The 127,672-nt window shown below is 44.4% G+C and overlaps 1 protein-coding gene across 1 annotated transcript; it reads left to right on the top strand.

Annotated features, from left to right (window-relative positions):
- The first annotated feature begins 6,479 nt into the window (after nt 1-6,479).
- Nucleotides 6,480-94,622, top strand: LOC122929742. The gene is made up of 13 exons (XM_044283415.1): nt 6,480-6,581; nt 10,311-10,406; nt 23,318-23,428; nt 23,524-23,643; nt 26,249-26,329; nt 40,729-40,932; nt 65,824-65,917; nt 65,999-66,162; nt 83,060-83,174; nt 84,557-84,705; nt 86,524-86,598; nt 88,844-88,957; nt 93,249-94,622. Exons 1-13 carry the CDS (start codon nt 6,495-6,497, stop codon nt 94,488-94,490), a joined length of 2,652 nt encoding a protein of 883 aa, XP_044139350.1. The 5' UTR covers nt 6,480-6,494; the 3' UTR covers nt 94,491-94,622.
- Nucleotides 94,623-127,672: the final 33,050 nt, after the last annotated feature.

Genomic DNA, 127,672 nt, shown 5'->3' with positions numbered 1-127,672 from the left:
AGACCCTCTCAAGTAATTTATGTGTTTGCAGGTCTAAAGTGATATACAATACTTGGGACTTGGAGAAATTCACTTTAAAGTTCGAGAGTACACCAAAATGTTCAAGCATTGCATGTATTTCTGGGAAAGCTTCTATAGGGTTAGTGATAATCAAAAGTAAATCGTCTGCGAAGGCTGTCTGGGTATGGACTTGTTTTTAAACCGTTATCCCCTGTACCTTCGGATTGAGCCTAAAAGCTTGTAGGAGCGGTTCCATGGAGAGGATAAATAATAGTGGCGAGAGTGGGCACCCCTGCCTAGTCCCGTTGCTAATTGAAAAGGAAGGTGATAAAGTATTGTTCACTAGGATACGGGCACTAGGATCTCTATACATTGCCATCACCACTTCAATAAATCCTTCGGGAATCTGAAAACACTTATAGCTCCCGTCAGATAAGTCCAGTCTACTCTGTCAAATGCCTTCTTGGCATCTGTGCCGAGAAGGACTAGAGGTGTGAAAGTTTTATGCGCATACTGGATGATGTTAACGACTCGGCTAGTATTCATTCTCCGTTCCCGCCCTTTCACAAAGCCTACCTGTTCCATGTGTATAAGTTGTGGGAGTAGAGGTTGTAGTCTAAGTGCTAACACTTTAGCTATCAGTTTTAGGTCATTGTTCAGCAATGAAATTGGCCGATAGCTGGAGCAAGATGAGGGGTCTATTCCTTCCTTCGGAATGACAGTGATCTGTGCTGCCAGCATATGTGGGTGGAGAGGTTTTCCCTCTCAAAGAGAATTACACACCAAGAGCAGTTTAGGTAACAATATTTCCTTGAAAGTGCTATAATATATCATAGATGGGCCATCTGGACCTGGGCTCTTGTGGAGTGGTGAAGATTGTAGCGCTTTTTGTATCTCAACTAATGTGAAAGGTTTAGAACAGCGGTTCTCAACCTAGGGGTCGCGACCCCTTTGGGGGTCGATCGGCCCTTTCCGGGGGGTCGCCCGAGGCTTCCTATTAGGGCTGCATGATTGTAGCGTTACATTACCCTACTTCGTGAGATTTCCCTACCTCCTGACTTCCCATCGCACTGCTAATGACGTGAGGAGGCGTTCCTGAGTTTTGACGATCTGCGCATGCGCAAACCGACAGTTTATGGAAAATCTCAGCGGAGTTCAGCTTCACACTGGGACACTGCACATGCGCCGGCCGGAGTTAGCCGCGATTGCGCACTGGGCCGTAATATTTCCCTACTAAGGCTCTCCTGCGCATGCGCAGTGTCCCGGTGTAAAGCTGAACTCTGCTGAGATTTTCCATAAACTGTCGGTTTGTGCATGCGCAGATCGTCAAAACTCAGGAACGCCTCCTCACGTCATTAGCAGTGCGACAGGAAGTCAGGAGGTAGGGAAATCTCACGAGGTAGGGTAGTATAACGCTACAAATAGGAGAGAGATTGTTTCACACAGGAGTAACATACTTTACACGCAAAGACAGTTATGTGCGCAGTTTAGGACACATGAGGGGACACATAGGGCCATGAGGGGGACCAGCATAAGATGCTATATGTCTTATGCTGGCCGCCCTCATGGCCCTATAACACACATAGCACACATCCCCTATAACAGCGTACTCCACAGATCCACCCCATAACAGTGCCATCCACAGGTCCCCCATAAGTGTCCTCCACAGATCCCCCATAACACTGTCCTCCACAGATCCCCCATAACAGCGTCCTCCACAGATCCCCCATAACAGCGTCCTCCACAGATCCCCCATAACAGCGTCCTCCACAGATCCCCCATAACAGCGCCCTCCACAGATCCCCCATAACAGCGTCCTCCACAGATCCCCCATAACAGCGTCCTCCACAGATCCCCCATAACACAGCGTCCTCCACAGATCCCCCACAACATAGCGCCATCCACAGATCCCCCACAACACAGCGCCAATTAGAGAACTACCTAACACCTTGTAATAGACTGGCATACATCCTGCATATCAGATATTTACATTACAATTCATAACAGTAGCAAAATTAGTTATGACGTAGCAAGGAAAAATTTTTAATGGTTGGGGGTCACCACAACATGAGGAACTGTATTAAGGGGTCATGGCTTTAGAAAGGTTGAGAACCACTGGTTTAGATAATGTCTGTAAATATTATATGTTTAATGTGGGCAAATTTAGAGAGTGAAGCCAATTATCCATAGTTCTAATCCTTTTTTCTTCCTCTTGTGCTATGGGATCTTTCCTGATGTTATAGAGTTAGGTATAGTATTCAGGGAATCGTTTGGCTATCTGGTCAGTACGGAAGAGCAGCTGAGCTGAGGAAGATTGGATGTTATGTATATAAGAGTTACCTTTCCTCTTTTTTAACTGGGATAACATACATTTTGTAGCCTTGTCTCCATGCGCATAGTATGTAAATTTGGCTGAAAGGTATATCTTAGCTGTTCTCTCGTTTAGTACGTTTTTCAGCTGTGAACGCAGAATGTCTGGAGTAAGGTGTCTTTTATGTAGTGATTCTAGATCCCGTATTCATGTTTGTAGTTGTAGAACTTCAGTTTCTTTTTTTTCTTTATATGTGTGCCAAGTGATATAAAGTGACCCCTCATCACTGCTTTATGCGCTTCCCATATTACACTTGGTGACATATTCACTGAGTCATAAGTGTAAAGTACTCCTTTATCTTTTTTTTTCTATTCGGTGTACATTATCAGGATTGTGCAAGAGAGTTTTATTAAGTCTCCGTATTATCTCCCTTCTGGGAGTGTTTTTCAAGAAAAATTGTAAAAATATAGGAGCATGGTCTGATAAGGTCAATGACCCAATGGATGTACCCCTGCAATATGGCAATAATGAGGCGGATACAAAAATGTAATCTAGTCTTTGGTATGAGGTATGAGCCGGTGAATAATATGTGAAATCTTTCTCTTTAGGGTGCATTGCTCTCCAGCCATCCACCAGACCCACCTTAGCAATTTTATTACGTATATGTCAAAGAGCTGTTTGTGATAAGGATGATGTACCCACAGACGTGTCAACCTCTGGAAACATTGCTACATTTAGGTCACCTCCTAAAATGGTTATACCTTCGGCAAATTTTTGGAACTCAATTAACGCTGCTCTTATCCAGGGTGCTTGTGATGTGTTTGGCGCATACATATTACCAAAAGGTAATCTGTGAGCCTATTACCCCTTTAATAAATATGTATCTACCTTCATTATCTGTATGGGTCGAACGCCCCTCCAGAGGGAGCTTTTTATGCAGTGCTATGCTTACACCTTTGGAGGCAGAATCTGGGGCTGTACTATGGAACCACTGATTATATACCAAGTGTCCCAAGCATGGGATATGTCCCTTCTGGAAATTGGTCTCTTGCAAGAGCAAGACCTCTGCTTTTTGTTTTTTAAGCATATGACATATTTGGCTCCTTTTAGTAGGTGCGTTCATACCCCGTACATTAAAAGAGAACACATTAATCGCAGCCATCCCTATATAAGAACAGGTTAGCATAAAGTATATATGGATTTGGACTCAGGGTGGCATATGGTCCACCCAACCTCCTGCGCCTATTACTTATCTTCTTCTTGAAGTTCTCACTTTTCTCAACTCTCTCACCATTAACTAGGAAACTTAATGTTGTGTAAAAACGAACATTATCCTTGTCACCCATTTTCCTTATATGGATGTTAATGTTCCTTGGCGGAAGACAGACATGATAATAAAAACACTTACTATAATGAAAAAGAACAAAACATTGAACTAAACATAGCTCCTGTGGGGAATTGAAGTGTAACCCCAAGCATATGTGTGTTTGTGGTAGGCGTAGGCTGCCACCTAGAGGACTTTGTGGGGAATGCAGGCATTTTACAGAACATGGGCAATTAAATCTTGGGTGAGAAAAAAGCTAATACGTAGATACTGAACATAGCCTATCAAAGGCACACAGTGAAGGAGGTATAAGAGGAGATATTAGAGAAAATATTAGGTGAACACAACAAATCTATCACATCTCACCCCCCGTGCGGACTTCTCGCGAATATGATACCACCAAAGACCTATGAAAGTCTCTCATTATATCTCTGGAGATGTCCTTCGCGGCGTAGAGGAGTTTTCGCTCTCTCAGAACATCTAGTAACGGTTTTAGTGTCATTGGGGAGAGGTCTTGATATATAGAGATGGTAGCCGCTGTGTATTTTATTGGTGCCGAGGTTCTGGCAGCTTTCAATATTTTTTCCTTTGTTTGGAAATTTGTCAGCTTAGGCTACTTTCACACTGGTGTTTCTGGGTCCTCTTGTGAGATCCGTTTCAGGGCTCTCACAAGCGGCCCAAAATGGATAAGCTCAACCCCAATGCATTCTGAATGGATAAGGATCCGTTCAGAATGCATCAATTTGGCTGCGTTGCAGCTTGCAGCGTTTTGGTATCCGCCTGACGATGCGGAGCCAAACGGATCTGTCCTGACTTACAATGTAAGTCAATGGGGACGGATCCGTTTTTCACTGACACAATATGGTTCAATTGAAAACAGATCCGTCCCCCATTGACTTTCAATGTAAGTCAATACGGATCCGTTTTGAATTAGACTTTTTTGTAATGAATAATGCAAACGGATCCGTTATGAATGGATACAAGCGTTTGCATTATAGGTGCGGATCCGTCTGCGCAGATACAAGACGGATCCGCACTGAACGCAAGTGTGAAAGTAGCCTTACAGATTATGTCCCTAGGTTGTTCTGTGGGGCTTGGTGGGGGTCTCAGTGCTCGGTGTGCTCTTTACATTGCTACTTCAGAAGCCGATTCTGCATCTAGGAGGTCAGTGAAAAAGTCTACCAGCATAGGCATTATGGCGTCTGCCTGTACACTTTCAGGGAAGCCTTTTAGCCATAAATGATTTCGCCTTTTACGATTATCTTGATCCTCTAGCTGGTTATAGAGGTAATTCAGGTGTGCTTGGGCATGATCCAGATTATGTCTGACCGCCGACTCGAACTCAATCATGGCGGAATGTGAGGTCTCAACCGCTTCTACTCTCTCTCCTAGTTGATTTAAGTCGTGCTTAAAATGCTTAAGCTCCTGGATTAGTAGATCCAGGGCATCCGCTAACAGTTGGCGCATGAAAGATCTGGAGACCTTGAGGTGCTCTTCTGAGGTAGGAGCTGCCGCTTTGCTACCTTCAACTTCTTCTGAGTCTGTAGCTTCTTGTTGTTGCGCAGAATTTGGAGTCGGCACCATCTTGTCTAGTCTTCTCTGAGGTAGCGCACCCGATTTCCTCACAAAGCGATCCAGATCTCCTTGACCCATTGCCGTTTTAACAGATCCAGGGGTATCCCTGGGTTTTTCTTTTGTGATTTTGTCCATGTTTGCTGATATTATAAGGCTGATTTTGCCTGCTCCCTGCTAATCCTCAGCAGATCTCACTCGGCTGCGTGCATGCTGCTCTGCTTCCAGGCTGCTCCCGCCGTCTAGTATGCTCCATATTTGTCAGTTTTTCCTGAGCTTAGCTTTTCGGGGTGGAGTAGCCGTTATGCCTTCTCCTATACATACCACTTATGTAGTACAGCATCACAGTGTTGCTGAGAATCCAGCACTGGGGTGAGAGAGACCACTTACTATAGGCCTCAGCAGTGTCACTCTGTGTCTGCCTTTTTTTGGAGCTTCTTTCGCTTTCTCTCTCCATAGATTTCTATTAGTAGCATATAACCTGATCCCTCAGTCAGCTGAAAATGTGTCTGATTTCTCAAGACTTTTTGTGAATTGAGACTGAATGATCAGTTCTGTGGGCAGTGAGAGAAGTGTCTCATAAATGGAGAAAGAGGCATTTCTCTAAGAAGATGTTATACAAAAGTTTCTTACATTGGCTTGTCCAATTTCTGCACAGTTTTGTTGAAATGACAGTACCCATTTAAAATAAGTGGATCTAAATCCTCTTTAGCAATAAGGGCAGAATTTGCAACAAATACAAAATCTCAGCACTACTTATTTTTATTAGTTGACACCTAGTTTATGATTGTATGTACCACATACCACATGAATTCCAGTAAAAATAGAACTGAAACAAGTTAAAGCGTTTTGTTTGGCCTAGGATCCAACAATCCCAATGGTTGGAACCCAAGCCCAGTTAAAAAAAAAATCCTCTCAGCTGTCTGCTTTCCCTCACTCCTTCCCCATTCCTGACCCCTTCTACTCCCCAGAAGTGGCTTGGTCTTGTTCCTGTTGCGGTCAATCACTGACCTCAGCAGTGCTGTTCTCACACACATGACCACTTAGGTTAGTGATTGGCTATAGCTAAAAGTGTCCGGGAATGGGTATTGCGGAAATGGTGGGGGTTGTGGACAGGTGAGAGGTTATTTTCTCTTAAACTAGGAACTGGTTCTAACCATTAGGGTTCTTGGCTCCTAGGCCTGACAACCCCTTTAAATCTATAGCAAAGAACATAACAATATGCTATGGAATGGGATTTACTTGTATTTGTCTTGTTCCATACAGAGTGGTCTTACTCCTCTGCACATGGCAGCTTTTGGTGGAAATGTGCAAGTAGTAGAAATGCTTCTGCGTTCACACTCAATCGGCACCATCAATTTAAGAAGCATTAAGGTATGATTTATAATGGTATTTTTTAAATATTTTGCTCTACTTGTTGAACTGGTATTCAATATAATATTATTGAAGGCTAAATATGATGAATTTTGTTCACCGGCTCTACTGGTTTGTATCTTTGTAATTTATGAGGATCCCATTGTGCATAGGTTGCACAAACATTATCTATTGCGGGTACTGTAACAGGAATAAATAATGTTAGAATTCCAGGAACAGCATTAGGGTCATTATCTGGGGCACCTAGCTGGATTTAGGGAATATCAGAAATTTTATGATAAAAATTTTATTTAACTAAATGTAAAAATACTTGTATATCTAATTACATAGCCTTCTTTTAAAGGGTCACTAACTTTTCCCAAAACTTTTCATATGTCATAGAGACACATCAAAAGTTTAGATCGTTGGGAGTATGAGCACCGAGACATCCACCAATCTCTAAAATGAGGGGACAGTAGTGCACACATATTGCCCTCTCTTTGCTGTACTGCTCCTCTGCAGCAAGGAGAAAGAGAGCAATATGTGCACTTTTGTTCTAGAGATTGTGGGGTCTCAACACTCAGACCCCCCAAAGATCTCCATGACATATAAAAAGTTTTTTTTAAGATTTAGTGACCCTTTAAAGGGGGTTATCCCTTAAATAATGTAAAAAATGAAAATCAGACATCATATACAGTTGCAGGAAAAAGTATGTGAACCCTTTGGAATGATATGGATTTCTGCACAAATTGGTCATAAAAAGTGATCTGATCTTCATCTAAGTCACAACAATAGACAATCACAGTCTGCTTAAACTAATAACACACAAATAATTAAATGTTACCATGTTTTTATTGAACACACCATGTAAATATTCACAGTGCAGGTGGAAAAAGTATGTGAACGCTTGGATTTAATAACTGGTTGAACCTCCTTTGGCAGCAATAACTTCAACTAAACGTTTCCTGTAGTTGCAGATCAGACGTGCACAACGGTCAGAAGTAATTCTTGACCATTCCTCTTTACAGAACTGTTTCCGTTCAGCAATATTCTTGGGATGTCTTGTGTGAATCGCTTTTTTGAGGTCATGCTACAGCATCTTAATCAGGTTGAGGTCAGGACTCTGACTGGGCCACTCCAGAAGGCGTATTTTCTTCTGTTTAAGCCATTCTGTTGTTGATTTACTTCTATGCTTTGGGTCGTTGTCCTGTTGCAACACCCATCTTCAACAGCAACAGCAAAGCAGCCCCAAACCATGATGTCATCCGGAAAAACGGATCTGATATTTTCAAAGGTCTGAGCATGCGCAGAACGGGAAACCGGATCCGATTTTCCGGAACAATTGGTATCAGATCCGACATTAATACATTTCAATGGAAATGAATGCCGGATCCGGCATTCCGGCAAGTGTTCCGGAATTTGGAGTAAGGGCTTGTTCACACGCAAATTGCAGATCCGCAAAACACGGATGCCGCCCGTGTGTCTTCCGCAATTTGCGGAACGGAACAGAAGGCTCATTATAGAGATCTCTATTCTTGTCCGCAAAACGGACAAGAATAGGACATCTCATAATTTTTGTTGGGTCATGGGACGGAGCAATGGATGCCGACAGCACATGGAGTGCTGTCTGCATCTTTTGCGGACTCGTTGAAATGAATGGTTCCGTATATGTACCGTATACGGAATGTAAAAATGGCCCGTATACAGAACGCAAAAAACGTTAGTGTGAACGAGCCCTAAGAGTGACTGAACTGAAGACATCCTGATGCATACTGAACTGAATGCTTTCCATTCAGAATGCATTAGGATAAAACTGAAACGGTTTTAACTTTATCGCAAGTGTGAAAGTGCCCTAAGGCCCCTTTCACACAGACGAGTATTCCGCACGGATGCAATGCGTGAGTTGAACGCATTGCACCCGCACTGAATCCTGACTGTGCACACGAATGGTGATTTTCACGCATCACTTGTGTGTTGCGTGAAAATCGCAGCATGCTCTATATTATGCGTTTATCACGCAACACAGGCCTCATAGAAATGAATGAGGTTGCGTGAAAATCGCAAGCATCCGCAAGCAAGTGCGGATGCAATGCGATTTTCATGCACGGTTGATAGGAGACGATCGGGATGGAGACCCGATCATTATTATTTTCCCTTATAACATGGTTATAAGGGAAAATAATAGCATTCTGAATACAGAATGCATAGTACAATAGCGCTGGAGGGGTTAAACAAAAATATAATAATTAAACTCACCTTAATCCACTTGCTCGCGCAGCCGGCTTCTCTTCTGTCTTCTTTTTTGCTGTGTGCAGGAAAAGGACCTGTGGTGACGTCACTCCGGTCATCACATGGTCCATTACATGATCTTTTACCATGGTGATGGATCATGTGATGACCGGAGTGACGTCACCACAGGTCCTTTTCCTGCACACAGCAAAAAAGAAGACAGAAGAGATGCCGGCTGCGCGAGCAAGTGGATTAAGGTGAGTTTAATTTTTTTAAATTTTTTTAACCCCTCCAGCGCTATTGTACTATGCTATCTATATTCAGAATGCTATTATTTTCCCTTATAACCATGTTATAAGGGAAAATAATACAATCTACAGAACACCGATCCCAAGCCCGAACTTGTGTGAAGAAGTTCGGGTTTGGGTACCAAACATGCCGATTTTTCTCACGCGAGTGCAAAACGCATTACAATGTTTTGCACTCGCGCTGAAAAATCGTGCATGTTCCCACAACGCACCCGCACCTTTTCCCGCAACGCCCGTGTAAAAGAGGCCTAAGACAGCATGCCTGCTGACTGTTTTAGTATAGTTCTGGACTACAATATGGCTATACCTCCAAATCAATTAAAGATAAGTAATGCAATTTAAGTTATTATTTAAAGGGAACCTGTCAATAAAAAAACGGATACTAAGCTGTTAATAGTACCTTATAGTGCAGCAGAGTAGTTTCCTAATGCACTTTTTGATCGTTTAGCCGCCTCTAGCCTCCTGGAGAAATCAATGTTTTATTCAGCCGCTGCCCCCTGCTTCAAGTCAGGTTTGAAGTCAAGGGGGCAGCGACCTAGGCGTCTCGAATGCTGCTCTCCCCGCCTCCCGCCGCCTTTATTGACACGCCGGATCTCAGTGCCGGGACCGCGCTCCCAGCCCACATGCGCAGTAAAGGGCTGCTGTAGCACGATCCCGGCTCCGGCTTGTACACTCGGCCGGCTTCAGTTTTTCATTTCAAATGCGCATGCGCCCGCCAGCCTTACATACTAGCGCAGTTACAGAAGATGCCGGGCGCATGCGCATTTGTGAAACTGAAGCCGGCTGAGTGTATGAGCCGGAGCCGGGATCGCGCTACAGCAGCCCTTTACTGCGCATGCGGGCTGGGAGCACGGTCCCGGCACTGAGATCCGGCGTGTCAATAAAAGCGGCGGGAGGCGGGGAGAGCAGATTTCTCCAGGAGGTTAGATGCGGCTAAACGATCAAAAAGTGCATTAGGAAACTACTCTCCAGCACTATAAGGTACTATTAACAGTTTAGTATCCATTTTTTTGGTGACAGGTTTCCTTTAACATTTTATCTACATTAACTGTATTTGTAAACATCATGCCCAGTTTAACTATTAATATGCAAGTATAATGTGGCTAATAGTTTGTGTTTCATTAAAACAATCATGGTAAGTAGTTGCCAGACATATATATATATATATATATATATATATATATATTATATACACAGATATTTTTAATTATAGGACTTTACTCCCCTTCATGAAGCTGTTCGTGGTAGAAGTATTGAAACTGTTAAGCTTCTGATAGAAAAGGGAGCTGACACAAACCTGCAAGACCAGGTATGTGAGTTTTGAATAATTAAATATTTGATCAAAAAGGCTCTCAGTAATTATAAGTTGCTGTTCACACATCACTGTTATTGCTGATCATCTCTCTGCAGCAGCAGCTGTATATTGTATTAAACAGGATTTTTTTACAAAATCTATCAGGCACACCAGACAGGTCCGACACCCAGGACCCCTGCTGATAAGCTGTGCTTGGTATCTCAGCTCAGCCCCATTCACTTCACTGCAATTTGACCAATGAACATGATGATGTGCAAGACATTTTGTACCTGAAGAAGGGGTTAAACCCCGAAACGCGTTGTACCATTTTACCTGATTAAACAAGCATCGATATTACTCCAACTTTTGGGTGATTTTGCGCCGTGGGATTCTTTTATCTCTTTTATTTGAACCACTGGTCTTCTGCGGGATCCCAGGCATCCCTGAACAGGAGCATCCATCCCGGGCTGCACATCATCCGTTACAAGGAGTCTATGGGAAATCGTTCTATGTCCTCATTAGAGTTGTGCCTAAATTAGCACAACTCTATCAGGTGAGCCTCCCCAGTGGAGATACCTATTTTATACATTTCCTAACTTTATTACCCTATGGTGCGCCATTCTCTTTTTGTTCTCTAGTGGAACGACGCCTGTTTCCTGATATCAAATGGCGTAGAGCCGGGATAGCCAACCTGCGGCTCTCCAGCTGTTGTAAAACTACAATTCCCACAATGCCCTGCTGTAGGCTGATAGCTGTAGGCAGTCTTTGCATGCTGGGAGTTGTAGTTTTGCAACAGTTGGAGAGCCACAGGTTGGCCATCCCTGGCATAGAGCAAGGTGCGATAAGGCCGCAGCACTACTGCGAGCACTGGTGCCTTCTCAAAAACATAATCAGGGGGGTCCCGGGTATTGGACCCCCACTGATCAGATACAGATGACCTATCCAGAGAAAACCCCTTATATTCCAGTATAGCATCCCTTAGAAAACCTTCAAACAGTTTACCCACGATAGATGTTAGGATACTTTCACACTAGTATTTTTACTGGATCCATCATGGATCAGCAAACATGCTTCCGTCATGATAATACAACCGCCTGCATTCCTTATGAACAGATACGGTTGTATTATCTTTAACATAACCAGGATCCGTCATAAACACCACTAAAAGTCAATGGGGGACAGATCCGTTTTCTATTGTGTCATGCTCCACACCACACCGCGGACAGAAAAATGCTGCTTGCATCATTATTCTGTTTGTGATGGGGGATGCAACCAAACAGAATGGAATGCATTTTGTTGCACGCCGTTTCGTTCAGTTTTGTCCCCATTGACAATGAATGGGGACAAAACGGAAGCGTTTTTCCCTATGACGGATCTCAGCAGCGGAAAGGGAAAAGACAGATGTGAAAGTAGCCTTAGACTTACCGGCCAATCCTTTCCTGGCTCTGTTTTTAACCCCTTTTTGAATACTGGCACCACATTGGCTAAGCGCCAATCCTGTGGAAAAGACCCTGTCATTATACATTTCTTAAATATCAGAAAAAAGGTTCTGTCTATTACATTACTTAATTCTTTTAGGATACATGGATGTATGCCATCTGGACCTGGTGATTTGTCTATTTTTATTTTTTTAAGATGCTGCCGCACTTCTCCCTGTTTACTTTTACATTGTGCATTGTTCATTTGACATTTTATTTTCCTCAGTGAATACAGTGGATAAAAAAATATTTAATTTTCTTTCTACTCATCGCTCTCTGCAACTCCTCCCTCATCACTTTTTAATGGAACACTTTCATGTTTAAACTTTTTACCATTTATATATATCAAGAACATTCTGGGGTTACAGTAGTTGTGCCCTCTTTGACAATGAGCTTCTCTATCTCCAGCTTGGCTGTCTTTATCTGTTGTGACCCAGTGAGAGGTTTGCTCTGGGAAAACAGGTATTTTCCTCCCAGCATGTGCTGCTGGACAGATTTACAGCCAGGTGAGGTCAAATACCAGACCAGATTTTAAATGCCGTTCTATATTCGGCGCAGGTGCAGTGAGGAAGCTGGCAGGCGGCGAACGCTCTTCACTCACTGCGCCGTATACTGAACGGGACTGCGCAGGCGCGAGACTTACACTGCAGACAGGCCGGAGGTAAGAGACCAACGCTGCCTGGCCCTGTCAATCTAGTGTAGCAGGGCGTGGACAGAGGTGGGAGAACGGAGCCTCTAGGAGCAGGGGCAACGCCCCCCCTTTCTTCAAGAGGCTAATTAGCATATTATAAATGTTTGTTTTTCTCAGTAACGGTGGCAGGCAGTGAGATGGTACTAATATAGTTATGTTCAGCTGACATTAGCACATCGCTAATGTCAGCCAGCTTAATGCTCATTTTTCAGGTGACAGAAACCCTTTAAGTTTCCCAGTCTATATCTGGGTAGTTAAAGTCCCCCATAATAACGACCTCATTATGATTTTCCGCCTCATCTCTTTCCTTTAGTAGTAGATTTTCTGTGGTCTCTGTAATATTAAACCTCTAAGTGATTTATTATTGGTTTTCCCACCATGTATTTCTACCCACAGTGACTCCACATGTTCATTACCCCCACTTATACCTTCCCAGAGTGTGAGCTTTCAACAGGACTTCACATAAAGGAAAACTCTTCCCCCTCTCCCGTTTTCACAATCTTTTCACAATCTTTTCTAAACAGACTGTCACCCAGTCTATTAACCGCCCATTCATAGCTCTCATCCAGCCAGTTATTTCAACTGTGTCATAGTGTTCCTCAGACATTACATATTCCAGTTCACCAATTTTATTGGGCAGGCTTCTAGTATTAGTATACATACAATTATGAGGTTTATGGATATTTTTTACCCTACACTTTTCCTTATGAACTGTTTAATCCCTCCCTGCATTCCACCCTAGTTCTATTACTTAGCTGTAGGTCTTTATCTGCCTTCCCCTCCTATAATACAGTCCTGATCAAAAGTTTAAGACCACTTGAAAAATGGCAAAAAATCTTATTTTACACTGTTGGATCTTAACACGGTTCTAAGTAGAGCTTCAACATGCAACTAGAAGAAATGGGAGTGACACATTTTTTGAGCATTCATTTATTGAAAATAACGATTAAACTGAAACAGGCTGTTTTTCAGCTGATCCAAATTTTAGGACCACATTCCTTTAAAAGGCCAAATCTGTGCGAAGATGTGGATTCATTGTCATTTTCTGTCAGGTAGTCACACGTGATTGCAAAGGCAAAAAAACTCTCCCTTTTTGAACGTGGTTGGGTTGTTGAACTGCATAAGCAGGGTCTCTCACAGCGCGCCATCGCTGATGAGGTGGGACGCAGTAAGACAGTCATTTGGAATTTCTTAAATGATCCTGAGGGTTATGGAACAGAAAATTCAAGTGGAAGACCCAAAAACATTTCATCAGCACTGAGCCGGAGGATCCAATTGGCTGTCCGTCAAGACACTGGACGATCCTCGACCCAAATTAAGGCCCTTACTGGTGCTGACTGCAGCCCCATAACCATCAGATGGCATCTGAGACTCAAGGGCTTTAAAAACAAATGCCACAGAACTGCTCACTTGGACTTTGCAAGAGAGCACCAAACATGGGACATTCAAAGGTGGAAGAAAGTTTTATTCTTTGATGAGAAAAAATTTAACCTTGATGGTCGTGATGGTTTCCAACGTTACTGGCATGACAAGCAAATCCCACCTGAGATGTTTTCTATGTGCCACAGTGGAGGGGGCGCCATAATGGTCTGGGGTGCTTTTTCCTTCAGTGGAACAATGGAGCTTCAGGAAGTGCAGGGGCGTCAAACGGCTGCTGGCTATGTCCAGATGTTGCAGAGAGCATTCCTCATGACTGAGGGCTCTAGTCTGTGTGGTAACGACTGGGTTTTTCAACAGGACAACGCTACAGTACACAATGCCCGCAGGTCAAGGGACTTCTTCCAGCAGAATAACACCACTCTTTTGGCCCGTCCTGCGTGTTCCCCTGATCTAAATCCAATTGAGAACCTTTGGGGATGGATGGCAAGGGAAGTTTACAAAAATGGACAACAGTTCCAGACAGTAGATGGCCTTCGTGCAGCCGTATTCACCACTTGGAGAAATGTTCCCACTCACCTCATGGAAACGCTTGCATCAAGCATGCCGAAACAAATTTTGGAAGTGATAAACAATAACGGCGGAGCTACTCATTACTGAGTTCATGTTTTGAAATTTGGATTTTTGTTTTGAGGGGGTTTATTTTTTTTTGGGAGGTGTGGTCCTAAACTTTTGATCAGCTGAAAAAAAGCCTGTTTCAGTTTATTTGTTGTTTTCATTAAATTGAATGCTCAAAAAATGTTTTGTCTCACTCCCATTTCTTCTTGTTGCATGTTGAAGCTCTACTTTGAGCCTTGTTAAGATCCAGCCATGCTAAATATGATTTTTCAGCCATTTTTCAAGTGGTCTTAAACTTTTGATCAGGACTGTATAATTACCCTCCCACCCAGTCCTTAGTACTCCAACCTTATAACCATCTTTTCCCCTGAAACAGCTGCCCCTTCCCCATTGAGGTGCAGCCCATCCCTACGATAGAGCCTGTAGCCGATAGAGAAGTTGGCCCAGTTCTCCGGGAATCCAAACCCCTCCTTCCTACACCAGTTCTTGAGCCACTTATTAAACTCCCTCTGCCTTTCTGGTGTGGCTCTTGGTACTGGTCATATTTCAGAACATACTACCTTTTAAAGTCTTTGCCCTGAGCTTGCGACCTAAGTCCCTGAAATAATTTTTAAGGTCCCTCTACCTACCTCTCACTTTGTCATTGGTTCCAATGTGAACCATGACCGCTGGGTCTTCACCAGCCCCTCCCAGTAATCTTATCAACCCGATCCGTGATGTCCAACTCAAGAGCGAGGAAGACAACACACCGTTTAACGATCCAGGTCTTTGTGACAGATCGCCCTATCTGCACCCCTAATGATTGAATCTCCCACTACCAGCAACTGTCTGGCCTGCCCTGTTCTCCTTGTCCCCTGCTTACTGGAGATGACATTCTCCAGACTGGCAGATGAAGTGTCCGGCTGCAGCAGTGCTCTCCCTGAACTGACATCCCTGTCATCTGTCAACATTGCAAACTTTTTAGGGTGTGTCAGATCAGAGCTAGCCTCCCTGGCACTCTTCCTTCTACTCCACCTTCTGTTAGCTAGCTACCTCACTTTCCTGCCCCTCCATACTACCACCCTCTACTTCATCTATCACATTAAGTGTCTGCGCAGTAAGCAAGTGTCTGCACAGTGAGCACACAAGATCTTCTGCATTCCTTAAAAATAGCACACATTTCTTGGGTGCTTTATTAATAACTATGTGAATCCACTATGTGAAAACTTTTATCCAACTTTCTAGTATACTTTGTTCTGATGTTTTTTCATTTTGGATATATAAATTTGCTGTCAGTGCATGCGAACACACTTGTTTACATTTAGACTGCAAACGTATACATAGCTAGGCCTTCTCTTTCCTGAGAAGTACCGTAGTTAAAATATTAATCTACTGGCATTTTACAATTCAGTACTCAGTAGGTGCATTTACAAACAAAATCAGATGTTACAGAGAAGCAAAACTAATCAACGATTTAAACAATAAGGCTACTTTCACACTAGCGTTGTTTGAATCCGGCATTCAATTCAGTTGTTTGCCCGCCAGATCCAGAAAAACGTGTGAAAACTGATTACATTTGAATCCTGATCAGGATTTTGATCACAATGAAAAAATGCATTGGAAAAAACGGATCCGCCATTTATGAACTTTTTTTTTCACATTTTTCGGGTTTAACATGCAAAAGCCGGATCCGGTTTGACGGAACACACGGCACCGGATCGGGCGTTAATGCAAGTCAATGGGAAATAGGCCGGATCCGCCTGATCAGTCAGAAAGACTGAACTGAAGACATCCTGATGCATCCTGAACGGATTACTCTCCATTTAGAATGCATGGGGATAAAACTGATCAGTTCTTTTCCGGATTTGAGCCCCTAGGACGGAACTCAGCGCCGGAAAAGAAGAGTGAGCTCCCTGGTCTCAGGGGCTTATATTCTATGAAGATATAGGGATGACACAGAAGGTAAAATTGCCTGTTGTGTACAATGATCCAGCAAAGTAAATTTTATTATTGGAGGCTTTATTGCTTTATGACCTCTGTGCCAGTCCCCCTTTTTACCAAGTGACCCACATGCATAAATCAGCAATATCAAAATTAAAGGGGTCTCTGGTTTTAGAAAGAAACTAGACAACCCCATCTAAAATAAATGTCACGTACCGGCAGGACAGGTAGTGGATCCTCTGGACCAGAGAGGCGATGGCGCAGGTTGTACTAGAGGACCGGTTCTAAGCAGTTACTGGTCTTCACCAGAGCCCGCCACAAGGCGGGATGGATTTGCTGCGGCGGTAACTACCAGGTCGTGTCCCCTAGTAACAACTCGACCTCTCTGGCAGCTGATAAGGCGTGGTACACAGGGAGAAGGCAAGAGCGTAGTCGGACGTAGCAGAGGTCAGGGCAGGCGGCAAAGGTTCAAAGGCGAGTAGACGGTAGCAACGGGTTCGGCAACAGGCAAGGCAAACAAACACAGTGGAACGCTTTCTCTGAGGCACAAGGCACAAAGATCCGGCAGGAAGCTGTGGGAGGAGAAGGTATAAATGGGCAGTGCACAGGTGCAGCCTAATTAAGTCAGCACTGCCTCTCACAAACCTTAACCCTTAATATCCCTTTTGGACCAGGCACCAATCACTGGTGCACTGGCCCTTTGAATCTAAGAGTCCCGGCGCACGCGCGCCCTAGAGAGTGAGGACGCACACGCCGAGACACTGGAGTGCTGCCTGGGGGCATACGCTGTGAGCGCTCCGCGGCCAGCAGGGGACCCGGAGCGCTCAGCGTAACAGTACCCCCCCCTTTGGTCTCCCTCTCTTTTTGGTACCGAAGAACTTGCGGATGAGACTGCGGTCCAGGATGTTCTCCTCCGGCTCCCATGACCTCTCCTCAGGACCGCAGCCCTCCCAGTCGACCAAAAAAAATCTTTTTCCCCGGGAGATCTTGACAGAGAATATATCGGAGGTACCGGCGACAGGGGTGGGAGAAACAAGCTTGGGAGAAAAACGGTTAAAGACAGCAGGTTTAAGAAGGGAGACATGGAAGGAGTTATGGATTCGGAGGGAGGGAGGAAGATGGAGCTGATAAGAAACTTGATTGATACGACTCTTGATTTTATAGGGTCCCAAGAAACGAGGGCCCAACTTGTAACTTGGGACCCTAAATCGGATGTACCTAGAGGAGAGCCACACCTTGTCACCCGGGCGAAATTCCGGAGGAGATCTGCGTCTCTTGTCAGCTTGAACCTTCATACGGGCGGAAGCCTTGAGGAGAGCAGCGTGGGTTTCTCGCCAGATGGAGGAAAAATCCTGTACAAGACTGTCCACGGCAGGTACAGAAGAAGGAGTGGGAGACTGCGGCAGAGGTGGAAGAGGATGACGGCCAAAAACTACAAAGAAAGGAGACTTGTTAGAGGCAGAGGATTGTTTGTAGTTGTAGGAGAACTCCGCCCAGGGAAGTAGATCAGCCCAGTCGTCATGGCGTGAGGATACAAAGTGACGCAGATAGTCACCCAAAATTTGGTTCACCCGTTCTACTTGGCCGTTAGACTGAGGATGGTACGAAGAAGAAAAGTCCAATTTGATCCCGAGCTGAGCACATAGAGCCCTCCAGAATTTGGAGACGAATTGTACCCCACGATCCGAGACAATATGTTTGGGAAGGCCATGGAGACGGAAGATGTGTTGGAAAAATTGTTTGGCCAACATGGGTGCAGAGGGTAGACCGGGCAGGGGTACAAAGTGAGCCATCTTGGAAAAGCGATCCACCACGACCCAAATAACGGACTTGCCATGGGAGGAGGGAAGATCTGTAATAAAGTCCATGGCGATGTGAGACCAGGGAACTTCAGGAACGGGTGGAGGCAAGAGGAGGCCCGCTGGTTTCTGGCGAGGCGATTTATCCCGGGCACAAATCATACAGGCCTGGACGAAGTCCGAGACATCTTTCTCTAGAGAAGACCACCAGTACCTTTGGGAGATTAGTTGGAGAGACTTTTGCACCCCTGGATGACCGGCAAAAGGGGAGGCGTGGCCCCACTTAAGAATTCGCAGCCGCTGACGTGGAGGTACGTAGGATTTGCCAGGAGGAAGAAGGCGCAGGTCCACGGGAGCGACTGTTATAAGGCGTTCTGGAGGGATAATATATCGAGGAGTTAACTCGTCGCCCACCACATCAGAGGAGCGAGACAGAGCATCTGCCCTAATGTTCTTACAAGCCGGACGGAAATGGATCTCAAAATTAAAGCGGGCGAAGAACAGAGACCAACGAGCCTGACGGGGATTTAATCTCTGAGCAGACTGGAGATAAGCCAGGTTCTTGTGGTCCGTGAAGATGTACACAGGATGTGTGGCGCCCTCGAGTAAATGTCTCCATTCCTCCAGTGCCAATTTAATAGCCAGCAGTTCCCTGTCCCCAATGGAGTAATTTCTCTCTGCGGAAGAGAATGTTTTGGAAAAGAAGCCACAAGTAGAAATCTTGCCCCGGGAAGACTTCTGGGTGAGGACAGCTCCGGCTCCCACCGAGGAGGCATCCACTTCAAGAGAGAAAGGCTTGGTGGAATCTGGTCTAGAGAGAACGGGTGCAGAGGCAAAGGCGCATTTCAGGGACTGGAAGGCTTCCTCGGCTTGGGAAGGCCAGGATTTGGGGTTAGCTCCTTTTCTTGTGAGAGCCACGATAGGAGCTACCAGAGTGGAATAGTAAGGGATGAATTGCCTGTAGTAATTCGCAAAGCCCAAAAATCTTTGTATGGCTCGGAGACCAGAGGGGCGTGGCCAATCCAGAACCGCCGAGAGCTTGGCTGGGTCCATTTGAAGTCCTTGGGCAGAGATAATGTATCCCAGGAAAGGCAGGGAGGTCCGTTCAAAAAGACATTTTTCAAGTTTAGCGTACAGGCGATTTCTCCTAAGACGAGTAAGAACTTGTTGCACATGGACCCTGTGTTGATCCAAATTGGAGGAAAAGATCAGGATATCATCCAGGTATACGACCACGCAGGTGTAAAGTAAGTCCCTGAAAATATCATTAACGAATTCCTGAAAGACAGCAGGTGCGTTGCAGAGGCCGAAGGGCATCACCAAATACTCAAAATGGCCGTCCCTTGTGTTAAAGGCGGTCTTCCATTCGTCTCCCTCGCGGATACAGATTAGATTATAGGCCCCTCGAAGGTCCAATTTAGTGAAGATCTTAGCCCCTCGGAGACGATCAAATAGCTCAGAGATTAGAGGCAGAGGGTAACGGTTCTTGATGGTAATTTTATTAAGACCTCTGTAGTCAATGCAGGGGCGGAGGGAGCCGTCTTTTTTTGTCACGAAGAAAAAACCGGCCCCAGCAGGAGAAGAAGATTTTCTTATGAATCCTCTCTGTAGGTTCTCACCTATATAGTCGGACATGACAAGAGTCTCAGGAGGTGAGAGAGGATAAATTCTGCCCCGAGGTGGAGTAGAACCGGGTATCAGGTCGATCGGGCAATCATAGGATCGATGAGGAGGAAGGACCTCAGCTTGTTTCTTGCAGAAGACATCCACGAAGGAATGGTATGGCTTGGGCAGCCCAGAAGGCGGACAAACTTGCGGGTTCTGTTTGACCAGAGCAGGCTTGAGACAGCGGTCCGAACAGGAGGAACCCAAACGCAGGATCTCACCGGTGGACCAATTCAGGATAGGACTATGACGTTGAAGCCACGGCAGACCCAGGAGGAGTTCGGAGGAACAGAAGGGAAGGACAAAGAACTCTATAGTCTCGGTATGAAATATTCCGATGTCCATCTGCAGAGGCTGGGTACGGAACTACACGGTGGCAGAGAGTCTCTCACCGTTAACAGTAGAGATGAAAAACGGCTTGGGTAGACGGATTACTGGAATACGGTACTTGTCAACCAAGGAGGCGTGAATGAAGTTGCCAGCTGAACCGGAATCCAAGAAGGCGGCTGCGGAGAAAGAGGACTTGGAAGAGATGATCAACTGCACGGGTATGATGAGACGTGGAGAGGAAGAATCCACACCTAGCAACGCCTCTCCCACGTTTACTAGGTGCGAGCGTTTCCCGAACGCGGTGGACGGAGAGGACAATCTCTAAGGAAGTGCTCGGTACTGGCACAGTACAGACACAGGTTCTCGTTTCTGCGGCGGCTTCGTTCTTGCGGAGTCAGGCGTGACCGATCCACCTGCATGGCTTCCACGGCGGAAAGCCCAGTAGCGGGTTGAGGTGGACGCAGAAAAACGGGAGCCAGACGAGGAAAGCGTCTAGGACGAGCTTTTTCCTTTTCAAGGAGGAGTTCCTCTTGTCTTTCGGCGAAACGTTTGTCTATCCTAGTGGCCAGCAAGATGAGGTCACTAAGAGTGGAAGGAAGCTCACGTGCAGCCAGAACGTCCTTTACTTCACTATTAAGTCCCTTCTTGAAGGTGGCGCAAAGGGCTTCATTGTTCCAGTTCAGCTCAGAGGCCAGGGTGCGGAACTGAATGGCATAGTCACCCACGGAAGAACCTCCTTGGGTCAAATTTAGTAAGGCAGTCTCTGCGGAGGTAACCCGGGCAGGCTCCTCAAAAACATTCCGGAACTCTAGGCAGAAGCTCTGGACGGAAGCGGTGGCAGGATCTGCGCGGTCCCATAGTGGTGTAGCCCAGGCCAGGGCCTTCCCGGACAGCAAACTGAGAATAAAGGCTACCTTGGCTCGCTCAGAAGGAAACTGGTCGGACAGAAGCTCGAGGTGGAGAGAGCACTGCGACAAGAACCCACGGCACTGCTTAGGATCTCCGTCATATTTGTCTGGTAGGGACAAACGGATTCTGGAACCGGTGGCAACTGCAGGCGGAGGTGACGCAGCAGGAGCAGACGGAGGAGCTGGCTGTTGCTGAGAAGGCAGGAGCTGCTGCAACATAGCGGTCAGCTGGGCCAGCTGTTGACCCTGCTGGGCCACAATAGTGGTGAGGTCCGCTAGGCTTGGCAGGGGAACATCAGCGGGATCCATGGCCGGATCTTACTGTCACGTACCGGCAGGACAGGTAGTGGATCCTCTGGACCAGAGAGGCGATGGCGCAGGTTGTACTAGAGGACCGGTTCTAAGCAATTACTGGTCTTCACCAGAGCCCGCCGCAAGGCGGGATGGATTTGCTGCGGCGGTAACTACCAGGTCGTGTCCCCTAGTAACAACTCGACCTCTCTGGCAGCTGATAAGGTGTGGTACACAGGGAGAAGGCAAGAGCGTAGTCGGACGTAGCAGAGGTCAGGGCAGGCGGCAAAGGTTCAAAGGCGAGTAGACGGTAGCAACGGGTTCGGCAACAGGCAAGGCAAACAAACACAGTGGAACGCTTTCTCTGAGGCACAAGGCACAAAGATCCGGCAGGAAGCTGTGGGAGGAGAAGGTATAAATGGGCAGTGCACAGGTGCAGCCTAATTAAGTCAGCACTGCCTCTCACAAACCTTAACCCTTAATATCCCTTTTGGACCAGGCACCAATCACTGGTGCACTGGCCCTTTGAATCTAAGAGTCCCGGCGCACGCGCGCCCTAGAGAGCGAGGACGCACACGCCGAGACACTGGAGTGCTGCCTGGGGGCATACGCTGTGAGCGCTCCGCGGCCAGCAGGGGACCCGGAGCGCTCAGTGTAACAATAAAGAACTGGGGACTCATTTTTTAAGACAGTTGTTTTCCATGCCAGTCTTATGTGTGTCTGTACTGCTGGAAGAGCCACCAAAGTTATGTGGAGGTGCAGACCTCTACATAACTTTGGCGCTTCCTCCAGCAGGACGTGCGACAGACTTAAATCTGCATCAGCTCCTTTGCATAGATTTAAGCAATTTTCTACGCCAAAAACTTGCATAGAAAACTGCTCGCCTGTTCTATTCCCTGCCAATGCCACACCCCCTTTTATCGATCTGTTGGAAAAGTGGCGTGAGCAGGGGGAAAAAAAAATCACAGATTTTGACACAAATTGGCATGCGAACAAATCTGCGACTGGCTACAGCTGTCAGGTGTTGTGGACATAATTTCACTGCTGCAGCTAGGTAAATAGAGCCCGATCTGGAGAAACAGAGCGGTAGTGTAGAATCTGTCAGGTTAGGCTACTTTCACACTCGCGTTTTGGTCAGATCCGTCTAGGATCTGCAAAAACGGATCTGTTACAATACGTTTGTATTATCTGTAACAAAGCCAAGACAGATCCGTCATGAACTCCATTGAAAGTCAGTGGGAGACGGATCAGTTTTCTATTGTGTCAGAGAAAACTGATCCATCCCCATTGACTTACATTGTGTGTTAGGACGGATATGTTTGGCTCAGTTTCGTCAAGCGGACAGCAAAACGCTGCAGGTAGTGTTTTTGTGTCCACCTCCAGAGCGGAATGGTGACTGATCGGAGGCAAACTGATGCATTCTGGGCTGATCCTTTTCCATTCAGAATGCATTAGGGCAAAACTGATCCGTTTTGGACCACCTGTGAGAGCCAATGATGGCTCTCACAAACGGAAAGCCAAAACTCGAGTGTGAAAGTAGCCTAAGTGGTTGGGTTATCCAGTTTTCTCCAGAAGCCGGACAGCTCCTTTAACTGCACAGCTTTTTACCTGTTTATGCTTCTTTAAGATCAAAATACTAAAGAATCCTTCATTAAAAGTATGTTAGGGTCAAAGTAATGGTACACAACGTATTACTTCTCTTGATACCATAAAATATAAAGTAAACCTTTTTATATTTATTTTTCTGAATTATTCTTTCATTTTACATTATTTATTATTTATTTCAGTTGCGTTGTTTTAGAGGTGATCTTCATTATGGTAAGAAAATAAATCTGTGTGTATTTTGTAGGAGGGTAATACACCTTTGCACTTGGCTTCCTACTTGAGACCACCTTCTTTGTCTTCTGCCATATGCCAAGCTCTTCTAAAAGGAGGTTCAGATCCAAGCATCAAAAATTTGGTACGAATTAGATCATGAGATTTCAAATCAAATAAAAAGCTACTTTGCAGCCTAGTTCATCATGTTAATGTTTCTTGAATAAACCTTGTATGCAGGCAGAAGAGAATTTTATCCTTGCTGTGTTGAGAGGGGCAGCAATGGAGGGATGCAAGGATTCAGAACTTCTCATTTCACTTGCTCTCAAGCATCACCCTGACCTGTTGAGTCGAAACTCTGTAAGTACTACTGTGTAATACATTTATAGTAGTAATAGATCCTGCTCTATAGATCTTGTGCATCAAAAGCATTCCATCAATCCATACACATAAGCATAAAAAGTCAGTAAATCAGAAATTTTGTGCATTGTTCTTAAAGGGCTTCTGTCACCCCACTAAAGTGATTTTTTTTTTTTGGGCTGGTGAAATTAGTTATATTGCGATATATCACAATATAATTGTGTCACTTACTTTGATCCAGCAGTTTCTTCAAAAAACGAAGTTTTATCATATGTAAATTCGGTCTCTAACAGCAAGTAGGGCGGCTACTTGCTGCTAGCTGCTGCAGAAATCCGCCCTCTCGTCGTGTTGATTGACAGGGCCAGCCGGGATCTCCTCCTCCGGCCAGCCCTGTCGGCATTTCAAAAATCGCGCGCCTCTGTTGATTCGGCGCAGGCGCTCTGAGATGAGGAGGCTCGTCTCCTCAGAACTCCCTCAGTGCGCCTGCGCCGATGACATCACCGAAATAGAAGACGTCATCGGCGCAGGCGCACTGAGGGGGTGCTGAGGAGACGAGCCTCCTCATCTCAGAGCGCCTGCGCCGAATCCACACAGGCGCGCGATTTTTGAAATGCCGACAGGGCTGGCCGGAGGAGGAGATCCCGGCTGGCCCTGTCAATCAACACGACGAGAGGGCGGATTTCTGCAGCAGCTAGCAGCAAGTAGCCGCCCTACTTGCTGTTAGAGACCGAATTTACATATGATAAAACTTCGTTTTTTGAAGAAACTGCTGGATCAAAGTAAGTGACACAATTATATTGTGATATATCGCAATATAACTAATTTCACCAGCCCAAAAAAAAAAAAAACACTTTAGTGGGGTGACAGAAGCCCTTTAAGCTGTCATTTCCTTCTGACCTTGGTAGCATCTGGACTTTTTTTGGAGCAGACAGTCAGCAAGTGCTAATGTGACTGATGAATCCTCATCTCTGAATTCTATAGCCAAGTGATGAAAGCAGTGGAGCAATCAATAGCAGATTTTACCTATGTGCATGCAGTATAGACACACCTGAAGACCAGCTGTTAGATTATACATCTTGTGATTAGAACCAACCAAATCTTCTAGGTTGTCTAGAAGGTAGAAAAACCCAAAGTAATGCTATTCAAACTCACATCAAAACTGGTCAAAGAAAGACCCATAAAGTTATTATGGGTCAAAAGGTTATTTGGATTTGTCTCCAATTATAGTAGAAATAAACATGTGAACATATGTTAATGTATGGTGGAAATCAAATCTGGCATGGTTATAGGGATTTTCCAGGAATGATTTAAAATGGTCCGCCAGCAACCTGTCCTAGACTGTGAACGGGACTGGACCTCTGTACACACTACACTGCTCTGCAATAGATGGTAATGATGTGATCCTGCTTATGATATGCCATCATGGCTGAGCAGCCTGACAGGAACGCTCACCAGCTTATGCAAGATTCAGAGCATAGTGTGTAGTGAGGCCCTTCCCCCTCACCTCCCCCCAGGCAGTTTGCGAGTGGAAACAAGCTTGTTTGCGGCAATTTTAAATCATCACCAGAGAACCCTGTTAACAAAATTAGAAGGGTTGCCAAATTTAAAGAAGAATAATTCTTGAGATGAATCCAAAAACAGCTGAAAAGTTTACCATCTAGGATGCATTGTTTTTTCTGAGTCAGTATAAAAGAAAAGGCAGGAAAGAAAATTAAAAAAGGAGCAAAAAAGAAATTTATCTGAAGTAATGATTCTTTCTAAAGAAACTTTTTTTTCTTTATAAATGATCCAACAGAAAATAATAAAAACTGGGAAAAAGTAAAAAATTAAAACTGCAAGAAAAAGCAGAAAGTCACACATAGCAAATATGAATTGGTTGTCTGGGTTTAGAGCTGAACTCGGACACAACCCAATCTGCACTCATTCACCATAAATGAGTGGAGCATCGGTGCTTTTCATGCCCTGCGTGGCAAGGGAATTTTCTTGAGATCTAGTGACGTACCGGGCTCTTCATGGATAAGCTAGGCGGAGGCTTCCATCTAGCAGTGAGCCCAGTGACATCACCAGCACTAATGGAAAGTCTTTAGCTCTGCCCTAGTGTGTTTTTACAGGCTAGTCCCGGCATTGCTAAAGACGCCCATCAGAGCTGATGACATCACTGTGATCACTGAAAATGTAAACAAACAGCCCTTGCCAAGGAGGCAGGGCAAGGGGGAGCATCATAGCGTAAAAAGCACCGATGCTTCATTCATTCATGTTGAATAAGTGCAGATCGGGTTGTGTCCGGGTTCAGCTCTGATTCAAATTCAAGTAGACTGCATGCAATGTGCTTTACTGTCCTTTTCTGGAAAGAAATGCAGCATAAAGGCAGATTTGTTGTTTCAAAAACCACATTCGTTTTTTAATGCAGTATTTTGCTGCATACAAAATGCAGCACCACTGTGTAGCTCTCGTTGGTCACCATGTAGCCACATCCACAAGGTGAACTTTTTCCTAAATAAGGCCTATTAAACCAGGAGAACTGAATTTGATCTCAGTATATTGCGTGCGTATGCTAATGACAAAGATATAATAATACATTTCTGTGTTACTCTACCAAATTTAGATTGGTCTCAGTGTCTATGATGAAGCAAGAAAAATATCAGCTCCAATGAATATTATCAGATTGATCAAGAAAAAGACCCAGGTAGATGGTAACTAGATGGTAAATATAGTTTTGAATAAGATAAACAAAGACATAATGTATTATGTGTCTCCAAAGTTGCTCCTGGCTGGATGTTCTGAGAGAAGTTTAAATGTGATTGCAAGAAATTCAGCCAGAAGATTGGTCAGTAGGGTTGCCAACCATATTCTATGCTAGTAGCCTCCGCTTCAAGGTTCCTACTTCCTACACTAGGGAAGCGTCCTGTGTGGTACAGTTGTTTCTGCAACACTACCTCCCAAAATTCAGTTGTGACGTCTGAGACGCACCTAGGTGATCAGGAGAGAGAGAAGCTGAGCTTATTGATATATAGTTTTATATGGGCAAGAGTAAAAAGCAGAGAAAATCCTAACAGGACTCCTAAAAAGACAGTAAGAGTCCTGCTTATCCTGCCCACACACACACTAATAGACAGCTTTCCCTGTATCAATGTTCTCACAGAGAAGGATGTCAATCACTGTGTGTAGGTGGGGTGATTGTATGATTACCATGACACCAAATGTTTATCATTTTTATTACGTTTTACTAGTTTACAATAAAACACTTTTATTTTCAAAATAATTTGAGTCACCGCATTTTAAGACCCATGACATTTTTATTTTTCTTGCAGCACAATTGTGTGAGGACTTGAATTTTATAGAACAACTTGTAGTTTTCATTGGTACCAATTCTGGTAGTGTTTACTGTGACTGATAAATAATGTGTTACGCATAGAGGAGTGATTTGATAAGCAAATTCTCATCCTCTCACTTTTGTCACATATTGAAGATACTCCTCCATACCCATATGTTCTCTGATCGGTATGGAGGAAGATAACATGAACAGTTATAGGGAACCTGTCACGTTGAACATGGTTTTATGGGAAAAGATTCAATATAATTTTATATTAATACACATTCTGGGCTTGAAAGTCAAGGGGCCTCGCCTCTATGACTGTGAATACAGAGACAGCTGCCAATCACTGATAGGATCGACTCTTTGACCTCAAAGCCCAGAATGAGCAGGAATTTAAAGATTAAAATGCAAGTTTTACTGAATCTTTTCACACAAACCTATACATCAATCTACTTAGCTCCTCCTGCTCTATAACTGATTATTTTGCATTTTCATGGTTACAGACTCGATTTAGAGGCGCCGGCCTCTACATAACTTTGGCGCATCCACCGCTGGTCTAAATGCAAGATAGCTTCATTGCTGGAGTAGATTTACCCTATTTTCTACGCCTTAAACAGGCGTAGAAAATGATGCATGAGACGGGCCTGCCGGCCGTCTCCTTTCCCCGCCCACACCACCATGCCGACTTTTTTAGACGTGGTGTGAGCGGAGAAAAGTTGCAATCTGTGCCAGAAATATGCCTAATATAGATGGATTTCTGTTAGTAAATAAAGTAAATAACCCCCTAAGGCCCCTTTCAGACAAGCGAGCACCCCTCCTGAACTTCCAGCACTGATTTATGATGCTATGTAACCCTTAGGCCTCTTTCACACGGGCGTTGCGGGAAAATGTGCGGGTGCGTTGCACGATTTTTCCGCGCAAGTGCAAAACATTGTAATGTGTTTTGCACTCGCGTGAGAAAAATTGCATCTCCTTCTGTCTTCATCTTAGCTTTTAGGGATGAGCGAACTCGAACTGTATAGTTCGGGTTCGTACCGAATTTTGGGGTGTCCGTGACACGGACCCGAACCCGGACATTTTCGTAAAAGTCCGGGTTCGGGTTCGGTGTTCGTCGCTTTCTTCGCGCTTTTGTGACGCTTTCTTGGCGCTTTTTGAAAGGCTGCAAAGCAGCCAATCAACAAGCGTCATACTACTTGCCCCAAGAGGCCATCACAGCCATGCCTACTATTGGCATGGCTGTGATTGGCCAGAGCACCATGTGACCCAGCCTCTATTTAAGCTGGAGTCACATAGCGCCGCCCGTCACTCTGCTCTGATTAGCGTAGGGAGAGGTTGCGGCTGCGACAGTAGGGCGAGATTAGGCAGATTAACTCCTCCAAAGGACTTGATTAACTGATCGATCTGCAGCTGTGGATCATTGAGCTGCTGATCCTCAATTGCTCACTGTTTTTAGGCTGCACAGACCGTTTGTCAGTCACATTTTTCTGGGGTGATCGGCGGCCATTTTGTGTCTTGTGGTGCGCCAGCACAAGCTGCGACCAAGTGCATTTAACCCTCAATGGTGTGGTTGTTTTTTGGCTAAAGCCTACATCAGGGTGAAGCTGTCACACCAAGTGCATTTAACCAGCAATAGTCTGTTCATTTTTTGGCCATATACAAAATCAGGGGCAAGCTGCGCCTGTCACCAAGTGCATTTAACCCTCAATGGTGTGGTTGTTTTTTGGCTAAAGCCTACATCAGGGTGAAGCTGTCACACCAAGTGCATTTAACCAGCAATAGTCTGTTCATTTTTTGGCCATATACTAAATCAGGGGCAAGCTGCGCCTGTCACCAAGTGCATTTAACCCTCAATGGTGTGGTTGTTTTTTGGCTAAAGCCTACATCAGGGTGAAGCTGTCACACCAAGTGCATTTAACCAGCAATAGTCTGTTTATTTTTTGGCCATATCCCAGTCTAATTCTGTCACTAAATCCATACCGGTCACCCAGCGCCTAAATACTAGGCCTCAAATTTATATCCAGCTAAATCTGTCCCTAGTGCTGTAGCTGGGCGAGTTATTTAGTGTCCGTTCAAGCACATTTCTTGTTCTGGGTTGAAATACAATTCCCAATTTAGCAATTTCATAATTTAGTGGTTTCTGCTATATCAGAGCTATTTGAAATCTATCCCTAAAAGGGTATATAATATTCAAGGTGCACATTGGGTCATTCAGAATAACTTCACACACACCCGCTACTGTGTATTTCCAAGTCTAATTCTGGCACTAAACCCATACCTGTCACCCAGCGCCTAAATACTAGGCCTCAAATTTATATCCCGCTAAATCTGTCCTTAGTGCTGTAGCTGGGCGAGTTATTTAGTGTCCGTTCAAGCACATTTCTTGTTCTGGGTTGAAATACAATTCCCAATTTAGCAATTTCATAATTTAGTGGTTTCTGCTATATCAGAGCTATTTGAAATCTATCCCTAAAAGGGTATATAATATTCAAGGTGCACATTGGGTCATTCAGAATAACTTCACACACACCCGCTACTGTGTATTTCCAAGTCTAATTCTGGCACTAAACCCATACCTGTCACCCAGCGCCTAAATACTAGGCCTCAAATTTATATCCCGCTAAATCTGTCCTTAGTGCTGTAGCTGGGCGAGTTATTTAGTGTCCGTTCAAGCACATTTCTTGTTCTGGGTTGAAATACAATTCCCAATTTAGCAATTTCATAATTTAGTGGTTTCTGCTATATCAGAGCTATTTGAAATCTATCCCTAAAAGGGTATATAATATTCAAGGTGCACATTGGGTCATTCAGAATAACTTCACACACACCCGCTACTGTGTATTTCCAAGTCTAATTCTGGCACTAAACCCATACCTGTCACCCAGCGCCTAAATACTAGGCCTCAAATTTATATCCCGCTAAATCTGTCCTTAGTGCTGTAGCTGGGCGAGTTATTTAGTGTCCGTTCAAGCACATTTCTTGTTCTGGGTTGAAATACAATTCCCAATTTAGCAATTTCATAATTTAGTGGTTTCTGCTATATCAGAGCTATTTGAAATCTATCCCTAAAAGGGTATATAATATTCAAGGTGCACATTGGGTCATTCAGAATAACTTCACACACACCCGCTACTGTGTATTTCCAAGTCTAATTCTGGCACTAAACCCATACCTGTCACCCAGCGCCTAAATACTAGGCCTCAAATTTATATCCCGCTAAATCTGTCCTTAGTGCTGTAGCTGGGCGAGTTATTTAGTGTCCGTTCAAGCACATTTCTTGTTCTGGGTTGAAATACAATTCCCAATTTAGCAATTTCATAATTTAGTGGTTTCTGCTATATCAGAGCTATTTGAAATCTATCCCTAAAAGGGTATATAATATTCAAGGTGCACATTGGGTCATTCAGAATAACTTCACACACACCCGCTACTGTGTATTTCCAAGTCTAATTCTGGCACTAAACCCATACCTGTCACCCAGCGCCTAAATACTAGGCCTCAAATTTATATCCCGCTAAATCTGTCCTTAGTGCTGTAGCTGGGCGAGTTATTTAGTGTCCGTTCAAGCACATTTCTTGTTCTGGGTTGAAATACAATTCCCAATTTAGCAATTTCATAATTTAGTGGTTTCTGCTATATCAGAGCTATTTGAAATCTATCCCTAAAAGGGTATATAATATTCAAGGTGCACATTGGGTCATTCAGAATAACTTCACACACACCCGCTACTGTGTATTTCCAAGTCTAATTCTGGCACTAAACCCATACCTGTCACCCAGCGCCTAAATACTAGGCCTCAAATTTATATCCCGCTAAATCTGTCCTTAGTGCTGTAGCTGGGCGAGTTATTTAGTGTCCGTTCAAGCACATTTCTTGTTCTGGGTTGAAATACAATTCCCAATTTAGCAATTTCATAATTTAGTGGTTTCTGCTATATCAGAGCTATTTGAAATCTATCCCTAAAAGGGTATATAATATTCAAGGTGCACATTGGGTCATTCAGAATAACTTCACACACACCCGCTACTGTGTATTTCCAAGTCTAATTCTGGCACTAAACCCATACCTGTCACCCAGCGCCTAAATACTAGGTCCTCAAATTTATATCCCGCTAAATCTGTCCTTAGTGCTGTAGCTGGGCGAGTTATTTAGTGTCCGTTCAAGCACATTTCTTGTTCTGGGTTGAAATACAATTCCCAATTTAGCAATTTCATAATTTAGTGGTTTCTGCTATATCAGAGCTATTTGAAATCTATCCCTAAAAGGGTATATAATATTCAAGGTGCACATTGGGTCATTCAGAATAACTTCACACACACCCGCTACTGTGTATTTCCAAGTCTAATTCTGGCACTAAACCCATACCTGTCACCCAGCGCCTAAATACTAGGCCTCAAATTTATATCCCGCTAAATCTGTCCTTAGTGCTGTAGCTGGGCGAGTTATTTAGTGTCCGTTCAAGCACATTTCTTGTTCTGGGTTGAAATACAATTCCCAATTTAGCAATTTCATAATTTAGTGGTTTCTGCTATATCAGAGCTATTTGAAATCTATCCCTAAAAGGGTATATAATATTCAAGGTGCACATTGGGTCATTCAGAATAACTTCACACACACCCGCTACTGTGTATTTCCAAGTCTAATTCTGGCACTAAACCCATACCTGTCACCCAGCGCCTAAATACTAGGCCTCAAATTTATATCCCGCTAAATCTGTCCTTAGTGCTGTAGCTGGGCGAGTTATTTAGTGTCCGTTCAAGCACATTTCTTGTTCTGGGTTGAAATACAATTCCCAATTTAGCAATTTCATAATTTAGTGGTTTCTGCTATATCAGAGCTATTTGAAATCTATCCCTAAAAGGGTATATAATATTCAAGGTGCACATTGGGTCATTCAGAATAACTTCACACACACCCGCTACTGTGTATTTCCAAGTCTAATTCTGGCACTAAACCCATACCTGTCACCCAGCGCCTAAATACTAGGCCTCAAATTTATATCCCGCTAAATCTGTCCTTAGTGCTGTAGCTGGGCGAGTTATTTAGTGTCCGTTCAAGCACATTTCTTGTTCTGGGTTGAAATACAATTCCCAATTTAGCAATTTCATAATTTAGTGGTTTCTGCTATATCAGAGCTATTTGAAATCTATCCCTAAAAGGGTATATAATATTCAAGGTGCACATTGGGTCATTCAGAATAACTTCACACACACCCGCTACTGTGTATTTCCAAGTCTAATTCTGGCACTAAACCCATACCTGTCACCCAGCGCCTAAATACTAGGTCTCAAATTTATATCCCGCTAAATCTGTCCTTAGTGCTGTAGCTGGGCGAGTTATTTAGTGTCCGTTCAAGCACATTTCTTGTTCTGGGTTGAAATACAATTCCCAATTTAGCAATTTCATAATTTAGTGGTTTCTGCTATATCAGAGCTATTTGAAATCTATCCCTAAAAGGGTATATAATATTCAAGGTGCACATTGGGTCATTCAGAATAACTTCACACACACCCGCTACTGTGTATTTCCAAGTCTAATTCTGGCACTAAACCCATACCTGTCACCCAGCGCCTAAATACTAGGCCTCAAATTTATATCCCGCTAAATCTGTCCTTAGTGCTGTAGCTGGGCGAGTTATTTAGTGTCCGTTCAAGCACATTTCTTGTTCTGGGTTGAAATACAATTCCCAATTTAGCAATTTCATAATTTAGTGGTTTCTGCTATATCAGAGCTATTTGAAATCTATCCCTAAAAGGGTATATAATATTCAAGGTGCACATAGGGTCATTCAGAATAACTTCACACACACGCTTCTGTGCATTTCCAAGTCTAATTCTGTCACTAAATCCATACCGGTCACCCAGCGCCTAAATACTAGGCCTCAAATTTATATCCAGCTAAATCTGTCCCTAGTGCTGTAGCTGGGCGAGTTATTTAGTGTCCGTTCAAGCACATTTCTTGTTCTGGGTTGAAATACAATTCCCAATTTAGCAATTTCATAATTTAGTGGTTTCTGCTATATCAGAGCTATTTGAAATCTATCCCTAAAAGGGTATATAATATTCAAGGTGCACATAGGGTCATTCAGAATAACTTCACACACCCGCTACTGTGCATTTCCAAATCTAATTCTGTCACTAAACCCATACCTGTCACCCAGCGCCTAAATACTAGGCCTCAAATTTATATCCCGCTAAATCTCTCGTTACCGCTGTCCTGTTGTGGCTGGGAAAGTTATTTAGTGTCCGTCAAAGCACATTTTTTGTTCTGGGTTGAAATACAATTCCCAATTTAGCAATTTCATAATTTAGTCGTTTCTGCTATATCAGAGCTATTTGAAATCTATCCCTAAAAGGGTATATAATATTCAAGGTGCACATAGGGTCATTCAGAATAACTTCACACACACGCTTCTGTGCATTTCCAAGTCTAATTCTGTCACTAAATCCATACCGGTCACCCAGCGCCTAAATACTAGGCCTCAAATTTATATCCCGCTGAATTTGAATACAATACATTGGGCCAAATAATATATTTGTTGTTGTGGTGAACCATAACAATGAGAAAAACATCTAGTAAGGGACGCGGACGTGGACATGGTCGTGGTGGTGTTAGTGGACCCTCTGGTGCTGGGAGAGGACGTGGCCGTTCTGCCACATCCACACGTCCTAGTGTACCAACTACCTCAGGTCCCAGTAGCCGCCAGAATTTACAGCGATATATGGTGGGGCCCAATGCCGTTCTAAGGATGGTAAGGCCTGAGCAGGTACAGGCATTAGTCAATTGGGTGGCCGACAGTGGATCCAGCACGTTCACATTATCTCCCACCCAGTCTTCTGCAGAAAGCGCACAGATGGCGCCTGAAAACCAACCCCATCAGTCTGTCACATCACCCCCATGCATACCAGGGAAACTGTCTCAGCCTCAAGTTATGCAGCAGTCTCTTATGCTGTTTGAAGACTCCGCTGGCAGGGTTTCCCAAGGGCATCCACCTAGCCCTTCCCCAGCGGTGAAAGACATAGAATGCACTGACGCACAACCACTTATGTTTCCTGATGATGAGGACATGGGAATACCACCTCAGCATGTCTCTGATGATGACGAAACACAGGTGCCAACTGCTGCGTCTTTCTGCAGTGTGCAGACTGAACAGGAGGTCAGGGATCAAGACTGGGTGGAAGACGATGCAGGGGACGATGAGGTCCTAGACCCCACATGGAATGAAGGTCGTGCCACTGACTTTCACAGTTCGGAGGAAGAGGCAGTGGTGAGACCGAGCCAACAGCGTAGCAAAAGAGGGAGCAGTGGGCAAAAGCAGAACACCCGCCGCCAAGAGACTCCGCCTGCTACTGACCGCCGCCATCTGGGACCGAGCACCCCAAAGGCAGCTTCAAGGAGTTCCCTGGCATGGCACTTCTTCAAACAATGTGCTGACGACAAGACCCGAGTGGTTTGCACGCTGTGCCATCAGAGCCTGAAGCGAGGCATTAACGTTCTGAACCTGAGCACAACCTGCATGACCAGGCACCTGCATGCAAAGCATGAACTGCAGTGGAGTAAACACCTTAAAACCAAGGAAGTCACTCAGGCTCCCCCTGCTACCTCTTCTGCTGCTGCCGCCTCGGCCTATTCTGCTGCTGCCGCCTCGGCCTCTTCCTCCGCCTCTGGAGGAACGTTGGCACCTGCCGCCCAGCAAACAGGGGATGTACCACCAACACCACCACCACCACCTCCGTCACCAAGCGTCTCAACCATGTCACACGCCAGCGTTCAGCTCTCCATCTCACAAACATTTGATAGAAAGCGTAAATTCCCACCTAGCCACCCTCGATCCCTGGCCCTGAATGCCAGCATTTCTAAACTACTGGCCTATGAAATGCTGTCATTTAGGCTGGTGGACACAGACAGCTTCAAACAGCTCATGTCGCTTGCTGTCCCACAGTATGTTGTTCCCAGCCGGCACTACTTCTCCAAGAGAGCCGTGCCTTCCCTGCACAACCAAGTATCCGATAAAATCAAGTGTGCACTGCGCAACGCCATCTGTGGCAAGGTCCACCTAACCACAGATACGTGGACCAGTAAGCACGGCCAGGGACGCTATATCTCCCTAACTGCACACTGGGTAAATGTAGTGGCAGCTGGGCCCCAGGCGGAGAGCTGTTTGGCGCACGTCCTTCCGCCGCCAAGGATCGCAGGGCAACATTCTTTGCCTCCTGTTGCCACCTCCTCCTTCTCGGCTTCCTCCTCCTCTTCTTCCACCTGCTCATCCAGTCAGCCACACACCTTCACCACCAACTTCAGCACAGCCCGGGGTAAACGTCAGCAGGCCATTCTGAAACTCATATGTTTGGGGGACAGGCCCCACACCGCACAGGAGTTGTGGCGGGGTATAGAACAACAGACCGACGAGTGGTTGCTGCCGGTGAGCCTCAAGCCCGGCCTGGTGGTGTGTGATAATGGGCGAAATCTCGTTGCAGCTCTGGGACTAGCCAATTTGACGCACATCCCTTGCTTGGCGCATGTGCTGAATTTGGTGGTGCAGAAGTTCATTCACAACTACCCCGACATGTCAGAGCTGCTGCATAAAGTGCGGGCCGTCTGTTCGCGCTTCCGGCGTTCACATCCTGCTGCTGCTCGCCTGTCTGCGCTACAGCGTAACTTCGGCCTTCCCGCTCACCGCCTCATATGCGACGTGCCCACCAGGTGGAACTCCACCTTGCACATGCTGGACAGACTGTGCGAGCAGCAGCAGGCCATAGTGGAGTTTCAGCTGCAGCACGCACGGGTCAGTCGCACTACAGAACAGCACCACTTCACCACCAATGACTGGGCCTCCATGCGAGACCTGTGTGCCCTGTTGCGCTGTTTCGAGTACTCCACCAACATGGCCAGTGGCGATGACACCGTTATCAGCGTTACAATACCACTTCTATGTCTCCTTGAGAAAACACTTAGGGCGATGATGGAAGAGGAGGTGGCCCAGGAGGAGGAGGAGGAGGAGGAGGAAGAGGGGTCATTTTTAGCACTTTCAGGCCAGTCTCTTCGAAGTGACTCAGAGGGAGGTTTTTGGCAACAGCAGAGGCCAGGTACAAATGTGGCCAGCCAGGGCCCACTACTGGAGGACGAGGAGGACGAGGATGAGGAGGAGGTGGAGGAGGATGAGGATGAAGCATGGTCACAGCGGGGTGGCACCCAACGCAGCTCGGGTCCATCACTGGTGCGTGGCTGGGGGGAAAGGCAGGACGATGACGATACGCCTCCCACAGAGGACAGCTTGTCCTTATCCCTGGGCAGCCTGGCACACATGAGCGACTACATGCTGCAGTGCCTGCGCAACGACAGCAGAGTTGCCCACATTTTAACCTGTGCGGACTACTGGGTTGCCACCCTGCTGGATCCACGCTACAAAGACAATGTGCCCACCTTACTTCCTGCACTGGAGCGTGATAGGAAGATGCGCGAGTACAAGCGCACGTTGGTAGACGCGCTACTGAGAGCATTCCCAAATGTCACAGGGGAACAAGTGGAAGCCCAAGGCCAAGGCAGAGGAGGAGCAAGAGGTCGCCAAGGCAGCTGTGTCACGGCCAGCTCCTCTGAGGGCAGGGTTAGCATGGCAGAGATGTGGAAAACTTTTGTCAACACGCCACAGCTAACTGCACCACCACCTGATACGCAACGTGTTAGCAGGAGGCAACATTTCACTAACATGGTGGAACAGTACGTGTGCACACCCCTCCACGTACTGACTGATGGTTCGGCCCCATTCAACTTCTGGGTCTCTAAATTGTCCACGTGGCCAGAGCTAGCCTTTTATGCCTTGGAGGTGCTGGCCTGCCCGGCAGCCAGCGTTTTGTCTGAACGTGTATTCAGCACGGCAGGGGGCGTCATTACAGACAAACGCAGCCGCCTGTCTACAGCCAATGTGGACAAGCTGACGTTCATAAAAATGAACCAGGCATGGATCCCACAGGACCTGTCCGTCCCTTGTCCAGATTAGACATTAACTACCTCCCCATAACCATATATTATTGGACTCCAGGGCACTTCCTCATTCAATCCTATTTTTATTTTCATTTTACCATTATATTGCGATGCTACCCAAAGTTGAATGAACCTCTCCTCTGCCTGTGTGCTAGGCCTAAATATATGCCAATGGACTGTTGCAGTGGTGGCTGACATGAAGCCTGATTCTCTGCTATGACATGCAGACTAATTCTCTGCTGACATGAAGCCAGATTGTCTGTTACGGGACCTCTCTCCTCTGCCTGGGTGCTGGGCCTAAATTTATGACAATGGACTGTTGCAGTGGTGGCTGACGTGAAGCCTCATTCTCTGCTATGACATGCAGACTGATTCTCTGCTGACATGAAGCCAGATTGTCTGTTACGGGACCTCTCTCCTCTGCCTGTGTGCTAGGCCTAAATATATGCCAATGGACTGTTGCAGTGGTGGCTGACGTGAAGCCTGATTCTCTGCTATGACATGCAGACTGATTCTCTGCTGACATGAAGCCAGATCCTCTGTTACGGGACCTCTCTCCTCTGCCTGTGTGTGTGCTGGGCCTAAATATATGCCAATGGACTGTTGCAGTGGTGGCTGACGTGAAGCCTCATTCTCTGCTATGACATGCAGACTAATTCTCTGCTGACATGAAGACAGATTCTCTGTTACGGGACCTCCCTCCTCTGCCTGGGTGCTGGGCCTAAATATATGCCAATGGACTGTTGCAGTGGTGGGTGACGTGAAGCCTCATTCTCTGCTATGACATGCAGACTAATTCTCTGCTGACATGAAGCCAGATTGTCTGTTACGGGACCTCTCTCCTCTGCCTGTGTGTGTGCTGGGCCTAAATATATGCCAATGGACTGTTGCAGTGGTGGCTGACGTGAAGCCTCATTCTCTGCTATGACATGCAGACTAATTCTCTGCTGACATGAAGACAGATTCTCTGTTACGGGACCTCTCTCCTCTGCCTGTGTGTGTGCTGGGCCTAAATATATGCCAATGGACTGTTGCAGTGGTGGCTGACGTGAAGCCTCATTCTCTGCTATGACATGCAGACTAATTCTCTGCTGACATGAAGACAGATTCTCTGTTACGGGACCTCCCTCCTCTGCCTGGGTGCTGGGCCTAAATATATGCCAATGGACTGTTGCAGTGGTGGGTGACGTGAAGCCTGATTCTCTGCTATGACATGCAGACTAATTCTCTGCTGACATGAAGACAGATTCTCTGTTACGGGACCTCTCTCCTCTGCCTGTGTGTGTGCTGGGCCTAAATATATGCCAATGGACTGTTGCAGTGGTGGCTGACGTGAAGCCTCATTCTCTGCTATGACATGCAGACTAATTCTCTGCTGACATGAAGACAGATTCTCTGTTACGGGACCTCCCTCCTCTGCCTGGGTGCTGGGCCTAAATATATGCCAATGGACTGTTGCAGTGGTGGCTGACGTGAAGCCTCATTCTCTGCTATGACATGCAGACTGATTCTCTGCTGACATGAAGCCAGATCGTCTGTTACGGGACCTCTCTGCTCTGCCTGTGTGCTAGGCCTAAATATATGCCAATGGACTGTTGCAGTGGTGGGTGACGTGAAGCCTCATTCTCTGCTATGACATGCAGACTGATTCTCTGCTGTAATGAAGCCAGATTGTCTGTTACGGGACCTCTCTGCTCTGCCTGTGTGCTAGGCCTAAATATATGCCAATGGACTGTTGCAGTGGTGGGTGACGTGAAGCCTCATTCTCTGCTATGACATGCAGACTGATTCTCTGCTGTCATGAAGCCAGATTGTCTGTTACGGGACCTCTCTGCTCTGCCTGTGTGCTAGGCCTAAATATATGCCAATGGACTGTTGCAGTGGTGGGTGACGTGAAGCCTCATTCTCTGCTATGACATGCAGACTGATTCTCTGCTGACATGAAGCCAGATTGTCTGTTACGGGACCTCTCTCCTCTGCCTGTGTGCTAGGCCTAAATATATGCCAATGGACTGTTGCAGTGGTGGCTGACGTGAAGCCTCATTCTCTGCTATGACATGCAGACTAATTCTCTGCTGACATGAAGCCAGATTGTCTGTTACGGGACCTCTCTCCTCTGCCTGGGTGCTGGGCCTAAATTTATGACAATGGACTGTTGCAGTGGTGGCTGACGTGAAGCCTGATTCTCTGCTATGACATGCAGACTGATTCTCTGCTGACATGAAGCCAGATCCTCTGTTACGGGACCTCTCTCCTCTGCCTGTGTGTGTGCTGGGCCTAAATATATGCCAATGGACTGTTGCAGTGGTGGCTGACGTGAAGCCTCATTCTCTGCTATGACATGCAGACTGATTCTCTGCTGACATGAAGCCAGATTCTCTGTTACGGGACCTCTCTCCTCTGCCTGTGTGTGTGCTGGGCCTAAATATATGCCAATGGACTGTTGCAGTGGTGGCTGACGTGAAGCCTCATTCTCTGCTATGACATGCAGACTAATTCTCTGCTGACATGAAGACAGATTCTCTGTTACGGGACCTCTCTCCTCTGCCTGTGTGTGTGCTGGGCCTAAATATATGCCAATGGACTGTTGCAGTGGTGGCTGACGTGAAGCCTCATTCTCTGCTATGACATGCAGACTAATTCTCTGCTGACATGAAGACAGATTCTCTGTTACGGGACCTCTCTCCTCTGCCTGGGTGCCGGGGCCTAAATATCTGAGAATGGACTGTTCCAGTGGTGGGTGACGGGAAGCCAGATTCTCTGCTATGGAACCTCTCTCCAATTGATTTTGGTTAATTTTTATTTATTTAATTTTTAATTTAATTCATTTCCCTATCCACATTTGTTTGCAGGGGATTTACCTACATGTTGCTGCCTTTTGCAGCCCTCTAGCTCTTTCCTGGGCTGTTTTACAGCCTTTTTAGTGCCGAAAAGTTCGGGTCCCCATTGACTTCAATGGGGTTCGGGTTCGGGACGAAGTTCGGATCGGGTTCGGATCCCGAACCCGAACATTTCCGGGATGTTCGGCCGAACTTCTCGAACCCGAACATCCAGGTGTTCGCTCAACTCTATTAGCTTTGTGTAGCAACAAGGACCTGTGGTGACGTCACTCCGGTCATCACATGATCCATCACCATGGTAAAAAATCATGTGATGGATCATGTGATGACTGTGACGTCACCAAAGGTCCTTGTTGCTACACAGAGCTAAAATCAAGACAGAAGGAGATGCCGGGCTGCGTAATTTTATTTTTTAACCCCTCCAGCGCTATTTTACTATGCATTCTGTATTCAGAATGCTATTATTTTCCATTATAACCATGTTATAAGGGGAAATAATAATGATCGGGTCTCCATCCTGATCGTCTCCTAGCAACCGTGCGTGAAAATCGCACCGCATCCGCACTTGCTTGCGGATGCTTGCGATTTTCACGCCTCCCCATTCTCTTCTATGGGGCCTGCGTTGCGTGAAAAACGCACAAGGAGGAGCATGCTGCGATTTTCACGCAACGCACAAGTGATGCGTGAAAATCACCGCTCATGTAAACAGCCCCATAGAAATGAATGGGTCAGGATTCAGTGCGGGTGCAATGCGTTCACTTCACGCATTGCACCCGCGCGGAATACTCGCCCGTGTGAAAGGGGCCTTATAGTTCTGGAATGCATTAGATGACACTGACATAATGCTGTAAGGGTTACATAGCATCAGAAATCAATATAATGCTATGTGACCCCGGCAGTGCTAAGTCTGAATATGATTAATCTACATGATTTCAAATTTATTCTGTTTAGGAACAGCAAAATGTATTTCTAAACCAGCAAAACCAGAAGCGATCTAAACATGTCACATTACAACACAACTCCTGGCCAGATGAATCTTCTAATAAGATTCCCATTATGGATGTCGGCAGCTGGAAGCCTGGTAAAAAGGTTAGGTTCTTCATATGTGGACAAACTGGAGTAGGAAAAACTACCTTTGCCAACGCACTGAAAGAGGTATGATATTTTTCTAAACTATTCATCTTTAATAGGATATATATGTACAGTATATTCCTTATACCATAATTGCTTCTGTAATCCTCACCCAGGAGCAGATTATAATGAGGGCAATATGGGCTAATGCCCGGAGTTACAGGGGGCTATAAGTGTGGGAAGTAATTGCCCCGTTATAATCTGAATGGGGCATGTATGTAGGCAGTATGTATGTCCAGCCCCCTCTGAACGTAAATGCTGCTTTTCCAGGCTTACATACTGTACAAGGATAATGTGCTCACAGTAGTTCAGCAAGGCTCCCTGTTGAACTCATACTTTCCGCCCCCAGCTCATTTCCACATTCATTGGTGGTACACAGACAAGAGTAGCGAATAGACTTGCTTATGCTAATCTCCTTATTTAAGGGGGTTGTCCCACCAAAAATTTTCTACAGTTTTTAAACCAGCACCTGGATCTGAATACTTTTGTAATTGCATGTAATTAAAAATGTTGTATAGCTACTGAATTATTCAATAAAATCTATCTGTATAGCGCCACTTAATTTCTTATTTCTTTGACCCGCTCACTAAGAAGGCCGCACATGCTCAGTTTCATCCTTTATCTTACTCTTGAGCTGTGATAGGGAGAGCATGGACACGCCTCCTGAGCTGCAGCAGAAAAGACACACCCCTTGAGCTGTCATCTTAAAATAAATATAGAAGAGCAATAAATGGGGAGATCTCTGGATCCATTTGAGGTACAGGGCTGGTTCTAGCTTTGTTAGAAAGAGGTTGTCATGTACTGTATGTTGTCTGATTTTCCTTTTTTACATTATTACATAGTAACATAGTACATAAGGCCGAAAAAAGACATTTGTCCATCCAGTTCGGCCTGTCATCCTGCAAGTTGATCCAGAGGAAGGCAAAAAACCCCTGTGAGGTAGAAGCCAATTTTCCTCACTTTAGGGGAATATAAATTCCTTCCCGACTCCAATCAGGCAATCAGAATAAATCCCTGGATCAACGACCCCTCTCTAGTAGCTATAGCCTGTAATATTATTACGCTCCAGAAATACATCCAGGCCCCTCTCTAGTAGCTATAGCCTGTAATATTATTACGCTCCAGAAATACATCCAGGCCCCTCTTGAATTCCTTTATTGTACTCACCATCACCACCTCCTCAGGCAGAGAGTTCCATAGTCTCACTGCTCTTACCGTAAAGAATCCTCTTCTATGTTTGTGTACAAACCTTCTTTCCTCCAGACGCAGAGGATGTCCCCTCGTCACAGTCACCGTCCTGGGAATGAATAGATGATGGGATAGATCTCTGTACTGACCCCTGATATATTTATACATATTAATTAGATCTCCTCTCAGTCGTCTTTTTTCAGAAGTGAATAACCCTAATTTTGATAATCTTTCAGGGTACTGTAGTTGCCCCATTCCAGTTATTACTTTAGTTGCCCTCCTCTGGACCCTCTCCAGCTCTGCTATGTCTGCTTTGTTCACTGGAGCCCAGAACTGTACACAGTACTCCATGTGTGGTCTGACTAATGATTTGTAAAGTGGTAGGACTATGTTCTCATCACGGGCATCTATGCCCCTTTTGATGCAACCTATTATCTTATTGGCCTTGGCAGCAGCTGCCTGACACAGTTTTTTGCAGCTTAGTTTGCTGTTTATTAAAATTCCTAGATCTTTTTCCATGTCAGTGTTACTGAGTGTTTTACCATTTAATAAGTACGGGTGACTTGCATTATTCCTTCCCATGTGCATAACTTTACATTTATCAGTGTTAAACCTCATCAATCTATCCAGATCCCTCTGTAACAGTATACTGTCCTCTTCAGTGTTAATTACTTTACACAGTTTAGTGTCATCTGCGAAAATTGATATTTTACTGTGCAAGCCTTCTACAAGATCATTAATAAATATATTGAAGAGAATAGGGCCCAATACGGACCCCTGAGGTACTCCACTAGTGACAGTGACCCAATCTGAGTATTTACTATTAATAACCACCCTCTGTCTTCTATCACTCAGCCAGTTACTTACCCACTTACAGACGTTTTCTCTCAGTCCGAGCATTCTCATTTTATATACTAACCTTTTATGTGGTACAGTGTCAAATGCTTTGGAGAAGTCCCAGATACACGACATCCTTTGATTTGCCACTGTCAAGTCTAGAACTTACCTCCTCATAGAAACTGATTAAATTTGTTTGACATGACCGATCCCTCACGAAGCCATGCTGGTATGGCGTTATTTCCTTATTTCCGTTAAGATGCTCTAACATAGCATCTCTCAGAAAACCTTCAAACAGTTTACCCACAACAGATGTTAAACTTACCGGCCTATAGTTTCCAGGCTCTGTTTTTGGACCCTTTTTGAATATTGGCACCACATTTGCCATGCGCCAATTCTGTGGGACATTCCCTGTCAGTATAGAGTCTGCAAATATCAGAAATAAGGGTCTGGCTATGACATTACTTAATTCCCTTAGGATACGGGGGTGTATGCCATCCGGTCCTGGCGATTTGTCTATTTTAATCTTTTTAAGTCGCTGATGTACTTCTTCCTGGGTCAGACAGGACACTTTTAATGGGGAATTTATTTCCACATTCGACATTTCATCTGACAGTTTATTTTCCTCAGTGAATACATTGGAGAAAAAAATATTTAACAGCTTTGCTTTCTCCTCGTCGCTCTCTGCGACTCCCCCCTCATTACTCTTTAACGGCCGACACCTTCAGATTTATACTTTGTAACATTATTCGTGAGATAACCCCTTTTAAGCTTCACCTCCTGCCTGTACAGACTTTTTAGACACACCTCCTTCCTGCTCAGTTAGCAGTAGTATGATTCAACTTTTTACCTGCCCTATCCAACCACCGCAGTTCCTACAGACTTAGGTTGAGCTGTCAATGAAATGCTTGCCACCGATTCACTGGCGTTATGGTCTGTTTATACTGCATTTGTAGTATACATTGGATATACAGTGGAGGAAATAATTATTTGACCCCTCACTGATTTTGTAAGTTTGTCCAATGACAAAGAAATGAAAAGTCTCAGAACAGTATCATTTCAATGGTAGGTTTATTGTAACAGTGGCAGATAGCACATCAAAAGGAAAATCGAAAAAATAACTTTAAATAAAAGATAGCAACTGATTTGCATTTCATTGAGTGAAATAAGTATTTGAACCCTCTAACAAAAAAAGACTTAATACTTGGTGGAAAAACCCTTGTTTGCAAGCACAGAGGTCAAACGTTTCTTGTAATTGATGACCAAGTTTGCGCACATTTTAGGAGGAATGTTGGTCCACTCCTCTTTGCAGATCATCTCTAAATCCCTAAGGTTTCGAGGCTGTCTCTGTGCAACTCTGAGCTTGAGCTCCCTCCATAGGTTTTCGATTGGATTAAGGTCCGGAGACTGACTAGGCCACTCCATGACCTTAATGTGCTTCTTCTTGAGCCACTCCTTTGTTGCCTTTGCTGTATGTTTTGGGTCATTGTCGTGCTGGAACACCCATCCATGACCCATTTTCAGTTTCCTGGCAGAGGGAAGGAGGTTGTCGCTCAAGATTTCACGATACATGGCTCCGTCCATTTTCCCGTTTATGCGAATAAGTTGTCCTGTGCCCTTAGCAGAAAAACACCCCCAAAGCAAAATGTTTCCACCCCCATGCTTGACGGTGGGGACGGTGTTTTGGGGGTCATAGGCAGCATTTTTCTTCCTCCAAACACAGCGAGTTGAGTTAATGCCAAAGAGCTCTATTTTGGTCTCATCAGACCACAGCACCTTCTCCCAGTCACTCTCTGAATCATTCAGGTGTTCATTGGCAAACTTCAGACGGGCCTGCACATGTGCCTTCCTGAGCAGGGGGACCTTGCGAGCCCTGCAGGATTTTAATCCATTGCGGTGTAATGTGTTTCCAATGGTTTTCTTGGTGACTGTGGTCCCTGCTAATTTGAGGTCATTAACTAACTCCTCCCGTGTAGTTCTAGGATGCTTTTTCCCCTTTCTCAGAACCATTGACACCCCACGAGGTGAGATCTTGCGTGGAGCCCCAGAGCGAGGTCGATTGATGGTCATTTTGTGCTCCTTCCATTTTCGAACAATCGCACCAACAGTTGTCACCTTCTCTCCCAGCTTCTTGCTAATGGTTTTGTAGCCCATTCCAGCCTTGTGCAGGTCTACAATTTTGTCTCTGACATCCTTGGACAGCTCTTTGGTCTTTCCCATGTTGGAGAGTTTGGAGTCTGCTTGATTGATTGATTCTGTGGACAGGTGTCTTTTATACAGGTGACTAGTTAAGACAGGTGTCCTTAATGAGGGTGACTAATTGAGTAGAAGTGTCTAACCACTCTGTGGGAGCCAGAACTCTTAATGGTTGGTAGGGGTTCAAATACTTATTTCACTCAATGAAATGCAAATCAGTTGCTATCTTTTATTTAAAGTTATTTTTTCGATTTTCCTTTTGATGTGCTATCTGCCACTGTTACAATAAACCTACCATTGAAATGATACTGTTCTGAGACTTTTCATTTCTTTGTCATTGGACAAACTTACAAAATCAGTGAGGGGTCAAATAATTATTTCCTCCACTGTATATGTCGAGAGCATTTTCAAATGTATACCATACTACCAACATTTGCCACAGTATAGGTATACATTGTCCGTTGGTCCCTATATTAAAAAAGCTTATGTTTTTATATTGAATGCCACTATACTGTAGATTAGCCTTGTTTCCCAGCAGACATGCTGAACAGACACTAGCAACAGTATAACATGAAATACTTACCTAGAAATACTTATTACTTATTGACTGAAAGACAAAAAGCTAAGTGCTTAACTGAGAATGGCAACAAGCATGCCCAGGCGCCTCACTACTAGTGTTGATCACGAATATTCGAATTGCGGATTTTTAGCGTAAATATCGCCACTTCGAGAATTCGCAAATATTTTGAATATAGTGATATATTGGTAATTTCGAATATTCGAGATTTTTTTAAATCAGTACACATGATCCCTACCTGCTTTTAGCTTGTGGGCCAATGAGAAGGCTGCAATATCTTTGACTTTAGGAGTAGTGTTGATTGCAAATTTTCGTAATGCAAATTTTTCAATTGCCAATTTCCGCAGTCAAGAAAATAATGACTGGAGATACCGAATTCTTGAATTTGCGAATATTCGCCCAAATATTTGCGAAATATCACAAATTCGAATATTGCCCCTGCTGCTCATCACTACTCACTACTGTTATTTCAATGTCAGGGTCCAGGGTACCCATTCTATTGATCATTAAGGGTCTCCTTGGTAGGTCTCCGTCTAATCTAATACGTATACCTATCTATTGAAAAGTCTTCCCTCCAAGATTATATTTCTCAGTTTGTGTGTGTGTGTAGAATATAACAATATTTCAACTGGAATAGTAAAAAGAATGCTCCTGTGTGTGGATACTGCTGTTAAACACTTGTTGTACCCCCTAGTGTCCCTTAAGTTCTAAAATATCCATTACGGTGGTCACACATGCTCAGTATCCAGTCAGACCTCCTGAATCTTTTTGTGCTTTCTTCTGTTGTGCTGTTCAGACACAGTACGCATCTTCTCACCAGGCACTGGACACAATAGTGGAGATTTATCAAACTGGTGTAAAGTAGAACTGGCTTAGTTGCCCATAGCAGCCAATCAGATTCCACCTTTCATTTTCCAAAGTAGCTGTCAAAAATGAAAGGTGGAATCTGATTGGCTGCTATGGGCAACTAAGCCAGTTCTACTTTACACCAGTTCGATAAATGACCCCCACCACTATTAGTAAAAAGTCTACTGCAGTAAGATGCCACCAATTTTATTAGGAGGAGAACGCTTCATATTAACATTTGTTGCATCTTTTGTGCTGTTTGTGCCAGAAAGTGATATGTATGCCAGTAGGTGCTGGCAAAGATTTTAGTTATAATTTACACCAGTTTCTGTCCTAAATTATTGTAAATGTGTCAGGCTGAAGTGGCTCCACTTTTTGTCTGAATTATAATGAAACTCCCCCAGTGCCCCCCAAGGGTCCATTCGCACGTCCGTGAATGTGTCCGCATCCGTTCCGCAGATTGCGGATCGGGTGTGGACCCATTCATTCTCTATGGGGCAGGAATGGATGCGAATAGCTCACAGTGTGCTGTCCACATCCGCATTTCCGGAACGTGGCGAAAAAAATAGAACATGTGCTATTCTTGTCCGCAATTGCTGACAAGAATAGGCAGTTCTATGGGGGTGCCAGCCGGGTGTATTGCGGATCCGCAATACATTATGGACGTGTGAATGGACCCTAACGGTCCTTTAACACTTGTGTCAAAGTTTTCCGGTATTGAATTCCGTCCTAGGGTGTCATGAAATGGCCCTGAGCGCGCCGTCCAGCGGGCCACGGGACTAATAACTCAGACAATTTGAAAGACCATTTTCCTTCCTTTTATATTTCGGTTGTGCGTTTAAGTGTATGGACATCTTATTTCGTGCTAGATTTGGTTTCTGGTGTTGTGCTTTTAAATGTATTCTCTTTTCCCTTTGTTGTAAGGATTGGAATGGCCTGGTTGAAATGCAATTGTATGCTAATTACTGTGTACCTCACCTCTCCAGGGCTGTAAGAAGGCCATCTGTATGCAAATCCGATGGTCTGATTCAAGCCTGGACATGTCTAGGGTTACATAAGGCTTGCAGTGTGTGTATAAATGCATGTGTCCAAGACCCTAAATAAAATCAGTCAGTCCCTGTTTCAAGTCATACAGCATCGTCTGGTGAGTGATTCCAGGGCGCCACACATTGTACGAAGAAGGCCGGGCCACTCGGCAGTCGGGCTGATCTCCACCGTGGGTGCCCCATCCCCTCCGCAGACGTCCGAGACATCACCAACCAGGGGGTCAGATAGGAGCAGGACCGCAGGCAGACATCCCATTCTGTCACACTGGTGGCAGCGGTGGGATTGCTCTCTGCACCCCCAGAAGAGACCCTCATCTCAGCATGGCAGCCTACGCCAGCTGTAAACGAGACACTCTGCGAGATCTGCTGGAGAACCGTGGAGGGACTGCGGGCTCGAAAACCACGGATGCTCTGGTCGAAGAGCTAATGGACATGGATCAGCGGGAGAGGGCCGAGCCCGTACCCCCACCACCGACCCCCTCCCAGGCACCCATCTCTGAAAATTCCTTCCAGAAAAAGGTACAGCAGCGGGCAGCGGCTTACGGAGAAGCCCCGACGGAAGCCACCTTCCACAAGATTGTCCAAGAAATCGCTCAAGAGGAAGAGCGGGAGAGGGTGCGCCAGCATGAGCTACGGCTGGCAGAAATCCAGTACCAGAGAGTGGAGAGCCCCAACCCCGAGAGACCAGCGGCCCGGAAAGTACCCTTCCAGGTCTTCAAGAGTTTTAACGAGGCGGAGGAAGAGATCGAGAGCTTCCTCCAAGACTTTGAGCGGTCGTGCCAAATACACGAGGTTCAACGTTCCGCTTGGGTCGGGATTCTCGCCTGTAAGTTGACCGGACGAGCTGCGGAGGCCTATCGAACCGTCCCAGACGAGGAAGCCCGGGACTACGAGCAGGTAAAGCAAACCTTACTGGCCCGCTTTGCCATCACTCCCGAGGCCAGCCGGATGAAGTTCCGGAACTCACGCCGGCCCAACGGCACTACCCATGTGGAGTGGGCACACCGGCTGCAAAGAGACCTGAAGACCTGGTTCGCAGGGAGCAAAGCTCGAACCGTGGAAGACATCACCCAGCTGTTCCTCCTCGAACAATTCTTTGACCACACCGCCCCGGCAGTACGGGAGTGGGTGAGGGACAAGAAGCCCCAGACGGTGCAGCAAGCGGCTACCTGGGCAGATGAGTATATGGACACACGGAAACCCAACGGGACAGAGCGACCCCCACCCCTTCGACCCACACTATCCACCCCTTCCCCGGAGCCACCGACTCGCTGGCCGGCACCCAGACTGGCGAACCGCCCCCAGACAAACCGCTCGCACTCCACGGTTACCATCCGATGTTACGGGTGCGGCCAGGGGGGGCACTACCGTCAGAACTGTCCCAACCAACCTCCCCTTCCGCGGGGACCCCCCCGAGCACCACCTGCGGCCCACTGTTACCAAACCGAAACCCCGTATTGGGATGCTGCACGAGGCCGACCCCGTACAAGCTGCCTCGGCTGACAACCGCCAACACCACCGACAGGCGGTGTGGATCAATGGGCGGGCTGCCGAGGGCCTCCGAGACTCCGGCGCCACCATCACGCTCGTGCGCCCCCACCTGATATCCAAAAAGAACCGGCTAGACCACACCGTCGCTGTCCGCGTGGCCGGAGGAAAAGTGCTTCGACTCGCTACTGCCCGAGTCCACCTTGATTGGGGGTCTGGGGAGGGATCTGTGAGGGTGGGTTTACTCGACCAACTACCGGCTGAAATCCTCCTTGGGAACGACCTGGGACGCTTGGTCTCGGCCTACGCCACGGACGCGGTAGCCCCGGTGACAACCCGGCAACAGAGCCACCGGAACAACCACGGCACTCCCGTCGGGACCCAGGTGAGACCACAACCCAAACCCCCCAAACCCCGACCAAACGAGACCACATCCCCTCGACCTGACCACCCCCTCACATGGGGCTCCCCGGCCACCTTCCGACACCAGACTCAGACCGACCCCACCCTAGAGAGGTATCGCGACCGGGCCGGCAAGGGCCCGGAAGGCGCAAGGGACGATAGCATTGAGTGGGAGGATGGGTTATTGTATAGGTACACCGCAAGGGGGGGCACCCGGAAGCCACAGGCTCCCCATAAACAATTAATAGTCCCTCAGGCCCCTAGACAGGAGCTCCTGAGACTGGCCCACGACATTCCCCTCGCTGGTCACCTAGGGGTGACCAAGACCCGACACCGGTTAACACAAGCGTTCTTTTGGCCCCGTCTTAGTGAGGATGCCCGAGAGTACTGTCGCACCTGCCCAGTTTGTCAGAAGACGGGGAAAACCGGAGACCACCCGAAAGCCCCACTGCACCCCATGCCCATCATACAAGAACCCTTTAGTCGGGTGGCGGTCGACATAATTGGCCCCCTGCCTCGCCCCAGCGCCACCGGGAAGAGATATATTCTCACCGTGGTGGACTACGCCACCCGATACCCCGAGGCGGTGGCCCTGTCCAACATCCAGGCTGACACCATCGCCGATGCCCTCCTACGGGTGTTCTCTCGGGTAGGATTCCCACGGGAGATTTTGTCTGATCAGGGCTCCCAGTTCACTGCTGAGCTGACCCAACAGCTCTGGCGCCTGTGCGGTGTTAAGGCGCTTCACAGTGCCCCATATCACCCTCAGACGAACGGGCTGTGCGAACGGTTTAATGGGACCCTGAAACAGCTAATCCGAGCCTTCGCCCACGAAAGGAAGGACTGGGAAAAATACCTGCCCCATTTGTTATTTGCCTACCGAGAGGTCCCCCAAGAATCGACCGTGTTCTCCCCCTTCGAATTATTGTACGGACGCAGGTTCAGGGGTCCCTTGGATTTAGTCAGGGCTCAGTGGGAGGGAGGACAGGAAGCCGATGGTCTCCCCGTCCTGAGTTACGTCCTGGAGCTCCGGGAGCGCCTGACCGAACTTACAGAATTAGTTCAGGGGAACATGCAGGCAGCTCAGGCCCAGCAGAAGGCATGATACGACCGCTCTGCCCGCAGCCGCTCGTTCCTCGTGGGGCAGAAAGTCCTGGTGTTAAAGCCACAGCGGCAGAATAAGCTGCAGGCGTCCTGGCAGGGCCCTTATCGGGTGGTAACCCAAGTGGGAGAAACCACCTATGTGGTTGTCAGCTGTACCGACACCAGGATTCAGCGGACGTTCCATGTCAACATGCTCAAGGCCTACCACGAGCGCCCGGAGACGGTGTCTGCCATCTGCGCTCCAGCCACCGAGGAGGCAGAACAGTTTCCCCTGATAGAGCTTTCCGGGATAGATAGTCAGCCCTCAGGGGTAGCGCAGGTGCAGCTGGGGGGGAGTTGGGACCCGATAAACAGGCACAGGTTAGGCAGCTGCTCCAAGACCGCAAAGAGATCTTTTCTGCCCTCCCCGGCTATACCAGCCGGACCGTGCACCAAGTAGAAACCTCCGGCCAGAGACCCCTCCGGCAACCAGCATACAGACTCCCGGAGGCAGTACGCGAACCCATGCGGGCTGAAATCCGGGAAATGCTGGAGCTGGGGGTGATCGAGCCTTCGACCAGTCCCTGGGCATCGCCCGTAGTCCTGGTCCCCAAAAAGGACGGTACCACTCGGTTTTGCGTCGACTACCGGAGGTTAAACGACTGCACCATCACTGATGCTTACCCCATGCCCCGAGTCGACGAGCTGTTAGACAAGATCTCCCAGGGCCATTTCTTGACCACCGTCGATCTGTGCAAGGGGTACTGGCAGATTCCCCTTGCAGAGGAGGCGACCCCGAAGTCGGCCTTCATCACCCCGTTCGGCCTGTACCAATTCCGGGTCATGCCGTTCGGGATGAAGAACGCTCCGGCCACCTTTCAGCGGTTAATCGATCGCCTCCTCGATGGCCTACAGGAGTTCGCTTGCGTGTACCTGGACGACATAGCCATATACAGCCAGACCTGGGAGGAACACCTCCACCATCTGGGGGTGGTATTAGATCGAATCAGGGACGCCAACCTGACCCTTAAACCGGAAAAATGTAAAATAGGGATGTCCGAGGTGCAGTACCTCGGCCACCGGGTGGGCTGTGGGACCCAGCGACCAGAACCCGCCAAGGTAGAAGCCATTCTAGAATGGCCCACCCCCATGACCAAGATCCAGGTCCTCGCCTTCTTGGGCACCGCGGGGTACTACAGGAAGTTTGTCCCCCACTACAGCGACCTCGCCAAACCCCTGACAGACCTGACCAAGAAATCCCTACCCCGCCAAGTCCTGTGGTCCCCGGAGTGTGAAGCAGCCTTCCAGAAGCTGAAAACCGCCCTAACCCAAGCCCCCCTCTTAGCAGCTCCGAATTATAACAAACGTTTTATTGTCCATACGGACGCCTCAATGTTCGGACTGGGAGCCGTGCTAAGCCAAGTGGGGGACGACGGGGGGGATCATCCGGTGGCGTACATCAGCCGCAAACTCTTACCCCGGGAGGTGGGATACGCCGCGGTGGAGAAGGAGTGTTTGGCCTTGGTCTGGGCCCTGAGGAAATTTCAGCCATATGTTTACGGGCGGTCCTTCACCGTTATGACCGACCACAATCCACTGGTGTGGCTCAACCGGGTGGCGGGGGAAAACGGACGCCTGTTGCGGTGGAGCCTGGCCCTCCAACCATTTAATTTTACGGTCCAGTACCGGCCTGGGTCTCAGAATGGGAATGCCGATGGACTATCGCGACAATCTGCCCGGGAACCCGGAGACCCGAGCTCACCGACTCCCCCTATTCGACCCGTTGGGGTCCAACCGTGTCCGTCGGACTTTATTGGGGGGGAGAAATGTCACGAAACGGCCCTGAGCGCGCCGTCCAGCGGGCCACGGGACTATAACTCAGACAATTTGAAAGACCATTTTCCTTCCTTTTATATTTCGGTTGTGCGTTTAAGTGTATGGACATCTTATTTCGTGCTAGATTTGGTTTCTGGTGTTGTGCTTTTAAATGTATTCTCTTTTCCCTTTGTTGTAAGGATTGGAATGGCCTGGTTGAAATGCAATTGTATGCTAATTACTGTGTACCTCACCTCTCCAGGGCTGTAAGAAGGCCATCTGTATGCAAATCCGATGGTCTGATTCAAGCCTGGACATGTCTAGGGTTACATAAGGCTTGCAGTGTGTGTATAAATGCATGTGTCCAAGACCCTAAATAAAATCAGTCAGTCCCTGTTTCAAGTCATACAGCATCGTCTGGTGAATGATTCCAGGGCGCCACACATTGTACGAAGAAGGCCGGGCCACTCGGCAGTCGGGCTGATCTCCACCGTGGGTGCCCCATCCCCTCCGCAGACGTCCGAGACATCACCAACCAGGGGGTCAGATAGGAGCAGGACCGCAGGCAGACATCCCATTCTGTCACATAGGGGCTCAATAACGGGAAAAAAAATGATCAGTTTCATCCTAATGCATTCTGAATGGAAAGTAAACCGTTCAGGATGCATCAGGATGTCTTCAGTTCAGTCCTTTTACGGTATTTGGACGGAGAAAAAACCGCAACATGCTGCATTTTTCTCTCCAGCTAAAAATCCTAAACACCTGCCGGAATGCCGGATCAGGCATTTTTTTCCATTGGAATGTATTAGTGCCGGATCCACATTGACGGATTCGGTCTTCCAGTCTGGACATGCGCAGACCTTTAAAAATGTAAAAATAAATAAATACTGGGTCAGTTTTTTCAGATGACAACGGAGAGTCGGATCCGGTATTGCAATGCATTTGTGAGACGGATCCGCATGCGGTGACCGAACTGCCTGCTGGAATCCAGCAATGCAAGTGTGAAAGCACCCTAAGCACTTAAAGGCCATGTACACCTTCCGAGGCAATTTTTTTTATGATTGCATGTTGCTCATTTTTGGCTAAAAATCTTTTTTTTTCAATTCGCCTTTATTAAAAATATAGAGCTGTTCAGTCACAAAGGGTTAACTGTTTTTCTAGCTGTGTGACTGGTACTTTGACTTTCACTGGTCATCTAATAAACCTTATCTCTAAACTAGTAAGAGGTCATAAACACATATTTAAGCCACATTTTTATCAGTCAGATAAGAACTGAGCTATAATGAGTGTTTATAATGTCAGAGAGCAGAGATAAGAAGTCCATCTGCTCCTGGTCTGACTGAAAAGACAGAAAAAACAAAGGCTGCTACTAGAGCATCTCAGCTCTGTACAGAAAAATGGACTCCATATTTTTAAGAAAGACCAATTTTAACAATGCTTTTTAGCTCAAAATGAGTACAGTGCAATAATAAAAAAAAAGATTGCCCCCAAAGGTGTACATAGCCTTTAATTCCTCACCTTTTCCAGTGCTGAAGTCCCAATGTGATTGACTGCAGTGATCACATGTCATGTATGACTACATCACCACTGTAGACGGTAAACAGAAACCGGTGGTGAAGACTGGAACTGCAGCACTGGAGACAGAGTTGAACTAAATGCTAAGAATGTGTTCTTTTGTCATTTGTGGACATTTGGAGAGTTTTCCTGTAACTCGACGTACTATTATGTCATGAAAGCCACTGCATTCCTGCAATTTGACTTAATAGTACGTCATGGTGATCGGGCGGGCACCGGAGCGGTGCGCGCCCGATCACTGCAGGGGTCTGGCAGCCCCTGGTAGCCGGGCCCCTGCCGTATCCGCCGGCATCGCTGTAAAAGCCGATGCCGGCGGATTAACACCTATGCCGCGGTGCACGCTGACCGCGGCATAGAAGGGGTTTGTGTTGGGTGAGGGAGCGCATTGAGTCCCCACACTGCTGTAGTGGGGACTCGATGTGTCAGAAGGCAGCCCGATGCCTGTGCAGAGGCTGCCTAATGCCTTGCATTGCATCGGGACCTTCCTTCTACGGGTGCCCAGGAGATCCAGCCTCAGGCTGGGTCTCCTAGGCAACCTGTTAGTGTACTACTGTAGTACATGTACAGGCAATGCATTAAAATACAGATGTATTGTAATGCATTGCAGAGGGGAACAGACCCCCAAAAATGAAAGTCAGAAATAAAGTAAAGAAAAAAAAGTTAAAAAGTTTCATAAAATTAATAAAGTTTTTAAGTTAAAAAACGCCTCTTTCCCCTTATTTTATAATAAAAAACAGAACAAAAAAACCCCCACATATTAGGTATCGGCTAAGTATATTAAGTATATCACATGATCCACCCTGTCCGATAAACACCATAAAAAAAAAGCAATTTTTGTCACCTTACTTCCCAAAAAGTGCGGCACCAAGCGATCAGAAAGGCGTATGTCCCACAAAATGGTATCAATAAAACTTTAAAAACTATAGCTCTTAGAACATGGAGACACTAAAACATCATTTTTTTTGTTTCAAAACTGCTATTATTGTGTTAAAGTGAAATAAATTTTAAAAAGTAGACATATTAGGTATTGCAGCGTAAAAATGCTCTATAAAAATATCACATGACCTAACCCCTCAGGTGAACACCGTAAAAAAAAATGCATTATTATGTAAAACTGAAACAAACAAACATTAGGGTTGAGCGAACCTGTAACTGTAAAGTTCAGGTTTGTACCGAACTTTAGGATTTTTGGACCCCGGACCCGAACCCAAACTTTTCAGTAAAAGTTCGGGTTTGAGTTCGGTATTCGGCGAGTTAATAGCGCTTTTTGAAAAGGCTGTAGAGCAGCCAATCAACAAGCCTTTAACTCGTGTGCGCTTAGAAGCCATCACAGCCATGCCTACTAATGGCATGGCTGTGATTGGCCAGTGCAGCATGTGACCCCGCCTCTATATAAGCAGGGATCACATAGCGCTGCACGTCACTCTGCTCTTACTAGTGTAGGGATAGGATGCTGCTGCTGTGAGGGAGAGAATAGGAAATAATCTATTTGTTATCAGAAGTGCTTGTTGTTAACTCTGCGATCTACAGCGATTTTGTTTGGTGGGTGCAGTGCAACATTTTTTTTACCCTGCCCTGAGCCCAGTGACACAGAAAAATAAGTTTTATTCGTCTTTTAGTTAGGTGGGCGTCGGCGGCCATTTTGTGCAAGTTCAGTGCACCAGCACTGCATATGTGCCAGGGACAATAATTTAACTTAGTTCTTTTAGTTCAGTGGGCAACATATACCCATTTTTTAAGTGCACCTGCACTGCATATGTGCCAGGGAAAGGCAAAATAATATAGGGAATCGGTCTTTGAGTTCAGGGACCTAGGGGGTGACGTATTCAGATTTTTTTCTGTAAAGTACAATCCAAGTAAATCCATCTGTTAGATTCTGTGGGGACAAATTATTTTTGCTAAAAAGTGCATTTGCGCCCTGCACTGCATTTGTGACAGTCCAATACAAGCGTTAAATACCGATGTTATATTCTGGTTTTAAAAAAACACCCATTTTGTGCAAGATAATACATTTAGGGCCTTTGCTGCATTTGTGACAGTCCAATACAACCAGTCAATACTGCAGTTACATTGTTGGTTGACAAATTAACCTCTTCAGGACATAGGGCGTACAGGTACGCCCTTATGTCCTGGTACTTAAGGACACGGGGCGTACATGTACCTAACCCCTCAGATGAACACTGTAAAAAATTTAAAATAAAAACTGTGCTAAAGAAACCATTTTTTTGTCACCTTACATCACAAAAAGTACAACAGAAAGCGATCAAAAAGGAGTTTTCCCACCAAAATAGTTCCAATCTAACCGTCACCTCATCCCACAAAAAATGAGCCCCTACCTGAGACAATCTCCCCCCCCAAAAAAAACTATGGCTCAGAATATGCAGACACTAAAACATTTTTTTGTTTCAAAAATGATATTATTGTGTAAAACTTACATAAATTAAAAAAAGTATACATATTAGGTATCGCCGCGTCCGTATCGACCGGCTCTATAAATATATCACATGACCTAACCCCTTAGATGAACACCGTAAAAAATTTAAAATAAAAACTGTGCTAAAGAAACCATTTTTTGTCACCTTACATCACAAAAAGTACAACAGAAAGCGATCAAAAAGGAGTTTTCCCACCAAAATAGTGCCAATCTAACCGTCACCTCATCCCGCAAAAAATGAGCCCCTACCTGAGACAATCTCCCCCCCAAAAAAAAACTATGGCTCAGAATATGCAGACACTAAAACATTTTTTTGTTTCAAAAATGATATTATTGTGTAAAACTTACATAAATAAAAAAAAGTATACATATTAGTTATCGCCGCATCCGTATCGACCGGCTCTATAAATATATCACATGACCTAACCCCTTAGATGAACACCGTAAAAAATTTAAAATAAAAACTGTGCTAAAGAAACCATTTTTTGTCACCTTACATCACAAAAAGTACAACAGAAAGCGATCAAAAAGGAGTTTTCCCACCAAAATAGTGCCAATCTAACCGTCACCTCATCCCGCAAAAAATGAGCCCCTACCTGAGACAATCTCCCCCCCAAAAAAAAACTATGGCTCAGAATATGCAGACACTAAAACATTTTTTTGTTTCAAAAATGATATTATTGTGTAAAACTTACATAAATAAAAAAAAGTATACATATTAGGTATCGCCGCGTCCGTATCGACCGGCTCTATAAATATATCACATGACCTAACCCCTTAGATGAACACCGTAAAAAATTTAAAATAAAAACTGTGCTAAAGAAACCATTTTTTGTCACCTTACATCACAAAAAGTACAACAGAAAGCGATCAAAAAGGAGTTTTCCCACCAAAATAGTGCCAATCTAACCGTCACCTCATCCCGCAAAAAATGAGCCCCTACCTGAGACAATCTCCCCCCCCCAAAAAAAACTATGGCTCAGAATATGCAGACACTAAAACATTTTTTTGTTTCAAAAATGATATTATTGTGTAAAACTTACATAAATAAAAAAAAGTATACATATTAGGTATCGCCGCGTCCGTATCGACCGGCTCTATAAATATATCACATGACCTAACCCCTTAGATGAACACCGTAAAAAATTTAAAATAAAAACTGTGCTAAAGAAACCATTTTTTGTCACCTTACATCACAAAAAGTGTAATAGCAAGCGATCAAAAAGTCAAACGCACCCCAAAATAGTGCCAATAAAACCGTCATCTCATCCCGCAAAAATCATACCCTACCCAAGGTAATCGCCCAAAAACTGAAAAAATTATGGCTCTCAGACTATGGAAACACTAAAACATGATTTTTTTTGCTTCAAAAAAGAAATCATTGTATAAACTGTACATAAATAAAAAAAAGTATACATATTAGGTATCGCCGCGTCCGTGACAACCTGGTCTATAAAACCACATGATCTAACCTGTCAGATGAATGTTGTAAATAACAAATAAAAACGGTGCCAAAACAGCTATTTCTTGTTATCTTGCCTCACAAAAAGTTTAATATAGAGCAACCAAAAATCATTGTACCCTAAACTAGTACCACTTGTGGAACACCTAAAGGGTTAACAATGTTTGCAAAATCAGCTTTGAATACCTTGAGGGGTGTAGTTTCTTAGATGGGGGTCACTTTTATGGAGTTTCTACTCTAGGGGTGCATCAGGGGGGCTTCAAATGGGACATGGTGTCAAAAAACAGTCCAGCAAAACCTGCCTTCCAGAAACCGTATGGCATTGCTTTCCTTCTGCGCCCTGACGTGTGCCCGTACAGCGGTTTACCACCACATATGGGGTGTTTTTGTAAACTACAGAATCAGGGCCATAAATATTGAGTCTGGTTTGGCTGTTAACCCTTGCTTTGTAACTGAAAAAAAAATCTTAAAATGGAAAATCTGCCAAAAAAGTGAAATTTTTAAATTATATCTCTATTTTTCATTAATTCTTGTGGAACACCTAAAGGGTTAACAACATTTGTAAAAAATAGTTTTGAATACCTTGAGGGGTGTAGTTTCTAGAATGGGGTCATTTTTGGGTGGTTTCTATTATATAAGCCTCACAAAGTGACTTCAGACCTGAACTGGTCCCTAAAAATTGGGTTTTTGAAAATGTCTGAAAAATTTCAAGATTTGCTTCCAAACTTCTAAGCCTTGTAACATCCCCAAAATATAAAATATAATTCCCAAAATGATGCAAACATGAAGTACACATATGGGGAATGTAAAGTAATAACTATGTTTGGAGGTATTACTATGTATTATAGAAGTAGAGAAATTGAAACTTGGAAATTAGCAATTTTTTTCAAATTTTTGGTAATTTTTTTTTTTTTACTTCATTTTACCAGTGTAATGAAGTACAATATGTGTCGAAAAAACAATCTCAGAACGGCCTGGATAAGTCAAAGCGTTTTAAAGTTATCAGCACTTAAAGTGACACTGGTCAGATTTTCAAAAAATGGCCTGGTCCGTAAGGTGAAATAAGGCTGTGTCCCTAAGGGGTTAAAACATTTTGTGATCGTGAAGTAATTGTATAAAATTTCGCCTGTCACACTGTTGTGTGACCTCAAGAAATTTTTCCTCTTTATGACACCGGCACTGCCTTACTGTCAGTGAACTTAATTGTTGACTAATGGCGGTTACATAGTTGCCTGACATAAACCATCTGTTAGTTTGGTTGGTGAATGCAAAGAATGAGGAAAGCGTCAAATAAGGGACGTGGCCCCGGTCATGGTGCTGCTGGTGTTACTGGAGCTCCTGTTACAGGGAGAGGACGTGGTCGATCTGTGCCAGCTACACACACAAGTGAAACACCTTCCTCAGGTGCGAGTAGGCGGCAGAACCTTCAGCATTGTTTGGTCGGGCCTAATGCGGCTCTACGAATGGTGAGGCCAGAACAAGTACAGGCGATAGTAGATTGGGTGGCCGACAGTGCCTCCAGTTCCTTCACATTGTCTCCCACCCAGTCCCCTGCTGAAAGATCAGAGTTGGCACCTACAGCCCATGGCCATCTGTCTTTCAACTCACCCCCTTGCAAATCAGGCAAGCAGTCTGAGCCCCAAGTCATGCAGCAGTCTCTTTTGCTTTTTGATTACTCTGCTATCAGGGTTTCCCAGGGCCATCTACATAGCCCTCCCCAGAAGTGGAAGAGATTGAGTGCACTCATGCCCAACCACTTATGTTTCAGGATGAGGACATTGGAAGACCACCGCAGCACATCTTGGATGATGACGAAACACAGGTGCCAACTGCTGCGGCTTTCTGCAGTCTGCAGACCGACAAGGAGGGGTAAACAGTGGGTGGAAGATAATGTGGAGGATGATGAGATACTAGACCCCAGATGGAATCAAGGTCATGCGAATGACATGTGCAGTTTGGAGGAAAAGGCGGTGGTCGCACAGAGGCACCAGCACAGCAAAAGAGGGAGCAGGGTGCAAAAGCGTCTGTTACATTCTTGGGTGACTTTTTTTTTGCTGTGAATAAAACCCTGCTCTGCATAGGTTACAGGGACCTAAAATTCAAAAAATCATCTGTTACATTCTCAGGTGACATTTTACAATTTTTGCCGTATACAAACCCCTGCTCTGCATAGGTGACAGGGAACTAATTTTTGTAAAATCGTCTGTTCAATTGGTGGGTGACATGAACCCAGTTTTGCCGTGAATGAACCCGTGCTCTGCATAGTTGACAGAAACTGAAATTTAAAAAAATCGTCTGTTCCATTGGTGGGTGACATTAACCCATTTTTGCCGATGAAAACCCCCTGCTCTGCATAGGTGACAGGGACTGAAATTGATCAAATTTGTCTTTAATTGACGTGCGCCCCCTCCTTTAATTCGGTCCTTCCGCTCGATTACATTTCACTCTTCACACTCTTCACACTTCCGCTCGATTACATTTCAGTCATTGACCTCCCTTGGATGTGGTATCCCTTTCTCACGCTCCCTCTCTGGCATGGAACCCTGATTCCCTGTTACCCGTCATCACCATGGTAGGCGCATAAAAGAACGTGGATCGTGGACGTCACGGGGACGTGCAATCAGGCAGAAGTTATCTAGAGTCAACAAAGCGGTAGCAGGGCCTCTCCATAACAGGGCATCTTAAGAGTCCTGTATTGGTTTTTATCGTCACTACCTCCCCGAGTTGGGAGTGGGTAATTGCCGCGCGCCCCCTCCTTTACTATGATGTTTCTGCTTCAATAATTTGTCCCACATTTCCACTCGATCACATTTCATTTCATCCATTGACCTTCCTTTGATGTGCTATCCCTTTCTCACGTTCCCTCTTCGGCATGGAACCCTGATTCCCCGTTACCTGTGATCACCATGCTAGGCTCATAAAAAAATATAGAAAGTTCATAGAAAAGATATCCAATTGGATTAAGGCCGTCACGGGGACGTGCGACATGGTTAAGCAGTATGTGTGCACACGCCTACACGTACTGACTGATTAGTCTGCCTCCTTCAACTTCTGGGTCTCCTAATTGGGCACATGGCCTGAGCCCTTTATGCCTTGGAGGTGCTGGCCTGCCCTACAGCCAGTGTATTGTCTGAATGTTTGTTTAGCACGGCAGGAGTGGGTTATTAAAGAGAAGCGCAGCTGCCTGTCTACAGCCAATGTGGACAAGCTCACGTTCATGAACCAGGCAGGGATCCCACAGGACTTGTCCGTACCTTGTTCAGAATAGACATGTACACCGGCCTCGCCCAGCCATTGTTGCACTTTCTCTTTGTTTTATTTTTCCCAATGTTTTGGGGTCTACCCAAATTTGAACAAAAAAAATAATAAAATAAAAAACTAAACAAAAAAACTGTGTTGGCTACTTCCTCCTCCACCGCCGCTTCCACCTTCACCACCACATCCACTGCCTCCTCAACCTCCTACCCCATATGGACCTCCTCCTCCTAGATCAAGATCATTATTTTTTATTTTGATGTATTTTGTGTTATTTGAAGTCATTTCCCTCTATCCACATTTGTTTGCAGAGCACTTGCAATATTCTTAACCACATTTTGCTGCCTTTTGCAGCCCTCTAGCCCTTTCCATGACTTTTTTAGAGCCATTTTTAATGCTCCAAAGTCCGGGTCCCCATTGACTTCAATAGGGTTCAGGTTCGGGGTCTAGTTTGGGTCCCGAACTCGAACTTTTTTGTGAAGTTCGGCCAAACCCGTCAAACCCGAACATCCAGGTGTCCGCTCAACTCTAACAAACATAGAAAGTAGACATATTTGATATCATTGCCTCCGTAACAACCTGCTCTATAAAAATAGCACATGATCTACCCTGTCAGATGAATGTTGTAAAAAATAAAAACGGTGTCAACCATTTTTTGTTACCTCGCCTCACAAAAAACGTAATATAGAGCAATTAAAATTAATATGTACCCCAAAATAGTACCAATAAAGCTGGCACCTTATCCCGTAGTTTCCAAAATATGGTAACTTTTTTGAGTTTCTACTGTAGGGGGCTTCAAATGGGACATGGCATCTAAAAACCAGTTCAGCTAAATCTGCCTTCTAAAAACCATATGGCGTTCCTTTCCTTCTGCACCCTGCCATGTTGCCATACAGCAGTTTCCGACCACATGTGGGGTGTTTCTGTAAACCGCAGAATCAGGGTAATAAGTTTTGTTTGGCTGTTAACCCTTGCTTTGTTACTGGAAAAAAATGTTAAAAATGTGAAATCTGCAAGAAAAGTTAAATTCTGAAATTTCATCTCCATTTTCCATAAATTCTTGTGGAACACCTAAAGGGTTAACAAAGTTTGTAAAATCAGTTTTGGATACCTTGAGGGGTCTAGTTTCTAAAATGGGGTCATTTTTGGGTGGTTTCTATTATGTTAGCCCCTCAAAGTGACTTCAGACCTGAATTGGTCCTTAAAAAGTGGGTTTTGGAAATTTTCTGAAAAATTTCAAGATTTGCTTCTAAACTTCTAAGTCTTCTAACGTCCCAAAAAAATAAAATGTAATTTTCAAAATGATCCAAACATGAAGTAGACATATGGGAAATGTAAAGTCATAACTATTATATGAGGTATCACTATCTATTATATAAGTATAGAAATTGAAATTTGAAAATTTGGGAATTGTTCCTCAAATAAAGGTGAAATATATTGACTCAAATTTATGACTACCATAAAGTACAATGTGTCACGAGAAAACAGTCTCAGACTGGCTTGGATAAGTAAAAGTGTTCCAAAGCTATCACCACATAAAGTGACACATGTCAGATTTGCAAAAAATGGCCTGGGCAGAAGAGCGAGAACTGGTCCGGGTAGAAGGTGTTAATAACTGCAGACACATTATTATGACCACCAACTAATATCCAGGGTAACATTCAGCACGGACATCAGCTACACAGGCTGAGAGTGACTTAGTAAGGTCCTGGTAGGTTGTCACAGGTATCTGGAGCCATGCTGACTGCAGTGCATCCCACAGCTGCTGGTGGGTGCGTGGGGGAGGATCCATAGAGTGAACATGATGATCAAGGTGATACTTGGAAGTCTTGTTCACGCTCTTCCAACCAATGTCAGACATATTAGCAGTGACATGTCACATTGTCTTGCTAGAAGATCCCATCTGCCTCAGGGAGGACAATCAGTATGTATGGGTGTATGTGACCTGCAAGGATAGATTCATACCCAAATCGGTTGAGAGTACCTTCCACACTGATGAGTGGTCCCAGATACTGGCAAGAAAACATTCCCCAGACCATAATGTTACCGCCACGAGCTTGTGTTATTCCAGCAATGGTTGCAGGGTGTTTGTTCTCTGATGTTTCTCCCCTGACACATCGTCCATCCATTAGATGAAGCAGAAAATGTGACTGGTCGGAGAAGGCAACCCTTTGCCAATCAGCGGAGGTCCAATTCCAATAGTGCTGTGAAAATTGAAGCCGTTTCTACAGATGCAACTTTGCAGATGTGCATTGACCATCTGTTTGCTTCAGAGCCCCATATGCAGAAGGGTTAGCCGAACTTATCTGGTAGCCCTGGTTCATTTTTGTGGTGGGACGCCCCACTGTAGCATTTCAGTCCGCCCTTGTGCACCTTCGTGGCCAACGTTCACCTCTAACATCAATGGCACATGGTGCTCCGTTTATTTGCAGTGGTGCCATTTGTCCACTAAAAATACTTTCACCACAGCATGTGGATGCTCCACAAACTGTGCAGTTTCAGAAATGCTGCCACTAATCATCCCTTTTTGCAACGCCCCTTTTTGCCCATGACAGCAACGAGGGATATGTGTGCAGACAGCCTATAGAAGCTAATTAATGACACGTGACTTCCTTAATGAGCTACATGCTGTTGATGTCGAAAGTAGGAAGTGGTCATAATAAAGTAACTTGATCGTGTAAAAGAAGCAGGGGTGCATCTAGACTTTCTGCTGCCTGAGGCAAAACCTGAAATGATGCCCCCCCCATGCCAAATTCTAAACCATAAACCCTTAGGCCTCTTTCACACGGGCGTCAGTTTTTTTGCCCGGATAAGAGCCGGGTGCGTTGCGGGAAAATGCGCGATTTTCCCGCGCGAGTGCAAAACATTGTCATGCGTTGCACTCGCGTGAGAAAAATCGCGCATGTTTGGTACCCAAACCCGAACTTCTTCATAGAAGTTCGGGCTTGGGATTGATGTTCTGAAGACTGTATTATTTTCCCTTATAACATGGTTATAAGGGAAAATAATAGCATTCTGAATACAGAATGCATAGTAAAACAGCGCTAGAGGGGTTAAAATAAAATAAAAAAAAATTTAACTCACCTTAGTCCACTTGCTCGCGAAGCTGGCATCTCCTTGTGTCTCCGCTGCTGATGAACAGGACCTGGGGTGGGCTGCTCCATTAAATACAGGTTAAGGACCTTCGATGACGTCACTCCGGTCATCACATGGTACGTCACATGATCTTTTACCATGGTGATTCACCATGGTAAAAGACCATGTGATGACCGGAGTGACGTCATCGAAGGTCCTTAAGCTCTATTTAATGGAGCAGCTCACCCCAGGTCCTGTTCATCAGCAGCGGAGACACAAGGAGATGCCGGGCTTCGCGAGCAAGTGGACTAAGGTGAGTTAAATTATTTATTTATTTTTTTAACCCCTCTAGCGCTGTTTTACTATGCATTCTGTATTCAGAATGCTATTATTTTCCCTTATAACCATGTTATAAGGGAAAATAATAATGATCGGGTCTCCATCCCGATGGTCTCCTAGCAACCATGCGTGCAAATCGCACGGCATCCGTACTTGCTTGCGGATGCATCCGATTTTCACACACCCCATTCACTTCTATGGGGCCTGCGTCACGTCAAAATCGGACAATATAGAGCATGCTGCGATTTCAACTGAACGCACAAGTGATGCGTTAAAAACATCGCTCATGTGCACAGCCCCATAGAAATGAATGGGTCAGGATTTAGTGCGGGTGCCATACGTTCGCCGCACGGATCGCACCTGCACCGAAAACTCGCCCGTGTGAAAGGGGCCTTAGGATACCAGAGTTTTTTTAGTTTTCATTTATATTGCCGGTCACATAGCTGTATGAGAGCTTATTTTTTGCGGGACAAGTTGTACTTTCTAATGCCACCATTAATTATGGCATAAAATGTAGTAGGGAGTGGTAAAAAAAAATTCCAAATGGGGTGGAATTGATAAAAAAACGCAATTCCTACACCGTTTTACGGGCTTTGTTCGTATGGTGTTTTGCTTATGGCAAAACTGACCCATGCCCTTCATTCTCTGTGTCAGTACGATTATAACGATGCCCCATATGTATAGGTTCTTTATGTCTAAATAGTGGAAGTCTTACGACCGGCCTTCTCCGCTTGATAAAGGGCACCAAATTGAGCCAGAAACGTCGCAATAAGCAATAAATGTTACTATGAGATTGTACCACTGGTAAAATAAATATTAAATTGAAGCTATATGCCGTCCTTGGTGTGCTGTCTCCAAATCAATGATACAGCTCATAGCAACCAATGACGCCTTGCGCTCCTGCACTCAGCAGGATGCCAGTCCAGTATCTCATGGACCGTGTTCCATGGACGTGTGAATTCAGCCTTAGGCCTAGGCTTAATCCATATCATGTTTGAGCTCTACACATGACATATACACTGGGAAAATGTTGCCACATATGTCAAACATTTTGATAGGGCTCCATTAACCTGACAGGCCACAGCAGTATTAATTTATCTTTTATCAGGATGGTATATATTAATGCGGATACTCTCCTTTGAGTGCAGGTCTGTTCTAATACAGGACCAGTACAAAATACGTAAAGCAGTGTACTGACAAGATAACCCAAGTTTTATTAAGATCATATATAAATTATTTGATGGTGTGGAAAGTGAACATGAGTCTTAATGTCCATTTCCCTTTCTTTATGTACCAGACAGGGCCTCTAGCCATATTACAATATTACCTTAATGGTCCAAAAATCCCTTCTTCCACCAAAGGGGTGGTATGTTCACAAACTGGATTTGAAGGTAAGCTGTGTTTCAATAAATATGGCTGTTATTGTCTTAACAGTTTCCGGCTATTTTTATTTTTCTGTTTTCTTTATTTAGGAGCATCTTTGGTGATCTGGGATTTTGCAGGGCAAATGGAGTACTGTTTCACCCACTCTCTACTGCTCAGCACTAGTGGGCCCAATACATTATACTGTGTGATGTTTTCTTTAGAAGGAGTTGAGAGTGACTGGTATGGAGGGCAGAGAATTGCTCTAGAACAGGTATGACATAATCCTCACAGACCAAAATCAAACTATATATAAATATATATATATATATATATATATATATATATATATACACACATACACACACACACATACATATAGTACTGTGCACTTGTGGAAAAATATTATTTTTTTAATTATATATATATATAGTGGATATAAAAAGTCTACACACACCGTTAAAATGGCAGGTTTCTGTGATGTAAAAAATTAGACAAAGATAAACAATTTCAGAACTTTTTCCACCTTTAATGTGACCTATAAACTGTACCACTCAATTGAAAAACAAACTGAAATCTGAAATGTGGTTGCATAAGTGTATATTTGGGGATGTAGCTGTGTTCAGAATTAAGTAATCACATTCAAAATCATGTTAAATAGGAGTCGGCATACACCTGCCATCATTTAAAGTGCCCCTGACTAACCCCAAATAAAGTTAAGCTGCTCTAGTTGGTCTTTCCTGAAATTTTCTTAGTCCCATCCCACAGCAAAAGCCATGGTCCACAGAGAGCTTCCAAAGAATCAGAGGGATCTCATTGTTAAAAGGTATCAATCAGGAGAAGGGTACAAAAGAATTTCCAAGGCATTACATACAGGTCCTTCTAAAAAAATTAGCATATTGTGATAAAGTTCATTATTTTCTGTAATGTACTGATAAACATTAGACTTTCATATATTTTAGATTCATTACACACCAACTGAAGTAGTTCAAGCCTTTTATTGTTTTAATATTGATGATTTTGGCATACAGCTCATGAAAACCCAAATTTCCTATCTCAAAAAATTAGCATATTTCATCCGACCAATAAAAGAAAAGTGTTTTTAATACAAAAAAAGTCAACCTTCAAATAATTATGTTCAGTTATGCACTCAATACTTGGTCGGGAATCCTTTTGCAGAAATGACTGCTTCAATGCGGCGTGGCATTAAGGCAATCAGCCTGTGGCACTGCTGAGGTGTTATGGAGGCCCAGGATGCTTCGATAGCGGCCTTAAGCTCATCCAGAGTGTTGGGTCATGCGTCTCTCAACTTTCTTTTTCCAATATCCCACAGATTCTCTATGGGGTTCAGGTCAGGAGAGTTGGCAGGCCAATTGAGCACATTAATACCATGGTCAGTAAACCATTTACCAGGGTTTTGGCACTGTGAGCAGGTGCCAGGTCGTGCTGAAAAATGAAATCTTCATCTCCATAAAGCTTTTCAGCAGATGGAAGCATGAAGTGCTCCAAAATCTCCTGATAGCTAGCTGCATTGACCCTGCCCTTGATAAAACACAGTGGACCAACACCAACAGCTGACATGGCACCCCAGACCATCACTGACTGTGGGTACTTGACACTGGACTTCAGGCATTTTGGCATTTCCCTCTCCCTAGTCTTCCTCCAGACTCTGGCACCTTGATTTCCGAATGACATGCAACAGTCCAGTGCTGCTTCTCTGTAGCCAAGGTCAGGCGCTTCTGCCGCTGTTTCTGGTTCAAAAGTGGCTTGACCTGGGGAATGCGGCACCTGTAGCCCATTTCCTGCACACTCCTGTACACGGTGGCTCTGGATGTTTCTACTCCAGACTCAGTCCACTGCTTCCGCAGGTCCCCCAAGGTCTGGAATTGGTCCTTCTCCACAATCTTCCTTAGGGTCCGGTCACCTCTTCTCGTTGTAGAGGGTTTTCTGCCACACTTTTTCCTTCCCACAGACTTCCCACTGAGGTGCCTTGATACAGCACTCTGGGAACAGCCTATTTAAATTTCTTTCTGTGTCTTACCCTCTTGCTTGAGGGTGTCAATGATGGCCTTCTGGACAGCAGTCAGGTCGGCAGTCTTACCCATGATTGCGGTTTTGAGTAATGAACCAGGCTGGGAGTTTTTAAAAGCCTCAGGAATCTTTTGCAGGTGTTTAGAGTTAATTAGAGTTAATTAGTTGATTCAGATGATTAGGTTAATAGCTCGTTTAGAGAACCTTTTCATGATATGCTAATTTTTTGAGATAGGAATTTTGGGTTTTCATCAGCTGTATGCCAAAATCATCAATATTAAAACAATAAAAGGCTTGAACTACTTCAGTTGGTGTGTAATGAATCTAAAATATATGAAAGTCTAATGTTTTTCAGTACATTACAGAAAATAATGAACTTTATCACAATATGCTAATTTTTTTAGAAGGACCTGTATACAGTCATGTGAAAAAATTAGGACACCCTTTGAAAGCATGTGGTTTTTTGTAACATTTTTAATAAAAGGTTATTTCATCTCCGTTTCAACAATACAGAGAGATTAAAGTAATCCAACTAAACAAAGAAAACTGAAGAAAAGTCTTTTCAAGATCTTCTGTAAATGTCATTCTACAAAAATGCCTATTCTAACTGAGGAAAAAGATAGGACACCCTCACATGTATTCCCTCTTAAATTGGCTCAGATCTCACACAGGTATATCACACCAGGTGCACATAATTAGTAGATCGTTACTCTGCATGTTGAATGAGGCTTGCCCTATTTAAACCTCAGACATTTAGTTTGGTGTGCTCCTGACTGTTGAAGTGAGAGTGAGCACCATGGTGAGAGCAAAAGAGCTGTCAGAGGACTTCAGAAAAAAGATTGTAGCAGCCTATGAGTCTGGAAAGGGATTTAAAAAGATCTCAAAAGATTTTGAAATCAGCCATTCCACTGTCCGGAAGATAGTCTACAAGTGGAGGGCTTTCAAAACAACTGCCAACATGCCCAGGACTGGTCGCCCCAGCAAGTTCACCCCAAGAGCAGACCGCAAGATGCTAAAAGAGGTCTCCAAAAACCCTAAAGTGTCATCTCGAGAACTACAGCAGGCTCTGGCTACTGTTGATGTAGAAGTACATGCCTCTACAATCAGAAAGAGACTGTACAAGTTTAACTTGCATGGGAGGTGTGCAAGGAGGAAACCTTTGCTTTCCAAGAGAAACATCGAGGCCAGACTGACATTTGCCAGAGATAAAGTTGACAAAGACCAGGACTTCTGGAATAATGTTCTTTGGACAGATGAGTCCAAAATTGAATTATTTGGACACAACAGCAGAGGACATGTTTGGCGTAAACCAAACACAGCATTCCAAGAAAAGAACCTCATACCAACTGTGAAGCATGGAGGTGGAAGTGTCATGGTTTGGGGCTGCTTTGCTGCAGCAGGACCTGGTCAGCTCACCATCATAGAATCCACAATGAATTCTACTGTGTATCAGAAGGTGCTTGAAGAACATGTGAGACCATCAGTTAGAAAATTAAAGCTGAAGCGGAACTGGACCATGCAACATGACAATGACCCAAAACATACTAGTAAATCAACCAAAGATTGGCTGAAAAAGAAGAAATGGAGAGTCCTGGAATGGCCAAGTCAAAGTCCAGATTTGAATCCCATTGAGATGCTGTGGGGTGACTTGAAAAGGGCTGTACGTGCAAGAAACCCCTCAAACATCTCACAGCTGAAAAAGTTCTGCATTGAGGAGTGGGGTAAAATTTCCTCAGACCGATGTCGAAGACTGGTAGATGGCTACAAGAACCGTCTCACTGCAGTTATTTCAGCCAAAGGAGGTAACACTCGCTATTAGGGGCAAGGGTGTCCTATCTTTTTCCTCAGTTAGAATAGGCATTTTTGTAGAATGACATTTACAGAAGATCTTGAAAAGACTTTTCTTCAGTTTTCTTTGTTTAGTTGGATTACTTTAATCTCTCTGTATTGTTGAAACGGAGATGAAATAACCTTTTATTAAAAATGTTACAAAAAACCACATGCTTTCAAAGGGTGTCCTAATTTTTTCACATGACTGTACCATGGAGCACAGTGAAGACAGTCATCATCAAGTGGAGAAAATATGGCACAACAGTGACATTACCAAGAACTGGACGTCCCTCCAAAATTGATGAAAAGAACGATAAGAAAACTGGTCTGGGAGGCTACCAAGAGGCCTACAGCAACATTAAAAGGAGCTGCAGGAATATCTGGCAAGTACTGGCTGTGTTGTACATGTGACAATAATCTCCCGTTTTCGTCATATGTCTGGGCTTTAGGGTAGAGTGGCAAGACGAAAGCCTTTTCTTACGAAGAAAAACATCCAAGCCAGGCTACATTTTGCAAAAACACATCTGAAGTCTACCAAAAGCATGTGGCAAAAGGTGTTGAAACCAAGGTTGAACTTTTTGGCCCTAATTCGAAAAGATTTGTTTGGCGCAAAAACAACACTGCACATCACCAAAAGAACACCATATCAACAGTGAAGCATGGTGGTGGCAGCATCATGCTTTGAGGCTGTTTTTCTTCAGCTGGAACTGGGGCCTTAGTTAAGCTAGAGGGAATTATGAACAGTTCCAAATACCAGTCAATATTGGCACAGAACCTTCAGGCTTCTGCTAGAAAGCTGAACATGAAGAGGACCTTCATCTATCAGCATGACAACGACCCAAAGCATACATCCAACTCAACAAAGGAATGGCTTCACCAGAAGAAGATTAAAGTTTTGGAATGGCCCAGCCAGAGCCCAGACCTGAATCCAATTGAAAATCTGAGGGGTGATCTGAAGAGGGCTGTGCACAGGAGATGCCCTCGCAATCTGACATATTTGGAGTGTTTTTGCAAAGAAAAGTGGGCAAATCTTTCTAAGTCAAAATGTGCCATGCTGATAGACTCATACCCAAAAAGACTGAGTGCTGTAATAAAATCAAAAGGTGCTTCAACAAAGTATTAGTTTAAGGTTGTGCACACTTATGCAACCATATTATTTTATTTTTATATTTTTTCTTCCCTCAACCTCTTCCCTCAACCTAAAAGATTTCAGTTTGTTTTTCAGTTTATAGGTCACATCAAAGGTGGAAAAAGTTCTGAAATGATTTATCTTTGTCTCATTTTAACAGAAACCTGACATTTTAACAGGGGTGTGTAGACTTTTTATATCCACTGTATACATACATATATATATATACAGTACAGACCAAAAACTCTTTTCATTCAAAGAGTTTTCTTTATTTTCATATGACTATGAAAATTGTAGATTCACACTGAAGGCATCCAAACTATGAACTAACACATGTGGAATTATATACATAACAAAAAGTGTGAAACAACTGAAAATATGTCATATTCTAGGTTCTTCAAAGTAGCCACCATTTGCTTTGATTACTGCTTTGCACACTCTTGGCATTATCTTGATGAGCTTCAAGAGGTAGTCGCCTGAAATGGTTTTCACTTCATAGGTGTGCCCTGTCAGGTTTAATAAGTGGGATTTCTTGCCTTATAAATGGGGTTGGGACCATCAGTTGCGTTGTGGAGAAGTCAGGTGGATACACAGCTGATAGTCCTACTGATAAGACTGTTAGAATTTGTATTATGGCAAGAAAAAGCAGCTAAGTAAAGAAAAACAAGTGGCCATCATTAGTTTAAGAAATGAAGGTCAGTCAGTCCGAAAAATTGGGAAAACTTTGAAAGTGTCCCCAAGTGCAGTCACAAAAACCATCAAGCGCTACAAAGAAACTGGCTCACTTGCGGACCGCCCCAGGAAAGGAAGACCAAGAGTCACCTCTGCTGCGGAGGATAAGTTCATCCGAGTCACCAGCCTCAGAAATCGCAGGTTAACAGCAGCTCAGATTAGAGACCAGGTCAATGCCACACAGAGTTCTAGCAGCAGACACATCTCTAGAACAACTGTTAAGAGGAGACTGTGTGAATCAGGCCTTCATGGTAGAATATCTGTTAGGAAACCACTGCTAAGGACAGGCAACAAGCAGAAGAGACTTGTTTGGGCTAAAGAACACAAGGAATGGACATTAGACCAGTGGAAATCTGTGCTTTGGTCTGAAGAGTCCAAATTTGAGATCTTTGGTTCCAAAGACCGTGTCTTTGTGCGACGCAGAAAAGGTGAACGGATGGACTCTACATGCCTGGTTCCCACCGTGAAGCATGGAGGAGGAGGTGTGATGGTGTGGGGGTGCTTTGCTGGTGACACTGTTGGGGATTTATTCAAAATTGAAGGCATACTGAACCAGCATGGCTACCACAGCATCTTGCAGCGGCATGCTATTCCATCCTGTTTGCGTTTAGTTGGACCATCATTTATTTTTCAACAGGACAATGACCCCAAACACACCTCCAGGCTGTGTAAGGGCTATTTGACCATCAAGGAGAGTGATGGGGTGCTGCGCCAGATGACCTGGCCTCCATAGTCACCGGACCTGAACCCAATCGAGATGGTTTGGGGTGAGCTGGACCGCAGAGTGAAGGCAAAAGGGCCAACAAGTGCTAAGCATCTCTGGGAACTCCTTCAAGACTGTTGGAAGACCATTTCAGGTGACTACCTCTTGAAGCTCATCAAGATAATGCCAAGAGTGTGCAAAGCAGTAATCAAAGCAAAAGGTGGCTACTTTGAAGAACCTAGAATATGACATATTTTCAGTTGTTTCACACTTTTTTGTTATGTATATAGTTCCACATGTGGTAATTCATAGTTTTGATGCCTTCAGTGTGAATCTACAATTTTCATAGTCATGAAAATAAAGAAAACTCTTTGAATGAGAAGGTGTGTCCAAACATTTGGTCTGTACTGTATATATATATATTGTGGGGATTCGCTCTGGTAGGCAGGTTGAGCAGACGCAGAACAGAGGCACCAAAAACGGTTCTTGCTCAAATTGCAGTGTTTTATTCACACAAGCAGATAGATTTAACAGCTCAGCAAACAACTTCACCTTAGTTGAAAACCCTGGTGTTCATTCACACCATGCTGCAGGTCCTGCATAAAGAGTCCCAGTCCAGGCTTGTGTTCACACTTTGCAAACAGGTCCACACCAAAGTTTAAGTCCAGGATTTAGTCAACCTGTCTTCCCCAAACAGGTCGCAAGTATTCATCCAGGCACAGGCCTCATTCCTTAACACAGACAGCCATATCCCACACTCTAGCTGCCTTTAATGAGAGTTGGGCATCCGCAAAGCCCGAACCGGCTAGTAAAATCCGTCCCGGTGCTTAACCTCACCTTGCTGCAATCAGTCTTTGCCGCATATGCTGGGAGGAAAATACCTCCCAACAACCAACAGACCTTTCACTGTGTCACAAAATATATTCTCAAGGTTTGATCCGCTTGAGTCGCACTCAACTGTGCATGAAAACATACGAACTGGGGTGCAGAAAAATGTCAGAAGGTCCTCTGGACTGATGAGTAAAAATTTGAAATATTTGACTGTACAGAAGGCATTTTCTCAAGAAATAAACTGTCAACATCAATTTAACCCCTTCCCGACCAGCGCCGTAATAGTACGGTGCAGCGGGACGTGACTTGCCGTCCAGTGCCGTACTATTACGGCGGGCTGATCGGGCGGATGCAGGAGCTGCGCCCCGCCGATCAGCAGCAGGGGTCCGGCAGTGACTGATAGAGACACTAAACTGACTGACTATGGAGACACTAAAACATGATTTTTATTTTTTTTGTTTCAAAAATGATATTATTGTGTAAAACGTAAATAAAAAAAGAAGACATATTAGATATCTATAAAAATATCACATGACCTCAGGTGAACACCGTAAAAAATAAAAATAAACTGTGTCATGCAAGGCATATTTTTGTCGCCTTACATCACAAAAAGTGTAATACCAAGCGATCAAACAGTCATATGCACCCCAAAATAGTGCCAATCAAACCGACATCTCATCCCGCAAAAATGATACCCTGCCTAAGACAATCGCCCAAAAACTGAAAAAACTATGGCTCTCAGACTGAGACACTAAAACATGATTTTTTTTTTTGTTTAAAAAATGATACCATTGTGTAAAACTTACATAAATAAAAAAAGTAGACCTATTAGGTATCGCCACATCCGTAACGACCTGCTCTATAAAAATATCACATGACCTAACCCCTTAGATGAACACCGTAAAAAATAAAAACTGTGTAATGAAAGCCATTTTTTTGTCACCTTACATCACAAAAAGTGTAATACCAAGTGATCAAAAAGTCACACGCACCCCAAAATAGTACTAATCAAACCATCATCTCATCCCGCAAACAATGAGTCCCTACTTAAGACAATCGCCCCCAAAAAATAACAAAACTATGACTCTTAGAATATGGAGACACTGAAACATGATTTATTTTTTATTCAAAAATGCTGTTATTGCGTAAAACATAAATTAATAAAAAAGTATACATATTAGGTTTTGCAGCGTCTGTAAGAACCTGCTGTATAAAAATATCACATTAACTAACCCCTCAGGTGAACACTGTAAAAAAATAAAAATAAAAAATGTGTCAAAAAAGCCATTTGTTGTCACCTTACATCACAAAAAGTATAATAACAAGCGATAAAAAAGTCATATGCACCCTAAAATAGTACCATTCAAACCGTAATCTCATACCGAAACAAATGAGCCCCTACATAAGACAGTTGCCCAAAAAATAAAAAGACTATGGCTTTCAGAATATGGAGACACTAAAAAATGATTTTTTTTCAAAAATGCTTTATTATGTAAAACTGAAACAAACAACCAAAAGTCATATTTGGTATTGTCGCGTTCGTTTCTGACCACTTATAAAATGTGTTCATTGTGCTGCCCATTGTGTTGGATTGTCAATGCAACCCTCTTCTCCCACTCTTCACACACTGATAGCATCACACACTTCACACACTGATAGCATCTCATATCTCGTATCTTCACAGCATATGCTAGCATTTCTCCTGCGGTGTTGCTATCAGTGTGTGAAGAGTGGGAGAAGAGGGTTGCATTGACAATCCAACACAATGGGCAGCACATTAAACACATTTTATAAGTGGTCAGAAACTTGTAAATAACTCATGAAAGAATAAAGTTACGTTAAAACCAAGCACACCATTGTTTTTTTGTGAAATTCCCAATAAGTTTGATGTGTCACATGGCCCTCTTCCTATTGAAAAAACAAAAGTTGGATTCAAAATGGCCGACTTCAAAATGGCCGCCATGGTCACCACCCATCTTGAAAAGTTTCCCCCCTCACATATACTAATAGGCAGAGAGAAAAAATATAGGCATGCTCAAACCCTGTCACACCGAGCACGGACCAGACCAGGAACCACGGCGTTACTTAACCACCTCCCGACCGCTGTACGCATATATGCGTCCGGGAGGTGGTTGCTTTATTCCTCCTGGACGCATATACGCGTCTTCTCGCGAGACGCGAGATTTCCTGTGAACGCGCGCACACAGGCGCGCGCGCTCACAGGAACGGAAGGTAAGCGAGTGGATCTCCAGCCTGCCAGCGGCGATCGCTCGCTGGCAGGCTGGAGATCCGAATTTTTTAACCCCTAACAGGTATATTAGACGCTGTTTTCATAACAGCGTCTAATATACCTCCTACCTGGTCCTCTGGTGGTCCCTTTTGTTAGGATCGACCACCAGAGGACTCAGGTAGGTCAGTACAGTCCCACCAAACACCACACTACACTACACTACACCCCCCCCCGTCACTTATTAACCCCTTATAAACCCCTGATCACCCCATATAAACTCCCTGATCACCCCCCTGTCATTGATCACCGCCCTGTCATTGATCACCCCCCTGTCAGGCTCCGTTCAGACGTCCGCATGATTTTTACGGATCCGATCCATGTATCCATGGATCCGTAAAAATCATGCGGACGTCTGAATGGAGCCTTACAGGGGGGTGATCAATGACAGGCGGGTGATCACCCATATACACTCCCTGATCACCCCCTGTCATTGATCACCGCCCTGTCAGGCTCCATTCAGACGTCCGCATGATTTTTACGGATCCGATCCATGTATCCATGGATCCGTAAAAATCATGCGGACGTCTGAATGGAGCCTTACAGGGGGGTGATCAATGACAGGCGGGTGATCACCCATATACACTCCCTGATCACCCCCTGTCATTGATCACCCCCCTGTCATTGATCACCCCCCTGTAAGGCTCCATTCAGACGTCCGCATGATTTTTACGGATCCGATCCATGGATCCGTAAAAATCATGCGGACGTCTGAATGGAGCCTTACAGGGGGGTGATCAATGACAGGTGGGTGATCACCCATATACACTCCCTGATCACCCCCTGTCATTGATCACCCCCCTGTCATTGATCACCCCCCCTGTAAGGCTCCATTCAGACGTCCGCATGCGTTTTGTGGATCCGATCCATGTATCCATGGATCCGTAAAAAATCATGCGGACGTCTGAATGGAGCCTTACAGGGGGGGTGATCAGTGACAGGGGGGTGATCACCCTGATTACCCTGATCACCCCCTGTCATTGATAACCCCCCTGTAAGGCTCCATTCAGACGTCCGCATGCGTTCTGTGGATCCGATCCATGTATCCATGGATCCGTAAAAAATCATGCGGATGTCTGAATGGAGCCTTACAGGGGGGGTGATCAGTGACAGGGGGGTGATCACCCTGATCACCCCCTGTCATTGATAACCCCCCTGTAAGGCTCCATTCAGACGTCCGCATGCGTTTTGTGGATCCGATCCATGTATCCATGGATCCGTAAAAAATCATGCGGACGTCTGAATGGAGCCTTACAGGGGGGGTGATCAGTGACAGGGGGGTGATCACCCTGATTACCCTGATCACCCCCTGTCATTGATAACCCCCCTGTAAGGCTCCATTCAGACGTCCGCATGCGTTCTGTGGATCCGATCCATGTATCCATGGATCCGTAAAAAATCATGCGGATGTCTGAATGGAGCCTTACAGGGGGGGTGATCACCCTGATCACCCCCTGTCATTGATAACCCCCCTGTAAGGCTCCATTCAGACGTCCGCATGCGTTTTGTGGATCCGATCCATGTATCCATGGATCCGTAAAAAATCATGCGGACGTCTGAATGGAGCCTTACAGGGGGGGTGATCAGTGACAGGGGGGTGATCACCCTGATTACCCTGATCACCCCCTGTCATTGATAACCCCCCTGTAAGGCTCCATTCAGACGTCCGCATGCGTTCTGTGGATCCGATCCATGTATCCATGGATCCGTAAAAAATCATGCGGATGTCTGAATGGAGCCTTACAGGGGGGGTGATCAGTGACAGGGGGGTGATCACCCTGATTACCCTGATCACCCCCTGTCATTGATAACCCCCCTGTAAGGCTCCATTCAGACGTCCGCATGCGTTCTGTGGATCCGATCCATGTATCCATGGATCCGTAAAAAATCATGCGGATGTCTGAATGGAGCCTTACAGGGGGGGTGATCAGTGACAGGGGGGTGATCACCCTGATTACCCTGATCACCCCCTGTCATTGATAACCCCCCTGTAAGGCTCCATTCAGACGTCCGCATGCGTTCTGTGGATCCGATCCATGTATCCATGGATCCGTAAAAAATCATGCGGATGTCTGAATGGAGCCTTACAGGGGGGGTGATCAATGACAGGGGGGTGATCAGGGAGTCTATATGGGTGATCACCCCCCTGTCATTGATCACCCCCCTGTCATTGATCACTCCCCCCCTGGTAAGGCTCCATTCAGCCATTTTTTTGGCACAAGTTAGCGGACATTTTTTGTTTGTTTTTGTTTTTTATTTTTTGTCGCAAGTTAGTGGAATATGAGACTTTGTAAGAAAAAAATAAAAAATAAAATCATCATCATATTCCACTAACTTGTGCCAAAAAATAAAATCTCACATGGACGCACCATACCCCTCACGGAATCCAAATGCGTAAACATTTTTAGACATTTATATTCCAGGGCAGTATAAATACCCCACATGTGACCCCATTTCGGAAAGAAGACACCCCAAGGTATTCCGTGAGGGGCATATTGAGTCCATGAAAGATTGAAATTTTTGTCCTAAGTTAGCGGAAAGTGAGACTTTGTGAGAAAAAAAACAAAAAAAAATCAATATCCGCTAACTTATGCAAAAAAAAAAAAAATTCTAGGAACTCGCCATGCCCCTCATTGAATACCTTGGGGTGTCTTCTTTCCAAAGTGGGGTCACATGTGGGGTATTTATACTGCCCTGGCTTTTTAGGGGCCCGAAAGTGTGAGAAGAAGTCTGGGATCCAAATGTCTAAAAATGCCCTCCTAAAAGGAATTTGGGCCCCTTTGCGCATCTAGGCTGCAAAAAAGTGTGACACATCTGGTATCGCCGTACTCAGGAGAAGTTGGGGAATGTGTTTTGGGGTGTCATTTTACATATACCCATGCTGGGTGAGAAAAATATCTTGGTCAAATGCCAACTTTGTATAAAAAAATGGGAAAAGTTGTCTTTTGCCAAGATATTTCTCTCACCCAGCATGGGTATATGTAAAATGACCCCCCAAAACACATTGCCCAACTTCTCCTGAGTACGGCGATACCAGATGTGTCACACTTTTTTGCAGCCAAGGTGGGCAAAGGGGCACCTTTCGGATTTCGCAGGCCATTTTTTACACATTTTGATTTCAAGGTACTTCTTACACATTTGGGCCCCTAAATTGCCAGGGCAGTATAACTACGCCACAAGTGACCCCATTTTGGAAAGAAGACACCCCAAGGTATTCCGTGGGGGGCACGGCGAGTTCCTAGAATTTTTTATTTTTTGTCACAATTTAGCGGAAAATGATGATTTTTCTTTTTTTTTCTTTTTTCCTTACAAAGTCTCATATTCCACTAACTTGCGACAAAAAATAAAAAATTCTAGGAACTCGCCATGCCCCTCACGGAATACCTTGGGGTGTCTTCTTTCCAAAATGGGGTCACTTGTGGGGTAGTTATACTGCCCTGGCAATTTAGGGGCCCAAATGTGTGAGAAGAACTTTGCAATCAAAATGTGTAAAAAATGCCCTGCAAAATCCGAAAGGTGCACTTTGGAATATGTGCCCCTTTGCCCACCTTGGCAGCAAAAAAGTGTGACACATCTGGTATCGCCGTACTCAGGAGAAGTTGGGCAATGTGTTTTGGGGTGTCATTTTACATATACCCATGCTGGGTGAGAAAAATATATTGGTCAAATGCCAACTTTGTATAAAAAAATGGGAAAAGTTGTCTTTTGCCAAGATATTTCTCTCACCCAGCATGGGTATATGTAAAATGACAGCCCAAAACACATTCCCCAACTTCTCCTGAGTATGGCGATACCAGATGTGTGACACTTTTTTGATGCCAAGGTGGGCAAAGGGGCACATATTCCAAAGTGCACCTTTCGGATTTCACCGGTCATTTTTTACAGATTTTGATTGCAAAGTACTTCTCACACATATGGGCCCCTAAATTGCCAGGGCAGTATAACTACGCCACAAGTGACCCCATTTTGGAAAGAAGACACCCCAAGGTATTCCGTGAGGGGCATGGCGAGTTCCTAGAATTTTTTATTTTTTGTCGCAAGTTAGTGGAATATGCGACTTTGTAAGGAAAAAAGAGAAAAAAAAAAAAATCATAATTTTCCGCTAACTTGTGACAAAAAATAAAAAATTCTAGGAACTCGCAGTGCCCCTCACGGAATACCTTAGGGTGTCTTCTTTCCAAAATGGGGTCACTTGTGGCGTAGTTATACTGCCCTGGCAATTTAGGGGCCCAAATGTGTGAGAAGTACCTTGCAATCAAAATGTGTAAAAAATGCCCTGCAAAATCCGAAAGGTGCACTTTGGAATATGTGCCCCTTTGCCCACCTTGGCAGCAAAAAAGTGTGACACATCTGGTATCGCCGTACTCAGGAGAAGTTGGGGAATGTGTTTTGGGGTGTCATTTTACATATACCCATGCTGGGTGAGAAAAATATCTTGGTCAAATGCCAACTTTGTATAAAAAAATGGGAAAAGTTGTCTTTTGCCAAGATATTTCTCTCACCCAGCATGGGTATATGTAAAATGACACCCCAAAACACATTCCCCAACTTCTCCTGAGTACGGCGATACCACATGTGTGACACTTTTTTGCTGCCAAGGTGGGCAAAGGGGCACATATTCCAAAGTGCACCTTTCGGATTTCACCGGTCATTTCTTACACATTTTGATTGCAAAGTTCTTCTCACACATTTGGGCCCCTAAATTGCCAGGGCAGTATAACTACCCCACAAGTGACCCCATTTTGGAAAGAAGACACCCCAAGGTATTCTGTGAGGGGCATGGTGAGTTCCTAGAATTTTTTATTTTTTGTCGCAAGTTAGTGGAATATGAGACTTTGTAAGAAAAAAAAATAATAAAAAATCATCATCATTTTCCGCTAACTTGTGACAAAAAATAAAAAGTTCTATGAACTCACTATGCCCATCAGTGAATACCTTAGGGTGTCTACTTTCCGAAATGGGGTCATTTGTGGGGGTTTTCTACTGTTTGGGCATTGTAGAACCTCAGGAAACATGACAGGTGCTCAGAAAATCAGAGCCGTTTCAAAAAGCGGAAATTCACATTTTTGTACCATAGTTTGTAAATGCTATAACTTTTACCCAAACCATTTTTTTTTTGCCCAAACATTTTTTTTTTATCAAAGACATGTAGAACTATAAATTTAGCGAAAAATTTATATATGGATGTCGTTTTTTTTGCAAAATTTCACAGCTGAAAGTGAAAAATTTCATTTTTTTGCAAAAAAATCGTTACATTTTGATTAATAACAAAAAAAGTAAAAATGTCAGCAGCAATAAAATACCACCAAATGAAAGCTCCATTAGTGAGAAGAAAAGGAGGTAAAATTCATTTGGGTGGTAAGTTGCATGACCGAGCGATAAACGGTGAAAGGAGTGTAGTGCCGAAGTGTAAAAAGTGGCCTGGTCATGAAGGGGGTTTCACCTAGCGGGGCTGAAGTGGTTAAGTAAAAAGAGAAAAGGGTCCAGCTCGATTAAAATGTTACCTTTATTTTTCAGTACAGATAAAAGCCAGTTACACTCCAGTCTACATGTTTCGGATCAGGGACAATAGCGATCCTTCCTCATGACAAGGATCACTATTGTCCCTGATTCAAAACATGTAGACTGGAGTGCAACTGTCTTTTATCTGCACTGAAAAATAAAGGTAACATTTTAATCGAGCTGGACCCTTTTTTCTTTTTACTCACATATACTAATGTGCCACAAACAGGAAGTTAATATCACCAACCATTCCCATTTTATTAAGGTGTATCCATATAAATGGCCCACCCTGTATTATAAAAGAAAAGAAATAGAAATTTGCAAATTTTTCAAAATTTTTCAAAATTTTGTATTTTTTTTATAAATATTGACTGTTCCAATGTCCGTACACACTTTCTGCATCCCTTATAGATCCCCCATATGTTCGTATCATCATATAACTTGTTTTGTTTGTTTTAACAGTTGTTCCATAGGTTTCTAATGAAGTTGATTAATTGATGGAGTGTTAATATAGTTGTTTTACTCTCGTAGAACTCTTTTCTTTCAAAACAGCATGTAACAGCGGCTGCTGTGCTCCGCTGTTCCCCTGCTTACCTCCGCGGGCGCCGTGTTCAGGGGTGATCTGCTGCCAGTGCTTCCCATTCACCATTGCAGTCCTGGGCTCTGTCTGTGTAGGTACTGTTGTTGTGGGAGCCGCTACACAGTTTCCTCTCAGCCCTGGCCACAGCATGCTTGCTGCTTGTTTCCTGCAGCACTTCCTTAAGGGCCGGTGCGCGTCACTTCCTGTGCTTTATGGGTTAGGTCATGTGACCTCACTGACCAATCCTAGCCCTTCTGCACATATATTAGTGGCTCAGCCCCCTTCCCAGATGCCTCAAGATCCTTGTGTCCTGCTAAGGTTCCTGACTTGTACTTGTATTCCTGAACTCTGTTACCTGTTTGATCCCTGCCTGCTTGCCTTGACTCTCCTGTTGCCAACCGGATTGCCTGACCTGTAAATGTGCCGCCTGCCCTGAGCTATTGCCTGTCTCACTTTGCATCTGCCTCATCCTTCGGTCCTGCACTGTTGCTCCTTGTTACGACTCAGCCTGCTGATAACGCCTGTACCTCTGGTACCTTTCTCAGGTACCTCCTGGTCCGCCTGGACCAGCTGCCTCGTGTGCCTATCCTCCTCAAGAAGTAGCAACCTGGTGTTCTCCTCGGGAAAGTCTATCCCCACCATCAAGGGTACTGTGAAGATTGAGGGGTTCACTTAGACAACTGCCTTAGAGAAGGTAGGACACGTGGCACAGTGGGTTCACACCCGCTGGTTCGTAACACAGCACCAGTTCTTCTAGGCATACTTGCACAGTTTTTTAAGGAAATTGGCAGGGGGGTTGTTCCAGACATCTTAGAGAACAAACCACAGATGTTCTGTGGATGTAGGCTTGCTCAGATCCTTTTGTCTCTTCATGTAATTCCAAACAGATTCAACGATATTGAGATCAGGGTTCTGTAGGAGCCATATCATCACTTTCAGGACTCCTTGTTCTTCTTTACACTAAAGGTAGTGCTTAATGACATTAATTGTATGATTGGGGTTGTTGTCCTACTGCAGAATGTATTTGGAGCCAATCAGACACCTCACTGATGGTACTGCATGATGGATACAGTAAGTATCTTCCTATATTTTTTAGGATTAAGGACACCGTTAATCCTAATCAAATCCCCAACTCCACTTGCATCCCCACACTTGCAAGGAACCTCCACCCTGCATCACTGTTGCCTGCAGACACTTATTATTGTACCGCTCTACAGCTCTTCATTGAACAAACTGCCTTCTGTTCAGTTAAATATTTTTTATTTTTACTCATCAGTCCAGAGCACCTTCTGACATTTTTCTGCACTCCAGTTCCTATGTTTTCATGCACAGTTGAGTGCGACTCAAGCGTCTCAAACCTTGAGCAGCTGTGCTCTGGTGATCCAGAGGTAAATGATAACCAGTTTGTTTGAACAGTCTCATCAAAACAAATTTGCTAGTGCCGCCCTTCGCCAGTTACCAACAGATGACATGCAATTTCCTACATCATTCTTTACATTCTCTGATTTGCTGTTCTTCAATATTTTGTACATATTCCTCTTTTCAGTTGATGTTTTGGCTCCGATTTCTCAGTATGACTCACAGTTCTCAGTCCAAGCCATATGTTATCTTGATAGGAAGTCACGTCGATACTCTGCCACATGAGAACAGTACATTAATTGGTAAGTAAATATTTTACTGTCTCCTTAAAAAGTAATTAAAACTTTTGAATGAATTTTTTGTTAACATGTCCCTAATGCCCTAATTACACTTTTTGTAATATAGATTAATAATGTTTTAGTATTTTTATTACACTTTTCTCTCCCTAAAGCGCACTTTTCGCTTTGTGCTTAAAATCTACAATACTCTGTACACCGCTGACTAGTTTACATTTTTATCAATGGGGCCGCAGCGCAATAAGTACAGGCAGGAGCGCATATTGCCACTGCTGCCAGTGCCCCCGGAGGTTTACTAAATTGGCATAGCACATGGTTACCCTGTAAGAACTGTCCGACACATTATTAAAAACTGGAAGTATGATGGGGACCCATCGAGGAAGAAATGTGACAGGGAAAAAATCCTGAATGATTGTGATCGGCGATCACTTAAACGTTTGGTGAAATCAAATCGAAGAAATACAACAGTAGAACTCAGGGCTATGTTTAATAGCGAAAGTAAGAGCATTTCCACACGCACAGTGCGAAGGGAACTCAAGGGATTGGGACTGAACAGCTGTGTAGCCGTAAGAAAACCACTAATCAGTGAGGCAAACCTGAAAAAAAAGGCTTCAATTTGCTAGGGAGCATAAAGATTGGACACTGGAGCAATGGAAGAAGGTCATGTGGTCTGATGAGTTCAGATTTACCCTGTTCCAGAGTGATGGGCGCATCAGGGTAAGAAACGAGGCAGATGAAGTGATGCACCCATCATGCCTAGTGCCTACTGTACAAGCCTGTGGGGGCAGTGCTATGATCTGGGGTTGCTGCAGTTGGTCAGGTCTAGGTTCAGCAACAGTATGTGCTCCAAGAATGAGGTCAGCTGACTACCTGAACATACTGACCAAGTTATTCCATCAATGCATTTTTTCTTCCCTGATAGCACAGGCATATTCCAAGATGACAATGCCAGGATTCATCGGGCTCAAATTTTGAAAGAGTGGTTCAGGGAGCATGTGACATCATTTTCACACATGGATTGGACACCACAGTGTCCAGTCCTTAACCCCATTGAGAATCTTTGGGATGTGCTGGAGAGGACTTCGCGCAGCAGTCAGACTCTACCATCATCAATGCAAGATCTTGGTGAAAAATTAATGCAACACTGGATGGAAAGAAATCTTATGACATTGCAGAAACGTATTGAAACAATGCCACAGCGAATGTGTGCCGTAATCAAAGCTAAAAGCGATCTAACAAAATATTGTGACCTTTTTTTTTTTGTGGCGACAGGCAGCGTATATTCATAACCACTCCGTAAGCATTCGGAGTAAAGGCGTTGAACATTTTCAACCTAAAATCAATAATTGCGCATTTAATTTTTTTTTTTTTTATTCATTTCATTACAGCTAAACAATTTTATGAAAATGTGATGAAGAGGGAGTCTGAATTATTCAGCTGCTTTCAGGTGCAGTTTTTCTCCCTAAACTGCAGAAACATGAGTGATGTGAATTCCATCAGAGAACCTCTTTCAAAGACAATTTCACAGGTCTTGCAGGTAACAGTTTGTATAGCAAAGTTTATAGAAACATAGTAGAATGATGGCAGACCAATTATTTTAATTTTAATTTTCCCCATAGCATAGCTATATATATGTTTACCCCTGGCATGTTTACATTTACTTCAATCCTGTCTGTTTAACCCTTTAGATGCTGCAGTCAATAGTGACCACAGCATCTAAGTATTAGAGACAGAGGGGGGACACACCCCCTACCTTCCAATTGGCACCCTGTGAATGCAGTTGTTGGCAACTGGGGACCTTCTGAAGTGCCTGTGAAAAATCCCTATACACTGTAATGCAGGAATATTACAGTAAATGCATCAAGCGATCACAGGTTCAAGTCCCCTAAGAGGACTAAACAAATGTGAAAACCTATTGGGCCAGATTTATCATTACTCTGACAGCTCACTCCACTTTCACATATGGCTAGACTCAGTTTTAGCCAAGTCAGATTTATGATCGGCCCTTTAAGACTGTAATAAATGTGGTTTGACGGTAGCAGTTTATCCGTCAGTAAGAAGCTTTACAAAAGTCGCACATCTTTACGAAAAAGTTGCATGTTCTATTAAAATGTCTCATAAGATAAGCATGGTCCTCACTGGAGTAGAATTGCGACTTTTTAGCGACTTTTTAAATAGTCCCAATAGTAAATCTGTCTAGAAATTCATTTACATAAGAAAACACGCCCACTTTCAGAAAACTGGCGAGCATAGTGCAGAGCAGAAAAAAGTCGCAAATTTGTGCGCAGTTTTAGCGTTTGGGACTTTTTGGGGGACTTTTTCACTCCATTATTCTGACCTGAGCTAATAATAAATCTGGTCCATTGAATAAAGTTTTGAAAAATATTAAGACATATTTTCTTCAAAAATTTCATAACAAATGAACAGAAGGTTACATTTATCCTAAAATGTTATCAATAAAAACTTTAGCGTAGCAAAAACTGAGCCCTCACACAGCTTCATCAGCAGACAAATATTAAAGTTATGGGTGTCACAAAGCAATCTTAAAAAAAAAAAAAAAAAATGTAAAAAGATTTAGCATTTTTGAAAAAAGTAAAACATAACAAATAATATATACAATTTGTATCTTCATACTTGCGCTGAACCGCAGAATAACTATAAAGGGGTTTTCTGAGACTTTTTAACTGATGACCTATCCTTTGGATAGGCCATCAGTATCTGATCTGTGCGGGTCTGACATCCAGGACATGGCCTATTGGCTGTTTAAGAAGGCACTGGCCGCAGTCTTCTCACAGCTTTCCCTAGGCCAGTGATGTCACATTCATAGATCAAATTGCCTAGCCACAGCTCAGCCCCATTGAAGTGAATGGAGCTCAGCTGTGATACAAAGCACAGCCACTATACAATGGACCTGTCACGTCTCCTAACATGTCTGTTTTAGTTATTAGTTAGTTAATGCTTGCATTCCCCATGCAACAACAATTGTGGAGCATCTGTTCTTATGACTCTGTTTTGCTATTCCTCTGTTATTCCTTCTAGAAGTTTATAAATCAATTACCAGCAAGTGCAACTAGGGGGTGTATCCCTGCAAAGTCTGAACTGGCAGCACAGATTGTGCAGACACCCCCACCCTACCTTGTAACACCTAGTTGGACCTGCTAGCAATTCATTCATAAATTTCTAGAAGCGAACATGAAAATATGCTCCAGAATTTTTATTATATGGGGAATGCAAGAAGGTACTAAAAAAGTCAAGAGAGGTGACAGGTACTCTTTAAAAGAGCTAGTTATTGTTGGATATCCAGCATTTTTATATAAATAGCAAGTTAATCTACATGTTATGTTTACAACCATAGAACTCAACAGAAGAAGCTGTTCCAGAGATTTGTCAGCTGATAATGGAGTGGGTCTCTTATTTGCGCTCAAAGAAGGTGAATACTGATGTGTGGAGGCTTCTAAGTTCATGTGCCTGTTATTATGATATGTAGAGAGCACTGTATAGAGTCCTTGTATTCTGGAAATCAATGGCAGTTAAATAGCACAGACTTCACCAAAGAAATCTCAGTTTTATTTGTGACATATCAGAAGATTATTTTAAAGGGAATCTGACAGGCTCCAAAACACCCCCCACCCCAAACTAGAGTAAAGCTACTTCACACCTCCAGTGTGAAACCCCGGCATAGTTGTTCCGACAGACAAGTGGAGAATCGGCTGCAGCATGCAGCGGTTTGTGTCTGGCCTGTTCTCTGCATGTCTGCAGGAATGCGTGCGAATCTCCGCCGGACCCTATTATTCTTGATCCAGCAGTGCCGAATCTGGCGAATGTCGCTGAATCCAATTAAATAGTTTTATCTTCATACTCACTTGCTTTCCAATGCTGTGCTCCGACAAACCAGCAGTAAAATGTATTACGAGGACTACTCTTTGAGTCCTCTCCATTATGTGCATGACCTATACACACCGCTTTCTCTAGTTTGGGGTGTGTTTCGGAGGTCACCATGAAATGCGGTGCAGTCTGCATGCAGCATGTTATAGCACAGGAGAAGCTTTGCTGATTGATGTCTAGTTTTGTGGGAATCAATTCAGTAAAACTTGTAATTTATACATTGATATCTGCTTTTTCTGACTTCAGTTGTACATGGAGGAGGTGTTACTAGTGATTGGAAGCATTTCCTGTGTAATAGTGTATACAGAGATAACGGTCAGTCACTGATAGCTGTACGCATGAGAGGTGTTATCAGCGATTGATAGCATTCTCTTTGTAAGTGTGTATACAGAGATAGCTTTCAGTCACTGATAGTTGTACACAGGATAGGTGTTATCAGTGAGTGATAGCATTCGATGTTTAAGTTTGTATACAGAGATAGCTGTCGGTCACTGATAACTGTACACATGAGAGGTGTTATCAGTGATTAATAGCATTCTCTGTGTAAACATGTATACATAGCTGTTAGTCACTGATAGTTGTATACGGGGAGGTGTTATCAGTGATTGATAGCATTCTCTGTGTAAGACAGAGATAGCTGTCAGTCATTCATAACTTTACACAGGGGAAGTGTTATCAGCGATTGATAGTATTCTCTGTGTTAGTGTGTATACAGAGGTAACTGTCATTCACTGACGAGGTGTTATCAGTGATTGATAGCATTCTCTTTGTAAGTGTGTATACAGAGATAGCTGTACACAGAGGAGGTGTTATCAGTGATTGATAGCATTACTGTGTGTAAGTGTCTATACATAGATATCTGTCAGTCACTGATAACACCTCCCCAGTGATCAATGAAATCAGAAATAGCAGAGATATAAATTTATAAATTATAGGTTATACTGAATATTTTTCCCACAAAACCACATATGACTCTGCTCAGCTCCTCCTGCTCTATAACATGCTGCCTGCAGAGTACACTGTATTTTATGGTGACAGATTATTTTTAAATGGTTTTCTCCATTAAAGTGATCTTTTCCATCATTGTCTGTGAAGGTTCTCATTTATCCAGGTCATGGTTTATCTGTAAAGAATAAATCAAGGCAACTGGACGTACTGTAGATTTCTTGAAAACGTTTCACTCGTTCTCCCAACGAGCTTTCTCAATGACTGTACAAGAATTCTCTGGGAATAAATATGTAACTGAATCCACATCTGGTAATTATACCCAGCATGGGGTCAGAGGTGTTGATTCCATTATCCTAATTGGAGTCAGTAGTTTTCCATCATTGGTTCTATATCATTCTCTCTTATCCTTTCTATATTAAATGTTGCACAAAAGATTGGTTCCCACCTCTCAAGTGACAATTGCAAGTACAATTTGGCACTTGCAGAATTTTGTGCATACTGGGGGAAATGTATCAAATTGGTGAAAGTAGAACTGGCTTAGATGCCCATAGCAACTAGAGTCCACCTTGTGGGCAACACAGACATTTCTACTTTATACTAGTTTGATAAATCTCCTCCACTGTCTCCTCTACTTGTATATGGCAGACATAAAAGATTGTAGACATTCCTTTGTACTGTATTTGAGCTATAGACCCGGCCTTCCTATTTAAAGGAAAAGTTTTGGTAGTAAATGAGTTTCATGGTCTGCGACTCCTGCCCACTTTTTCAAACATTGTTGAAAAAATACATTAATGAACCTGCCCTGTTGTCTTTGCATTTCATCTTTTTTTTCTCTTATTCAGGTGCGCTTTCAGCACTGGAAAGAGTTTGCTGAAGGGGTTCAACAGGTGTTGTCAAATCCAGTCTGCCCAAGCACTCTTCTAACAGCTGTAGAATATCTGCATAACATATCTGAGGTACAAACAGCATTTAGCCAAGCACTACAAAATAATTTAGCCTATATCATTAAAACCTATGTACAGTACATTTTATTGATGCATCAGACACGTCACTATTAAAGGGGTTGTCTGGGACCAAATGTTTAAAAAAAAAAAAGCACGTTTACGCACAATGTACATCTAAGTAAAGGCCTCCATACATTTTCAGCTATTTTTGCCACTTCTATGTGGCTCCAACGGTCCCCCACTCATTGTTTATATATCTATTTATCTTTCCCTGACTTCCGGCTGCACTTCCCTGTGGGTCCTGGGGCAGCGTAGCATCAGGTGGTTACAGCTGTCTCTCTGCTCCGCTGTAACTCCGCCCCCTCATCAATATTCACCTCAATTCAGTCTGAAGCTCACCGGACTGGAGGGGCGGGGCTGAGCGGGTTAAGGGGTGGGGTTTAGCAGGATGTCGACCAGCCGCTGTAACTCCGCCCCCTCATCAATATTCACCTCAATTCATTCTGAAGCTCACCGGACTGGAGGGGCGGGGTTGAGTGGGTTGTCAAGGGGCGGGACTGAGCTGATTGCTAAGGGGTGGGGCTTAGCGGGATGTCGGCCAGCCGCTGTAACTCCGCCCCTCATCAATATTCACCTCGATTCATTTGCTGCCAGTGACGTCACCGGGCTCCCTCAGCAGCGGAAGAGGAAGCTTTGCTTGCCTGCAAGGGACCCGGTACGTCACTGAGGAGAAGAAAACAGTAACTTCCGGCCATGAATTTCAAAGATGAAAACGGGCTGCAGAAATCTGTGCCAAAGGTACTACCTGCTTGTATGTAATGTGTATGCCACACTTGTACTATTAGAGTAATGTCCCCAATCCCGAACAACCCCTTTAAAGAGGTATTCTGGTTATAGCAAGTTATTCCCCACAGGAAGCTCACTGGGGGTCCAACAGCTGGGACCCCTACCACTCATAAGAAGGGGGGCCCCAGTAATGAATTGAAGTAGCAAGTCGGGCATTGGTCATAGAGATGAATGGAGCAGCAGTGTGTATGTACCAACCTGTTGCTCCATTCGTTTTGTGGGTCCCATAGGGTACAGGATTCTCGTTGTCTTCTCATTCCCCCACTGCTCTAACATCTATCATTTGGATAGGGGATAACTATTTACACCCAGAATACCCCTTTAAATATCCATAAGCTTTTAAATAAATAGATTGCTTTCTAGGAAATACTTGTTTATTCTACAAAATGCCTTGGTTTGGTGCAGTGTTAAACATAGTTAATTATAATGAGGTAGAGTGTCAGTATTTAACGTGACCTGTAGTTAAGACAACATGAATATGCTGACAGGTTCTCTTTAAAGTGTGCCTGTCATTATATTTTTTGATTGCATACAGAACATGGTACAATAGTGCATATATGTATGTAAAACTTTTCAATATAGCTTATAAAAAAGGTTGCCTCTTCCTTGCCTTCCATCATCATGTGGTCCTCCTTTCCCTGTCTGCAGGCTCTCTGTAAATGGTGGGTCAGTAAAGGTAGCACAGTAACTGAAGGCACAGAAAAGAAGGGGTTGATTCTGCAGTCACTTGGTCTCTGCCCATGTGTAAGACTAATGCTGTGAGAGGGGAGTGGCAGAAGCATGGGGGGGGGGGATATTTGATTGGTCAGAAGAAAAGGGCATGCAGCTCCAGATGTATATGTACAGAAATGATGCAGAGGGAAGGTAAAACACACAACTGCAACATTTCTGGTTGTACAACACCTAGTACACACCTATAGTTGCCTGAGGAGTCATTTTTTTATGTCAGGCTCAACCTTTTAACGCTACTTTTAACTTTTAGGGTACGTGATTTGGTGTTGAAGGAAATAACTGACCAAATAACCGAAGTGTGAACTCGGCCTTAAAGAGGACCTTTCACCACTTTTGACATATTTGTTTTAATAGCTTTATGCATTTCCCATGTAATAACAATTCTGGATCATTTATTCTTATGTTGTGCCATTCCTTTATTATTTCTTCTAGAAGTTATAAATGAATTGCTAGCAGTCTGCAGTAAGGGTACAAAGGGTGGTAACCAGTTGGGGGGGGGGGGGGGGGGTGTCCCTGCACAGACTGACTCTATCTAATCAGTGCTGCCAGTTTCAGTCTATGCAGGTACACCCCCCCCCCCCCCAACTGGTTACCAACCCTCTGTACCCTTACTGCAGATTGCTGGCAATTCAAAACTTCTAGTAGAAAAATAAAGGAATGGCACAACATACCGACATAAGAATAGATGCTCCAGAATTGTTATTACACAGGGAATGCATGAAACTATTAAAATAGACATGTCAGGAGAGTTGACAGGTCCTCTTTAACCAGTTAGGCTCATACACGCCTGTGTTTAACTTTCTGTTTTTCTGATCTGTCAGAAAAACTGAAAAATGAAAAATAACTGTCAAGCTTGTGTGTGGGAGGAAAGCACCACACCGAGCATAGGAGGGAAAGGGGATACTGGAATAAGGCCTGGAAACTAGCTAAGGAAGATGGACACCTCCTAGAGACAGACTACTAGTATGAACAGGCCCTAAAGGTAGGAAATTTCATACACCGTATACCTAGAATCCTATCTTACCCTATAGGACCCTGGAACTAATGTAAGGTCTGAGTCTACCTGTTCCTCCAAAGGGAAGGACGAACAGGAGTCTCCCTCAGGCCTAATGACAAACAGGGAAAGGCAACACACACATATAAACAAAATACAAAAGGGAGAGGAAACACTTGTCTTTAATGAAGCTTTGGTAGCACCAGGAACTCAGCTGAGAACCAAACACAAGCTAACCACAAGTCCAACAGAAGCTACGAACCGCATAGCATAGTGGGAGAAACAACAATAAATAGATGGGGAAAGAAGGTGTGGCAAGCCCCAGAAACAACACATGTCATTTGATCCAAAAGGAAAACATGTCAGATCAAACCACGTGTTGCCAGTCTCACAGGTTTCCTGCGACCTGTCGCGGGAATGTCCAGATGTCTCAGTATGTCTGTGTCAATAACTGTTCCGTCTTATTTTGAGCATCACTTGTGATCAGTTTGCATTAATTCTGTCATCAGTTATTTTTGACTGGAGAAAGAGTACTGCATGTATTTCTCCTTAATAAAATAACTGATGTCTGATGGAACTGACACAAACTGATGATCAAAAATAACTGACAGAACTGATGCAAACTGATTACAACTGATGCTCAAAATAAGACGGATTAGTTAGGTTAATTTCACACTAGCGCTTCTATATCTGGCAGGCTGTTTCAGCAGGTAACTACCTGATATATCTCTCTGCATTGTAACATTGCCAGAAGCTACAGTTTTGGCGCCCGACCCCATTAACCCTGTTTTCATCCGGCCGGGTTGCGACCATATCTCCACCAGTCTCTATTATAGTAAATGGGGCTGGATGGCAACGCTGTAGCTTGCAGAGAGATCCAGCAGGCTGTTCACTGCCGGATATACAAGCGCTAGCGTGAAACTAGCCTTAGTCTACAGTCTACACACCTGCAGGAAGGTATTTGTTCTTCTGATGGATCAAAAGAACAGAAAGCTCAATGCAGTAAACTCAGCCTTAGGGTACTTTTACACTTGCATTGCTGGATTCCGGCAATCTGTATGCAAACGGATACCATTTGTATACGGATGCGGATACGTCTCACAAATGCATTGCAATACGGGATCCATCTCTAAGGTTGTCATCCGGAAAAACGGATCTGGTATTTATCTTTTTCAAATTTTTAAAGGTCTGCGCATGCGCAGACTGCAAAACGGGATCGTTTTTTTCCGGAACACTTGGGGGCGGATCAAGCATTAATGCATTTTAATGTAAAATAATGCTGGCATTCTGGCAAGTGTTCCGGAATTTTGGACGGAGAAAAACCGTACAGTGACTGAATTGAAGGCATCCTGATGCAAACTGACGGATTGCGCTCTAGATTCAGAATGTATTAGGATAAAACTGATCAGTTTTTTTCCGGTATTGAGCCCCTAGGACGGAACTCAATACTGGAAAAGTTTAGCGCAAGTGTGAAAGTACTTTTAGTTAGAAATCTGTAGTCACCTTTTCATTGCTAGTGACAAGTATAGGGTCACCACGTATAGTGTTCTTCAGATGTATTTATTGGTGATGAAATTATCTATTGGTTGGCAGTCAACAGAATTTGATAGGATATGAAATCTTGTATTTCGGATTTTACGCAAAGAAATGGTGTGTAAAACGTTTGCTCTACTTCAGAATTGTTTTAGAATAGAAGTATCTCATTTGCTTATGTATATTTCTTTCTGACAGCTATTATACCTGCCTCAATACTTTTTACAAGGAAAACACTCAGCCACAAAGCCTTGCAAAAATATCACCACTAAACTGCATCTTGATGCCACCTCCAGTCCTAGAAATCTTGCTTCTGATTTAATTATCTTCGATTTGAACTGGTTGCTACAAGACATCTTTGGCATATTTGGCAACTTTGCACTTAGTCCAGCATCTGGAACAAATAAAGAACGATGGAGTTTAAAAGAAATTGCTGCTGCCTTGAACTTGACAAATGGTGAAGTAGACCTGAAAGATGTACTGGAGTTACTGGAAGCATTTCAGCTTGTTTTTAAAACACAAGAAGAGGAATTTGTGGTGCCTGGCTGGCTGAAAAAAAGAGGACCAGAAAGATTTGGGGGATGTGAAAATATGCAAGGTATTGGATATCGCTGGATCAACGGCAGAGGACTGTTCAGCCATTTTTTAGTTGGTCGATTTCAGATCCAGCTTTTGCACATGTTTGGTACAGACAGATGCCAGCTTTGGAAGGAAGGAGCACTTGTAGTTACAAAGGCTCAGTTGAGGGTTGAGGTGTCAGAAGACAGGAGAAATTTATATTTGATTGGGGGTTGGAGATTGAAGGAAGCAGAGGGAGACTGTTACCACCTTTTGGAGAAGGTAGGAAAGGAAGTTGAAATCCTTCTTAGGAATGAGCATGAGCAGCACTATGAGAAACTTCATCTTTGTCCCACAGAGCTGCGCAATCTGACCATCACTTCTGAAGTAGCTACGTTTGTAGGCTCTGTTCGGTCAGCAGGCATAGTAGAAGAACTTAGTGGATTTAGTTTTAAGCAGATTTTGGAAGCCGAAAAAAAGAATGCATCTCTTTGTGGTAAGTGGAATATACATCCATGGGAGTTATTGTTCCCACAGCATGACCCAAGAATGCTGTCCAGCCTTGGAATGGATTGTAGCACACGTTGGCTTGAAGGCACTACACTATTAACACTTTGCAATTTGCTCGATACCAAAAGTCCTGTAGAACTAAATTGGAAACTGCTGGGAGAATTGATTGGGAAAGCATCCAACAGTACAGTGACAGAGATTGAGGATGAGGCAAGGAACAGAGGACTATCCGCTACCAAACTTTTATTAGATAAGTATCCTGTATCACTATATCGGCTAAGGGAATGCTTAAATGAGATGGGCAGGGAAGATTGTATAGGCACAATTGATAACATGATGGTACAACTGAATCGTAAAGTTGAAAATCATTGAATATTAGTAGTTTTGAGTCCGTACCGAACTTTGCGAGTGGGTACCCGAACCCGAACTTTGCCGGAAAAGTTTGGGTTCGAGTTCGGTGTTCGGGCATTTAATAAAGCTTTTGAAAGGCTGCATGGCAGCCAATCAACAAACTTTTAAGCTGTGGGCACTTAGAAGCCATCACAGCAGGGGCGTAGCTATAGGGGGTGCAGAGGTAGCAGTCGCTACCGGGCCTAGGAGCCTGAGGGGGCTTAAAAACCCTTGTGCCACAAAAGACACTGGCATTATAGAAAGTGCATGCTGGTCAATTTACACCTCTGGCTGGAGGGAAGGGGTTAGGTCAAGAATTTAGATTGAGGGGGTGCCCTTTCAATGTTTGCTTCTGGCAGCAGGAAGGCTATGTGCTCCCCTGCCCTTTGCCAACATGCACTGAGGGAAGGGGGGCCCAAGCTGAACTCTTGCACCAGGGCCCATGAGCCTTTAGCTACGCCCCTGCATCACAGCCAGTAATGGCATGGCTGTGATTGGCCGGTGCATCATGTGACCCAGCCTCTATACAAGCTGGATCACGTGTAGCACCGCCTATCAGCTTAGCTGTCCATTCCCCAAACACTGGAGAGTAAGAGGAAGTACCCTCCTACCCACCCGCGATCCCTGGCCCTGAATGCCAGCATTTCAAATTCCTGGCCTTTGAAATGCTATCATTGCATCTGGTGGAGACAGAGACTTTTAAAAACCTTATGGCAGCGGCTGTCCCACAGTATGTGGTTCCACTACTTTTCCAGGCGAGCCATCCCTGCCCAACCAAGTGGCGGACAAAATCAGGTGTGCACTGCGCAACGCCATCTGTGGCAAGGTCCACATAACTACCGATACGTGGACCAGTAAGCATGGGCAGGGACATTATATCTCCCACCAGTCACGTACTGACTGATGGGTCTGCCCCATTCAACTTCTGGGTCTCCAAATTTGGCACATGGCTTGAGCTTGCCTTTTATGCCTTGGAGATGCTGGCCTGCCCTGCATCCAGTGTATTGTCCGAACGTGTGTTTAGCACGGCAGGAGGGGGTTATTACAGACAAGCGCAGCTGCCTGTCCATAGTCAACGTGGACAAGCTCATGTTCATTAAAATTAACCAGGCATGGATCCCACAGGACTTGTCCGTACCTTGTGCTGAGTAGACAAGTATACCGGCCACACCCAGCCATTGTTATAATCCAGTCTCTTTGCATTCTCTTTTCTGTTTCCCAATGTTTTGAGGTTTTCCCAAATTTATAAAAAAATAAAATAAAAAACAACAAAAACAGTGTTGGCTATTCCTCCTCCACTGCCTCCTCAACCTCCTACTCCACTTTGACCTCCGGCTCCTAGTTTAATATTTTTTTTCTTTTCTAGTTTTAGTTATTTTAAATCATTTCCCTAACCACATTTGTTTGCATGGCAACTGTCTTGCTCTTACCCCCATTTTGCTTCCTTTTCAGACCTCTAGCCCTTATAAATCATGAAAAAGGGGGATACAAAACATCCTGCATGATATGACACTAAATATGCAGATGTGCATGGCTACATTTATAAAGTCACAGAAAATAATGCACTATAGTAATAGATGCAAACATAACATATGGACTAAGCCCTCACTCTAGTAATGAAATCTGAGACTCTTAGCCAATACATTTTAATCAAAATACATCTGTGCCCACCTACCCAGTGCCAAGGTGGTCTTAGTTCAGGTAGGTCCTACGCTAAACCTACCTATGCCGTTATGCATCTATGTTCAGGAGCGCAGACCCTGCACATATAGTGTGTTGCTCCTAGTTACCTCTGTGTGCAACAGCAACCAGTGAGAGGAGGAGCACATACACCTATATGTACCACCTAATCAAGGTCGCCTCTTAGATAGGTGGGGTAAAAGTGCACATGAATGCTACTCCCAGAGTAGGAGTGCATTTGCACCTGTAGGTGCCAATCCTTGAAGACAAGTCAAACAAATCATGAAAAAAAAGGGGATACAAAACATCCTGCACGATATGACACTAAATATGCAGATGTGCATGGCTACATTTATAAAGTCGCAGAAAATAATGCACTATAGTAATAGATGCAAACATAACATAGCCCTTACTACGACTATTTTACAGCCATTTTAGTGCACCAAAGTTCAGGTCCCCATTGACTTCAATGAGGTTCGGGTCCCGACCCATCCACGGGTCTGCTCGTCCCTAAATATGAGACTAATAAATGTATAATAGTGTTTCTGGTCTCTGAATATTTATTTTTCTCCTAAATTAGTTTTTTTTGGAAGAGTGGCAGCTGTTGGGCTGTGTAGAACATTAATTATATTATCTTCCTCTTTTTTTTTAAACTTCTTTTATTGAACGAATTATCATAAAAGTTCAAATTACATCAGTATACATGGAAGTCGATAATACATTCATGAACATGAACAGTACAATGTACATACTATTATCAATAAAGGTGAGATGACAATTCACTTTTGTAATACAAAATCAAACATATTTGACATATCACATGTAAGTGTTGGGCACATATCTAGATTATCCTAGTGCTGCATTAAGATTAGCGGAAAATCTAGGAGCTGAGTACATAGTTTGCGTGGACGAGCACCAATTTCCCCACACTTTACCACATTTCTGGGGGCAACCTCAGGTTTTTAATATAATGTTCTCATAGGACACGACATTATTCACTTTCCATTGATTGAGATCAGGGCTTCTCTCACCCATCAAAGGGAACGCAATTGCTTTTCGTGCAAGAAATAATGTCTCTCTCAGGAAAATTCTAACATGATGAGGATATACCTCTTCATCAGCTATACCGAACAGACACATTTGTGGAGTTAGTGGTACCGGAAGGTGTATAATTACAGATAAAAAGCTTGTAATGTCAGACCAGAAGGTTTGTATGTGTGGACAATCCCATATGAGATGCCAAAAAGCTGCCCCTTCTAAGTCACACCTGTGACACCTAGAGTGTGATAGCCTGCCCAACTTTTGTAACCGGACGGGAGAGAGATAGCTTTGGTGAATAATACATAGTTGTATAAATTTGTTATTAATGGACAGGGAAACCAGTACAGGAGATTCCAATACGTCACTAATTTCCTCATCTGTAAGATCAGGTATCAGAGTTTCCCATTTGGAGAGTACTGAGAGGGGAGCTTTGTGCATCTTGGTGCTCAGTAAGTGAGTGTAAAGAGAGGAGATAAATCCCCTGGGGCCTTGGGAACGTATCACACCGATCAGTGGGTAATCGGAAATTCCTACTGGAGTACCTCTAAAGTGTGCATCCATAGTATGTCGCAATTGTAAATATTTATAAAATGTGGTTCTAGGCAGGTCATGGCGGTCTTTCAGTTGTTTAAAGGTGTTAAACACATTATTAGTAAATAGGTCCCCCAGAACGGCAATCCCATGATCCCTCCAAAATTGCCTATCCGTCCCAGCTTGAAGAGAGGGGAACATAGGGTTGTCCCATAAGGGTGCATTGGGGATAATTCCTTCATAAGAATATATTATCTTCCTCTTATACTTGTATATCTTATTGGAAGACATTCTGTTGCAGTTGCTAATGCTATACATTACTACATTCTCAGCAATAAGAAGATGCACTGGTTTATTAGAGATCAGACTTGAAGTGTTAGTGAATAATACAGTCTCTCCATGGCTAAATATACTAATCGGATTCTTTTATGATTCCCTACTCTGTGCATCATTACCGTATATACTCGAGTATAAGACGAGTTTTTGGGCACAAATTTTTGTGCTCAAAAAGCCCCCTCGTCTTATACTCGAGTCTACTATCTTACTTTGTCTTTGCTCCGGTAATGCAGGCAGTGCGGGGGGCGGCGCTCACTCACTGACGTCACGCGCCTGCGCCGCCTAGTGGGAGCAGGCGCGTTACGTCAGTGAGTGAGCGCCGCTCCCCGCACTGCCTGCGGCTGCTATTACCGGAGTAAAGACAAAGTAAGGTATCCAAAGTTAAAGAATACTGATGAATACTACTTTATAAATATACTGCTGTGAGCGTTGGGGAGGGGGATCTGTGGATGGCACTGTAGGGGGATCTGTGGATGGCAGTGCCATCCACAGATCCCCCTAACAGTGCCATCCACAGATCCCCCCTCCCCTAAACAGTGCCATTCTGGCACTGTTTAGGGGAGGGGGAATCTGTGGATGGCACTGTTTAGGGGGGAATCTGTGGATGGCACTGTTTAGGGGGGATCTGTGGATGGCACTGTTTAGGGGGGAGATCTGTGGATGGCTCCCTGTATTTAATGCAGAGTGTGTGTGTATATAATGCACACACTCTGCATTAAATACAGGGAGTCAGAGTCAGACTCCCATCAATCTGAGTCACCCTCTTGCAGATGTGTGTATATAATGTAGAGTGTGTGCATTATATACACATACACTCTGCATTATAGCTGCATTTCCCACCTTAGTCTTATACTCGAGTCACTAATTTTCCCCATTTTTGGGGGTAAAATTAGGGGCCTCGGCTTATACTCGGGTCGGCTTATACTCGAGTATATACGGTAATCCTTTCAGCCCCAGACGGTTTTCCATTTTTGTTTTTTATTCCCTGCTGCCGAGACAAATCTTTTTAAAGTTTTTCAGTTCACATAGTCGTATGAGGGCTTATGTTTTGCAGGACAAGTTGTACTTTCTAATGGCACCATTTAATAGCGTTTAAAGCTACGGGCTGGTTGATCTTGTGTTTTAATACTTAAAAGGAAACTTTATGCTGCCCATACTAACGGCAGTATAAAGTAGTAACAGGTGAGTTGATTTCAGCGCTCTGTGATTTATTAGTTAAAAGTAAGTGGTTGCCGAGAACCAACATCACAATCATTGTAGACTAGGCCTGCAAAAGAGTCACGGCCACCTGAGAAGAGTCCTGGTTATTCATGAATTCCTGCTCTCCCTGCCCACCGGCTGATGACCGACAGGCTTCTACCTAGTTGTCTCCCTTACTCTCTAGAAGAGAACTGCCAATCATCAGCAGATGGACGGGGAGAGCAGGAGATTATGAATAACCATGACTCTTCTCAGGTAGATTTGACTCTTTTCAAGGCCTGGGCTGCAATGATTATGATGCTGTTTCTCAGCAACCACTTACTATTAGCTCATGAGTGACACATCGTTGAAATCAGCATTTCTGTCACTAGTTTATGCTGCCCTCAGTGAGATCAGCATAAAAATGATGACAGGTTCCCTTTAATAAAAACTTAGAAATACATCTTTTCTTTGCATTGCGATATTCTGACCCCCATAATGTTTTTATAGTTAGGTCTCCAGAGCTGAGTGAGGTTTTTGCAGAGCGATCTGCAGTTTTTTTTAAAGGCTTTATTTGTCATTTTAAGGAAAAACAACAATAAACAGAACAACTATAAATTTAAGACACCCAGTCACACACTCATTCACACTACTTCTCCAATGTTACTCATATCATTTTTTAATTCACAACGATAGAAGAAATAAAGTACAATTAAAGAGCAATAATGTCGAATTGAATCCAGCGTCTACATATTTTATCAAACCTAGAAAGTGGGGGAGGTGATGGTTAGACCAGATAGGAGTCCTAGGTGAAAACACGTCAGCCTCAGTAGCCCTAAAAAGCTTCTGCGAAAATGACCAAACATAAGCAATAGACTAGATAGGCCAAGAGTTTCCCATTATTTTCCCCGTACTCAAAGATAGATGCTTCCCTTGATATCATTTATTTTTTAGTTTGTTCCTTTTGAAGCAGTAGGGGCCCCCTTTGCACTTGCACCCACTTCCTTTTATGTACTTCCTGGGGATTATTAGCGTAAATCATCTCTGCATTTTTTGTACTTCATTTGTTACTTCAGATTCCCATTGCTGAGTTGTTTTCTATGTGTTTCTACCCCTGCTATAAATGCCCCCTAATAGTGGCCTTGTAAGCATCCCATCTAGAGAAGGGTTCTGGGTGGTCAGCTTTATTGGTCCAGTACGCAATATAGGCTGCAATCACGACAGAGTTCACTTTAGGGATTTCAAGCCAGGCTCGGTGCATACGCCAAATCTTGGACGTTTGGGAAAGGCCGTGCAGAGTTGGATTACTAAAGCAGAATGCTCAGAGATCACCCTAGGGCTATGGAATGCCTCTTTAACATGGGCAAGAAGGTCAAAAGTAGGCCTGGGCCAGGTCTATTCTGGAAAATGATTTATGAACTGAGGAATAGTCAGAGTATTCCTTCTTATCAGGGAATTTCCACCACCAGATATCTGTCAGTCCCAGTGCAGAGCACCACAACTGAAGATGCACTGATGCTGCGTCACTACCACCTGTACGGTTCATATTCATGTCCAGCATTAAAATGCAGTAACATGCTGAGTGAAAAAGAAGGGAGGAGGCATACTGTATGTACAGTAGGTTAACAACCCTAAAAACAAAGCCATTCAATGAACATTGAATGACCGCAATGGTCACATGCTACTTGGCTTATTTCCTGTGCCAATGCCTTAAAAACCAGGATTGATACTCTTTTCGAATAGGTAGAGTAAGCAGCATGGTAAGCTTTAGCTATCCAGCATCTATCATGGGCTAGGACCTTTTGCCCAGTTATGTGTCTCGTAAAAGGAGAAAAGGTGAGGGGAATCTTTTTTTAATATAATCAAATACCATGGAACGTTAAGACCGCCTACATTCCACGACAATACTTTAAACCGCACAATACTGAAGGAGCATTTCTAGCAGTGGAGCTATAGGAAACCTGACATAGGCAGGGATGAGACACCTTACTAATTCACACATCCAACCACACATGACAAACAGAAACCCCATTGAAACTTGTGAAGTTAAAACAGGCGACACAAGAAATGATCCTGTCTGACACTAACTAACTAAACAAAGTGCAGACCAATACCCTGAACTTAGCTAACTAAACAAGGACACTAAGGCAAGGAATTTGTAGGGTAGTCACAAAGTCGCCGATTGCTTAGTCCCAAAGGCCCAGATGCGCTAATGGGAAAGTTCTAGAAATAGTGGAATAGCATAGGTCTGTGGTAGATGATCTATCAGTGGAATGTTTTAATGAGTGTCAGTAGATATTAGGATTAGAAGGTAAGGGAAAACAAAATAAAATATGTAGATAATGTACGTACTGTATTGCAATCAAATAAATTAAATGTGTAGATAAATCTTTTTTTTTTTAAACATGTTTTATTGTTTCCAATAATAAAATATTACATACAAGAAATGTGTTTTGTATAACTTTTTTAAAACATCAATATAATCTTGCATGTCCCTTGTAGTCCCAGTAAAAGGGAGGAAATATGAAGAAACATTACAATATGATGACCTTGACCAAATTTAATTGTAACAAAAAATGCTAAATAACTAAGAAGGATGACAAGGAGTTATATGCTCGACATCACATCACAATAGTATTGAAAATTTGTTGAATTGGGAGTTAAGCCAGTTATGCCACTTAGCCTTGAACTTTACTAGATTATTGGAGACTGAGGCATTGATCATCTCATAGAGACAATTGTCATTAACAACGTTCACAGATTCCATTGACGCGGAGGGTTTTGGATTTTTCCGATAATTGGTCAATTTTCGTTCTGGTTACTATGGTCATATGAATTATGACTGTTTGGAAAGAAACTGAAAAGGAATCCAGATTAATAGAAAGAAGGCTTAGCGCCATTGATAGCGAGATGGGGGTTTAGCATATTTGAGTTCGGATTATGTTAATTAAATTCCATACAGGTTTTATTTCCCTGCATTCCCACCATATGTGCTCCATGTCCGCTTTTGCTGAAGAACATCTCCAGCAGACATGAGAAGATGAAGGAAACATTTTAGATAATCTATAAGGAGTATAATACCATACGTAGAGAATTTTTCCAGAATTTTCCAGATGGTTAACACATTTAGAAGAAGCACACATGATGGAAAAAATTGCTCTGAGGATATACTATTGTCCAATGCTGTTTCCCATTTTCGGAGTAATGGAGACAATGGCGAATCCAGTCTCTCTGTCATGAAATAATAACTAAGAGATAAGGCTTTAAGATTAACGGATGGGTTATGTAACATCCTCATTATTTAGGAGGCTTTAGCAGTCATGGGGAGATTCAATCCAGACAACAAATGTCTGATTTACAAGTATTTAAAAAATTTGCCAGCTTAAATCCGTAAATTAGTTCAGAGTATCTGAGTTCAGAGTTTTTTGATTCCCAGGTCAATCCAATTAGGAATGTACAGGTCTGAGATACATTTCCCCATGACCGCCAAAGGGACCTCGGATAGGGAGATGTTGATAAAGCTTAGTTAGTTGATAGTAAAGTCCACACTTCAAGTGCAGCTTGGGTTGTAGGGGCAGAGGAGTTTTTCTGTAGGGACCTAGTATAGAAAAACACCTGGAGGTCTGTTACACCCATTAGGTAGTTCTCAATAGAGATTGAGTGTTTGTTGGGATTGTTTATCCATAAGAATCTTATTTTCTCAAAAATACAAGCCCTATAGTATCTAATAATGGATGGGCATCCCAAGCCCCCCTTCGATATAGGTAAGTAGAGTATTTCTGCTTGAACTCTTGGCTTTTTTATCCTGCCATATGTATTTTAGGAGTAATCTTTGGATTTCTTTTAAGTGTTTTATAGGGATAGAGATTGGTAAGTTGCGGAATAGATAAAGGATTTGTGGGATAATAAACATTTTCAGACCTGAGATCCTCCCCATCCACGAGATTTCATGCTTTTTCATCTTATTCAGGTCATTTCTAATTTTCTCTTTCAGAGTTCTGAAGTTTACTGGTAAGAGATTGATGATTGTTGGGGTCATTTGGATTCCTAAATATGTAATATATTTGGAATTCCAATTAAAGGAGAAATTAGCTTTCAATGAAATAAGGTCAGAATTTTTCAGGCCAAGATTAAGAACTTGGCAAGACTACAGGTGAAACTCTAAAAATTTGAATATCGTGAAAAGTTATTTTTTTCAGTAATGCAACTTTAAAGGTGAAACTAACATATGAGATAGACTCATTACATGCAAAGTGAGATATTTCAAGCCTTTATTTGTTATAATTTGGATGATTATGGCTTACAGCTTATGAAACCCCAAAGTCACAATTTTGAGGTACCCTTTGCTCAGGGGGTATGGATTAATTAGCTGACTAGAGTGTGACACTTTGAGCCTAGAATATTAAACCTTTTCACAAAATTCTAATTTTAAGCTGCATTAATGCAATTCCTTTTAATTTGCATTACTGAAATAAATTAACTTTTGAACAATATTCTAATTTTTCGAGTTTCATCTGTGTAGTAGGAAACTAAACTGAATGACTTTAAGATTTGCTTCACAATGGGTAGGGATACTGTAGGGTTGGTTAGTGTTAATATAATATCATCAGCAAATAGTCCAATCTTTTGATTTGTATCGCCAATCCCTATACCCGTAATCTGTGAGTGAGCCCTTATACGCTCCGCTAAAGGTTCAATTATTAATGCAAAACTAATAGTAGAGAGGGGGCACTCCTGTCTTGTTCCGTTATTAATTGGGAATTGGTTGGAAATCATTCCATTAATAAGGACTTTAGCTGAGGGTTTCAAGTAAAGTGCAAATATAGCTTTGGCAAATCGTCCCAATACTCCAAACTTTGACAATACTGCGCCTTCTCTGCATCCAGTGATAAGAGGAGAGAATGCGTCCGACTTGTCCTTGCCACATAAATAAGGTCTATTATGCATCTCGTGTTTGTCTAGATTTAACATATAGAACCGCGGCACTCAGGTATAGAATAGATAGTTATTTATTTATCCATCGATAATGGATAAATAAATAACTATCTATTCTATACCTGAGTGCCGCGGTTCTATATATTATACATTGACTAAATTACTGCTGAGCACCGGAATTTATCTACGGAGTGCCGTCCAAACTACCTCTTAATTGTCTAGATTTAACAAACCCCACTTGGTCATGGTGGACCAGGCAAGGGATTATGGGGAACAATCTATTGGCTATTAGTTTAGAGTAAATTTTTAGATCAGTATTCAGAAGAGAGATGGGTTGGAAATTCCCTGGTTGGTCAGAGGATTTCCCTGGTTTAGGGAGGGCTACTATAGTGGCTTGAAGCAATTCAGGTGGTATGTTCCCGGTAGATATTATATGGGAGAAGGTTTTGAAATATTCGTTGGTTAATCCATCTAGGCCTGGAGATTTATTGTTTTTGGTTGATTTGATGATCTGTGATATTTCTGCAAGTTCAATTGGCTTATTTATTTGCGTGACTTTGTCGGTAGACAGTTTAGGCAGTGAGATATCGGATAGGAATTTATTAATGAGGTCTGGAGTCAGTTGGGGCACTGAATTGTTAGTTTTGAGATTATATAAGTCTGAGTACTACTCGACAAACGTATTGGATATACCTTGGGGATTAATAATCTTTTCTTTGCGAGAATTATAGATGAACTGTAGTTTCTTTCTGTTATGCGTGGCTTTATTTTATTGGCCAAAATTGTACTAGCTCTATTTCCTTGTGCGTAATATTTGGCCTTGGATTTCCTCATATTATGTTCAAACTACTTTGATAAAGTTGGTATAGCTTGAAACGGGAGGTTTTTTTTCTATGGATGTGCATAGATGTTCTGTGCGAATACGTCTCTGTTTCTTTAAAAAGGTTGAGGTACGGATAAGATGGCCTCTTACATAAGCTTTGTTTGCACCAAATCGTGGTGGGTTGTACATCAGGAGTACAATTCAACTTGAAGTATTCTTGAAGAGCTTCATTAATTTGAGATTGGGTGGAAGGTAAGGATAAATTATAATAATTATTGGTCCTCCAAGGTGCATGTGAGAGTTGGTTGAATTGCTCCGAAATTTGGCATGAAATGGGTGCGTGATCGGACCATGTTATGGATCCTATACTAGATGATGTAATGTTTTGTAAGGACCATTTATCAACAATTATTAAATCTATCCTAGAGTACTGTTTATGGGGGTGTGAATAAAAAGTGTAAACACGTTCTGATGCATGTAACACTCTCCAAGTGTTGTATAGATCTTCTGATAGTAAATATTGAGCAATTTGTAAGGAGGATTGGGATTTCGCATGGTTCGACTTATCAATAAAGTGCGATAATGGCAAGTTAAAGTCTCCACATATAACTGGGGAGCTTGTTTGAGAGATATGGCGGTAGATATTACCTCATTGATAAATGCAAGTTGGTTTGTATTTGGTGCATACAAGCAATGTATCTCCCGTTATCGTCAATCCTGCTTTGAATCGCTTGAAAAGATAGGGAATTTTTAATAGTGATAATTACCCCTTTTTTCTTATTCACTGCAGGTGATGCGATTCTATTGGTAAACTTTTTATGGTTAAGTCTATAAGTGTCGGATTCATTCAAGTGAGTTTCTTGAATACAAATCATGTCACTTTTAAGGGAATTCACTTTTTTCCATAATAGAGATCTTTTAAACAGACTGTTTAGTCCGTTGGCATTAATTGAGGACATTTTGATAACCATTGCTGGCAGTGTAGGTAGTACAGAGTAAATAATACAATATGCTATAGGGCAAGTGCAGGTACCCCGGTATATGGGTGTCGCAATCGCTCTGCAGCTGCAGATATAGAAATGTCAAGCTCACTTGTCACTTAGTAATTAACAGAGTAAAAAGTTAAATAAAGGAAAAAAAGAAAAACACTGAAAAAAAGGGATAGATAAGGTTAAACATAACAATTTAACTCTATAACACAGTGGATTTGTCAAAGTCCGGTTCGAAAAGAACCAACTGGATACCACCAGTTTATCCATATATCAATGGAGGTGGGTTGTAGAAAATGCAAGCAGGTCATCTCCAATGAGATCTGCAAAACAAAAAGTGTAAGTGATTAAATGAGTCTAGTAACCCTTAAGTAAAGAAAAGGATATGTCCTTTGAGATAGGATAAGTCTTTTCCTGTCCGACCCGACATTCAAGTCCATTCTTTAGCTAGATTAGGAGGCCTCTTCTTCATGGGAGAGCTAATGTCTTCATCCACCATAGCTAGAGACTATTTCTGAAGTAGCTTCATAACGTCGCTCGGGGAAGAGATTGTATGGGTGATTCCATTCTTGAAGATTGGGAGTTTACCGGATAGCCCCATTTGTACGAGATGTTGTGATCCCTCCTGATTTTGGTAGCTGCAGCAAATTCTCTGCGTCTGTTCAGTGTTGCTGCTGAGAGATCAGAGAATAGTAAGATATTCTTGAAGCGTTCAGGGAGATCTTTTTGCTCTGCATTTGGAATCGGGGCGACAAAATAATCTGTGAAAGCTACTTCAATTAAGGGACTCAGGACGAGTCTTGATTAAGTACTTTATGTGTGTACACCCAGGGACATACAGTGAGGGTTCTAATTTGAGTTAGAATATAGGGAGATATAGGGGAAGAGACCCAGCATCTGTCCCTCTTAAACTATATCCCTGTTTTTCTAATTCACCCTCCTAGCAATTGTGTACAGCCTACATTTGCCTATACCTTCACTATTCGGTGGTGTGTGATCACTGATGCATGCATGTTTTATTTGGCAACTATTTATGGGCCTAATATTTTACCATTAACAGTTAAAAGTTATTTTTTAAGGTGAAATTGTGAGATTATGTTAGATTTTCAATACCCCTCTGAATCTTAGATTATTGCGTCTTGAGCGATCTTAAAGATCCGCTAGTTTGAGTTTCAGTGCTGATATGTCATCCTCAACATCATTATGTGCATCCACCAACTGGTTGTGGGTGTTAGTACATTCTTCCACTTTATCCTCAATATGAGATGTTCTCTCTCCAATCTTGGTAATATATTTTTGTAAAACACTAAATGCGGATGTGATATCGTTCTGTATGGAGTGTCTCAGGTCAGATAGCAAGAACCTTAAAGAGGGCCTTTCATGGGTCCGAACATTGTAAGATAACTATCTGGACATGTAAAGCGGCACCCAGGGATCTCACTGCACTTACTATTATTACTGGGCGCCGCTCCTTTTGCCGGCTGTGGCCCCGTTACTGTCACGACCATGGTTATGGTCGTGACTCTTGTGGTTGCATGCGGTTGTCAGCGGTTTGTTCTGTGTTGTCAACCACAGGTGAGGGCTCTGGGTTTGTTGCCTCACGTGTGGTTGCCGTTGGCAACATATAGTTTGGCGGTGTAGCAGCTGGAGCTGGTTGCTGGGCTGCTCACTGTGTATTCATGCGGTTGCCTATGGCAACATGTGTTTATATGTGTGCACTTTCCTTGTCTGGTGTGCACGGGGTTTATTGTGTGTGTATTCCCCTTTAAGTTGCTGTCTTCCCTTCCCTGGTGTGGGAAGGGTTAATTCCCTTCCTAGTGTGTGTGCACTGGGTGTGTCTGTGTGGGTGTGGCTACATGGGCTATTTAGCCTCTGTTGTGATCAGTAGTCTGAGGGGTACTTCAGCCATGGCTAGCTGGAGTCATCCTCCTGTGATTTACCATCTGCCAGTGGGGGCCACCCTTGTGGTCATAAGTTATGTTACATGGTGTTATGAAGGTGTGTGTTTGGTCTCCTTGTTATTGCAGCTTATGGTCCTGGGTTCCTGTGTGATGTGTGGTGTGTGCTGTGTCCGCCATATCTTGTGGACAGCAGCGCTTCTGCATGGGTTCCAGGTTTTGTGTCTGTGGCAGGTAGGTGTTACTTGTTGCATTTACCTGCCATTGCCATAAGCTGTTCATGTTGCCCTTTTTATGTAGCTTGGTCAGTGAGACTCCTGTTCCTACGTGTCTAGGAGGAACAGGTCGTCTTACCCTGCTCCTAGTCCAGGGCCACCCTGAGGGCTAGTAGGAATATTAGGTTCCGGAGTATGAGCCCTCCTACCATCAGGGTCGGCTCATATGGCTAGGAGACAGGGTCAGAATTAGGGATTGATAGGAGGTGACCTGCTCCCTGATTCCTGTCCTGGCCTTGCATCGACCATTCATCTTCTGGCATCGCACTGCTGAGGGTTTTCCCCATCCTCAGCCGTGACAGTTACCTTCTCCCGCACTGTATGGTAATTGCTAATCAGTAAACCAGGGAGGAGTCTGCCCTGTTTCTCCCTGGGCGTTCCTTTTCCCTGGCTGTAGCGCTGTCTAATCACCGTGCAGAGCTCACAGACTGGGAGGTTTTTTTCCCCCCTAGTTGTGAGCTCTGTGCTGCTATTGGACAGTGCTACAGCCAGGGAGAAGGAACGCCCAGGGAGAAACAGGGCAGACTTCTCCCTGGTTTACCGATAGTAGCAATTACCATACAGCGCGAGAGAAGGTAACGGGGCCACAGCAGGCAAACGGAGCGGCGCCCAGTGATAATAGAAAGTGCAGCGAGATCCCTGGGTGCCCCTCTATATGTCCAGATAGTTATCTTAAAATGTTCAGACCCATGAAAGGTTCTCTTTAAAGTGGATTCTGTGACTGGAGAGGACTGGGTATTATCAGTTGGGGGAAAAATAGAGCAAAATGTGGCAGGCGCAGCACTATGAAGTGCCTTTTGCGCTGTGACATTAGAAGAATTTTGATATCTCTGACCTTTTAGTCTAACCAGACTGTCTATTACTCTGTAATTCCTTTAGCGCCGTTCTTTGGAAACAGAAGGTTTAAAGAGCACACCAAATGCTTGAAATAACTTCTTTATTAACTTAAACTTTTCTTCATATAACACTGCCGCCTCTGCAGCAGATAGTCCATGTACAAAACACGTGTTGGATAAAGGATCATAAAATGGTGGTATGCATAAATGGTGCTTCAACTGTTCAATCTTGTCATTCAACATAAAATAGTGGATATATTTCTCTCTTCAGTATCTGTACTCTCACTTTAAGTTATTTAAGCACTTTATGATCTCTCTGAGAGGTATATCTGAGGTTTAACCAATAGTTCAATTGCTCTACTTGTTTGCAGTTTGCTCTATACAATTGCTTTGAGCAGTTTGCAGATTGCAATTTGTTTGGTATGAGCAGTTTGTATGCTTGCAATTTGGATTGCAATATGGAATTTGAATTTGTATGCAACTTGGTGGAACTGTAAGTAAACACATATATAACTAGTTCTGAATACAATTCTAATCACTACATTAACAATAGGAACATACTGTATATAACTATTCTAAATACCTATTTTGGCCTCTTGTTCCCATAAAACTCAGTTCTGACTGGAACTGGGTGTCTGTTAAGCTCCTTTCTATGGTGAATAATGATTCCAGCTGGGTGATTTCCCACACAAGCTGTGTGTGAGGCTGGCTGTGATTGGTCTAGACTCCTGCCCAGCAACAACAATTTAACTCTATGCTTTCTGTTGTGTCATTGAGCTTACTTTACATTATATAATGAATCTTAAAGGCATATTATCTTTTCTGCTTCTGTGAACACAATATATAACAGTTATATGACATCCAAACATGAAGTCACTGTAAATAACTCTGCTTTTGTCTTTAACACACAAACATAGGAACTGTATTAAGGTTATTGGCAGGTCTAGCTGTATAAACACACAAGCTATATTAGCAACCTAGGACAGGTCTTAGCTGTCCAGCTACACAAAGTGCTTGCATACCTTTCTCCTGGGATAAAATTCCCTTATCATAGGAGTATGTGGCATCCTGCAGCATGTGCTGGTAAGAGGCAGCTGCCACTTGCTGTTGTTTTTTAGATGGAGAGGAGGCTGCTGAGGTGAATTGGCTTGTTAGAGGTGAGGGGGCTTCTTCCCCCTGTATTGCTGAGGCAATGTCGGGTTGTTTCTCCTGTGCCACGTGGTGTGAGGAGCGGGCGATATCTTGGATTCCTCCGGCTGCCCTGCTGAACACCTCGATCTTACTTGGCGCTTCCTCCTTTCTACTGGTGCGATCCATACCTGCAGGCAGTACATTCTTTTGCCATTAAGATCTAGTCCGCTTCCTGTACCAGTGATGGTCTTCCCCCAATCTGCAACAATTGGCACTTGTTAACATTTATTTTGTACCCCATTAATTTATTCACCCCATTTAAAGTCTCTAACACCTTGTTTAGGTCTTCGGTTGGATCATTCATAAATATTAACATATCGTCCGCAAAGCAGGTTAGTTTAAAGGGACACTGACCGGCCAAATCAGCATATTTAGTTATATATATGACATTACAGGTCTTATAAAGTCTATTAAAAGCATCTAAGTATCCCCCCTGTCCACCTTATAAATACCAAAAACTAAAGTTTTATAACCTGCTTGTCTCGTCACCAATCTGCCCAAGGGGCGGCGTTTAATCTCAAATTGTGCCCAGCCAGCCGCTCCCAACTGCCGTTCAGAAGCCCCGCCCAGCTCATCAATATTCACTTCGCTGGGCGGCGGCTACAACTCTCCCCAGTCAAGATCCTGCTAGATGTAAGTGAGCAGCGCTCTGAAGCGCTGCTCTGAACAGTGCCCGGCGCATGCGCATGAAGCAGAGGCTGCAGCGGCCTCGAAGACGCAGGTTGGGTCTGTACGCAGACGAGGACGATGCCCAGAGGATTCAATTGGCCATGCGCAGGATCTTGACTGGGGAGAGTTGTAGCCGCCGCCCAGCGAAGTGAATATTGATGAGCTGGGCGGGGCTTCAGAACGGCAGTTGGGAGCGGCTGGCTGGGCGCAATTTAAGATTAAACGCCGCCCCTTGGGCAGATTGGTGACGAGGCTAGCAGGTTATAAAACTTTAGTTTTCGGTATTTATAAGGTGGACGGGGGGATACTTAGATGATTTTAATAGACTTTATATGTAATGTCATATATATAACTAGATATGCTGATTTGGCCTGTCAGTGTCCCTTTAATCTCTTTTTTTCCCCACTCATATATATTCCTTCATAAACATCAGATTTTAATAGGTGCAAGGCCAGTGGCTCAAGTGCTATATTAAATAGGAGAGGTGAAAGCGGACACCCCTGTCTTGTTCCCTTCTGGAGCTGGAATGGTGTGGATAAAAAACAAAGGAGGCAGATTCTAGCCTTGGGTGAAGTGTAAATTGCTTGAACAAAGGCACAAAAGTTTCCCCTAATTCCCATCCGGTCTGGAACTAGTCCTAGCCGCTCCCAGTTTACATTATCAAAAGCCTTTTCGGCATCTATTGCTAAAGGAGCTTGATGGCCTCACTTCCCAGAGTGTTTTTGTTTTGTCATCCAATCCTGTACCACCAGTACCGTACGTAATGTTTATGGTAGCTGATCGACCTTTCACAAATCCTACTTGGTGGTGACCAATTAATTTAGGTAAGATGTCTGCCAGTCTATTTGCCATTATTTTAGCAAGGATATTTAAATCTTGGTTTATCCTGTATAATCGAGTTAAATAACGATAATAGACTGGAGACTAGTTCTGTGCTAAGTGCTTTATAAAACTCGTCCGGGAATGCGTCAGGGCCTGGGGCTTTCCCATTATGTAAGGATTTAATGACAGAATTTCTTGTTCTGTATCCCAAAATAAAGCTGGGGTGTCCTTATGCTGCTTATTAGTCTCCATATACTCCCACCACCATCCCAGAAGTTTACTTTTAAAATCTTCATCAGTGGCTAGATATCCAGACAGACGCCATATGAAGTCTTGGCCTTTTGGCCCATCTTCTTGTAGTTGTAAGATTACCGGAGCGTGATCTGAGATCACCATCTCGCCTATCTCCACCTCCCGTACCTTCAGGATTAAATAACTAGTCCCTAAAAAATAGTCAATCCAAGACCAAGCTCATTGGGAATGTGAGAAGTGCATAAATTCCCTTTCCATGGGGTTACAGTACCTCCAAATATCAGTAAGTCAAGTGGCCTCCAGCAGTGTAGGGAGAAGGGGAGATGTCACCACCCCCATACTTAACATCATTTTTTGTCCTCTTCCTATCCTCAGTGACCACATTTACTGTGTTCAAGTCTCCTCCCACCAACTCAAGGCCGCGCGACACCTGCAAAATGCATCTCTCTAGGTCATAAAATAAAAAGTTAGCCTGTATATTTGGAACATATACATTATATATTACCAGCATTCCTGCCGTCATTTCCAATGTCACTTTAGCTAATCTCCCCTTGCCATTATTTTCCGTTCCGAGTACCTTGTATTGTAGCTTTTTATGTAGTAAGAGAAGCACCCCTGCTTTTCTTCCCTCAGATGAGGAACCTGAAACTTCACCTACCCATATTTTCTTCATCCTCCAAAAATCACTATCTTCTAAGTGGGTCTCTTGCAGTAAAGCTATGTCAGCCTCGAGTCTTTTTAAATGTCTTTGTACCATTAATCTTTTATGAGGTGACCTCAGACCCTTTACATTTCTTGTGATTATGTGTACCATTGTTTAATATAATAAAACAGAGAAGAAAAAGGAGACAGGAGGCTGCGCCTCGTGTGTGTGGCTGTATGACAGTTTTAAAGGGACACTGACAGGGCCAATAAGCATATTGAGGTATATATATGGCACTACAGGTCTTATAATGGGTATTACAATCATATAAGTATCCCCCCTGTCCACATTATACATACAGTAAACTTTAAGTTTTATAACCTGCTCCAACGGTCTTCAATCTGCCCAAGGGGCGGCGTTTCACCTCTCTTGCGCCCAGCCAGCCTCCCCCAACTGCCGCTTTGAAGCGCCGCCCAGCTCATGAATATTCAGTTTGCTGGGCGGCTTCTGCGGTCCCCGCTCTGAAGCGCTGCGCTGAACAGTGCCCTGCGCATGCGCCGGATCTTGTGAAGTCGGGGACAGTAAGCGCCGCCCAGCGAAGTGAATATTGATGAGCTGGGCGGCGCTTACTGTACCGGACTTCACAAGATCCGGCGCATGCGCCGGGCACTGTTAAGCGAAGCGCTTCAGAGCGGGGACCGCAGAAGCCGCCCAGCAAACTGAATATTCATGAGCTGGGCGGCGCTTCAAAGCGGCAGTTGGGGGAGGCTGGCTGGGCGCAAGAGAGGTGAAACGCCGCCCCTTGGGCAGATTGAAGACCGTTGGAGCAGGTTATAAAACTTAAAGTTTACTGTATGTATAATGTGGACAGGGGGGATACTTATATGATTGTAATACCCATTATAAGACCTGTAGTGCCATATATATACCTCAATATGCTTATTGGCCCTGTCAGTGTCCCTTTAAGGCACTATATATAAGAAGCACTTACCATGCGGGGTCCTGTACTGCTGCCAAGGTTCCTTTTCTCTGCCCTAAATGCGGCAAGAGAGATAAAGTTTAGAAGATAGAAAATAGCTGTTTTTTTCTAACCTTTTTTAGCGGCGCTGAAAACAGGAGGCAATGTTCCGCGTAATTGTGTATAAAAGAAAGTACATTTTTATTATTTAGTCAACGCGTTTCAAGGGCGCACAGCCCTCTTCATCAGGACAATAATGTCATATGCCATCTATCTTCTAAAATTTTTTTATATAATGTGATATCTTTTTGTTCAATCTCTCCCCTCGGGTCCCCCACAGCGCTGCAAACAAGATATCCCACCCCCATTTCTCCCCTCAAAATAAAACTCAACAACTGAAAATCTACTTTCCAACAAACACATCAAGTACTGCATGTCGTACTTTTAGTCCAGCTGCCTCACGCTGTGCGCTGCCGTGCTGCCGCGGGAACTCCGCCCCCATCCCCATTATAGTCAATGGGGACAGAGCGGCAGTCCGGGGGCACACGTGAACTAGCGGCAGGACGTATCCGACAGGATGTTCACCCGCCGGAACAGCCTGCGGACTCCCCTGCCGCTAGTGTGAAACTAGCCTTACTTTACATTATATAATGAATCTTAAAGGCACATTATCTTTTTCTGCTTCTGTGGACGCAAAATATAACTATTACATGACATCCAAACATAAAGTCACTATAAATAACTCTGCTTTTGTCTTTCACATACAAACATAGAAACTGTATTAAGGTTATTGGCAGGTCTAGCTGTATGAACATATAAGCTATATTAGCAACCTAGGACAGGTCTTAGCTGGCCAGCTACACTTTTCTATTAACACTTTCTCATATCTGCTCCATCTACGAGCCTAATGTGCTATGATAAAAGGCCCTAAAACCATCTTCAACACTTTGGCGTGCATTATCAATAACCTCTGGGCCGTCCTATTACTTATATAATAACTACCCCTTTCGTGTTAACCTCCTGCCAATTTTAACAAGGTTTCTGTACCCATCTTAGTTTCTAAGTATCTGTTCTAAATTAAAATATACATTGAACCAAGATGTTATAAAGGGTCAGCTCAGCAAGAGAAATAGAACAAAAGCAGGTAAGTTCTAAGTAAAATAGCACTTAGTCCCCATCTTTGGTTAGGTCCTCTAGATCTTTGTCTCTCCGTCTCTGGGCGACTGGGATGGAATTAAATAATTCTGCGATATACTTCTTCTTCTTGCTGGTGAAGAAGGGAAGGATCCCCTGGAAGAATGTTCTATCCGGTCAGGGATGTTCATTGCCACCATTGCTTCCTCCGGAGTTTTGTATATGTCAGCCTGACCCTAATCTTTGAATACTTTCAGAATTGCTGGGAACTGCAGAGCAAAAATTTATTTTTTTTCTTAGCCAGAACGGAGCAAACTCCTGTAAAAGATCTTCTTCTAGAAACTTCTGCCGAGTAATCCCTGAATAGGAGCAACTTGTGGCCTCTGACCTCTATAGGTCTCCCCTTCTTTTTGAACTTGCCCAGAATGTCAGCCTTGTCCGCATAATTTAGGTATTTTACTATGGTCGGACGAGGTCGTGTAGTCACATTATTTTTCTGCGTACCTCTTGGTGTGTCTCTTGGTGGGCCAATGCGATGCACTCTTTCCACTACACAGGGATTATAGAGGCCCAGAGCTCTGGGAATCTCTATGGCGCATATCGATGAAAGCTGTCCTTATGGGATTGATTATGGCAAGCCTATGATGCACAAATTATTTCTTCTTGACCTATTTTCAAGGTATTCTTCCTTCTCTTGCATAGCAGTGTTGGACTTCATTATGGTCTACATCTTTTTCTGTGACCTCTCTAATTCATTCTGTAGCAGGTTCACACATTCCTCCAGCTCTGTTATTTGTGAGGAGTGTCGAGAAATGTCAGCATGCATTTGTGTTAAAGTTGCCTCCACTGTGGCTTCTAATGTTGTTTTAATGTCTGGGGCGATTAGCTTTGCTACCTCCAGCGTCAGTGACAAAAAATAAAAACTTCCATGAACTCACTATGCCAATCACGAAATACCTTCGGGTGTCTTCTTTCCAAAATGGGGTCACTTGTGGGGTAGTTATACCGCCCTGGCATTTTAGGGGCCCTAATGTGTGAGAAGTAGTTTGAGATCAAAATGTGTAAAAAATGCCCTGTGAAATCCTAAAGGTGCTCTTTGGAATGTGGGCCCCTTTGAACACCTAGGCTGCAAAAAAGTGTCACACATGTGGTATCGCCGTACTTAGGAGAAGTTGGGCAATGTGTTTTGGGGTGTCATTTTACATATACCCATGCTGGGTGAGATAAATATCTCGGTCAAATGCCAACTTTGTATAAAAAAAATGGGAAAAGTTGTCTTTTGCCGAGATATTTCTCTCACCCAGCATGGGTATATGTAAAATGACCCCCCAAAACACATTGCCCAACTTCTCCTGAGTACGGCGATACCACATGTGTGACACTTTTTTGCAGCCTAGGTGGGCAAAGGGGCCCACATTCCAAAGAGCACCTTTAGGATTTCACAGGGCATTACACATTTTGATTTCAAACTACTTCTCACGCATTAGGGCCCCTAAAATGCCAGGCAGTATAACTACCCCACAAGTGACCCCATTTTGGAAAGGAGACACCCCAAGGTATTTTGTGAGGGGCATGGCGAGTTCCTAGAATTTTTTATTTTTTGTCACAAGTTAGTGGAAAATGAGACTTTGTAAGAATTTTTTTTTTATCATTTTCCGCTAACTTGTGACAAAAAATAGAAAATTCTAGGAACTCGCCATGACCCTCACGGAATACCTTGGGGTGTCTTCTTTCCAAAATGGGGTCACTTGTGGGGTAGTTATACTGCCCTGGCATTTTAGGGGCCCCAATGCGTGAGAAGTAGTTTGAAATCCAAATGTGTTAAAAATGCCCTGTGAAATCCTAAAGGTGCTCTTTGGAATGTGGGCCCCTTTGCCCACCTAGGCTGCAAAAAAGTGTCACACATGTGGTATCACCGTACTCGGAAGAAGTAGGGCAATGTGTTTTGGGGTGTATTTTTACATATACCCATGCTGGGTGAGAGAAATATCTCTCTAAAAGTCAACTTTCCCCATTTTTGATCAGGGAGTCTATATGGGGTGATCAGGGGTTAATAAGTGACAGGGGGGTGTAGTGTAGTGTGGTGCTACTTATTACAGAGCTGCCTGTGTCCTCTGGTGGTCGATCCAAGCAAAAGGGACCACATCGTCTAATATACCTGTTAACGATCCTGTGAACGCGCGCGCCTGTGTGCGCGCGTTCACAGGAAGTCTCGTGTCTCACGATATGATGTGTAGATGCGTGACTCTGCCTGAGACAGCCGCCTCCGGACTGCGATCCTGCGTTAGGCGGTCCGGAGGCGGTTAATGAAATAAATAAATATTTTCCATACGATATACTGTCTCAGTGTAAACTATATCCAAACACGATACTTACCTATAGGAATACCTCTCCGCAGCTTCAGGTGATACAGTGCCTGTTCCACCTTATATACTTACTAGAACTATTTCATTAAAGGACTGTGGGGAAGTCCTGGCACAAGAGCACCTAGGTCCACTAGTTGTGTAGGGTGAACCACCATCTACTATAATTGTTTATTTTTACTTTTAATATGGGAAATGGGGGAGATTTAAATATTATTTTTTAAACATTTTAAGTCTTCTAACACGACTTATAACAAGCAATTGTATGATCACTTGTCCCATAGACTGCAATTTATTACTATTTCAGCCTATGGGAGTAGTGCCATGTAATGAGTGTAATGCTTTAGGGGCAAACGAACAATGATCGCAAAACGAGCAAACAGAGAAAAAAGTCTTTAGCAATTGTTGTGTCATGTAATTGAATGTCTTCGGAACACAGACAACTCGCTAAATTATCTCTTACCTATCTAATAGGATGCTAAGTTTGTGATGACTCTTTCTTGTCCCCGCTAAAAGAGGATTCAGTTTTTGGTGAACAGGTTTTAAAAATTGCACAACATAACACAACAGCAGGTGAAATGCTCAGTTTTTTGTTTTTAACAAATGCAGATCTGCCTAAACAAAAGAAAATTGTCTATCAAGGTCCAGATCTTATGTGTGAAAAGTCACATAATAGATCAACTAAGGCTAGTTTCACACAAACGCTAGGTATCTCCTGCAGGTTCTTCTGGTAGGGAGCAGCCTGCCAGAGATGTCTGTATCCAGCATTGCCGGACTAGCTATAATAACTATAATGGGGACCAGCGGAGATCCATCCTCAATTTGGTAAACATGCCAAGAATCAGCCTGACGTTCAGCTGTTTTAGTCTGGCTGATTCTTGGCATATTGCGGCTGGATCTTTGCTGTTCCCCATTGCCGGAATGCCGAAACAACCAGCCTGATCTAAATGCGCTAGTGTGAAACTAGCCTAATAGATGGACCTCTAAAAACTTTTTGGGTGGGATCTAAGTTAGTGATGCAGACACTGGAACACCCATTTGTGCTTACAGTGGCATGCAAAAGTTTGGGCACCCCATGTCAAAATTAAAGTTACTGTGAACAGTTAAGAAAATTGAAGATGAAATGATCTCCAAAAGACATAAAGTTAAAGATGACACATTCCCTTTGTATTTTAACCAAAAACTATTTTCAATTTTTGTCTTTTTGAATTTTAAGAATAGCAAAATAGGAAAATGGCCCAAAGCAAAAGTTTGGGCACCCTGCATGGTTGGTACCTAACTAGGCTAGTAGCACCCCCTTTGGCAAGAATCACAACTTGTAAGCGCCTTTTGTAGCCAGCCAAGAGTCTTTTACTTCTTATTTGAGGGATTTTCATCCATTCTCCCTTGCAAAAGTTTTCCAGTTCTGCAGCCAATTCCTGGGCTGTCTTGCTTGCGCTGATCTTTTGAGGTCTAGCCACATATTTACAATTATGTTCAGGTCAGGGGACTGTGAGGGCCACGGTAACACCTTCAGCTTGCCCTTTTGAGGTAGTCCATTGTGGATTTTGAGGTGTGTTTGGGATCGTTATTCATTTGTAGAAGCCATCCTCTTTCAACTTCAGCTTTTTTACAGTTGGTGTTTTGTTTGCTCCCAGAATTTGCTTGAATTTAATTGAATCCATTATTCCCACTGCCAGTGAAATGTTCCCTGTGCCATTTGCTGAAACACAATCCCAAAGCATTATTGATCAACCCCATGCTTAATGGTTGGAGAGGTGTTCATTTCATGAAATTCTGTGCCCTTTTTTTCTCCAAACATACCTTTGCTTATTGTGGCCAAAGAGTTCTATTTTAACCTCATCAGTCCACAAGGGTTGTTTCTAAAATGCACCAGGCTTGTTTAGCTGTTCTTTTGTAAACTTCTGATGCTGAATTTTGTGGTGAGGACGCATGAGAGGTTTTCTTCTGAAGACTCTTCTATAAAGTCATATTTGTGCAGGTGTCGCCGAACAGTAGAACAATTTAATACTACTTTATAGATAAAAAATTCACTTCCAGGTGCTTCAAAGCAACAATGGGATGCAGAACCTTGTATCAATCTGTCAATCAAAAAAAAAATCACAATTACAAAAGGGGGAGGAAAAAGAATCAGGATGCACGTGGGAAGAAGTTGTCCCTATGAGGACCCTAACTGGTGCCTCAATCCACAAGAACACCCTGATGGTGGGTGGCCTGTGGTCCCGTGCCTGCCCTAACTCACCCTTTCACTACACTAAACATACCCAACGGGGGAATAAATACAGGGTAAAAGAAAAATAAAGATAGAAACATTAAAGTTAAATACAAAATCTGAAACACATGTGTCACGGCTGAGGATGGGGAAAACCCTCAGCCGTGCAATGACAGAGGATGGTAGTCACGACTTGGCCAGAACCACAGAATTAGGGAGCAGGTCACCTCCTATTGCAGGGCTGGCCAACCTGCGGCTCTCCAGCTGTGGTAAAACTACATTTCCCACCATGCCCTGCTGTAGGCTGATAGCTGTAAGCAGTCTAGGCATGCTGGGAGTTGTAGTTTTGCAACAGCTGGAGACCCGCAGGTTGGCCAGCCCTGTCCTATTGCTTCCCTAATCTGACCCTAACTCCTAGCGACATGAGCCGACCTTGAAGGTAGGAGGGCTCATGCTCTGGAACCTCGGGTCCCTACTAGCCCTCCACAGGTCCCTAAGCTAGGAGCTGGGTAGACTACCTGTTCCTCCTGGACATGGAGAAATAGGAGTCTAAAGATGGTCAAACTATCAAGACAGGGGAAAAGGAAACAGGCATATGGCAATGGCAGGTAAGTGCAACTAGTACTAACACCTACCTGCCACAGACACAGAGCCTGGGGCCCAAGTATCAGTGCTGCTGTCCACAAACACAAACGACAGAGCACACACACCACACAGGACACCAGGAAACCATATGCTGCAAAGAATAGACATGACACACAAACACATCCTCATAACATCGTGTACAAACAATACATAACAATTTGTTTATGACCACAAGGGTGGCCCCCACTGGTAGATGGAATTACCAGGAGGGTGTCTCCAGCAAAGCATGGCTGAAGAACCCCTCAGCTTCTGATCTCCAAAGAGGCTTTATAGCCCAAAGTGGCCACACCCACACAGACACACACAGGAGAGGGAATTAACCCTTCCAACACTAACCAGGGAAGTGAAACCACTTAAAGGGGAAGTGTCCAAATGAAGATCACACTGCAGCTGTTACCGCAGGCAACGACATGGGTGGCAACCATGTCCTGGGAGTCAGCCAGAAGGCCGAGACACTGCCACCACATGTACACATCCCAACCAAACGTTGCCACGGGCAGCCACAGTGAAGGGAAGAGTCACAGTGCACACCTAACATAAACCTCGTGCACACCAGACATACAAAGTGCATAACATACACACACAACTAACAGAGTGGTTGCTAGGTGCAACCGCATGAACATTGCCGCAAGCTGCCTAGCACTAGCTCAGGCTGCTATACTGCGACAATACCAAACGACTTGTTGCCCGTGGCAACCACAAGTGAGGCAACACACTAGCCCCTCACTTGTGGTTGAACAACTAAATCCAAACCGCAGGCAACAGCCTGCGGTTCAGGAGTCACGACCATGACCATGGTGTCATGGTCTTACCTTCTCACTGTTCTCCTTCATTTGACATGTGCTGGCGGCCATCTTGGTTTCTGGGTTTCTTGTAGCCTCCCACCCTGCGGCTCCTCCTTCCCACTGGGAGGAGCTGGATGCCTAGCTCATATATATAGAAGGTCTGTGGCTTCAGTTCCTTGCTTGGTCCTCCTGTGTTCACATGCTTCTAAGACTGCTGCTGCTTCTGGTTCCTGATCCTGGCCTCGTCTGACTACCCCGTTGGTTCCTGATCCTGGCTTCGTCTGACTACCCCGTTGGTTCCTGATCCTGGCTTCGTCTGACTACCCCGTTGGTTCCTGATCCTGGCTTCGTCTGACCACCCTCCTGGTTCCTGACCTCTGTCTACGCAAGATCCTGCTTCGGTTTAGCCATCCGTTTGGACTTTTGCTACGGCTTGATTTCCAATAAAGCCTTCTTATTTCCACTCATCTCTGTTGTACGTCTGGTTCATGGTTCCATGACATTAGGACCAAGCCATGAATTCTGACGGTACAGGGCCATCCTCGCTACCTACGCTGGTTGCCAGACTTGATCAGCAGGATCACCTGTTGGGTCGGTTCGCTGTGGCGTTGCAAACCCTGCTTGAACGCACGGCTCATTTCGCTTCCGTTGCCGATGGGTCGGTTGTCGCTCCTGGGCCCGCTCCTACTGCCGCTCCGGTTGTTGCGCCAGAGTCTACCCCGACACCTGTTGCTGCGCCTGCGGTGTCTCGGGGTATGACCGGTTCTGCCCCCCTTCCACAGCGCTTTGGGGGAGAGCCAACTCAGTGCCGAGGTTTCCTTAACCAGGTGGGCATTTATTTCGAGTTGCTGCCACATGCCTTTCCTACTGAGAGATCAAAGGTGGGCTTCTTGATCTCGCTGCTCTCGGACAAGGCCTTGGCCTGGGCCAGCCCTTTATGGGAGAACAACAATCCGGTGGTTGCCGAGTTTTCCGGTTTTGTTGCTTCTCTTCGGAAGGTATTCGATGTGCCGGCTCGTGCTGCCTCTGCTGCGAAGCTCCTTATGTCCATCAGACAGGGTTCACGATCCGTAGCTGAATACGCCATTGAGTTTCGTACCCTGGCAGCAGAGGTGGGCTGGAATAATGAGGCTCTGGTCGCTGCTTTCTCTCATGGTCTCTCGGATGCCTTGAAGGATGAGGTTGCAGCTAAGGACCTACCAGTGGAGCTCGAGTCTCTTATTTCTTTCCTGATTTTGATTGACACCAGACTCAGGGAGAGACTTTCCTTTAAGGAGAGCCTGCGGAGGTCTCCTAACAGATTGGCGCCTACGTTTGCTGTCCCACCCGTGCCTCCCTCTCCTCCCACGCCTCCTGGGGATGACTTGTCTGGGGGTGAACCCATGCAGCGGGGGTTTGCTCGCCTGTCTGAGGGGGAGAGGGTACTCCGGAGACGCGAGGGCCGATGCATGTACTGTGGTCTCGGTGGGCATTTTCGGTTGGCATGTCCGAACCGTCCGGGAGAACGCTCGCACCTGAGGTCCTGTCGGGGGCAGATCTTGGGTGGAGTCTCCTCGTCCCTGGTTTCCCGTGTTGACAAACCACTGATCACGGTTGTCCTCTCCTGGGTCGGGGGCTCGGTGACGACCCAGGCGTTGGTGGACTCTGGTGCTGGTGGTTTGTTCATTGATAGAGTGTTCGTTGCCGCCAATTCCATTCCTCTGCAGCCTCGAGGTTCCCCACTGGCTCTTGAGGCGATAGACGGCAGACCCCTTCTGCCGCCACACGTGACTCATGAGACCCTTCCAGTGGGGATAGCCATTGGTGCCGTTCACAGAGAGTCGGTCTGTCTCCAGGTTATTTCGTCTCCACACTACTCGGTGGTCTTGGGGTACCCCTGGCTCCAGAAGCATAATCCGACTTTCGATTGGAGATCGGTCGAGATCCTCTCGTGGTCACCGCAGTGTGGGGCTAGTTGCATCCATGGGCCTGTCAAGTTGCTGTGTACTTCCTCGATTGTGCCATAGAGTTACAATCCGGTGCCGTTCCTCCTCGTGGCAAAGTCTATCCACTGTCGGTAGCGGAGAATGAGGCCATGGAGGAGTACGTGAGGGAGGCGCTTTCACGCAGACACATTCGCAAATCCTCGTCCCCGGCAGGGGCTGGATTTTTCTTTGTGAAAAAGAAGGGCGGCGAGTTGAGGCCTTGCATCGATTACAGGGGTCTCAATCGCATCACGATCAAGAACGCTTACCCGATACCCTTGATTTCCGAGCTGTTCGATCGCCTCAAAGGGGCCACGGTCTTTACCAAACTCGACCTTAGGGCGGCATATAACCTGGTAAGGATCAAGGCGGGCGATGAGTGGAAGACCGCGTTTAACACCAGGACCGGTCATTATGAATCCTTGGTTATGCCCTTTGGGTTGTGCAATGCGCCCGCAGTCTTCCAGGAATTCATCAACGATGTTTTCCGTGACCTGTTGCAGCAGTGTGTGGTGGTCTATTTGGATGACATCTTGGTATATTCTGCATCCATGGAGGCCCACATTCTGGATGTCAGACGAGTGTTGCAACGCTTACGAGAGAACAAGCTGTTCGGTAAGCTTGAGAAATGCGAATTTCACCGATCCCAGGTAACCTTCTTAGGTTACATCATTTCCGCTGAGGGGTTCTCCATGGATCCTGAGAAGGTTTCGGCTGTCTTACAGTGGCCCCAGCCCAGTGGGCTTCGTGCCCTGCAGCGCTTTTTGGGCTTCGCCAATTATTATCGGAAGTTCATCAGGGACTTTTCCATGCTAGCCAAGCCTCTCACGGATCTGACCAGGAAGGGCAGTAATCCTCAGGTCTGGCCGCTCGAGGCCATCCGAGCTTTTGAGGCTCTAAAGTCCGCCTTTGTGTCGGCTCCGATTCTGTCGCATCCCAACCCTGGGTTGCCTTTTGTCCTCGAGGTGGACGCGTCTGAGACGGGAGTAGGCGCCCTCCTGTCTCAGCGTAGAACACCAGAGGGTCCTCTGCTTCCTTGTGGGTTTTACTCCCGGAAACTGTCTTCCGCGGAGTGCAACTATCAGATTGGTGACAGGGAGTTATTGGCCATCGTGCAGGCCCTTAAAGAATGGAGGCACTTGCTCGAGGGCTCGGTGGTTCCGGTTCTCATCCTGACGGACCACAAGAATCTGACCTACCTCTCTGAGGCCAAAAGATTGACACCACGTCAGGCCAGATGGGCTCTGTTCTTGTCACGTTTTAATTACGTGGTCTCCTACCTACCCGGCTCCAAGAACATCAGAGCGGATGCCTTATCACGGCAGTACTCCGAGCTGTCCGGGGAGGAGTCGATTCCGACTACCGTCATACCCCCGAATCAGATCCTGGCCGCTATTCGCACCAGCCTGACCTCTCCTCTGGGTGAGCAGATTTTGGCGGCTCAATCTGGTGCTCCCTCTGGGAGACCCAACGGCAGATGTTTTGTGCCTGAGGAGTTGCGCACTCGGTTGTTGCGAACCTACCATAACTCCAAGGCCGCGGGGCACCCTGGAAAGAATCAGCTGTCCTGGGCGGTTTCACGTCTGTTCTGGTGGCCTTCTCTACGTTCCGACATCGCCGCATATGTAGCGGCATGCTCCGTTTGTGCCCAGAGTAAGTCCCCTCGGCACCTTCCGTTGGGCCTTTTGCAACCCATAGCCACCGGGGAGCGTCCATGGTCACACCTGGGGATGGATTTCATTGTGGACCTCCCTGCATCCCGAGGCCATACAGTCATTCTCATGATTGTGGATCGGTTTTCCAAAATGTGCCACTGTGTTCCTCTCAAGAAGTTACCCTCTGCACAAGAGTTGGCCTCGATTTTTGCCAGGGAGGTCTTCCGGTTGCACGGTTTGCCCAAGGAGATTGTGTCGGATCGGGGGAGTCAGTTTGTGTCCAGGTTCTGGCGCGCCTTTTGCTCCCAGTTGGGGATTCATCTCTCTTTCTCCTCGGCCTACCACCCTCAGTCCAATGGGGCCGCAGAACGATCCAATCAGGCCTTGGAGCAATTCCTTTGTTGCTATGTCTCCGATCACCAAGACAATTGGGTTGACCTCCTGCCTTGGGCTGAGTTTGCCAGGAACACGGCGGTGAACTCTTCCTCTGGGACGTCTCCCTTCATGGCCAATTATGGGTTCCAACCTGCCGTGTTACCGGAGGTATTCTCTCCCCAGGATACTCCGGCTGTGGAGGATCACCTTTCCGTCCTACGTACTTCTTGGGTACAGATCCAGAGGTCCCTTGAGGTCTCTGCGCAACGCCAGAGACTCCAGGCTAATCGCAGACGAGCGCCCGCTCCTTCCTACCAGGTCGGAGACCGTGTATGGTTGTCCGCCCGCAACCTCAACCTTCGAGTGCCCACTCCCAAGCTGGCGCCTCGCTTTGTTGGTCCCTTCCGAGTGCTTCACAGGGTAAACCCGGTAGCCTATGCCCTTGCGCTTCCTCCTGGCATGCGGATCTCCAACGTGTTTCATGTCTCCCTGTTGAAGCCATTGGTGTGTAATCGTTTCACTTCCTCGGTTCCTCGGCCCCGTCCGGTCCAAGTGGGCAATCGTGAGGAATATGAGGTGAGCAATATCCTGGACTCACGCCTGGTCCGCGGTCGGTTGCAGTTTTTGGTCCATTGGCGTGGTTATGGTCCAGAGGAGCGTTCCTGGGTTCCCTCCGCAGATGTCCATGCTCCTGCGTTGCTCCGAGCCTTCCACGCACGCTTCCCTCTGAAACCGTTCCTTACTCCGCGGAGGAGGGGCCCTTGAGGGGGAGGTACTGTCATGGTCTTACCTTCTCACTGTTCTCCTTCGTTTGACATGTGCTGGCGGCCATCTTGGTTTCTGGGTTTCTTGTAGCCTCCCACCCTGCGGCTCCTCCTTCCCACTGGGAGGAGCTGGATGCCTAGCTCATATATATAGAAGGTCTGTGGCTTCAGTTCCTTGCTTGGTCCTCCTGTGTTCACATGCTTCTAAGACTGCTGCTGCTTCTGGTTCCTGATCCTGGCCTCGTCTGACTACCCCGTTGGTTCCCGATCCTGGCTTCGTCTGACTACCCCGTTGGTTCCTGATCCTGGCTTCGTCTGACTACCCCGTTGGTTCCTGATCCTGGCTTCGTCTGACCACCCTCCTGGTTCCTGACCTCTGTCTACGCAAGACCCTGCTTCGGTTTAGCCATCCGTTTGGACTTTTGCTACGGCTTGATTTCCAATAAAGCCTTCTTATTTCCACTCATCTCTGTTGTACGTCTGGTTCATGGTTCCATGACACATGGCCGTGACAACATGATACATCAATCAGAAACAGTTATGATTCAGCATGATTATTAATGTACCAATTGGTTAACTGAGGTAGCTGTCAAAACTAATCCACGTCTTAGGCCCACATGATTAGTTATAAATCTATCAAAACAACATAATTGTCTATAGATAATGTAATAGAAGTATATATGATTCACCAATAGTGACTATTACAGAGAACGATTATTCAAAAAACCATTTAATAGACATATGAATATTATATGCTAAATACCACTCAAGAGTGGCCTTCAATTCATAAATATATGGATATTACACGCTTAATCGCCCGGGTGTTACTGAAAAGGGATATGTATGCACCTTAGATGCTGTGCACTATTATATCCACTCTCACATTCCCAGTAAACCAGGTATTTCCATGATATAACATCCCAAATATAAATATTGTGGTCAGAGAGACCTCTCGCATGTCCAATGGGTGATAACCAGGTGGCGACCCGACTGGTGCAATAGCTGATATTGGTATAGATGCGCAACCCCATGTTCCATCTTATCCCTATATATAGGGTATGCGCCCGCCGACTGCCCCCCACTTCCAGTGAATGGAGCGCACGCCAAACTCCACTTGCGCTGCGCTCCACCTGATCATGTCCGGTCGTGAAACGCAAATGCGTTCCATCCAGTCATGTTACTTCCTGAGTAAATCTGAGAGAGCTTACATATGCTAATTTCTCTTTATAGTATAAAGGGACAGTATATGAGCACATAAAAATTGTAATGCCAAATTGGAATTTATAGCCAGGAAGGTCACGGTAAGGAAAAATAGTTACAGTGAGCTATATCTCAATAAAGGACTATTTTATATATAAAGCCAGAAGTGGATACTCAATATAAAAGGAAGCCCTTTTAAAAACTCTGGGTACATATTTCAATGACCACAACCAATTTGTGGTGGAGTGTTAACGAATACGTGTTAACGCACAATTACTTTCTTTTTGATGGCCACCTCTACCACCAGCTCAGGGGGACTGTTATAGGGAGCCCCTATGCACCCTCATATGCTAATCTCCTCCTGGGCTGTGGGAGGATGTTTTTGTATTTCCGGACTGTCCAACATGGTGAACAGATAAAATTGTGTTTTGGATTCGATACATTGATGATGTATTTTTGATATGGAAGGGGAGTCTTAATGAACTTAAACAATTCATCGACAATCTGAATGATAACAACATTGGCCTCTCCTCTACTCACAAGTATAGTTACGATAAAATCACCTTTTTAGATGTTGAAGTAACTAGACAAATGGATAAACTGACCACTATTGTCTATAGAAAACCTATGGCTACTAATACCTTGTTGCATTGGTCTAGTTATCATCTGTATGCCCTTAAAAAAGGGATACCTAAAGGTCAATTCCTAAGAGTAAGAAGAAGGAATTGTTCGTACATGGAGGGATATCATCGAAAGTCATCTGGACTCCGTGAGAGTCCAGGTGGAATGCATTTGTGTTTCACGAACCGGAAATCCGGTGTGATGACAGCACACATGGAGTTTGACGTGCGCTACATTCACCAGAAGTGCAGGGTGGTCGGCGCGTGCATATCCTATATATAGGGATAAGATGGAACATGGGGTTGCGCATCTATACCGATATCAGCTATTCCACCAGCCTGGTCGCCACCTGTTTATCGCCCATTGGATATGTGAGAGGTCTCCCTGA

Source organism: Bufo gargarizans, chromosome 2, assembly GCF_014858855.1.
Source record: "Bufo gargarizans isolate SCDJY-AF-19 chromosome 2, ASM1485885v1, whole genome shotgun sequence".
Taxonomy (NCBI): Eukaryota; Metazoa; Chordata; class Amphibia; order Anura; family Bufonidae; genus Bufo; species Bufo gargarizans.
Note: the sequence above shows the minus strand (reverse complement) of the source record. Positions and strands in the feature narration are given on the sequence as shown.

What these genes read in the sequence shown, in the direction of transcription:
- LOC122929742 (XM_044283415.1), top strand. Translation starts at nt 6,495, where the DNA reads ATGGCAGCTTTTGGTGGAAATGTGCAAGTAGTAGAAATGCTTCTGCGT. An exon ending in CAATTTCACAGGTCTTGCAG is followed by an intron (nt 84,706 to 86,523) that starts GTAACAGTTTGT and finishes TTACAACCATAG; the next exon opens with AACTCAACAGAAGAAGCTGT. An exon ending in CTTATTTGCGCTCAAAGAAG is followed by an intron (nt 86,599 to 88,843) that starts GTGAATACTGAT and finishes TCTCTTATTCAG; the next exon opens with GTGCGCTTTCAGCACTGGAA.